The sequence below is a fragment of the Nelusetta ayraudi genome, unplaced genomic scaffold (assembly GCF_046127955.1).
Source record: "Nelusetta ayraudi isolate G7.1 ecotype Tasmania unplaced genomic scaffold, CSIRO-AGI_Nayr_v1 ptg000004l, whole genome shotgun sequence".
Taxonomy (NCBI): Eukaryota; Metazoa; Chordata; class Actinopteri; order Tetraodontiformes; family Monacanthidae; genus Nelusetta; species Nelusetta ayraudi.
This window is the reverse complement of record NW_027466054.1, coordinates 4,663,947-4,802,500: the sequence shown is the minus strand read 5'-3', so window position 1 is coordinate 4,802,500 and position 138,554 is coordinate 4,663,947. Positions and strand designations below refer to the sequence as shown.

Below are 138,554 nucleotides of genomic sequence, written 5' to 3'. Positions count from 1 at the left end.
CCTTACGTTCGTGTATACCGGCCTGGGAATAACTTCCTGTCAGAACATTGACTCTCTGATTGTATGATTGGTCGAGCTTAAATGTGTTTGGGAAAAAAAGATGAAAAAAAGATGAAAAAAAGGTCAAGGTCAGTCAGCACTGTTGTTCAGTGCCAAGATCATTAATTAGCTTTGAAAGCCTTTATTTTCTACTTTTGATTTCTGACATTCCCGCCTGTATCTGCACGAGTCCTTTATTGATATCAAAGCAATAATCCAGATTGTGTTCCAGCTGTCAAAGCAAAAATGAATGAATCCTCTTATGTTGGAATGAACCATGTTTAAAGCGTAGCAGTGTGTGGCGACAACATGGAGAGTGCGCGCGTGTGCGTGCGTGTGATTGTAATTTTTGTTTGCCACAGATGTCTGCTAATATTGTAGGCTCATCATAACGTGACCTCAGCGTCGATGCTCTGATTGGGTTGTATCGGTTGATTGCAACCTCGGAACATTCACCTTGCAGTATTCAACATGATGTGCGTACAACACTGAACAACCTCAAACACAACCTAAATATGCCTAATAACAGTGCATATGCATTGATGCATTGTGTATCATCATCATACACTCTATACAAACACACATATGTACATATATGTATATATATATATATATATATATATATATGTATATATATATATATGTATATATACATATATATATATATATATATACATATATATATATAATTATGTATTTATATATGTATATGTATACACATGTATATTTATATATGTATATATTACACAAAGCAGTGCAGTAGTCAGCAGAAAACCTTCAGACCAGTCTGGCAACTTGTAACATTCAAGATTGTTCAGCAGCAACATGTGTGTTTCCAGATTTGCTCGGTTTTCCACACAACATGGATTGTTATGAGCGGCACCCTGATATGATATGCGTGAAGCAAGTCTCTAATCCCAGGCATGATGACTTTAAAAAAACACACATAACATCAGCCTCCTCGTGGCTCCGTAGTAAATACCATAATTGATTTCTCATCATATTATTGAAGGCAGCATGTTGTGCGGTCAGTGCTGGCGAAAGCTTCTCGCGGGGAAAAACAATCAGTGTGCATGTGAGCGCGAGACACAGACGCGCACACGCACGCACACATGCACGCATGCACACGCACCAATGTTGTGGGAAGTATCACAAGTCCAGATGGGAGCGGAGTGGATCGATGCAAAGACAGTGGGTCTGGTTGATGTCTCTGCTGAATGGGCCTCTGTCCCTCCCTCCCGTCCACCCTCTTGTTCTGTCTGTTTCATGGACGTCTTATAAGAACTGGATACTTGACTTCCAATATGGTGGCAATTTGTCCCAGTGGCCGCTTGAGGTACTGCGGCCCAAAACAATCCCATGTCAGCCCGAAAAAGCATTTTCCCCATGGGCCGAAATACAAAAACAAACACCGGTGAAAGTCATGTATCTTTAGACATTTTTTCTAAAGGCCAGAAAATCCCTTTTTAAGACTTTATTCCGAGCGCGACGACACATCACGTGCGGCATCGTTTTGATTGGCTGATACATTCAGGTGAGCAACTCAGCAACCCCAGCGTCCAGTTTGGCGGCCTATTCATTTCAATTAAGTTGCGAACCCAGCGTCTATGCCAAAAAGGTTTTTGGCTTCCTGGGTTACTTCCGCTTTAGGCAGCCAGTAGAGTATTCGCAATAGTATAATTTTCTACTATGCGTTTGTAACTCTCGTGAATGCAACAGGACGCATCAGCTAATCAGAACGAGCGAGAGACAGCACGTACGACGTCACGCTGGGAATCAACTCTAATATATATTAAATAATAATTATAAAATAATAATGAAACGAATAACAGATAATAAACTAGAAAGATTAGAAGTCGCTATTGTTTATATTTGTATTGCTGTCCATGGGGAAAAATGCTTTTTGGGCCACATCGGGTTTCTGGTTGCAGTACCGCAAGTGGCCACTGGGAAAAACTTGCCAAGGCACCATGTTGCCAGTCTGGTGTATTGCCTTTAATGTATTCGTAGTCTGTTTTCAGTCAGTTCTCAACACCTCGCGATCCAGTGTCCTACCAGAGGAAAACGGGCTGACAGAAAACAGTTTTGAGGCGAGCGGTACTGGAAGCAGACTGGAATCAGCAGAGGACGGATCAGTTTGACTCTGGCGAGCGAAGCAGTTTTGGCACCGACTCAGTCGGAAGATAATCTCGTGTGGCCAATCTGAGCTCTCGCAGGTGGTTGCGTTTGAGCTCCCTGGCGTGACGGCGCACTCCTGCGCGATGGAGCGTGGGTCAGGGGCCCACTCCAGTGTTTTTTTCTTTTAAAACTAATGAGATGGGGCGGGCCTTAAGGTGGTCAGTGTAAGGCCAGTACAGCATGTCAAACTGGATTCACTGGGTTAATGGTGATTGGACGTACAAAAAAAAGATACCTGCAATGTTTGTAAAAAAAAAAAAAAAGGCTTTATCTGAAGTTATTTTCAACTGCACTTTTTAAATGTCAAAAGGTTATTAATCATCCACTTTGCTGTCTCAGGACAAGAGCGGTGTTGCATCCCCAAAAAGTCGTTCGTTTATCGCAGAAGCCTCACATTTAGATAGATAGAGACTGTCAAACATGCAAGTCTATAGAAAGTTAGAGGACACAGGGAGAACATCAAAGCACTGCAATTTAAGATGGGAATTGAACTCATGACCTTCGTCCTTTGAGGCGACAGTGACCATGATGACCAGGATGTGCGTATGTTTCAAAATCACTTCAGTATGAATGTATTGTGTGAGTTGTTATGCGCTACTATCTCGGTATTGGACTTGGCTACTGCTTTTTAAGCCAATTGAATTATTATTTCTGTGTTTTTCTCGATAGATGTTGAAGTTACATTCTGGGTTGCACTGATCAGTATTTGATGGTTGAAGAGCTGTAATTATATACATAACATCACTGTCCTTGGACATTCTCGAAAGGAGTTATAGAATTCATGTAAATTTACTTACAGTTGACTTTTAATTGGGAGTGAAGAGGCTGAAATTGGTTTTGATTTTCTTTTGCTTGAAGCAGTTAACCACTGGACTTGGCTTGTGGTGAGGAGAGACAACGACCTAAAAATCAAACAATAATAAAATTCATTAACTTCTCTCAATCTCAGACCAGTCCACCAAAATCCCTCGTTTGGTTCTTAGCGTGCATATGTTTTTGTCCTGTGTGTTTTGGAGGTATTTCCTCTTGTTACACTGAAAGGCTGAAGCAGTTGCTATTGATTCCTAAGGTGGCCATCAGCTTATTGATTCTTCTCTGACCTGATTGATGTGAAGTTTGGCCAGTTGGCCAATTGATTAAATGATAATTATATGTGTGTGTGTGTGTGTGTGTGTGTGTGTGTATTTTGTCTGCAGACGCGGCTGTGGGAGGAAAAGGAAAGGGACGCCCGTCAAAGTCTTTGTCTCAAACACAGAGGACGAGAGTGTGCCTGAACACAGCTTCAACCCAGGTGTGTGTTTCTGTGTGTTTCATTTCAGCATGCCATTTTCTTGCTGCCATCAGCTATGATTGTGTGTGCGCATGTCCGTGTGTGTGTGTGTGTGTGTGTGTGTGTGTGTGTGTGTGTGTGTGTGTGTGTGTGTGTGTGTGAGAGAGGGAGGGGGAGAGAGAGCGAGTGTGTGTGTGTGTGTGTGAGAGAGAGAGAGAGAGGGAGAGAGAGAGCGAGTGTGTGTGTGTGCGTGCATCTGGTTGTGTGATTGGTATGGGGGAGGATCATGTGCAGCAAGTGTGACCTACTTATGTGTGTGTGTGCCTCTGTGTGCGTGTGTGTGTGCTTGTGTGTGCGTGTGTTTGTGTGCGTGCGTGCTTGCCTGTGTTTGTCAGTGTTTGTGTGTAGGACCATACCGATGTGCACCTGTGTGTGTGTGTGTGTGTGTGTGTGTGCTCCAGGAGGTCGGGGGATGACCTTTGTGTATGTGTGTGTGTGTGTGTGGGTGTGTGTGTGTGTGTGTGTGTGTGTGTGCCCTTGCATACTTATGTGTGCTGCTTTCACACTGACTGTTGCTGTCCTCTCAGGTGATGGGAAGGAGGCGGCTGAGAACAAACGGCCGACAGAGTCTGCCTCTCATAACTGGTGAGCTCACACTGTGTTTCTCTCCCTCTGGATGTCACTATAAATCAGACTCAGCTTTACTGGTCACTCGCGGCCTGTCGCAGGGCTCTTCAGCTCTTCAGCTCAGAGAAAAAGAGGAACAGTTTCTGATCTTAACTCAGCTCTTGGAGAGCAGTTGTGTCCACAATGCAGCCTTCTGGCACAGCTCGACCCGCAATGTCAGAAGAATGCTGTGAATTAGCCAGTAGGATAAAAAGTCAAGTCATAAGAGTCATCAGCGGCGCGCTAGTCAGGGTCGAGAGTCGCCACGTCGGGAGATGTGGCGTGAGCTTGTGGATTCCGACTGTTTGCCTTAAGTTCATTCCGCTGCAGCGGATCCCTGCCACACGTAAACTAAACCCCCACAGCAAGAAGCATTTAGGGTTTAATGAGATTGCAGAAGTCCTCTCGCACCAGATCATGATGAAACAGACGAAAGCAAGGCTGAATCATCGACTGTCAAATGCCTTGAACCCTTTTACTCTTAGTTTATATAAAAGCAATTTATCAGTAGCTGAACTTGATTTGCACCTCTGCATGTTAACGAGTAATAAAAACAAACAAACTGACCAACAGCACATACTAGGGACGTTAACAATTAATTGATTATCAATTAAAAAAATTAATTGATTAAATTAAATTAGTCACAATTAATTTAACATTTTTTACATGGGTAGTTGATATTATAACAGTGTAGTGGCAGGAAAGAGCAATTCACCTGTGGATACGGTGATGGTCATAATATACCTAGACCAAGTTCCTTTTCACAGCTTTTTAAAAGAAAGTTGAAATGTGAGCCGTTAGAAGTCAACTGAAAGTCAGAGGATAAATGTTTAGGGTGTTTTCACTGTTCTAAGGTAAAAATGGGTCACATTGGACCCTCAACATTATTTAAGGGTGAAATAATGTGTTCCTCACACATTTGTCATTGTGAAATTTATTCTCAGGAAAATCGCAGCTTATCAATTATTCGTTAATCGATCGATAAGGTCAATCAACTAATGATGAATGAATTAATGGATAATTTGCATCCCTGGCACAAACTGTATTGAGATTCAACCCCTCGTCCTGTTTGCCCTCACTTCCCAGCAGCCCCTCTGAGCAGCAGCCTCGCACCAAAGCCTCTTCCGCATCCAAGACGAGCTCCTCCTCGGCTTCTACGCCTGCTGCCACTCCGGCCGCCTCCTCGGCCCCGACCCCAACGCCAGTCCCCGCCCCCGCCCCCACCACGGCGGCCTCGGCCCAGACCCCGTCCCTCACCCCCGCCTCCACGGCCCCGGCCAACCCCAGCGCCTCCGCTCCGGCGCCCACCGCCAGCTCCTTCCCCCCCTCCCCCAACTGCCGCATCCGCGAGGTCCACTGTGGCAGCCAAGTGCGCCTGGTGGTCATCGCCATCCGGGACATCACCAAAGGCGAGGAGATCACTGTGGACTACAGCCTGACAGAGTGGGGAGAGAACCTGGTCAGTGCCTTCAAACGACGGCTCTCACAATATTTTCACCAATTTTAACCCACTGCTGTCTGGTTTTGTTCACCTGTAGTTGCAGAAATGGAAGAAAAGAGGTGTAATGGAAAAGTGTAGTTTCTTCACACAGTTGCCTCATTAGACCTACTGGACACAATGCGGCTGGACTATTATGCTTTGACAGCTGTGCTGACTGTCACTCCCCTTGTTTAAGCAAAAAACAGAGTTCCTACCATCTCAGATCTGAGGTAGAATTGAGAATTCTCACTATGTCATTTCAAATGACTTCAGATAAACAACCAATCATGTTGGCTTTCACTTGATCTTCTCTGTCTCTCTTTCTCTCTCTCACACACACACAACACACACACGCACGCATACGCACACGCGGGGACTACGTGAGGCATGGGGTTACCATGGCGATGGCCGAGCTCCAGTTCTTACTCTACCTATAGTGCTTCAGCAACAGTAACCATGGTTCTAACACGACATCTGTTCCTTTAATGGATCCTGCTTGACTGGATCAATTCACTCAGGAAAACCTGGAAACCCGGCCACTTGGCGAAAATCACACTGACGAAATTGGGATAATGACGCCGCAACTGAAAGGAGATATTTTTTGATACTTTTAGTTTGTCAGTTTTAGTTTTTTGTTCTTATTATTATTATTATATACAATTTTTATTAAATTTGGTTTTTCACCACGTTGAATGGCTCTTTGAGGTGTTAATCTGCCTCTGCTGCTGCTGCTGCTGCTGCTGCCGTAAACTGCATCAATGAGTGTATTGTTTGTCGTAATATTGTGTGTTTTTAATATTAGTAAATGTTTTGTGTCCATCAGGGGTTCCGTGGCCCCGTGTCCTCAGCTCAGCACGAGTGCCACTCTGACACAGAGAACAACAATATCAAAAAGGTACGGAAAGATCATGTCTGTTTTACAAAAAGCACACACAAAAAAAGTAATTTTTAGTTTTTTTCTACAGCCTGTCATGTATGCAAACTGGTGTCACCAGACTGCAGATATTATCACACTCACAAATCTGTACATCTAGTTTGCTGGTATTTGCTTGTCACATCTGCTTCAGTTGAATTCCACTGAGTTTGAGATGGAGTCTAGTTGCTGTTGTTGATACGTCTATGGAAAAACAAAAGCACTGAAAACTGTCTGGTAAAAAGCAGAACGCTGATCAATGATTTCAGACACGACTAACCTGGAACACATTGGGTTAAAGTTGATGTTTCTGCAGCACGGGTCCTTGCTTTTTAAATATGGTTTTACAATTGAAAAATATCCTTGCTTTGGTCAAATAAACATTTATAAACAAGGCCTCAGCAAGTCAGTGAGGTTTTAGTCGCAGAATAAATATTTTGCATCCACCATTGTTTGGAAGACTTCAGCTGGATGTGTAAAGGATGAAGGACGGAACCTTCCGCTGAGCGATCGTCAGATCTGAATGTTAACACGAGGACATTTAGCTTGAAACAATCAGCATACATGTTTTCACGGACATTTTCACAAAAAACTTGAGTCCAGGACACTGTTGTGCACGAGGCTTTCTGGCAAGAGCTGCCCAGTTGGTTGTTGACAGTGATCGCATCATTGAGCAGCGCCATTGTGCAAAACTGAAGCCTTGCGACACTGTTAAACAAGCCTGATTTAATTCAATCGTGCAGAATAGAATACGAAAAAAAAAAACAAAAACAATAAATAGAAAGATCGGGACTTTAATTAAGTCCAAACAATCGCAGGAGTTTGCAGCAACTCCATCAAAACTTGTTTTCCGCCGCCCAACCTAATGAGTTTGTCTTTAAATTGGAATTTGCTTGGAGAGGAAGTGCCGCACAGCCAGCAGGAAAAGGGTTTCGAATGATCCAAAAACAGGAAACGCTTGCGTGACGGCACTAATCCGGAGGGTCATTGAACGTCACATTAACTCCTCCCCTTGCCCCCCTGCCCCCCCCAGGAGGACGAGCCCCTCTCCCTGACCGCCCAGCGCCACCTGCGCCAGCAGCAGCAGGACTACGTCACGCCCTCCTGGTCCCTCTCGCCCTCGTCCTCGCCCGTCTCGCACTCAGACGCCAGCGACTCGGACTGCGGGGACGAGGACAGCGCCAGCCTCTGCGGCCGGGCGCCGCGGCGTCGGAAGAAGCGGCGCGGTGCCCCCTCCAAGAAGAGGACCCCCCACCGGACTCCGCCCCCCGGCCGCCCGCCCTCGGGGCCGCACGGCCGCCCGCCGCACTCCCTCCCTCACTGCTCCTCCTCCTCCACCGCCACCACTTCCTCCTCTTCCTCCCCGCCGGCCTCGGCCAAGCCCGTCTTCAAGGCCCCGGCCCCCCTGGGCTCCAGCGCGGCCAGCCCGACGCCCCCCCGGGGGGGCGTGTCCATAGACTCCATGCGGCAGACGTGCGGGTACTGCGGCCGCCACTTCCGCTCCCTGGGCCGCCACCTGGACAAGCACCACGCCCACCAGCCGGAGGTCTGCTCCGCCATGGTGGAGCGCTACACGCAGATGCCCCGCCCCCCTGGCGCCGCCCATCACCCCCCGCACCCCAGGTCGCCCCCGAGCCGGAGGCCGGACCTCCCGCACGGCGGCGGCGGCGTCCAGGACCTCTCCATGTCCCCGCCCAGCCTGGCGGCGGCCAACCAGTCGCCCCCCGCCTCCTCCGGGAGGAGCTGCGGCCCGCCGGTGACGAGCCCCCCCCGGGCGCAGAACGCCGTGGCCGTGTCCGTCTTGAAGAGAAGCCCCCCGCCCGTGACGGCGGCGGCGGGGGCGGCGGCGGCGGCACAGTCCAGGAAGGGCGGCGCCAGGAGACTGACGAAAAAGAATCAGGAGGAGGAGGAGGAGGAAATGGAGGAGGAGGACGACGAAGGAGACGTGGAGGTCGTGGAGGTCAAGAGGCCCAAAGTGGAGGAGGAGGAGGAGGACGTGGAGGCCCTGCACCCGCAGTCCTTCTGCAGCAAATCAGCCAAAGAGTCGGAGCGACCAAAGGAGGAGGACGACGAAGAGTTCGAGGAGGAGGAAGAGGAGGATGAGGACGGCTTGATGGAGGTGGACGACGACAGTGGGGCCGAAGACAAGGAGAGGGACCTGCTCAGGTGCGTTTGGGACCCGCGAAGGTTGTCTGAAATAGATAGATACTTAATTCATATCCAAGAGAAATTCACAGCCATATTATTATCACTTCTAATTGTTATCATTACCTTTAGGTCAAGATCATTTTTAAGAAGTTGATTATGTTGAATAATAAAATTGATTCATTATTGGAACAGCTCAGCTCTGTAAGGTTGTTAGTAGCAGTGTGTCAACAGTGTAAACACATGTCGCATCCAGTAGGGATGAACTGATACCACTATTTTACTGGAGCATTTCAGTACTCCCCATTACTGACACCGAGGACTTAATGAGGTCATTGCACGTTACAGAATGATTTTGATTTCTTCATTTTTCCACCAACGTTCTGTTTGTCTTCCTTTATTATTTAACAAAATAATTTTAATGTTAATGTCGGTGTCGTGGTATCAGCACACATTTTACGAGTACTAATAAAGTCATCAACCCTCGTATCAGTTCAGATCGTGGTATCGGTATCGGTCCATCCCTAGTTGTATCTATATTTATCACACTTCATTAAGAAAACAAGATGCTGCATCTCAAGGGGCTATCGTTAATAAATTGAAATTGAAATTCAATGCAAAGTAATAAAAAAAAAGAACAATGTACTCATGTTATGCACATTTACTGTCAATAACATTTTACGAGTTGCTAATATCTCGTCGTTGTTCTCCAGTGGTTCTGGTCGCCACCACCTGCTGCCCCTGCTGTCCTCCCTGTCCTCCCTGGTGCTGTACCTCCGCCGGCTGCAGCACTCAGCCTTCCTGTCGCTGTCGCGGCAGCTGCAGTCGGCCGAGGCCTGGCGCCTCCTGTGCCACTCCAGCCTGGCCCTGCTCATCCTCTACAACCGCCGGCGCGAGTGCGAGGTCTCCAAGCTGTCCATCGGCGAGTACCGCGCCCGCGTCACCCCCCAGTGCCCCGTGCCCGTGCCCCCCGGCGCCCCACCTGCCCTCACCCCGCTGGAGGCCTCCCTGTCCCCCTTCGAGCGCCTGGTCCTGCCCCACCTGCCCCGGGTGGGCGTCCAGGGCAAGCGCGGCCGGGTGCAGCCCCTCATCCTGCCCCCGCACTGCGAGCCCTGCCTGGAGCTGCTGCTGCAGACGCGGCACGACGTGGGCGTGGACCCGGCCAACCCCTACGTCTTCGCCCGGCCGTACCACTCGCCCGCCACGCCCCTGCGCGGAACCGACCTCCTGCGCAGCCTGGCGCGCTCCAGCGGCACCCGCAACCCGCACGCCCTCACCCAGACCCGGGTGCGCCGCCAGGTGGCCATCCTGACCCAGCTGCTGCTGCTGGGCGAGGGCGAGGAGCCCGGCCAGCCCGGCGGCGGCGCCGTGGAGAGGCTGGAGCACTTCCTGGAGAGGGAGTACCACGTGACGCAGAACTGCGCCGGCATCGGCCAGGACCCGGGCCTCATGGGCAGAGTGGGCCGCGTGGTGCTGTGCGGCGAGAGGGACGGAGTGCTGTTCAGAGGCATGAGCCTCAACCACATCTGCCTGGAGCTGGACGGTGAGACGTTAGCACAGGGGAACACTGGAGAATCTGATTTGATTAGGATCCCCCTCAGCTGATGCAACATACACCACCAGTCAACAGTTTGAATTGAACGTCTTTTCTTTCATTCCCATGACTATTGACATTGCAGTTTCTCACTGAAGGCATCAAAACTACGTATGAACACACATGGAATTATGTAGGAAACAATAAAAGTGTAAAATAACTCAAACAGCTTTTATATTTAAATTCTTCAAAATAGCCACATTTCATTAAAAGCATATTCAGAGTTATTTAACGTGTTTTTCTTTGCTGCATTACATATATCTTGCTCAGATATTTTGATGTCTTCAGTGTCTATCTGCAGTGTAGAAAGTTTTAAAGATTGAGAAAAAATGGCATGAGAAGGTGTGTCTAAATTTTGGACTGCTAGTGTATAACAATAAGAATATACAATGAAAACAAAGAATAATCCTTAAAATAATATTTACACACATGAAATATCACTTCTTAGACGACCAGTAATGTACAGTATACAGTAACGATGTAACAAGTAATTTCATACATGAAAAAAATACAAGTACCATGTACTTATAGATGTATTATATGTATTAACTAGCCTTACTCTGAGTTTCAGTTCCATTCAGCAAAAGTGCTATTCAGCGTATTTTTTAGCTTTTTTTAAAAAAAATAATGTATATATGTATTTTTTTTGTTGTTGCGTATTTACAACAAATAGCATAACAGTACAGAGCAGAGCGCAAATTACAGCCTGTTTTTAAATGAACAGTTGAATAAAGACGTTAGTGAAACTCCCCCACAGCTCACATTAATAGGTCAGGATGTTTTATCGATGAACAAAAGAGCTGTAAGCATAACATAATAAACTGTAGGTTAGCAATCTGTCCACTTTTCTGTGTGGACCGCCTAACTCAATCTAATGATTTATTGACAATCTCAAAGGAGCAACAGTACATAGACACACACATGCGGCTCAGTGTTATCTGGTTAACAGGTGGCACCCACAGCATTGTATACGCATCCTGGTGAGAAGATGTTGGCAAAACACTTGGCCTGGTTCGAAGTCAATGGTTTTACTGCGCGGAGACCATGAGTGCAGGCTGAGCACTGGGAAACCAGCAAACCACATCAGAATGACACAAGAGCACTCCGATTGGCTCAGCAGTAAACAAAAAAACATTGTATTGCAATGACCAAAACAGATAAACAGATCTTTGAGCCAAATTCTCTTGGCACTATCAAAGATTTCTTTGATAAAATCAACCGCCCTGCTGGGCCAAAACCAAGAAGTCGGCGGACCTCCAGTTGAATACTGTTGCTTTAGGTTGTTAAAATTGTTGTTTCATTCCAACTCACAGTGTATAAGTCATGATTACAATGAATGTGCTCACACTGCACGTGGTGGAAAAAGGCCCGTAGGCTCCTGCCATGTGGCTGGGCCACTGAGACAGGTGTGTTTACTAGCAACACCGCTAACCAGACAGTAGTCTGTGCAAGCCTGTGCGCTGGTGGCTTACGACTCGCACTGCCACTGACTTGATAACCCATCTTTTTTGTTTGTTGCTCAGTTGACAGGTCAAAGTTGGGTAAAATCCAACAGTATATGCCAACCTGAATAGGGATTGTTAATTTTTTTTTTTTGTTAAAATGTTGCGAGGATCAAACTAACAGTCTCTCTTCTCTTCTCCTTTTTCCCCTCAAAAACCTCAGTCATGTCGGGAAACTCCGCTGACTCCTACTCCGAGGGTGAGTCCGATGGTGAGCAGGTGAAGGACAAACCGGAGGTGCCCGCTCCCGCGCCGGCTCCGGCCCCCACGCCCACCCTGCTCTACGTCAGGAAGGGCAAGAACAACGGCCGGGTGGGCCGACCCAAGAAGCTGAAGAATAGCCACCTGCCCCCTCCGCCGCCTCCACCGGTGAACCGCAGGCGAGGCTCTGGTCAGTTCCATTCAGCTTCGGTTTTAAGAGTGCATGCAGCTGTATGATTAAAACTCGGGAATTTCTTTAATCGCGATTAAGCTCTGAATTTCCATAGTTAGACGCCATTAATTAATGTCTTGATTTGCATGTTTAAAATTCTGTTTTATGTAAAGCAGTTCTTACCAGAGTGTCTTTATTGGGAACCAAATGAACACAAAGAAAGGATTTCCTTTTTGATGTTTTGTGTTAGTATTTTTTCTAAACAGTGCATCCACACCCAATTTTAAAGATGCATTTTGTTGATTGAAGTTGAACAAAACAAAACATGACCCTCGTCATGAATCCAAAACATATGTCGGGAGGGTGTCAAGGACACTTCCTTTTTTAAATACAAACACAAAGAAGCACAGGGAAGAAGGAAATTTGAATTTCTGTCCTAAGCTGAATCAAGCATCTCCTGCGATCTGCTCCAAAAAAGAAACTGAAAATTGAAATTCGCTCCGTCTTGAGGACCTGACTACGGGTGAGCAGAAGGGACAAAAGGCTTGCGATTAAAGTGCGATTTTAGAACATTGGCACACACGCTGCCGGTCAAAAGTTTGGACCTGTGAATTTAATGTCTTTTCTTTCATTCTCATTGACATTGACTATTGACACTGCAGTTTCTCACAGAAAGCATCAAAACTACATATGAGGACACATGGAATTATGTAGGAAACAATGAAAGTGTAAAATAACTCAAACACATTTTATATTGAAATTCTTCAAAATAGCCACCTGTAATAATTTTCACATTTTTCTTTCTTTGCTGCATAATTACATATATCTTGCTCATATATTTTGATGTCTTCAGTATCTATCTGCAGTGTAGAAAGTTGTAAAGATAAAAAAAAAAGATTGCATGTGAAGATGTGTCCAAACTTTTGACTGGTAGTGTATGCCTTGTATTTAATCTCATCGCCATTAATGCTGACAACTCTTATTAAAAACAAAACCTGAAAACTTTTTCAACAACGCTGCCCGGTCCCAAGTGTGTGACTCCCTCCTGTCCCCCCTAACAGGGAAGAGAGGCGTCCTGAAGCGGCCCTGGTCGGAGGCCGAGAGGGCGGCCGTGGAGGAGCACCTGACCCAGAACATCAACGAGCTCCGGGTGCCGGCCAAGGCCGACTGCGAGCGCTGCCTGCAGCAGTGCCCCCTGCTGGTCAGCAACCACCGCGACTGGCGGGCCATCAAGTTCTACTGCCACAACCGCATCCAACTGCTCAAGAAGAACCAGCGGCGCGAGAGCGACCCGCAGCTGCTCACCGTGTGCTGAGGGCGGGGCTCAGGTGTGCTCTCACTGCCCGGTGCCCCACCCCCCACCCGCTAGCCAGCCGCGCCACTTTCGAGACCCGATTCTGCCAAGTTCCGTTCTCGACACGGTTTTTGTGTTGCTATGAAGTGAGGTTCTGACATTTCTCTGCTGCTCCATGTTCAAGGTCCATGCAAACACGAGACGCTTCGAGTCGCTCTCGATTTTTAACGGTTGAAAAGTGCGAGTCTCATCAAAAGGAGCGGGCGCTTGCTAGATTCATTCGAGAGCTCCTGGAGGGTGGGGAAGCGGGGGAGGGGGGGGGGTCCCACTGCAGCTTGTATTGTATTGTATATGGACGTTTATTTGCTCTCCTCCCAAGATGGATACACTAAAGTGACATGTACACAAAGGGAGGCCAGTGAGCCCGACAGTGTTGTTATATGAACGCCGTGGAGTAGCATTAGTGTTTTATGCACTCAAAGACATTACAATGACAAGTGGCCCGTGCTCGTTGGGGTCGGGGGGTAGGCGGGCCACACTAGGACTAACTACTGCTAAAGCTAGAAGAGTAGTCAGATCTTTCCTTCACTATGTTGGTCCTTCTTGTCATACAGCTGGCTGTGCAGTGCAATCTGACTAAGGTTTTATTAGACCTGGACCTGGAGCTGAAGGTACCGGAAGATGAGTTGAAGACTCTTCTTTTTTTGGGGGTTACCATGAGGCTCCCCCCCACCCCCACCCCCACCCCCTTGCAAAATGGAGCACAAGATTACAAGTTGATTCATTTACCCGAGTAAAAAGTAGTTGTTTTTCCTTCTCTCTTTCTTTCTTTCTTTCTTTCTTTCTTTCTTTCTTTCTTTCTTTTTGTTTCTGAAGACAGAGAATTATACGGCCTCAGAATGTTGTGAAGTTAATTTTGGACTTTTAAAAACTCAAGTTCACAAAAGTCCAAAACATGTGACATGTTGCATTGAAGACGTCAACATGTACCACCGCCCACCCCCGCACACTCCCCACCAGCTGAAGGACCACTACAGCATCTTCTCCTTTAGGGTTTTTTTTCTCCAGACCTGTCACTTGGAGCGGTTACGCCACTAAGCTGGAAATCACTTTTTTATCACCAAAAGTTCTACTTTTGTTGTGTCTACATCTTCTTTTTTTTAAGTGGGCAGTTATCAAAGAAGTGATTTGTGTGTGCTTCCCTGTTTTTGTTACTCTCGTCTTTGTCATTTCCTGTTCCAACGGCTAGAGCTCCCCTCGTCCTATTCCAGCCACACTACACTCTGCACCTCCACCACATGTTTCATTTCTGTTCAGTGTCGCTGAAATCTGTGTCTGTTCAACAGTTATCTTCATGGACCCTCAAGACAGATACTTGAAGTTATTTAAACCCTTTTTCTTTTTGCAACACCTCTGTGTTCTTATGTGCTCTAGCCTTTTCCAGTTACATTGTACATAACAAATATATTATCATTATGCTAACTGGTTGTTTGTGCTAGACATTATGTAGCTTTTCCCACTTCTGAGTTATTGATATCTGTACATAACCCTGTTTGTAAATATTCCTCAGAGAAACAAAGAAAAAACACAATGTATGACATGCCTTGGTTATTGTGTTATGTTTTTTCTTTTCTTTTTTTTATAAGTCTTATAAAAACGTAAAGATCTATTTGTTGTGCTTTGGTTATTTATCTCGTTTTTTTCTTAAATAGTAATGCCATTACAGTTTTGCCACGTGCATGCGCTGCACTGGAGTAGACGCTAGATGGAGCCGTTGGTTCCTTTGAAATGTAAAGGAAACGGCTCAAATTCGTTGAACCAGTTCCACCAGCTCAGTTTGTTTCCTCCCCTGGGAACACGGACACGTTTGAGCCATGTTCAGACAGCACAGTACACTATAAAATGCAAAAAACGAACTGTTCATTGCAAGAGCTTTCGAAGAATAAATTCAAAATGAAATATCTTCATTAATATGCTTGATTATCCTATTGGGGACAAGCGTGTAGATGCCTTTCAATTTGTCCTCGTCTCTAGCGCCACCTTCATTTTACTGGGTATCTGCTTCAGATTATTATTATTATTATTATTATTATTATTATTATTATTATTATTATTATTATTATTATTATTCATAACAAGTGTAGCTTCGGGCGAGCCTGACATGTCTGTCCTCAAGATGGCGACAAATGAACGATACAAAGTGATGCCACGGTCAGAACAACAGGTGATTGCATTTTTTTTTTTTTTTTTTTTTTCTACTGAGACGCTTGACATTTCACGACATTTCAAGTAATTCAATGTTAATGTCTCGTCGATCCATGACTCAGATGAGTCCGGGTCACCTGAGGATTGAGTTATAAACGATGGCAACTGAGCAAGCTGCATTTTTCCCCAACACAAGTTTATGATTTTGCTAATTACTTACTCCGCCCTGCTATATAAAATGAAAAAGTACGTGGCCTTAGTCGAGGAGTACATCGATAGCGAGACTCACCGGAGTCTCCTTCGACACTACGGTGGTTTTAAAATGTGCCGCACAGACTTTCTGGATAAAGAAAGAAAAAGAAAGAAAGTGACCACTTGAGGCCGTAGTTCTACACTACATGTTGGCTGCATAACAACAAACTGGCTCCTTGTACGTCGTCGACGTCGTCCGGTAAGCATCAAGCTGAAAAAGCAAAGCAAACAGCTCAAAATTTCAGGGTTGATAGCGAACGTCTTCACTTCCTGGCTGGAACTAAACCCCGTTAACAGATCCAAAGTTACAGTACACACACACACACACACACACACACACACACACACACACACACACACACTCAGTCTGCAGGCTTCTGCTTTTGATGTGTGTTTGTGTTCACAGCTGGTATAAAATGATGCTCAGCTCTGGTGGTCCTTCAGGTGGAAAGTGTATGGACACCATTTGAAAGTAGCACACAAACTTGACCTTCTAAAAATAGATGTGCGTACAGATCCAGTGTGAAGCCTCTGCCGCTCCTGAAAGCGCCCCGGGGACTTCTCCCTGTGAGCATCCATCATCCGGCACGGGGAGCGCTCCATCCGAGGGCCGGCCATGGCCCTGCCTGGGGACCCAGCTATCCCACTCTCCAGCATCCGGCCCAGAGACTTCTCCCTCTCCAGCGGACGACTGGGCGACTTGTCCCGTCGAAACTCCGTGCGCGCCTCTCGGTAGCGGTGAGGAGTGCCAGGGTCACCGTGAGACAGTTGATTGGCCGCCAGCCTCTTGGGAGATGTGTCTATTGTAGGAAGGGGGCCCACGCTTGTTGGGGCTGCCGACCGAGGCGTGAAGTTGGGCAGGCAACGCAAGCACAGCAAAAGCTTATTTTAGCTGTGGGGTCAATGGGCTTTATCTGGCAAAGTCTGGTCAAGAAGTGTGGTGAGGATGACAGAACTCATCAAGCTCATTTCATAAACTGAGGCTATTTGTGGCATTCGTTCTGTTAGGAATGATAGGGCGGTTGTAGTTCTTTTTCTTCCCTTCCCTTCTCTTCTGTATTTTTGTTTTGTGACTGGTTTCCGGGGGAGGAGGAGGTGTAGCTCAGTTGTGGGCGTGGTATATCATGGAGGCGTATGCACCAGGGTTATCAAAGAATGCAATCAGAGTCAGGTGCGAATAGTGAAACGACGCTGCCGAACTAGATCCTACGACCCACGCCACGACTACTGACTTTCCCTGTTGACCCGTCTTGGGTCTATTTTTAATAAAAAATCTGAACCTCAACACCAGACGGAGCTCGTCGCTCGCCGGGGCAGCGACTCGCAGTCGCGCCAACCACCTCAGCCACCTTGCGAACACCGGTAAGCGGACCCCCTCACTCAGTTTTCTCCTGGTGAACCAGTACTTTTCGTTTCTGTTCCCTTGTTTCTTTGGGGGGGTTCATCTGCTTGCACACTCCAGGTTAGGACTAGCTTTGTGTACAATCTCTAGACCTGTCTAGTCCGTAACAGTTCTTAAAAGTCAACCCTTTAATTCTTCTGTCACATTATGTATAGAAATTAGAGAGCCAGCAGGTGACAACTCAACTGAGTAGCTTGCAGGCCCCCTATATTTTATATTTTCATTCAATAAGGAACGTTAAGGTTTTAACCAAATTAAAAGAGATCGGCCCCAAGAGTTAAAAAACAACAGAATGCCTTTATTCAACAATTTTCTTTTCATAGTAAACAGGAGGAGTTTATTCAAAGTCATTCTGAGTCAAAATGACATACCTCAGGATCTGTTAGATAGAAAATGAACTCTTCCTCCTGTGGAGATTGAAATTACTTTAAGCTAATTGCTTTGTGGTGTTTTATATCTCCCCCGTGTGTGTGTGTGTGTGTGTGTGTGTGTGTGTGTGTGTGTGTGTGCATATATATATGTATATATATATATGTATATATATATATATATATATATATATATATATATATATATATATATATATATGTATATATCAGCAGAATAACTCACTATTTGTGTTGTTGGGTGTTTTAAATATGTTGCATCAAAGTGTTCAGCTTATCACACTTAATACTTTTAATTAAAATTTGTGAAATGTCTGAAACTGACTGAAGTAGCTACTAATTAGCTCATTAGATATGTTGGCCAAGTGTGACTTTGTTGCCTCCAGCTAAATCTGAGTTACCACCTACAAGTCAGTAAATTTGGGAGCAGCTGTCAGGTGTTGGTGGACTCAAATGCACGACAACCACTGATGCAGTTTAAGAGGTTTATTGAAGAGTAGAGGTCGGGCAGTCCAGGGTCGAGAACCTGTGCAGGCGGTGAGGGAGGCAGGCGAGATCGGCGTCAGGGATGGGCGGAGGTTGATGACAGCGACAGGATCCAGACGGGGCAGACGAGGAACGTAGTCCGAGGCGAGCAGGGTCGTTACCGGGGAGTCGGTCCGAGGACGAGGCGGAAGCAGGGTCGGAGACAGGCTGTTGTCAACCGGGGAACAAAGGAGTACGACAAGGAGACAGGCGCTGGATGACTGGTGCGATGCAAAACAGATAATCTGGCAACGGGGGAACACGGGAGACTGGTTAATAAAGACAGTGCAGATCATAGGCGACGATTGTTGGCTATCAAGATAATAGGGGAAGATTGTTGGCTATCAATATCAAAGGGCCGTTGGCTTGGAGACCGTGACAGCAGCTGACTGTGATTAAGATTTTATAGAGTCACACAAAGAACAAGGGAAACAAGAAATACTTTAATCTGCCTGAAACGCACCGAAACCAAAGTCCTATTGTAGCTCAGCACGAGAACGACTTTTTCTGAGCAAAATCTCAACATGTCCGAAAATCTGAAAAAAATGACATATAAAGCACTTTAATGAGCCCAAAACTCACCAACAGGACAGTTTTTTCACAGTTATCACATACGTGGGAGACTTTGTTTCAAATCCTGGTCTCCATCATGAGAATTTATCTGTCTTTTAAAATCAAATGAACGGGAAGGGCAAAAAAATGAAACATCATCTCAAAAGGACAGCTAGCTCTGTCGTTTGTTTTTTCGGGACAAAGAGAAACTCTTCAATCAGCTGTAACTCACCAAAATGACTGTCCTATCATAAGTTAGAATAAGATGGGATGGTACATTGCAAAAACTCAAAAAGTCCTAAAATTTAGGAACTACTCTTTTTTGGTCAAAAGCAGACAGAAAAAGGCTTCAGCTCCACTTGTTGTTCTCATCAGAACAGGTAATGTAGCACAGACTGGAGCAGTGGTTCTCAAACTTTCTCTTGGAGGAAGAAATTTTTTCATGCCCCTCCCCCCAAATTTGGGGATAGAAGCCCCAAATTTGACGTGGCTGTGTCTTGGGTTAGAGTTAGGGTGAGAGTTTTGATCCCATAGACTTGCATGGCATCAGGGCATGTGGTGTGGCCACAGTCAACACCACATGAGGTTGTTGGTTCAGTTTTCCACCAAAACGGTTTTATCATAGATTTTTTTCTAACTTCTCAGAGATGACACCATAAAATAAGTGAAAATAAAACGAGCAAAAAGTTCACTTCTAAAATTTGCTGTGAAAATAAATGAATGTCAGTCTGACTCAGTGTTTTTCAACCACTGTGCCGCGGCACACGAGTGTACCGTGAGATAATGTCAGGTGTGCCGTGAAAAATTATTCAGTTTCACTTGATTGGTCTAAAAAAAATATATTAACATTCCATTGTCGAGTGACTGTGCTTTCAAAGGAATGTCAGCCTGTTTTCCTTCCTTAATTCCTCCGAGGACATCAACTTTGTATGCATCTAAACAAGCCCAGGTTTCCCACTGAGTGAGTATATCTACTGTACATTAAGAGACGATGTTGTCATTATTAGACTAAAAAAGTGTCATTTTAGTGTAATTTTATAATATTTTTGGTTGGTTGGCGTGCCATGGGATTTTTTCCAATGTAAAAAATGTGCCGTGGCTCGGAAAAGGTTGAAAAACACTGGCCTAACGTACCTCTCAATATATTTGGACTTCAGGTGCCAAGTAACGTCAATGCAGTTTTTCAAAATAAATGACTGATCTGCAGTTAAAAAAAAAAAAAAGAACAGGAGAAAATATACACTTTAATGTATTTTTAAAATATATGCCCTGTTATTGACTGGATTTCATGTGCAGATAATAAGTATGAGTAAAGATTTTTTTAGATGGTCTCCGGTAATGAGGCTGCAGCAGCTAAATTGCCTATATTCTGAAATCCCCTGGAGATTGTTGTACCCGAGACCAAGACAAGACCAAGAGCAGAGAGTGTCGAGGGCGAGACGAGAAGAATTATGTTTCGAAAATCTGGCGTCTATTAATTCCTACTCTTAGAGATTGTTCAGTCAATAGTCTGAGTGATTGCGTGCAGTGGCTGTAATATATTAGTTAAGGGGAAAATTTGCTATTACTGTCTAAGAGAAATTGGATCGGGTTTTCAGGTTGAGAGTCACACTGTCTGCCTGTGGGGTTAAAGTAGTGATGGGCATAAAAATAGATAAGTCTATGTAATGCTGAGATATGAAAATCAGAAGTCATCTTTTGCTAAGCGATATATTTGCGAATACTTGGTTCTGTTCATTTCCCAGTGTCTGAGCTGACACCATGATTGTCATGTCAGAATTTAGTGTGATGACATTTTGTTTTATTTTATTAATCTAGTGCTTGTTAGTCAGTTGATTTCTGATGAGTTTTTCCCTCCACGTTCATACTTAGATTCTCTGTTGTCACTTTTGTAAACATTGCTTAGGCCCATTTTGTGTCTTTTACGTTCATCATTTAGAGTTCCCAACTTCATTCTTGAGACTTTCTGGGGTTTAACCTTAACCCTAATTGTATTGATGTTATTGTCACTCACCGCGGAAGAGTGACTTTCAGTTTATTCCTTTGTATTCCTGAACTTTAAGTGATGTTTGAGTTGTAACTTGTTCACAAAATTGTTAGGAAGTAAAGAGTCTTGCAGTACTGAACTGTTTTGTCAGAGAGTCTAGACGGAATGAGGAGCCAAGGACAGAGAAGACGCCTGTGTGTCGGTAGCAAGACCACTCCGAGAAGCGTCTAATCCAGGGCTCACCAGTCTTTTTAACCTGAGACCTGATGACTTCATGGTTACTGAGTAATATGAAGGGCAACCAGTTTGCCCTTCACTCCTGAAATAACACATTAAGGTTGTTTCCAAGAGAAGGAAAGGGAGAGGAGGAGAAGCAAAATCTCAGGCCCACTTTGGCTTGGCTTCAGAGACACACTGCTGTTCAGGCCGTGAGTGGTACGAGACGGCGTCAAATCAGCTGAGACCCATGTGAGAAATCATAGCAGACGCCGATTAATCGTGCTGGCATCGAGCCTCAGAAGGTAAAATCATTTTCGTTCAGTGGCGCAAACGGCACGTCTCATATAAAGCCTGCGGTGACGTCAGTTGAATGAAGCCAATCAAAAAAAAAAAAGAGCTGTGATCATTAGGAGAGGGCAAGCAGGGCTTCAAGTCTTCTCGTTTTAGAGGCGTGATTAGCTGCGGCGCTGCAATGTGGCATTAGAAAAGAGGAAGAAAATCATCAGAGCACAGGCGAGTCAACTTCAGCGTCCTGCTCTGGTGAATCATTGCGGCGTGACGGGGGGTCAGGTGCTGGGGTCTCGCTGACGATATACTGTAAGCACTCTGTCTTTGCTTTATGGGTGTATTGGATGTGAACCCGGCTTTATTAACTGTGATTCTTTCCAGTCACACGCGGTAAAGGTGCGACAGCGACAGCGACGGCCCCCCGAGACGGCCTCGCTGGCCATTCACGAGGACTGACGTGCCTCTGAGATAACTTGAAGGCCAGATGTCCTGTACGTATGCGCTTTACCTGAATGAGCCAGGAGCACAGCGCAACGCAACCTCTAATGAGTCATGAAAGCAAACAAAGAGCCGAAAGTACTTTTGCTGCTGTGCACGCCTCCAAGGACGCATCTGAAGACATAGCGCTCACTGAAGACAAATGATGCAAGGCTGCCCGTCCTCTGAGCAAACACTTCATGTGAATCTACCCTTTCGCTGACCACATTCGCCTAATTATTATGAGCCAGTGTGTAATGGAGTTAGAGCAGGGGTGGGCAATTATCGGGCCACACGACAGAGCTGAATCGTGTCGGTGGGCCACAGGAGTTTTGTCGAGGGGGCATGAAATCACCCAACGTCCCGGCATATACGTTCGTTGACCGATAGCTATCGCGCTACGTTAACGTGCTGGCAAAGTTTGACGGGGAGAGGTCGGCCTCATGCGGGCCGGACAGAGACACGCAGCGGGCCGGATGTGGCCCGCGGGCCGTACTTTGCCCAGGTCTGAGTTAGAGTGACACTGACAACGCCCCAGGTTCAGGGTGCACAAATAAAAATACCACCAGATTGGTCGGGGAAAAAAATTAAATCAGCAGCAACTATTTTAAAAGGCTAAGAGAAAACCAAGTTTGTGAAAAAAAACCAATTTTTCAGATTATGTATGAGGGGAAGATGTGTTCTTATTAGGCGAAGGTTGTTGTACAATTTTAATTGGAAAAAATAGTCAGACTCTTTGTGGGAAATCCAATGAGCATATAATGGTTACAAATTACTTGTGTAATTGCGCATCGTCTTCCACACACTTGTAGAAAAACAAGTTGAGTTTCAGAATACTAATTCGGTGCGTTTTTGCCACTTCTCTGTCCGAAGGTGTAGAGCGAGACAGGACTCGTGACGGAATGGAACAATGTATGAGCAGGTGACGATAAACAAGATGTGTGATTGAATAGGGTTTACTGGAGGCCTTGACGATGAACACGTGATACAGACGGCAAACCTATGGACACAGGATGAAAAGAAAAAAATTGCATAAATACAGCATGCAATCAAGCAGTGTGCCACCAATTCCATGAGAGAATAAGCTGCTGGCTAATCAAAACTTGTTCATTAACATTCCCGTGCACTGAATGCCGGTACTGTAAAACGCGTTAGCGGGGAGGAATTTCAGACTGCCATGCAACGTTTTGGCACCTTTCATTATAACGACCACGGAACTAATGCAAACTGAGGTGGCGGATAAATGCGCAGCTTTGCCCGGTCTGTCTTTTTCAATCACAAAAAATAATTTATTTCCAAAGTGCTGTTTTTTTTATTTAGAGAGTAGAAGAAAGAGGAGCCAATTATCGAGGCGGTTACCGTGTAGGGATCTCAACAGTGGCAGGCATCGTCCCAGAAGTCTGCCAAAAGGTTTGGGAAAGCCTTGTGGAGGAGTTCCTCCCTGTCCCGCGGGCGGCCGATTGGAGGGAAATTGCGAAGGGTTTCTGGGAGAGGTGGAATTTCCCCAACTGTTTGGGGGCCTTGCATGGCAAACATGTTGTCATCAAGGCACCAGCAAACTCCGGCTCGCAGTACTATAACTACAAGGGCACGTACTCCATCGTGCTCCTTGCCCTAGTGGATGCAAGCTACAGTTTCAGGGTGGTTGATGTGGGGGCTTTTGGCCGCAGCAGTGATGGGGGCACCTTTTCTGCATCCGCTTTTGGGCGTGCTTTGCGGGAGGGGACTCTGGATCTGCCAGAAGATGCCCCTCTACCTGGCGCAGAACACCTGGCCCCTATGCCTCACACATTTGTGGCAGATGAAGCTTTTCCTCTCAAGTTAGTACACTTCTTTTAATGGGTTATTTATCACTGTGTAGTATATATTCTCTAAATATTTCACACATTGTATTCTTAAATTACAAAATGCTTTCACTTAATATAGTCAATCATTTGGAGAGTTTATGTGAAACATGGAAATTGTTTTAAATATTTTATAGGTATATATAGCATTATGCTAACAAATTTTAATTCAATGATGACATTTTTATTTACCTTTTGTATTGTTGTCCTCAATAGTTCCAATGGGGGCTGATGTTTAATTTCTTGTTGTTGTTCTGCTATAGGAGGAATATGCTTCGGCCCTACCCAGGGAGAAACCTCTCAAAGTCCAAGAGGGTCTTCAATTACCGCCTGTCAGGTGTTGGTGGACTCAAATGCACGACAACCACTGATGCAGTTTAAGAGGTTTATTTGAAGAGTAGAGGTCGGGCAGTCCAGGGTCGAGAACCAGTTCAGGCGGTGAGAGAGGCAGGCGAGATCGGCGTCGGGGACGGGCGGAGGTCGATGACAGGATTCAGACGGGGCAGACGAGGAACGTAGTCCGAGGCGAGCAGGGTCGTTACTGGGGAGTCGGTCCGAGGGCGAGGCGAAGACAGGGTTGGGGACAGGCTGTGGTCAATCGGGGAACGAGGCTGTGGTCAATCGGGGAACGAAGGAGTACAACAAGGAGACAGGCGCTGGATTACTGGTGCGATGCAAAACAGATAATCTGGCAACGGGGGAACACGGGAGACTGGTTAATAAAGGCAGTGCAGATCAAAGGCGAAGATTGTTGGCTATTAAGATAATAGGGGCAGATTGTTGGCTATCAAGATTATAGAGGCGTTGGCTTGGAGACCGTGACATCATAGAGGCGTTGGCTTAGAGACCGTGACACCGCCTCTCGAGAGCCCGCAGAGTGGTGGAGAATTCCTTCGGCATACTCGCTGCCCAGTGGAGGATCTAACATCGGGTTCTCGAAATTATGCTGTAAACTGCCGACTGGGTTGTGAAGGCAACTGTGGCTCTTCACAATTTCCAGAGGTTGCACTTGTCACCACTGGAAAGACAAGCTGAGGCCCGGGCCCCCCCTGCACTGCAAGAGCTGGGAAGGAGTGGCGCAAATCGTCCCACCCAGGATGCCATGGCTGTAAGGGAGAATTTTGCAACTTTCTTTCTTTCAGCTGCTGGTGAAGTGCCATGGCAAAAGAATTTATAATCCTGAAAACCTGACCCACACTCTTCTCTGCTGCTCCCCAAAAAGGCTCTTTTAAGAGCCAACCATTTACAACTGAAGTGCCTTTCCTGATGTTAATAAACAATATGTAGATACAAGGAATATAGTTATTTATTTAATATTTCATATAGATATAATTTAATAATTTCATATCTGCACTTAGAATATATCTACTCATCTTAATTAACAATATGTTATTACAAGGAATATAGTTTTTTATTTAATATTTCATATAGATATTTAATAATTTCATATCTGCACTTAGAATATATCTACTGAAACAAATACTGCTTTCTTTCCAAAAATGTTTTATTGAACAATAAATTTTTATTTCATAAAGGAAACCAGTTTGTAAGGGTGTGTTTTTGAATAACGAACATAGGAACACAGTGTGTGTGTGTGTGTGTGTGTGTGTGTGTGCATAAACTATGTACATAACTAATAGAAAAAAAAAATGAAAATTCAGCTCGGTGAAGAACTTGCAAAAATTCAATTTTGACTGAGCTCCTCGCCTCCTCAGAAAGACTGCGGAGGCGAGGAGCCAGGCTCATTAAAAACAAGTCTTCAGGATCTGTCCCTTGCTTGATGAACCCCACCAGATCCTTCTCAAAGTTGTTGTCTTTCCTTTGTGCCTTTTCTTTTTTGCCTCTGTTCACCAGTGGGAGGAGGGGGAAGCGGTGCATTTGAGGGAGGCTCACTGATTGAAGGTGAATGCAGGGAGAATGAGGTGCCTGCCACCTCATACTCTTCTGGGGGAACAGCGGTAAAATTGAGGACAAAGTTGTCCTCATCGGCATCAAGGGGGATGTTTAAATCAGAGGTGGAGGTCGAGGTTAAAGAATTTGGAGTGGGGGGCGTGAATTTGGCATGCAGAGGGAACTGGTGGTGGGACATGGTGAGAAGTTGGAGGTTTCCCTCTCCACCACACTGGGCTCCAGGAAGCTGAGGATGTTGAAATATTTCCACCCTGTGCTGCCCTGTCCTGCTGCTGACCCACTCTTCTTTTCCCAGGCAGCTCTCCTCTCTCTCACATACCGGTCCCTGAGAGTCTTCCATTTTTTTTTCACCTCTTCCACTGCAAACAGTAAAATATTTTTGACAAAATTAATAGCAATGCACAGAGTAGCAAGCAGACGGATGAGAGCGCTGTTCGATGAAAACTGTGGCTCAACGAGTTTTTGCGTTCCACCGCAGTTTTTCAAGCCTCCGGTATCACCGGAATGCTAATCACGGAGCAGCTAGTATGAGCACCGATGCTTACGACAACGTCAGAGCGCCGAAAACAGGCAGAGTCGCCAACGATATATACATATCTTAAGCTGTTGAGTAAACCTTTCTCGCCTGCCACTTTCAACAAACCTGGCAAATCCAGCAACTGGCTGATCTCCCTCCATTTAGATGTTTTTTTGGTTTGTCACGGTAGACCAGTAACCTAAAGTCCCAGAGCTCGGGAAATTGCGACACGTAGTGTACAAGTTTTTCTTCCATATTTCTCTATCTTTCTCCGACTTCTCCTGCCCTAGCATCGATGCGGAGCAGGTTCCAGCTCCGCATCGGAACTTTTCCCCCAGAGCCGGCTGCTCTCCTATTGACCGCGCCTAGATGTCGTCACAGCGCGTTGACGCCCGATTTAAAATTTTTTAAATCGAGCGTCAAAGCGTTAAGGCATCAAACGCCACCCTTGCGCGACTCTCTGCGCGGCGTTGCGCTCTGACGCCGACGTCGCACATACACAATGAATGGCTGCGCTGACGCCACCCTGCGCTTGACGCGTTCAGTGTGTAGGCACCTTTACACCTCGCCATCCAACTTGGGCTTAGGCCTCCGTTCCACAGCAGAGGAAGATGGTGGTGGAGGAAGTACGCCGTCAGGAGGAGGCTGTGAGGTGGGCCAAGGCGGTATCCCTTGGCAAGCAGGGGCGGTGGACACGATGGGAAGGTGTGGAGAGGAGGAACTTCAGCTGGAAGGACGTATGGGCAATAGAGGCAAGGCGCCTCAGCTTTTTGGTCAGAGCTACATACGATGTCCTTCCGACACCAACCAATCTCCAGCAGTAGATTGGTGAAGACCCGCAGTGTGCCCTGTGCGTCATGCCAGCTTCCCTCAGGCACATTCTCAGAGGGTGCAAAACCAGCCTCGGCCAAGGGCGGTACACTTGGCGTCACAACCAAGTATTAAAGGCCCTTGCATGCTCCTTGGAGGGCAAGCGCATTCCCAACAATTCCCAACCACCGCCAGTTTCCAACCCTCCATGGGAGACTGCGTTTGTACGGGAGGGGGCTAAGCTTGTTTTCCCTCCAGAGAGGGCTCCAGCTTAAGACCTGATTTAGTGCTCTGGTCCCCCTTCCTAAAGAAGGTTTATATCATTGAACTCACCGTGCCTTGGGAAGATGCAGTGGATGAGGCAAATGAGCAGAAACACCTGCGATATGCCGATCTAACATTGTGGCTGGAACACAGAAGTACGCCCAGTGGAGGTCGGGTGCAGAGGTTTCGTGGCAACATCAACCGCCAAACTAGCGTTCAGCGATCAAAGCTGCATCAGAAGCAGCGGAAAAAAGCAGCCAATGGCTCTGGCTGAAAAGGAAGGATCCCTGCTGGGCTCCAAAAGGCGAAGCCTACAAGGAAGCGTTTTCCTGTTAATTGGGCATGGGATGCAAGCTCAGGTTTGATCACCCTGGAGCTGGCCACCTTCGGTGAGGGTGTATAGTTTTAAATGGCCGAAACACCCCACAATCTGGAGGAATACTACTGAAGATGCATCCAAAAATTTCAAACAGTTTTGTTTTGCTTTTTAGTGTTCACCAATGAACTTTGCATGTGTTTGCACAAAGGATGTTAACACCTCGTCCCGTGTTTTGGAATCTAAACTGAACGGAATGAATGAAGGAGACAGTGTGCAGAAACATGTTGATTCAACTGTAGATTTGATCGTTAGAAAACTCAGTGACAAGACGTCCTGATCCCTCAGGCGTAAATATAACTCAATGTAAATGTATGTGTGTATCTATGTGTGCACACACAGGCATAATTGTGCTATATCACAGCAAACTGTTCCTTTTATGGACTTATGTATCATGAATATTCAAGAAATGAAGTGGCACTGATGTAGGATCTGTCTTTGTAGGGAAAATGACTGACAAATGAATAACTTTGACTCTTGTCTTGTTGAACTGAACATGAACTAGAAATAATAATGATTAAAAACAATACTGGGAAATAGAGGTGCAGTGGCTGAGTATGATCCTGACTAATAGTAAATAAATAAATGCAAGGGACAAGAATCACGACGACTCACTTTCATCATAGATAAGATGAGTTAGATATGTGGCATTTTTCGAAATCCAAATCTTGGAATTTTAAACTTTAAACTGTGGTTACTGAGATCTGTCAGGTACATTGAATTATTTATGACAGCAAATGTACAACATATTAAAATCAGAACGACGTCAGTTGATGAATTGATTTAAATCTGCAATGCAGAGTACTGCAGCAGCTGAAGGTCAGAATTTAAGATGAAAGTCGATAAAAGATGCCAGTGGGAAAATAAATCCGAGAAACTTTTTTTTTTTCTTTATGGTCAGTCCTCCTCATTGTCATGCACTTCACATTTTACCAACATGACACCAAGATGACGCCTAACAAAAATGTCACATGATAAATCAATGAATTGTTGTGGTATATCTACCACTGTCATTAGCTTTTAGAGGACTGTTGTGAAAAAATAAAACATTAGGGCAAAACATAAGACAACCAAGCAGAAACAATGACTGAAACACAGCGGAAGGGAGTCAAGGACTATTTACACAAGATGGACTATCAAGGGCAGGAATGACAACGAGACAGAGGTGAAAATCACAGGCAACAAAAAAGGCGGGAAAACAAACAGAGGGAAGTAGAATACCGAAAATACAAGGGGAGACAAGATTTTCAAAAATAAAACAGGAAACTCTAAAACAGACTATGACATTCTGTCAGAACTTCTCCTTTTTGCAAAATTATCAACAAATGTATTGTTTAATTAATGGCAAATTAAAAAAAAATCTGATAATCTTTTTACTTTTTAGTAAGTGCATGTCAGAACCTGTACTTTCTTACTTTTACTTGAGTAAGGAAGTTGAATCAGTAATTTTACTTTCACCAGGGTATTTTTTTTTTTACTCAAGTATGCATACTTTTACTTAACTACAGAATGTGAATGCTTTTGCCACCTCAGTTTATAAGCAGTGATCAAACTTAGAAAGCTCTTAAAAGCTTAATTTATTCGATGCGTGCGATGCAGAGAGAGAGAGAGGATTGCATGGTTGGCAGCATACTTAATTTGCGTGTCTACTTACAGAATGAAAGAACACTTGTAAGAAGAAAGGCCGGAGGCAGACAGATGATATAAGCCTGGTCATACAAGCACTGCTGCCACCTGCCTATAAAAACACTGGCACTTATATGGAAGAATATTCTTTTATGTTTCTTCTGAATAGTGAATCTTTGCTTTGAATGTCCTCTTCACTCACATTATGGAGATGCTCAAATGCATTTTGCAGACCACTCTCTCTAGTTCTTGCTGATATTTCTGAAATGCTGCAGATATTGGGTGTGATTTTCCTTCAGAGTATCTTTCCGTCTTTGCTAACTCTACGAAAAATCCACGTTGACACGTTGTAAATGGAGCAGGGTGAAAGCTCGCTTGGCATGGAGGCACGGAACCACCATGGGGGGTTAGTGAAAAGCAAATTGTAAATATAAGCTTTACAATTTCAGTTAGCACAGTATTTATGTCCATTGTGAAAAAGATTCAAGTTTAAAGGATTCAAACAACCCAACAACTTTGGTTTTATGATCTCACATTTACACAGATATGTTATGAGTATGTGTATATACTCAGAGTTGTCGCGCAGTGAGGGGGCCGCCAGCGTTTGCTCTGAGATGTCATTGCTATCCGAGCCACAGGGTGATATAAATCAGACTCACATGGTCATGGTCATGGACATGGTCACAGACACCCTTGGACACCGTGGAATCGTGGAATACTGTTAACACTAAAGAGATTTGCAGGCTGGCCCTGGCTGCCCTGCAGTCGGAAAAAAAATTCTCAAGACTGTTTATGGACTTGTATGTCTGTCAGTGACCCTGTGCCCCCTGTCCTCCATCCTGGACCCTGGACCACCTTCCATCCCCTGCAGTCAGGCATAGCATATATTTATGCTCATTACTCTGCCAGAGTGATCTTTGCCACTTGTCCAGCATTCTTCTGCCTGATATCCTGACAGCAGCCCTGTTTGTCTTGGACACATCTCCACTGTCTACCTCAAGGTAAATCATCTCATCCTTCTGTTCCCGGCCTAAACTTCTAGCTACCTAGACTTCAACCTACCTAAGCAGCTCCCGACCTAAGCGTCTACCAACCTATACTTTTACCTAACCGGACTTCTACCTACCTAGACTTCTACCTTTGCCCTCCTGCCAGTGCTGAACTTTTTGGCTGTCCTGATCACGTTTCCTGTCACCGTCTTCCTGTACTGTTTGCCAGGCTCTCGCAGACTTCCATTCAAAGCCAATGAACTTCTCATTCCACCCTGTACCTCATTGTGCACGCAGGTTGAAAAAGCTCCTGTGACATGTCCCAATTTTGAAAGTCGCAAAAGACTGATGGAAATAGGGACATTTTGTTGCAATTAATTTTTTTTGGAATGAGGGTGTGTTTTGTTTTTTCCCCATATAAACACTGCTTGTGGCATAAGCTGAAAACAAGCAGTGCTTTTTTTGTCCCTTTCACTAATTTGGAAAGGAGAAGAAAACAAGGTGCAAGTCCCTGTCAACACAAAGGCATGAATTTGACAACAATTTCAGTTCAGGGTCGACTTACTGTCACTGTAACCGAGTTTGGAATTGAACTACACTGAGTTTGGTGTTGAAGAAGCAGTTTGCTTTTCTTTTCTTCTCAGAAACATATTTCTTGCAAATAGAGGAGAAATAACTATCGATCATACAGGTGGCAATTTTATTTGAAGCGTCTCTATCACCCAACATGTGAACAACAAACAGCAACAATAATGACACACACCTTGTTGTGTTACAGCCTTCATTCCTCAGAAGCCTCATCTGGTGGCGTAGCGTTCATGGAGTCGCACTTCCCAGGGTCAGCCCGCCTCTGCAGAAGTATGTATGAACTAAATGAGTGCATATATGTGTGACCTCTTCTATTCTTTCCTGCTTGCTGTTTTATAAAGACTCACAGAAGTCAGGTGTGGAGCAGCAGAGTGTGGGTTTATTCTGTAACAGAATGGGGCACAAACCATAACTCGCTCAGTCAAACCTGGTCACCTCCTTTTTCATAGGCTTCCTCTGTACTGAGGTAGTGATCGTAGAGTGGTTTTCTTTTTACAATACAAATAATACTAAAAAATAAAATACATTTTCTTTTAAAACAAAATATAAAAATACAGAAAATTACATTCAGCACTTTAAATAATAGCTGCATAACATCACTCTCTAAAGCTCCATTTTTATGCACTGCAAAACCAAGAATTAATATTTTTCAAGTCACACACAACACACCTGTAACAGAATGGGACACAAACCATAACTCGCTCAGTCAAACCTGGTCACCCCTGCACTGAGACAACGTGCTCTGTATGAGAGCTGTGCTCACAGCACGTGTGCTGCTAATTAACATGCTAATCGTTTTTAATAATAATAATAAAAACAAAAACGAACCTTGCTAAAAAAAAATTAAATGAAAGGCACCATCGCACATTTAGCAACTCAAATATGGTTACATGAGGCATAGCTCGACTTATTTTATTCATTTCTGTCTCAGCAGGGAGGAGACCGTCTCACCTGTTTCATGGGCTTCGTCTGTGCCGAGGATCGCCCAGAATGCGAAGCGCTAACTTCAAAATAAAATGCATCAAATACAAAACGAAATAAAATATAAAGAGCCATAGCTGTGCCCCAACCAAGTTTAACATAATTGAACTAAAACAATTTAATAACACCGTTACATATGCCACCCATCCACCCCCAAGCCTGCCAATCCACTCTAGTTTTTATTCCATTCATGCCACTGATCCAGCGCTGCTGCTTGTTGTCTTCGGTGCCAATGACTCTGTCCTTGACCCCGTCTTGGAGATGATTTTTTACCTTTTGCAGTTGTCTGTCATGGCTGATTTGCCATTCTGTTGTTGTGCCTTTCCTTTTCTTGTTCTTCTTAGTTTTTTTTCTTCTCACACACTCCTTTGGACGTTCTTTCCTTCATCTCTACGATGTCTGTGAAGGGTGGGTTAGGATTCAGGTAACTGGACTGGTTTATTGGCAGTGTTGGGAAGATTACTTTGCAAATGTAACTGGTGTAGGGTAATAGCAGTGTGAGGAGACAAACCAGAGTCAAATTCTCTGTTTAGAATGCACAAACTTGGTCAATAAAGCTGATTCTGATACCGATTTCTATGCAATTGTGTGCAGGTGGGGGGGGACAGCACCAAGTAAAGGGACATTCTGAGGTTGGACTGGCTCATAAGGAAGGCGGTCTCCATTGTTGGACTGGGCCTGGACTCTGTGGAGAAGGTGGTGGCGCAGACGACACTCTCCAAGATCAGGGCAGTCCTGTCCAATCTGAGACACCACCTGAACTTGGTCTTCTCCCCCCAAAGAAGCTGTGTTCCATTATTTATTGCTATTTTATGTCCGTCTCTTTCAAACCCTTGTAACTTGTTGATTCTGTTGTGGCTGTGGGAGTGGGAGCAACAGACGACTGCACAATTTCTTTCGGCATTATAAAAGTATCTATCTATCTAGTGCATTATGTATTTTCTGAATAACTTTTGCTAACACTAGTCTGCCAATTAGAAACAGAAACAAGATACAGGGCAACATAACAAGACACTTGCTGCCCTGGAATAACGGGCATGTCTGCAACAAGTGTCAATGCCAAATCTTTAGTGATGTTATCAGTGATCATGAGCACATTGCTCTGGTCACGCTCACAACAGGAGTCAAACAAAAATGATTAATATCCGTTAATGGTTATAACAGCTACAAACATTACAGGAACATCTAGTTCTGCATGTTTTATAGACATGAACTCAACAAACACTCTGCCGCTACTATTTTTTATCATCAATATCTTCAATTATGGGGATACTCATTCAAAGAAGCAATTCTCCTTGAGTGAAAGACCCCTCAAGCAGGTTTTCCTTATTATTGATGCTGCATCAACCCTACATTTTTGATGACCAGTTCACTCTCCTAAATACCCGCAGCAGTGAAGTAGTAAAACATTTTTCATCTCATGTGACAGCAGGTGCCACCTAACCTCCGTACCTGTTTGCACCGTTCGCTGGCCTTTGTGCTGTTCCTCCCCACTACACAACTGAGGATTTGTATAGCTGAACAGATGGTCCTTATTATTGCTGCGTCAAACTTCAGGCTACGAAGGCCAGTTCACTACCAGCTGCAGTGAAGTTGTGAAACATATTCCATCACCTGTAACAGCAGGTGCCGTCTAACCTATTTAGCACACAAAATTACACGTAGTATGTTTAACATTGGGTCTGCCAACCCTACAACTCTCCATAAAGAATAAATAATGCAGAAATAAAAGGTACATTTTTGGTTTATATGGAACCTTTGAAGTGAATCGTAGCAGAGAATAGAGCAAATTCATTTCAATCATTGTCCCTGTTGTCCCTGTTCACATTGTGACCTTAAGCAGGGAAAATCAATGCCAGGCCACGCAGGCGTCTTCCGAACACTTTTCCAACTTAGGACTCTGGAAGGGCCAACAGTAGTGATGCTGCTGTCATTTCTCCCAATTAAAAAAAAAAGGGTATAAACCCTTAGGGCATCTTGGCAGTGTGTTTAGTCAGTCTAGCAGGTGGTTGATAGCCTGTCATAGAATTCTACATCTTTAACCATTCATGCTGAATGTGAAAGATGTACTGTATGCACTAATCAGCAGGGTGTGAAAGCACAGTGCTGTCAACAGCATGTGGCATGTAATCATAATGTTTACGCATCTGACTATACTGCCTAGGGAGATCAGTGTGAGGGTTTCTCTGGAGGTAATCTATCAGAGGAACTATTTTTGTGAGGCAATGATTGCAATCAAAATGATTTAAAAGGGACAGATATCATTTTGTATCTCAAAAGATGCCTGGAACATGTCGACACTTGGTTTGTCCACGACGCACATGTACAAAAAATAAATAAATAAATAAAAATCCAATCTCAATATGCCTCTGGACGTTGATTTATATCCATGAATGTCTATATCCGTCCTTTTTATTAAAAATGCAAGAACATCTTCTTCACAGTTTTGCAAAACATAGTTGAATTAGTGAAAATAACCGGGAAATCTCAACTTACAAAAAAGCAGAACTAACAAAGACAGGCATTTCTGCATGGTTTGTATCCAAGGCTGCACTCAATTTAACGCATATTCAAATAAGGACAAAATGGAGTACGACTTGTTATGGATAAATATATGTTATGGATAGATAATCCATAGTCACCTCAGCAGACATGATCTCATTCCAGTATGGAGGGTCACACGTGGAGCTGATGGCCAGTTTGAGCTTCAGGCTTTTGGCAGCTTGACATGCAGTACAAGTTGCATCTGATTTTTTTTTTTCTGATTCTGAAAGCATAAATAGTAGGCTGAGCACAACGTGAAGTGTTTTCAAACACCGCCAGTCAGGTGTGATTTGCTACAACGGCCCTGCAAGGCCAACGTCTTCATTAGGATTTGACAGTTTAAAAAAAAAAATCAACTGCAATATACATGAGATGTCTTGCTCATTAACGTTCAGGGCTTCACTGATGAAATCTTGGGCAGCGCTACAGAACTGAACATGTAACGCTTTAAAATACTTTAAATGAACACAATGGAAACAGAGAAAACAGCCAGGAAGAGATGAAAACCTAAAAACCCATCAGAGCTGTGAATGTCTAGGACCTGTGCGCTGTGATTAAACATACAACTTTTCATCCCAGACACAAAAAACATCTTAATGAAAAAGTCCATGGGGACTCCAGAAAATTGCCTCTGCTATTTTTATCCATAACCGGTCCCAAATTCGAGAGGCAATCCTGCAGTAAAATCACATTCATTAATTCTTTTCAGAAATGCACCCATGAAAGGACTTTGGGAAACATTTCACAAAATTGAATCGTGCTTTTCCTCCGCAAGACACAACTGATGTTTTTCAGGGTTCACCAGATTATTGCAATGATTGCTGTGTGAAACTTAATGTTATGAAGGCTGGTTCGCTCTCACAGTATTGATACATATGCAGGTGCCATCCAACCCCGTACATAAGTCTACAAAATTGCAACTGACAATATATCTGAACCAACTGTTTTAGTACAATTACGTCTACGTCTAGACGTACAAGTACGAATACGTCTAAAGATACTCAGTACTCTTTAACATGCTGCTTTCTTCGTAGCGTACAAGCCATGTGACTTTCTGAGACCTTCATCTTATCAATATGCGGTGTGTAGTAGAGGTAAAGATTTTTTTTTTTTTCTTATAAGAAAATAAGTATTGGAGCTGTGGAGATTTGAGAGCAGAAGTTTTGCGGAGAATGCAAATATAGCCAATCAATACATTCATAAAAGCGTATATCCACAGTACAATAAAAGTGATTTGGTTGTCCTACCCATAGAATGGTTCTGATTTATACATCAGAATATACATAGAGCAAGGGTCTTGCTCCCAGTTAGCTGCCATCTTGCACCGCCATATTTCTAAGGAAGCCTGGTGTGAACAATCCAGCACTCTGGACAGCGCGTTTTGTAATTAGGGTGACAGTTCTCGTCTTCAAATAAAACAACGACGAAGAAGGTCGTCTCCAGGTTTGAGTGTGCAAACCACCGTAGCTCACTGGCAAGCTCAGAAGAGGGAGGGTGAGAGGTTGAACGCTGCAATCTTAAACCTAACCACTCCATGTTGCTGTTTCTTCTCAAAATCTCCAAATATTACACATTTAACTATTACGCAACAATATATCTGCTAGCAGGCAACCAGAACAAGCATAATAGAGTCCAAGCTGTGGCTAATAATAATGTTTATTATGATTATTATGATTATTATTATTATTATTGTTATTATTATTATTATAAGAAGAAGAATGACTTGGATTTATATTAATGATATCACATTTTTAAAAAGTTGTAATTTGTGAACACTCGTCATTCAACACAAAAGTTTGTTCGGCGTTTGTACTTAGTAGTCTTTGCTGTCCTGTCGATGTCCATGTCTCGCCTCAGAATGTGGGCGCCACACTGACGCAGTCTTCCACCATCTCAAAAAGGAAGGAGTGCGGCCCGCTGCGCCACCCCACGTCGCTGGCCGTCTCGCCAGCGTCGCTGCGGAGCCCCGGCCTGAGGCGGCGTTGGGAGAGGAGGAGCTCCAGTGTGTGGGCGGAGTCGGGCCTGAAGGCAGTGGTGTGGGAGGCAGCCAGGTGGAGCGGTGTGAGGCCGCCGTTGGTGCGGCCGTTGAGCTCGGCGCCGTGCCGCAGGAGGACGCTCGCCATGGCGGCGCGACTCCAGCGGCAAGCGCTGTGGAGCGGCGTCCAGCCGTCCGCCGTACGGGGGTTGACCGCCGCGCCGGCGGAAAGCAGGGCGGAGGCGGTGCCGACGTGGCCGCCGTACGCGGCGCGGTGCAGCGGCGTGTAGCCGTCCTCGTCGCGGCAGTCGACCAGCCGCGGCTCAGCCGCCAGAAGGCGGTTCAGCGTTGCCACCTGGTGGGGGGAGAAGGAGGACATGTTGACAATCAGGGACAATCACAATGAATTCTAAGCGGGGACACTGTGCACTAGCTAGGCTAGCTTGAGGGGCAAACCACCTTGATACCTTGATAAATGGCGCCAACAGGCATGTCTCACACACACACACACACACACACACACACACACACACACACACACACACACACACACACACACACAACACCATGTACAAGGTTTTTGACTACCCCATTTCTACTGTAAAGTTTTTGAAATAATCCACCTGAAAAAATGAAAAATATAATGTCAATGGCAAAGTTGTCAACTTTGAAGTCCCCCCAAAAAGGCAAAAATGATTTCCAATGAAATATGTTTCATGTTTTATGTATGTCACTGATTGTGATAGTAGAGCTCCCATGCTTTACAATGATACCTCACATGTCCATTTCTACTGTATAATTTTTTGAAATAATCCACATCAACATAGACATAATAATTTGCTGAATGTTATATGTTGAAAAGTGTTGGGATAAGCACAGCCATCTAGCGGTCAAATTGCAGAATCGTTTTTTTAAGGTGGAATCGAAACCTAAGAAGCACCGCGGCGAATGTGGTGCCAACTTCAGCGGATGATAAACACATCTGTCAACAGTGAAAATAGCGGTCCTATCATCTCATGTCTGGATACTATGTCAATATGTTTGTACTGGCTAACTTGTTGTACTTGAACTGTCCGAGGTTGTGTTGCTTGCTTTTAGTCTGCTAGCCATGCTTAAGTATAACCTCTTTTTAAACCACCTATGATTAATGTATCCTCTTTTAAGCCCCTATTGCTATGACAGCCGTATCACAAAACACTTGTCCTCAGGTTTCTTTTCAATCTTTTAAATGTACTTCTGTCCTTCAGGAAGCCTTTGATTGTATCTTGGCATTGGGACCGCAGAGGGTTCGCCAAATGCGTCACAAACGGGCTGAATTTTTGCAAACACTGGAGCCTGCTGAGGACTCCATCATTTTTGGTTTCGAGGTCAATGGAAATGTTTTCCGAATCACTTCAGTTTCCACCAACAGAAAAACAGTTAGAAGAAATCATTCATCAGCCATTTTTAGCGCGCCAGCAATGCACTTGATGAAACGCATTCAGCGGCCCGACGGGAGTAAAACCAATTCAACGCTGCGATTACATTCTTTAAACGATGGATGATGAATCATGATTTAATTTACTTACTTCAGTGGCATTGTTTGATGTTTTACAGGATTAGGCAGGGTTTTCTTCTTTTTTTTTTGTTCCTTAATGCCGTCAATTGGATTCAGAGTGGCTTACGCGTTCCTTGTTCTCCTTGTTCCGTCTGCAAACTCATTAGCGTGAGTAAATAAAGCGGAGTAGCTGGGTGGTAAAGTGGGGTCAGATGCACAGTGTAAAGGCTTGGAGCCCTTTTTTTGTTTTTTCCCATCAGCGTATGTTTGAGATAAGGCTTTGGGGGACATAAACAGCAGATGCCCCTGGGTCTATTGTTCAACACTTTATTTCTAATCAGCATTCGCAGCGAACCCAATTCTCCGAGGGACATTCATTAGACTTCAGCGGTTCTTCATTAAACGTCTTTCAGCCAAGGGAGTCGCACGCCGTGCGGCACCGACAGCTGTTGGAAGAATTCAAGGTCTGTGTGTGCAGGGCAGGAGTCTTGCTCGCTTTTGTTGGCAAACAGATGCAAAATGTATGTAAAGCATCTGATGCAAAGTGAACTGTTTGTCTGAAGCAGCACAGCAAGACGTGAGCTGGAGGAAACACATTTTGACTGGATTTACCACTTGATCACAACTTGAAAGGAGGCGGCAGATCTTTACAACAAAAACCCGACCAACCCATGGATTTGTTGAATGCAGCTTCATCAAAACTGAGAGGCAGGTGCGGCCGCCAGCCTCGTTCTGCATCTTGACCTTGACCTTGTTTTGCATCTTGCAAAAGTAAAAAGAGAGAGAATGATGTGAATGACAGACGTAGTGAGAGGTGCCTTTTGGTGTCTTGTTCATTTCTCTTGGCTCATTTTCACAACCCCACCGGTTGAGTCTTAAATGACGACTGCATGATAGCTGCAAAAAATACAAAAAAAACCCCAAAACAATTATGCAGCTTAATTTATCTAAATTACCTGCCTCTCAAATTATCCATCCAATTAATATTCACTCTTAATCAGCTTCTTCTGCCGGTTAATGTAGCTCCATATGTCGGTTGTTTGTTTTCTCCAAGCTGGTGCTCACTGCTTTGCATTTCCATCCATCAGCCGCAGCGCAGCCAAACCCTTTTTCAAATCCACGTGTCCAACGTTTAATAACAGCAGTTAAACAGTGCTTCGTTCTTGCTATTTTTCTCAGCACAACACTTTTGCAACCTTGACGTCCTATGACAAATAAAGTCGGGTGGATTTTCATGCGATGCCGACTAAATGGAGGTGAGGCAAGGCAGCATCATGAGAATGACACATCGGTAGGGGCCGTGCTCAACATTCTTCTCGGCCATTCGAAAACAATTATGCCCGTCACGCAAACGGACGGAGAGGCATTCAATTCAAATGAAGTCAGGGAAAGAAATGGTTTCTGTGCTTTCGCACGACCCTGACATGGACTGAAAAAGTGGTTGTATTATAACCTTTTTTTTTTTTTTTTTCCCAGAAAAGCATGACATACCAAATGGGTATATCAGTTGTTTTAAGACATATCTCATCAAAAAGCATGAACAGCTCTGAGAAAGGTCTCCTGGGCAGATTGTCTGATCACAGAAAACCTAAAATTACACCAAATGAGACATTTGCCGCTACATTAACAACCCCGGCTCATGCAGGCACACTCTGAACCTATAGCACAAGACACCCTGTTCTGCCTGAAAATGAATGCCGTTCAACTGAAATATGCACTCATCAGTAACCCGTGCCCAGCCTCAGTCACACTCTCAGCAGCAGACTGATACATCCAGTGCAGCAGCTCGGAAGGTCTCAACAATGACCACACAACCAAACATGTGACATATGACACTCAAAGCGGCCGCCTTGAGTTGGTCCCCAAGCCCGAGTGAGGCTGTCAGGAAGTCATCCAGTGTGAAAACTACATATGCAAATCAATCAGAAAAGACGCCACCTGGAGGAAAGGAGCAGTCAAAAGGTTTTGCTAATGTGCATCTTTAGAGCGACAGTAAGGATTCTCACTTGAAGTGCCAGTGAACTGAGCACCATGACGCAGTAATAATTTCATTTAATCCCAATTATTGCCATTAAATATTTGCCAGAGAATGTTTTTGTGTGTTTCAAAATGTTTTTTTTCTCAAAATCATTTTGTTGTTTATCGTGAATAAGACAAAATAAGAAAATTAAATTGTTGTTATTCTGGTTTTCTGTGTTGCGAGGGAGGTCACTGAACGGAGCAGTGCATGTGAAGCATGTGGCTTCATGTTAAATCATTCAATTAAATCAATTAAAATAAAATCCCCTTGGAGTATATACACAGTATACTGCAAATGCAAAAACATTGCTCCACTGCAGTAGTTTGGGTTTGTAAATGTTTTTGTTCCCCAGAACAAGTTTTTTTTTTTTTTTTTTTTTTTTTACACAATAAATAACCTGCAGGGCTGCAACATGGCGATGACCAAGGAGGCCCTCATTTACTCCTTCTCCCTGCGGTACCACCCAAAGGCTGTCGGTCCACAGCCATCCTGAAGACCACTCAGTGAAGTTGATGGTGCCTTCACTGACTGTGAATCACTCTTCATAAGAAAGAGAATGCTAGTTTTTGTAGATGGCAGGAAAGAGAAATGTTGCCGTCACTGCTGACAGCTGGTAGTTAACTGATGTAGCACATCCTCATCATCCCAATGAACACTGGAGCTTCGAAGGGCGGAAACAGACTGGGTGACATCACATCCATTCTCAGTGACACCTTGATTGTCTGTAATATATGTAATATATGCATATTAACAGGACCAGCGGTGTGATTTTCACACTGATATGTCGGCTGAAAAGCTTGTTGCGTGTTTACGGGTTTGTTTAGCGGCGACGCTGGCAAAATGCCGTTGAGCAGGAAACACAGGAGGTAAGACTGATGTGTTCTGGGCTCGTTGCTCGCACACAGACATTGTCTCCGCAGATGGCACTGATATATATTTTCTGTTCAGACTCATGCATAATGCTGCACAATAGATGCTCTCTGCTCCCTTGGCTCGGAAGGATAACTGGGAATTACTAAATTCAGCTTCATCACCTCCTCCTCACAAAATAGCAGCTTGACTTCTGTGTCACAGCCCTGCTTTTTCCAGCTATTTAATGTGCTACAAGGTGACATCAGGGGAGTCTCTGTGCAGCAGCTTCACAATAGACATTTAAGTTGGCAACCGCAGGGGAGGATCACTGGCTTCTTTGCAAAACACATCTTCAAGTGAACACCTCTGCCAGGAAGAAAGCTGCTATTGTTGCTTGCTTCACTGGCTCACAATTGTTCGACCTGTTGCACAAACTTAATTGTGAATTATTCAAATGGTTTATCTTCCATACAACTTCAATATTCATTATAAAAGAAAAAACATGGTAATCTGTGCATTACACGCAGCCTTCATCTCCGCTGAAGCAGCCCTTCCATCTTTTACCCGCCCGTGTTAACCCTCATTATCATGTGTGCAATGTTGCTGAGAAACTGAGTTCCGCTGAGCAATCAGTCACTCACACGATTGTTTTCTGCCGCCCACAGGACGAGGATCTCTGGCCTGTCTTTAAGGGCCTCTTCTTTTTGCTGATACCATTCCTCAGTGTGCTCCTGCTCCTCATCTTCTGCCCCCATCTCCTCCTCCTCCTCCTCATCGTCATGGCTCCCGGTCCACTGACTGCTGGCTCCTCGGGGGATCAGATGTCCGTGTGTGTCGAGCAGCTCCAGCTGATTGAACTCTTCAGGGAACTCCATCAGTAGTTTTTGGCACGGAAAAATGCTTAGAATAGAAAACAACAGAAAAGATATAATTTGCACAAAGCAGATGGCTTTAAAAAAATATACATGTCCCCGAAGTGCTGAACGACTGCATGGATTATTTTCGACACAGATCTTTCAACTCCTTCTTTGAAAAACACCGGATCAATGTCTCTTTCATGTCAGGATTCCAAGCATGTCGTTGCAAGAAAGACTTTAAGACCTTACTCGCAGCAAAACAAGTCCTTGCGGCGAAAGAGTGCTGGGTTAGAAAGTCAGGACGTGACAGGAAAACATCACGAGAAAGACGTCGCTCCAGGTCTGTGAACCCATAGGAACGAGAAAAGTTTAGTAATCCGTATAATATTTATACAAATCTTTTGCCAGGTGTTAAAAAAAAACATCAGTTTAACTTCGAAATATAATTAGTCAACACATTGTGACAATAACCAGAAGGTCTACCAAACTAAATAGTTTAAACAAAAAAATAAAACATCTTGGACAAAGCTCCTATATGTATACAATTTTCAGATCTTGACCTCTCAGACCTTGACTTTTTCACCCCCGTCTCTGGTGGCCTCCTGCAGCTTGTAGAATTAACCCTCAAACAAACTCCACAGACATTCATGTAAAAGATTATTCCACACACCAAGCCTAATTGTGTGTTTCAGCACATGCTGTATAGTTCTAAAACATTTTAAAGCGACTATGAGTGCAGAAGCAGTGATGGTCAATAGATGGATGGAACCATTTGCTCTTCAAACCAAGCATTGAGGTCTTTTCACTGTGATCCATCAGGGTCCGTTGTTGGTTAAATTATGGATTTGCATTAACTACACAACATCCTGAGGGAGTGAACATACAAACAACTAAAATACGCTATTTGCATTTAAATTTGCAACTGAAGCTAAACTTAAGAAACTGTGTTGTCCACAAAATCCAGTGATTCAGTGGCTCTCATCCTGCTGAACGCTACAGTTATTGATGCGACTGCAGTGAAACCAGTATTTGTGGATGTAGCTGTCGGTAACGGAAAACGGAAAACCACCAGTGGCGATTTATTCACGATGACGTTTCGACTTTAAAAACTGACGTTGACTGACGTCTAAAGCGTCGATACGGCGTTCGCTATTTCAGTGTGTGTATGTATGTGTCGGGGAGGGGTGAGGATGCATGCATGGATTCACTCTTACCTTCACTCAGAGCAAACTGTGACTTTGAACCGTACACTAAGAGCAAATATTCACATCACAGGCACACATTTCCCAAAAAGACGAGGCTGCTGCAGCTTGTTGTTAAAAACACGACTGCTTCCGCTTCTTCTTCTTCTTCTTCTTCTTCTCAGGTTTCATTCGGGGTGCGAGCGCCTGCCACCTGCTGGCGGTGCTGGTTTTACATCGATCCACGAAGTGAAGCCTTACCGTTGCTCCCTTCCCTGATAAACACACACACACACACACACACACACACACACACACACACACACACACACACACACACACGCACACGCACACGCACACACATTCCCATTTTGCCTCACATGCACGTTGTCTTGGTACAATGAAGTAAGGTAAAGTACAGGAAGGACACACACACAAAAAAATCCTCTATCAGATATAAGTTATTTCGGTGATAAAATCCCTTATCTGAACTGTAACCAAAAGCACTGACACACACAGACACACAGACACAGCAATTCCCAACAAATTTATTTTTGTACGATATTTTATTTTTTGTTCAAATTTAGCTTCAATTTTCACCAGTAAGTGACACCTGAATGAATAAAAGGGGACAAATAAGAGAATGTATAACCATTTTTAGTGAATGCATGAATAGAATCCCATGGTGTGCACCATGCAGTTACAATCAAGGTTAAGGTAGTTATAGTATAGTCACACAGTATCTCGGTCTCCTAAGTCTCCTCTCCTTTGTTCCTTCTTTTTTCTGATTGCGCTCCCATTTTCTTATCTTCCCACTTCTTGTTTCGGTCTCCTCTCTTTTCCTTTCATCTTTCATGCCCGCTCCCCTCTTTTCCCTAGGACTGCATGTTCACACTCCACTCCACTCATCAGTATTGTAGACATGCAGCTTCCAGCCCTATAGAATCTGTGTTTAATGCGCCGTATGAAAAAAACAGCAACATACCTTGCTGATCTGACCATCTATTCATCGGTTCGTTCTCATTGCATGTAAATGTTTATCTGAAATATGTCAATTCCACCTTGAAGTCCAATTGCACTTGATGTCCAGGTTTTACTATCATCTCATTGAATAATCTAATTGCAGTGTACTGCACTAGAAAGTTTTGATTGACTTGTGAGCCCAGTAGAACATGCATGCACAGTGCACACTACGCTATTCATGTCCACTTGAGTGATAGACAGACAGGGAGGACAGTTTGAGTGCTGGCTTGTCTCTCTAGAATCTTTCCACTATTGCTAAATGGTCAACAGACCTATTGACCATCAGGATTGGAAAGTGCTATGAGCCGTTGTCGTTACAAGACATCACCATTGATGCAATTACACACACACACACACGCACGCAGACAGACAGACAGACAGACAGACAGACAGACAGACACACACACACACACACACACACACACACTCAGGGCTGTTACTGCCTATTAATGGTGTGCAGCTGATTGGTACCCACTAAAAGAAAATTACACCTTTAGAAAATGAACAAAAGGTTTTTGAAAACTGTCATGATACCAAAATGAAAAACTGAACAAATGTAATCTCATCTCCAGTCAAAAGCTAAACCCTGTATTTGTCCCAGTGTGGGAAATGCTTCATGCCAGAGGAACAGCAGCATTGTAAGCGAGATAAACATTTGAGCGTGTTTGTTAAAGCTATGAGTCAGACATGTTATCTTTTCTGCTTCGTAGCGAGGTTCTAATCTGCTTGCAATGCTACAAGTGAACAGCATGGAACTTTGTATGAACATAGACAGCAGTGACCCTGCTGACTCCTGAGATGAGTGTCTTGTTAGGAATGATGGTCAGAGTTTTAAGCTTGCAAGCTAATTTCATGAATTGTTTATTCAGAAGGTTTAATTAAAAATGTACAATATTGTGTGTGTAATAAACACACAATATTGTTTTCTATAAGTTGAGTATATACTGCAATTAGATCAAACTAAAGGTCAAAATGTACATGCATATTATAACTGTAATTTGTTAAAAGTAAAATTTATGGATTTGATGAATATTTGGTCACGTCCTCACTCCTCACTCTCGAACATCAGAATTATTAGTCATTTTCATTTTGTTTTTTCTCACTCAAATGATTTTGTGTCCGTGTGACATGATTTAAAATTGTGACTCAGCTGGTGATAAACAGTCAGTCCAGCAGGGAATTGTAGAATAGATTCCATTATCTCAGTCAGAAACACAATTCCAAAAAATCTATTTACAACAGTGAACATTTTCTTAAAGGTTTGCCAAAGTACAAAGATTTTGCCCCAAATTACCTGTGTAAATTAATAAAGATGTTTGACTCCACAAAATGAATAGAAATTCTCCTGAAGGAATAGGTGTCAAAAACATTGTATCAAAATCATTTTTGTGCAGGGCAATTTTTGTGCAATCAATTGCACAAAAATTGCACAAATGGGTGTCTGGGAGCAAGGCCCACGGTTGTCACCCAGCTTTCGCCCTCTCCAGCAGACCCCGAGCTTTGGACAAAGCAGGTATTGAAAATGGATAGATGCTTTATTGACAGTTGTTGATTCACACACAGACAACAACTCTTGTGTGGGTCTTTAAAACACAACACATCTGAAAATCAATATTGAAGGGGTCCAATTATGACTAACTAACCTTTTCAGCTCTTTAATGTGCCTTCTTGTGATGCTGAAGTCCCAACGAATACATCACAAAAAAAATGGAAACTTGCTCATTTGTTCATGTTGAGGAGTCTTTAAAAAAAAACAAAAAAACCTGCACTTCAAGGCAGACCCGTCAACTAGGAATCAGCAAATGTTAAATCGTGGTTGTTCCATTGACTGCAGCACCTTTTTTTTTTTCTTTTTTTTTAAAAAAATTGTCAAGGGTTGGATTTTATGTGTGAAAGGTGCTGTACAAATAAACTTTGATTGGTTGATTGATTGAATTAAGCGCCGTTCCATGAGGCACATTACACTTTTTGACCCTTCCTAAGGTCATCGTAGGTCGACTGAGGGGAACAGGTGACAACACACCGCCTTGTCCAACTGTTTCCAAGTAGGAAGGATGAAGGTTTTATGATGTTCACAATCGCTGCCAAGATGTCACTTTTTACATTTCACTGTGTGGCGCTCTGCAAAGACACGCCTGGTAGCTGATAGCTTCTCTGGTTCCAGACCCCTCTGCGAAAGGTGCACTTAGTGAAGTGGGGGTCATCTGTCTGTGAAGAAGCCCGCAGTGATGGCTCACAATCTAACCCTGCTGTCTGCCACAGAGGAGAGGAGTCAAGGAGAGCTCAACAACACACCACCAATTTTGTTGAGCTCCTGGCTCCTGAGAAGGCCGAGTAGAGCCAGTGAAGTAGGTATTTGCCTAACATCTGTCAAAAAGTCTTTAAAGGTTAAGTGTGTAATATTTGCTGATTTAAAAAAAATAAGAAACAGCAACATCAAGTGGTTTAATTTCAGATTGCAGTGCTCTTTCACTTAAGTCACATCAGGGACTTAAGTCATCCTCTTCTGAGCTTGCCAGTGAACTACAGTGGCCTGCGAGCACAAGCCTGGATACCTCGTCAAACTCTTCTTCGTTGGTTTATTTGAGAACACGAGCGTTTACCCTAAATATGAACCGTGCTGTCAGGCTGACTGACATGTCCATTCCCGGCTTCCATGGCGATGCAAGCTTACTAGGAGCAAGACCCTAAGCTCTATGTATATTCTTATATATATGAGCACCGTTCACAGGGTAGGCAAACCAAACGACTATAATTGTACTGCGAGTATAGACTTTTGTTTATGTATTAATGGGCTGTATGTTACGCTTTTACCAATACAAATCATAAATTAAGCCAAACTTTAGTGTGCATTTTGGTCTCTACCCTTGTGCTCCCACTGCAATGCACGTATGAATGTATAGCGCAGTCATAAATGAGACCTGAATGCTGTATAATACAGGTGAGGATATCATAAATGTATTAAGCCTAACACAGAAAAACAAACTTTTTGTAATTGTTCATGGCAAAATCAGATTGAGAAGCAGTTGAGTGAACTAGAAGGCTGATGGAACCTCAGCTGAATCCTGAGGACAGAGGTTTGGTTGACACTGGGGCACAAAGTTCAGGAGAGACACTTTGAAATGGCTTTAGTTGGTTTATCTCAGGCTTTAGGTTGTAACCAGGTTACACCAACCAGACAGTCAGGTCCAGGCTAAGTGGTTAGAAAAATAAGGAAAATTACATAATGAACATTATTTTTAAAACTATGGACCTTTTGCAAGGACTATTAAGTATAGTGGCTGAACCACACAAGTGGGCTGAGATTTTCTTTACTGATGGATGGAGCCACCCTCCGCGAGTCATCGTTGTCAGAACTGCTGCTCTTTAGAATTCTGCTGCTGCTGTGTGACTTTGTGGCTCGTCTCGTCCCCTGCTTTTTGATTACTTCTTGATTCACACAGGACATCATTAAAAATATATTCATTTTTTATATGTCATTTATTTATTAAATTATTCAATATCAAATTGAGTTCAATAGACTTTCTTGCCTTGACCCTGAGTGTCCTTATGTCATTCACTGTGGTGAGTCTCTTTCAAACAGGCAATGTAGCTTCGAGGCCTTCACTAACCTGCAACAAGCCCGCTAGCGTTGAAAAAAGAAGAAAAAACAGTGACACCCTTTTTTTTTTTTTATCATCAATGGGCTCTGACGATTTGCAACCTTAGCCACAACAAAGAAAGGCAGGGCTGGCACATCATTTCTTTAAATAATGCCCCTAGAGTCTTCATTACTGTACATCATTACTGTCTGAATGCACTCTAATCTCATTCATCACTGACTGGATGGGGTGTTTGGATGCTGAGTGTCTTTTGAGAGATTCTGAGTGTGTTTGTGTTTTCGATTTGTTGTGCCGAGAATGGGAGAGACATTGAGAATGTCCGGTCTGCAGAGTGTGTGACAAAAAAAGGGCTATGACACGCTGCCTCATCCAAGAGACAGAGGAGACTGCACAACAACAGCTTCAAGTCCACCTAAGATTGTCCTGTACATTCAAATGTCATCTGATACCACATGAAAAGACTTTTTATTCTAACTGACTTTAACTGGAAATATTAAAGCATTTTTCTGAATGTCATAGAAGACGAATGCTTATAAAGTGAAGATTGAGTTAAATTCATGGTGAGGTTTTTATTTTTATTGCATACTAAACTCAACAGTCCATCAATAATGCCTTTCAGAAACCTGAGGGTATTTAAAGGAAACATGCCAACACTTAAAGATGCCTACGTCTTTTAAATCTATACAGGTTAGAAATCCTATTGATAATCATCAAAAAAAAAGAAGAAAAAAAACTCAAGCTGCACAAAAATGTTATATATTTAAAGTAAAAATTATGAAAAAAACATTCAAATGTAGGTAGCATTAAAAAGTGATGTTTAAAATAAACACAAAGAAAAACACAATGATGATTAAAATGTCTACATACTACTGACTGTTTATAGATACAAACTGCTAACAATAATAAATACTGATCATATATCCACAGTTTCAGATCTTTTGAGTGGTTCGCCTATAGTACTACAAAGTGAATTAACTTCTTAAAATGTACACCTGTCCTACACTAAGTATAGTGTAATATATTCACTCTCTCCTGGTCTGGATCACTGCAGAAGAAATGCAAGACTGATTTCAGTAGTTCTTAAAAAAGCTCCCCAGCTTGTACAAAATCTTTGCAGGAGAAAAAACACACAGTGCCACATGTGGCTCCGTCCACAATAGTTTGGATGACCTCCCTAAACTCCATCTCGTCCCAGTGAACCGTCACCCAGAGAACACCTTCTACTGACCTCTCACCTGTTCTCCTGCATGGAGGCACTGGAACTTTTAAAGGGAGATCACAAAACATTTGCAGATGAAAGAGAACTCCATTTCATTCAGGCTTGTCACCATGGAGACAAACCATAATCGTACACCGTAAACGCTGCCTTTATAGTGACCAGCTCACAGACTTGCCTATTAAAGTGATTCAACCTGTATGTGTAACAGCGCCAAACGGGGATCTGGCTTACTAATATTCCTACACCTGTTTTAACACCTGTTTAACATTTAACTATTTAATCTAAACATCACGTAAAATACACACAATCGATATGGAAAACCTACAGCATATGAAAGAAATCTGGATGTCATAATAGTTGCAAATGTTTTCTTTAAAAAAACATGAACAATGTTGTGCAAAGTATTTTTGGATCTGGCTGAAAGCAAACAGTTTCCTCAAGGTGAAAACACATTCCTGCACTTTCCTTAGTGCTCTCAGGTTTTGCTGTCTAGAAATAGATGTGAGTCAAGGGAAATGCATAGATCTGTGCAAATACAAACAACAAGTTGTGAGAACATGTCACAGTGTAGAATTCCTTCACCAAACGAATCCATTGTTCTAATCCAACGCCCAAATGCTTTTGTTGACGTTGCAAGAGTTACTAATGTGCGACTGACGTTATTGTTCTTGACAGATCGTACTCAAAACAGATTTCTGAAAAACAGAGTGTTCATGAGCCAAGGACAAAGCTTCAATCTAAAACCAAGTTTCCATGGATGAAACCTTTTGTCCATCCTGATGTAACATGTTGTTCAAGTACACACGGGTTCAAGTATAAATCTTCCAGCTAAATCAAATCATTCTGAACATAATACTTTAAATTTGAAGAGAATGTTAACAACAACAACGATATTAATAACAGCAAACTTATAAAGGCATAAAGACAGACGTTGTCTATAGAATGCAAGAGAAAAATAAAAAAAAGAGAGAAAACAAATCCATACATTTTATCATGAAATGACAATGATTCCATCCATCCATCTATTTTCTACACTAGCCTCTTCCTGAACTCAGGGTGGTGGGGGTTTGCTGAAGCCTATTCCAGCTGTCATTGGGCATTGACAGACAAACAACCATTCACACACACACACACACACACACACACACACACACACACACACACACACACATTCCCATTTTGCCTCACATGCACGTAGTCTTGGTACAATGAATGTGCAAGTTAGAAAATAGTTAGAAAATGAGGTCAGGCAGTACAGCAGAACAGGTGGACCCACCAACACTGACAAACATGTCACATATGTCAGGCATCACAACTGCACTGCTGCACCATCTACAGCAGCCTCGTCCTGTCCTTATAAGTTGCATTCATTCTCCTGCATGATTCTCCCTCTGTCGTGATGGCACTAACGGCTGTGATGCACAGCGGAACAATACGGAACAACATGGTCTGCATAGAAAAAGAGTCATCAGTTTTAACCCCAACACATATTTACAAGTATGTGTAGGGCAGTGGCCTAACGAAGCCAAGGGAGGGCGCCCTGATATTCTTTTTTTTTTTTTATAGTTGTCGTTCCTCTTCGCCCTCGGGTCTAGCGGGTCTGGCCATTTGTCCGTACGGGCCACCATAGTTCGAGGTGTGTTCCCGCCCCAGCGCCATGTTAATATTAGTGTTCCGTGTGATACCGAAAGGTAAGCAGCGTAATAAATGGTGCTGGGTGATGAGTGTGAACTATTTTATGTCGGTCACAACCGCTCATTAGCTACGGGCGTGACTGCAGCTGTTTCGGTGCTGTAGGCGTGCAGTAGATGTTTCGTTGCTGTTGTTTATTTGTGTTTAAAATGAGTGTTCCGTGTGATACCGAAAGGGATGCAGTGCGAAGAAATAAACGGCGTGGTCCGAGCCTGAAACGACAAACAACCGGTGTCCGACTCATCCCTCCTCTACCCCACAGAAACATCCTACCAAACAAACACAACGCAGAGTCTCCGGGCGTAGAGAGGCGCAGTCTCCGACACGGGCTGGGTTACATATGCATACAAGTCAGGCAATGAAATTAACTGCCCTCTTTTGTAATTGATGTCAAATTCTGACCCCTCATTAAAGAAAATTGTCTGTAATGGTTGATGAATGGTTGATGAATGGTTTACAACGGTGTTACTGCCAAGGCAACCTTGAAAATGAAGGGAGACAAAATTACCATTATTCATTCACATAAAGGTGGTGGTGATAATGGTGGCAAGGTGCATGAGTAGTCACAGCTTGCTAGTCTTTCTAGCGTCTGCAATAAACATACATGCCATAAAAATCTCGATTTACTCTACATCTGAAAACAATTATACACTTTCACGCAATAGTTCGCTGTCTTTTAAGTCAATCATTTTCTCCTTTTACACCTCTGTTGTTTAAATGATGGCATACAATCGAGTGACGTTTGAACTTTGTTTCAACTTTTTCTTACACTTGGAGCGACAGAAAAAAACAGTGAGAGTGGTTAAAATGATAAAAATATCATAAAATTACACTTTTTTGCCTAACAATGACAATATATTCACTTAATTTATCAATGCTCACTCAGAGTAAAAACCTGTGCTTATTTAGATGCGCACAAAGCTGATATCCTGGGAGGAATTGAGGAGGAAAACAGGCTGAGATTCCTTCTGAAGCACATTCACTCAACAATGGAATGTTTTTTCTTTTGACCAATTAAGTGAAATTGGATAATTTTTCGCGAAACATCTGACATTATTTCATGGTACACTAGTATGCCGCGGCACAGTGGTTGAAAAACACTGATGTAGGCTACATGTTCCCTCTAAATTACCTAATTATTGTCAAACTCACTAACATCTTTGGCTCTCATTCACAAGAGCATACAACTCCAAAAAAGTTGCCAGTGTCAGTACTCTGTGTATTACGCCAAATCATTAGACTGGCCAAATCAAATTGCAGGCAGAGTGGACTGTGTTTATCCGGTCTAAAAGAACATAATAGTCAGTAATTGCAGATTATGAATAATGATGTGGGAGATAATTTGCAAATTAATAAACATGGTAAATTTCACCAGAATGTGCATCTACATCTTTCAAAATGTTTTCTTTGGAAGACCTCCTGACCTCCCACTGACTCTCCCAACCTCAAAATGCTCAAATTGATGCCCTTGGTTGGCAAAGATGTTTTACAATTTTCAGTCTTTGATTCCCTTCCAGAGATCCTTTGAGTTAACGTGGTGCATATATAAAATCTGATTTTCCGATTGTCAAATCAGGGACCATTTGTATGTCTACCTGAGCTTTAAAAGCTGTTCTACCCTTTTAGCATGAGGGTTGGCTCGCCTTTGTTCACCTTGGTCTTATAAAGAGGCCTGAGGTGCTTCCGCAATTTTACTATACAAAGAGGACAATATCACGTTGAGGATTCTTACAGTACGTGCAGTCGTGTCTCCACCTGTGTAACTCAATATTACTAAGCAAGGACTCAGACTGAACGCAATGTACCTCGAGAGCCCCCTCCATCAAATCAGATCAGACTGCCTGTCTGCTGTCCCCACATGCTCGCTGTTCTTCACAGACAGAAGAGTCCGCGCATTCCCCACATTTATTGATGAAGTGAAGGGCACAAGATAAGGAGTGGAAATTTCACAATTCATCTCCTTCAACTCAAAGCCTTAGGGTCTATGAAAATTAATTAGATGATCTCGCAGTGCAGTGACCTTGCCATGAAGTTGAGCGGCTGCCTTCAGTAATGTAAGAGGAGCGACAATGAGGCACTGCGAGACAGAATCATTGTCAGAGCAAAATTGTATAACAAAACAATTGGGAACAATAAAAGAAAAGATGAACTTTATCCCTGCAACTGAACTCAATTTATAAAGCAGTCAACATCCTCAACATCTTGTCTGACTGCATTAACCAGCTGGTCGTATTGTTTATGCCAGTGTTTCCCAACTGGTGGGCTGTGACCCAAAAGTGGGTTGCGAAGCTGTTTTAATAGGGTTGAGGTATTCGTGGACAGTTTCCCCCCTTTTTCTTTCTTTTTTTTTTTGAAAGGGGGGTTTTAAAAGCCGCATACATACATACACATAGAAACTAGAGAAAATTTTGGGCATTTATTTTGCAGGACACACAATTCTATTCAATATTTTTTTTTTCGTAAACATGATACAAAGTAGCGCTTTTATTTTTATGGAATAAATTTGAGTCTCGACTCCGTGTTAAAGAAAAAGAACCATTTGAGAACCACTGGTTTATGCCATGGTGCAGTGACCAAGTATTCGACCATGAACTAGTCAGTCATTATTCACCGGCTCCATAGAAATCTTTATGAAGGAAAGTCCTGCTTTAGGTATGGAAAAACACATCTCTTGAGCACAGAGCACACCACTGCTCTCCAAGAGGTTATCTTCCAGCAGACTCTGTGATTCATCTCGTCGCCTCGCTGCAATATTGACATCCATTTATTTTGCTCCTGTCTGCTATTACTCTGTGGAGCTGCAGACAGGACCGGCAGACATATTCTAGGTCTAAGCCAGCCAAACATGTGGCCCATACTCGTACTTTTCACACAATCCACGATCGATGCACGAGCACTGCGTGTTATTGTTCACTATTGTTTGCGGTTTGTTGTAGTGGAGGGTAATGAGAAGACTGCAGGCTGGTCATTAGTAGCAGTAACACGTCTGTTGCCTGAATACCGACCCGTACCGTACCGAGATGTTACCTAGGGCGCCTGTGGGTAAACGCCCTTGGTTGTTGTTGTTAGGAGTGGTCATCTGCACCTCACGGCCGCTCAGGTTGCAAGGGTGGGGGAGGAGTTTAGAGTTGTGACATCAGCGTTTCCAGAAAATATCGGTTTCGGCGTTTACACAAAGCCGGGTAAGGCGGCGTTTTCAAAAAAAACTTTTGGAAAAAGTGCGGTTTCGGTCTGTGCGGTTTCAGTGAAAACGCTGGCTTCGTGGTAACGCAAATCCGAATCGCATGAATATTTGTGTGTTTTCAGAGAAACTCGTATTCGACCCCCCTGGGGGACCTTTTACACACAATGACTGAATTCTGCTAATAGACGATCCTGTAATTAAAGGTTATATGCCGCATAGCCTGTCCTGCTCGTTCCCTCGACGCTTGTGACATCGTATCCTTAATTATGGTATCACCACATCACCATATTTTCTTTGCTCGCTCTGTGGATGCTCGTTGCTTTGCTTACGAGGTGAGGGAAAGTGGAAGAGCGATGGAGATGAAAGGAGCGCGGGGAGGTCTCTTCGCTTTGGTTTACATGCTGTGCACTGCTGCGCTCTGGGAAGAATCTCTTATTGCCCCTTTAACTTCCCCTTGATCAGGAGCCCATGGCTTTGCTGCTGGAGAATGAAAAAAAAAAAAAACTGCTGGAAATGTGCAGGCCCCAGGATGGTCTCTGTGAAGACCTTTGTGCTTAACATTGATGAGTGTAAACATAATAGTTATTCATTTTAAATGAGTAAGTTACGTTTTTCTATTTGCTTTCATGTAAAATAAATAAATAAATGAATAGGTGACACGGTGGCGCAGTGGTTGGCAAGAAGGTCGTGGGTTCGATTCCGGGCCTGGGACCTTTCTGTGTGGAGTTTGCATGTTCTGCGTGGGTTCTCTCCGGGTTCGCCGGCTTCCTCCCACACTCCAAAAACATGCATGTGAGGTCAATTGAACACTCTAAATTGTTGCTGATGTTTAGAAATTATTTGCGATGAACTGGCGACTTGTCCAGGGTGTCACCCTGCCTTCACCCTATGACAGCTGGGAGAGGCTCCAGCAGACCCCCCATGACCCTGAGCTCAGGAAGAAGCGAGTCTAGAAAATGAATGAATGATAAATAAATAAATATCAATGTTGGCCTGTGACTTTGTCCATGTTTAAATGCTGGCCCACTGTGTGTTTGAGTTTGACACACCTGACTTAAAGCTATTGAACACTGCGTTATTCTCAAGGACGGTGCAACTTCACTGATTATGAGCATTTATTGATTAGTGATGATTGTCGTTTTCTACTTTAGTCGAATGGTCTCTCTCTCTCTCTCTCTCTCTCTCTCTCTCTCTCTCTCTCTCTCTCTCCCTCTCTCTCTCTCTCTCTCCCTCTCCCTCTCCCTCTCTCTCTCTCCCTCTCCCTCTCCCTCTCCCTCTCCCTCTCTCTCTCTCCCTCTCCCTCTCCCTCTCTCGCCCCGGCTTAAAAACAAGCCGCGCGCACCGGAGCCGTGGCGCGCGACTTGTTGCACATCCTCCGCGCGCCTCTCGGCAGCAGGAGCAGCAGCCAAGGAGTCAGAGTGGGATTTCACGCAGCAGCAGCAGCGGCAGCAGCAACAATGATGAAGTGCCTCGGTCTGACCGTGTCCGTGGCGGTGCTGTGGATGTTGTGGTGGCCCGACCTCGGCGGAGCCACCGCGGAGAGGCGGACGCTCACAAACTCCACACTAGTTGAGGAGCACTCGTTCGCCTTGCTGCCGGACGACCCGCTCAACGCGTCGCTCCCGGTGGAGAACCTGAGCTCGGACTTCTCCCTGCCGGACTTTGACGAGGGCATGCTGGCCGACTGGCGCTCGCTGGCCAGCAGGAAGCGCCGCGGCTGGGAGTCGCGGGACGGCGGCGTCAAGGCGCTGCTGGTGGCCGCGTACTCGCTCATCATCGTGGTGTCCCTGTTCGGGAACACGCTGGTGTGCCATGTGGTGGCGAAAAACAAGCGCACCCGCTCCTCCACCAGCCTGTTCATCATGAACCTCGCGGTGGCGGATATCTTCATCACTGTTCTCAACACGCCCTTCACCCTCGTAAGACCCCCCTGCTGTGTGTGTGTGTGTGTGTGTGTGTGTGTGTGTGTGTGTGTGTGTGTGTGAGTGTGTGTGTGTGTGTGTGTGTGTGTGAGAGAGAGAGAGAGAGAGAGAGAGAGAGGACTGTCTTAACACGGAGGGCAACTTTCCCAAGTCTATCTATCTATCTATCTATCTATCTATCTATCTATCTATCTATCACCATTTTATTGTAATTGACACTAAAGATATATTTCCTCAGTTAAATTTAAAGAGCATGTTTTTTGTGCTTTTAAAGTTGCAGCTTTACAACTCTTAAACATGCTGAGAATTTTTAACCCATTGCAAGCCCATAACAATGTCAAGTGGAACTGTCCATGTGACTGTGCGGCAGGGGACCTTAATGATTCGTTAAGTGCATGTGGCTTTACTCTCTCTGTTAAACGACAAATGTGTACGTCCATCCATATGTCAGCTTAGCAGTCTCACAAGGCAGGCACCCATCATGTAACTGCTGCTGTCTGTGCATGATAAATATAACTTTAACCTATGAGTCTGAATGATGGATGTGGGTTTTTCATGAGCCGTGTGTGTGTGTGTGTGTGTGTGTGTGTGTGTGTGTGTGTGTGTGTGTGTGTGTGTGTGTGTGTGTGTGTGTGTTCCCTCAGGTCCGATTTGTGCACAGCACTTGGGTGTTTGGGAGGATCATGTGTCACGTCAGTCGATTTGTGCAGTACTGCTCGCTGCATGTGTCAACTCTCACCCTCACTGCCATCGCTCTGGACCGACGGCAGGTGAGTGATGGGATGCAGCTCGTTAAGAACGCCGTCTTTCGTGTGTTTCCACAAAATGTTTTAAAAATTTTGAAAGCACAGTTTCAAAACCACTTCCTCTAATCTACAGTCTGCGCACTCGCTTGAGGTGGACCACTGCACAGGGTTTTATGGACACAGGTTGGATGAATTCACGATGAAAGCGAACAATCAGGTCAGCTGACCTGTGCCGTTTGTGTCCTCCTGAGTGTTTTCATAACGAGCTGGGAAACACGGCTTTTAGCAGGCACAGATAGATCTGTATGGTGTTGGGGTGGATTGGCTTTTAAGGGATATTTCACTTTCTGGCAAATTTTCATTTCTATGCCATAGACAGAACTCAAATTTTCATATTCATATTCATATATTCAATATTCAGATTTAGTATTTGGATTTTAGCAATTTAAAAATAAAGTCTGGCTGGATAGATAAGGCACTTCAAGTTATTTCATTGTCAGCTTATTTAGATTCCATTCTCATTCCAAAGACCTACTTCTCATACTGAAAGTCAACTTAGTAGTATGGTTTGCGGCTTTAACAATGTTGCAGTCAAAGCTAAAATCTGAACGGCTCGCACACAGTAACATGGACAAAGCCAACCCGCCCTTAAATGTGCAAGTTTTCATTTCTTGTACTTGGTGTGGTAGTTGCCATGCCAGCAACTGAAAATGCATCTTAAAGCTGAAAATGTCATGTAACTTATCGACTGACCCTCAGATATTAGAGGGTCTTTATACTGTATGCCAAGCAATGGACAGATATATGTTTAAAAGGGATTCTAACTTGAAGTTTGAAGTTGAATGATAAAGCAAGCAATGTGAAAACTGTCTTCGGTCTTCACATGAGCCCAAGTAGACGCAAAAATTCACCAAATGTTTGGAAGTGAAATATCCATTTAAGCTACAGTTTAGTTCAAACTTCAGTATCCAAAGGCTTCTCAAACTTTTTGAAAACTTGAAGATAAAGCGTCTATTTCTTATTAACACTGAACTTATTAAATTTCCTATTGTAATAACGACACATGAACTTGAGACATCACCAGTTCACAGTTAAATAAAGAAGCATTTTTTTTTTTATTTCAACGTCAGTTCTTCAGTTATTTTGTATCACCTAGCAACTGTGTATGCAGACTGTCATTAATGGATGTATAAAAACTGAATTTCTGAAGAAGTCATGAAAGGAACAGTTATTTTGCTGCTGCCTAACTCAGAGTCTACTGGAAAAATGACATACAGCTATTTAAAGCTACACGTTTTGTTGTTGTTTGTTGAGACCTTGCACTGTTGCACAGTTGTGTGTTGCTCTAGGCACACATTCCTGCAAAAAGACGGGTCAGAGTGTGGGAGGAAAAGGGCACAAGCAACAGCAGTGATGTGGCCTTTAGAGGACAAGCAAAACTAATTGAAAGAAGTATCAAAGAATAATCACTAAAAGTAGCCAGACTCCAGCCAGACAATGTGTTTTATATGCGCTTTAAATCTCAGATCAACACACACACATCTGTTATATTTAGATGTTATGAACATCTGTTATATTCCATGAGTCAAGCCAAACTTGAACTTGACGGACGACATGAGAACTGTCGTACCTGGACTCAGGAGGAAAACTACTGAACTACTGCTCTGTAGTCCAAAGTTCTCTTTTCAGACAAAAGTAATTCTTACGTCTCATTTTGAAAATCAGAGTCCCTGAGTCTGGGGGACAGTAGACAGTAGTAGACACAAGATCAGTGTGACGGGTCCACACGGACTAGTGATTGAGTCATGTTGCCCCATTCACAGTGCAGAATTACTGTTATGTGTTTCACTGACCATGGTTTTAATGTCCCTGATTGGCTGGCTAACTGGTCTGAACTGAACCCCACCAAGCAAAGAATCCATAGAGTATTGTATAGAGGAAGATTAGATTAGATGAGATTAGATTGAACTTTATTGATCCCAATAGGATTTACAACACGTTTCTGTGTTGATGTCTGGACAGTTGTTTTCTCTCCATTATGTCTTGCAAGGTTCTCAGCCGTCCAGCTCATCGTAGTACTTGAACATTTAGTAGAGGCAATTGAGCTGGATTGCTATCTTGGAGACGTTTCATCTCTCATCTGAACGGCTTCTCGTGGACATTCATTTCAGAACTGAACTGTCTACAACATTACTATCAAACTGATGCTGGTCCTTTTTTTCAAATTTGAAACGATTTTCTGATTCGTTTAAGAATTCTTGGATATAGGAGATTTTTTTCCCTTCTCTGTATTTGACAATGGTACTGACACCTGTTGCTTGTCCATTTGATCCTCTGTGTGGTGTGAACAATGTAGAAGCGCAAAACTATTATTATCATTTTACTTCTGTGAGTAGCTGTTATTTGATATTCACTAGATGAATGAAAAACACCACGCACACTGAACCAGCAGGACAGTTTCTTCAAGGAGCATCTTTCAGTTTTGACTCTAATAAGCCCACTGAGTGTCATTTATTGTTGTAAAGTGACGTTTTAAATTGTTATTGTGCTTTGCTGGTACAGGTCTAGGAATGTAATTTAGAGAACCATAACTTCTTATCTCTAGAAAATAACATTATATCACATTCGTATCCTACCAAAAAACTGAACAGTTTCACCGCAGTTGTCACTCTTTGATCTTGAGAGAAAATATTTATATGCTCATGACACATTTACAAATGTTTACAGTTCTGCCAGACCACTAGGTGGCAATATATGGAGTTAATAAAGATAAATTGGGAAGATGCTGGAGTCAATCCCAGTTGTCTTTGGCAAAGGAGAGGTACACCCTGGTTCTTGGGCTTTGCCATCTTTTAATATTTATTTGATTAATTAATATGATAAGGGAGCATGGTTACAACAGTCAGCCAAACGAATAGCCACCTTTAAAAAAAAAAAAAAAAAAAATGGATATCAATGTATTTGAAAAATGACTGCTGTTAATAATTTTTTGACCTCCCAACTTTACATCTAAACAGTAATTATCAACACAATTAATATCCCCAAGTGCACGAAATGGAATCGAAATAGTAGATTGGACCTGCTTTGGTTGGGATATTTTTTTTAGATACAAAGGTGGTGAGGTCTGAAAATGAGTAATCATCTGGTTGATTAGCAATTCAAATAATTAACAAAACCAAATGTGAGGGCAATTATTCCTCAAATTATTTATTTCACATTTCCTAGTCTAGTCACGCTCCCCTCCTCACCATCTCTAATTGCTCCATTACTCTTTTGGAAAATGTTCACAATTTCCTGCCCTACGTATGTTTTATGAGGTACCCTTTGCATGTTAAGTAGTGAGGTTGTGTCGACATCAAAATAAATAATCATCATATTTATGGCTTTAAATCTACCAAATGCTCAGTGCTGTTTACTCCTAACTTGGAAGTCCAACCCTCAATGTGTGAATTTCAGAGTGAATAGCAGTTTGTCTGTCTCTTCTAGCCCCTTTCCCATTGGCCAAAAAAACAATGGGGAACACTTTAAGAAACAACCAGGATCGACCCGCTAATTTCAGTGGGAAAGCGGCATCTGTGGCCACAAGTGAGCTATTGATTAGTCCACTGTTTGAACTGCCTCCACCTGAAAACAGCTGGCATTGTCTTCTGCATCTGACATCTCTGTAAGATGTTGGAGAAACAGTGATTTAAAAAAATTGTAAGAATCGATTTCATCACATCGCACAGGGATGCCGATTTCAGTACTAACTCGCAGCATTCTTCTGGCATCAATCATAAAGAATTGTTTTTTAAAATATATATATATTTATATATATATAAATATATATATATAAATATATAAATATATATATATATATATATATATATATATATATATATATATATATATATATATATATATACTTTTTTTAAAAAAACAATTCTTTATAAAAGGCATCAATGTAGTCCAAGTTCTTTATTGTGCAGTTAATCTCGTACTAATTTACACAATCTACATTCAGTCTCAGGCAAAGTCAATGAAAGGCTGAACACATTTAGAATCATTAAATAACGTGAAAAGAAAAAAAAAGGAGCCGTCATAATCAGTCAGACGCGTTTGAATCAGAATCAGAATCAGAATAGCCTTTATTGTCACTGTAGCAGAGATACAATGAAATTGCGTGGCAACTCCCTTTGTGCAAATCCATTTTAAAAATATAAGACCGAAAGATAAATAACTATAAAAATACAATATACAAAATACAATACTTAGGTCTCATGTTAATTGTTGCACTTTAACTCTCAGAGAGCTGTTACGAAAACCTATAAGTAGTTCACGCCTTGATTTTTCATTGACCCATACAATTATTATTACTTCGAACTAAACTCAAGTGGGGCGACACGGTGATAGGCTCCAGCAGACCCCCGTGACCCTGAATAGGAGTAAGCGGGTATAGAAGATGAATGAATGAATGAATAAACTCAAGCGCACAGCTGGCTTGAACAGAACCATCCTCCACCAAGACAAAGACCCCGATGCTTCAAACCTTTATTTTACAGTCAGAGAGGATGAGACAATTAGATAAAGGTGTTAAATCCTTGGGGGAAAAAAACAATGTAGTTTGTCTGAATGATGAAAAGCTTTGATTTTACACAGAAATGTTGCTTTTGAGGTTTTTTTTCTTCAAGGATGTTTAGAAATTATTTTTAGTCATACACATAGCCAGTTGTTGGCAAAATGCTCTGTTTGAATTAATCTCTCTTTTTTTAAATTCTTCATCCGCAACAAAAATTATGTAAAGCTGCATTACAAGTATTTTTTAAATGAAGTGCCCATCCATGGTGGTTTACACTGGCAATTTGATAACAATCTGAATTTAATTTCCCCATTGCTGTGTTTTATTGTCTGATGACAGATGATTTTAAACCTGAAGGTCACTGTGGATAATATATTGCTTAATTTCCTGAATGTACATGTGTGTTGCATGATCTCAACCAATTTAGATTAGATTAGATTAGATTAGATTGAACTTTATTGATCCCAAATTACGACACTACACTGTTGCAGCAGTCAAAAAACAATACAAAAAGTGAAAATACAGAAATAAAAATAAACTATGCAGTAGTTACAGTTTACAGTTAAAAGTGGTTAAACTATACAGTAGTTACAAGATATACAATAAAAAATCTATATACAAGAGACATCAGGGGCAGATGTGCAAAAGACAGTCAAAGATGTGCAAAGGCAGGGATAAGCCAGGCTTTAGCAAACCATTTGTGCATTATTTGCCATAGAGTCCAGTTAAAAATTCCAGAATGCTATGTGTCACAGAGGGGGGGAGAGTTGTACAAGGTGATGGCTCTCGGTAGGAGGGATCTTCTGAAGCGATCCTTCAGACAACGCAGCTGCCTCAGTCTTTTGGAGAAGACGCTCCGCTGTCTGTCAAGAGTTTGGTGGAGGGGGTGGTCCTGGTTGTCCATGATGGACAACAGCTTGTTCCGGGTCTTCCTCTCCTGTCTCCTGACTGCAGCCAGTGATGGAGCTGGCTTTCTTGATCAGTTTGTTCAGTCTGCCGGTGTCACTGGCTGAGATGCTGCCACCCCGGCAGGCCACAGAGGAGAAGAGAGTGCTGGCCACAACAGACTGGTAAAAGATCTCCAGCATCTTGCTGCACACAGTTTCCTCAGGAAAGAGAGTCTGCTGCAACCTTTCTTGTACACAGCCGTGCTGTTGGCCCTCCAGTTCAGTTGGTTGTCAATGATCACACCCAGGTATTTGTACTTCTCAACTCCACATTCCTATCCAGGATGCGCTGGGGTTTCAGAGTTTTTCCCTTCCTCCGGAAGTCAATTACCATCTCCTTGGTGATTGTCCCCAGTCCACTCCACAAATCTTTCCACCAGCCCTCTGTACTCCTCCTCCAGTCCACCATTGCTGAAAAGCTGAAAAACAGCTGAAAAACAACAAGGGAAAAATTGAGTTGTGCTTTCTGCACATATCTCGCTGGTTTGCGTCTAAAAAAATCTATCCTGACCCAGCTGTCTGTACCTCTGGCTGCCACCAAGTGTGCGCAGCATGTTTTTGAAAACCTTTCTCCTTGTTCAAAACTGTGCAAAGAGAAAAGCCGAAACAAAATTTTCTCTCAGAGAAATCAATTTCAAGTTTTTAAGCACTGCATCAGTCCAAGCTGAATAATGGTGCAAACAATGTGTCCAAACATTTTCTCTATAGAACTTTAATGTCAAAAATGCATGCCAAGTAACAAAGCAGCAGGCTTTTTTCTTTTTTTTTTTATCTCTTCGCTCTGGAAGACTGAGTGCTACGCTCAAGTTCTTGATGATAAGTTAGTGGTGAAAGACCATACTAATGAATATCACTTAAATGCCACACAACAGCCCACTTATACAATCTCAATAGGTTGATTATTATTCTTATTTTATTTTTACTACATTTAATTTAAAGGTGCCTTTCACAGCAGTTAGGGTCACATTTGCCAAAATATATTGAAATTCTGATGTTATATACCCATGTTGGGTGCAAGTGTGCGTGCATATTTACTATGTGTGTGATCTGCATGTTTTCAGGTGATTTTACACCCTCTGAGGCCTCGCATGTCCCTGTCCCAAGGCGGCATATGGGTGGCTGTAATCTGGATAATGGCCAGCTGCTTCTCCCTGCCTCATGCCATCTATCAGAAGCTCCTGACATTTTCTTACAGGTATTGGCATCGTGAAGGGAACTTGGGGGTTTCTGGCCAGTTCTTTACTGAATCCTTTCAGGTTGGAAATTATGAATGATTGACGTGCACACTGCAGAGAGACCTCTAATAACGCCGTCTGATCTTATGTCCCGGTCAGCGTGTCAGGCAAGTAGATTGCATTAGAATGCGGGCGGCACACCAGGCACTGTGTGGGTGGAAAGGGCACCTTTAAATTTTTGTGCTACTTTCAGTTTAGTGCTTGCGTTCTCAGCACGTTCCCGACACTGTGATGGAAAGCTGTCTCCAATTTTTCAATTTTTCAAGCTACATGCTGCATTCTCAAAGTAGAGGAAACTGGTTGCACAATGGGCCCTCTTGTCCACACCTGCACTTAAGCACTTTGCTATTAGGACCAAAGAGGTCTTTGATATTGTAATAAAGCATTTCTGTTTTTTTGAAAGCTGCTGCAGAATCAAAAAGAGAAGTAACAGCATTATCAATATTGCATTATTAAAATATTATAAGAATTGTTTTAAATAAATAAGGAAAACAGTTGAAATGGATGAATACATTCATTTAAAAAAAAACCTCAGCTTTCCCAGGTGCTTTACTTACACTTGCGGTTTTGAGTCTTTTGTCCTGATTTACGTTATGCATTAAGATTTGACCTCAAAGCTTGTGTACCGATGGAAATTACAGAGAGGTTGTAATAAGCTCCTTGATTAGTCAGAGTCAGGTCTGCTCAAGAGCAAGACGGCTATTCCGGCAACTTCCTTCAGGGAAATTAAAGTTAAATTAAGTTTCCCACCAGCAGCACAGCATCGTGTTTACAGCACAAGAGAGATAGAGAAAAAAAAAAAAAATGAAATAGACCTCACCAGAGAGGACAGCTTCATCCCTGAGCACAGGGTTAGCCTGCCTGGTTGTGCAACAACAATAAAAAGGAATTTTCTTCCACACAACTGCGTCACACTGGATATTTTCTCCCTTTGGAACCGATCCTCTGTAAATCCTAGAGATGATTGTGATTTGGTGAAAATCCCGGTAGATCGGCAGTTTATGAAACACTCGGACCACCAACCAACAACAATGCCACATTCAAAGTCTCTTTATTGATTCACCCTAACAGGCAATTGAACGTTGCACCTGAGAAAGTTGGTGGTGAGTGTAAGTCACTTAAACCTGCAACATAACACAAATCTGTTTCACAGGTTCTGAGTGGCATACTTTTACTTCCTATTCCAAAAACCACACTGATTTTAAATAGCAGCGTCAGTCTTTAAAGTTGAGGACATGTATATATTGATGCAGTATCAGATGGAAATTGCATGTGCACCGCATGGAACATTATGCACTTAGTGAGGGTACAAAGTGCCGACTATAAATAAAAAGCAGAAAGTATGTAAACTGGAGAGCGCGCTGACCTGTTACTTTTGTAAAGTGCTGCACTTATGAATCCTTAGTCTTGGCTGTTTGTGTTCTTAAGGACACACCTCATTAAAAACGAGGCAGGCTCTTTAATGCCAAAGTCTCTTTGGCAAGAGCATAAGTGTGGTCAACTCTCATTTTATATTTTACAGTATCGCATTGCTTCGTACATCCTGCTTCGTACATCCAAGCGAACTTCACCTCTGCATGGGTTCCCTGCAGGTACTACATTTCAAAGACATGCAGGCCTGGCTATTTGAGTGTGAGTGTGAACAATTGACTGCTCTGGCCCTGCGGTAAACTAGCCACTTGTAATTTAGCCTCTGCCTTTTAGTCCAAGATAGCTGTGGTAGGCTTCAGTTTCACTGTGTAGGAGAAGTGGTGATAAAAAATGATGCATGTATGTTTGGCAAAGGTTGAAGTAACCCAATTATTTAGAGTCTATTGCCAATAGTGCTGTGGTTAAAGGTCAAGTGTGGAATATTCAGTTTTTGAGAAGAAACAGCACCAGTAGTAGTTACATTTTAGATTGCAGCGTCTTTGACTCGCTCTACCCCTCCCGTGCTTGCCCGTGAGCTACGGTGGCCTACGCACCCAAAGCTCGATACCTCGTCCACCTTCTTTGTTGGTTTATTTGAAGACATAGGCAGTCACCCTAATTATGAAACAGGCTGTCAGGCAGGCTGGATTGGCCACAACGAGGCTTCCTTAGAGATATGTCAGTGTGAGATGGCACGTTACTGGGAGCAAAACCCTTGCTCTATGTATATTCTTATGTATATGAGAACCTTTCTCTGTATTTATGTGCAGCATATTACATTTTTTACCAATATAAAAATCATAACTCAAGCCAAATATTACACACATGACCTTCAGGACCACCTGTCTTGTTGCTTTTTAATGCCCCTCAACTATTTACAGCACTTTATCAGGTACTTTGAGAGAAAAGAACATTGTTTGGATGGGGACTGGAACAGGGAGAAACAGAATTAAAAAAAAGATAAATGTGACTGTGTGGCCTGGCAATCTGCAAACCATTTGTGATGGCCACTTTGTCAGTGCTCAAACCCTTTGAAGGTGGGATGACCTTTTTCCTTACCGCCTTAATGACTTTAACATTTAGCGTAATCACATCAGTAAAGTATCCCTCGTGGTTAGCGTCACATGATCCCAGTGCAGCTTTAAAAAGCTGAAGCCGCGGTTGCCTAGTCGATTAGCGACACGCCAGGAAAAAAACATTGTCCGCAAAAATATTTTTATTTCACCGCTTTAAAGCTAAAAACTTTCAGCTCATCATTGTGTCTTCCAACAGCAAGGAGAAGGAGCGCAGCCTGTGCGTCCCAGACTTCCCAGAGCCGTCGGACGTCTACTGGCAGTACATCGACCTGCTGACCTTCATACTGCTCTACATGCTGCCCCTGCTCATCATCACCGCCTGCTACACGACGGTGGCGTGCCGGCTGGGCCGCCACAACGCCATCGGCGCCACCACCATGGCCCAGCACGCCAACCAGAGGCGAAAGCGCCGGCGCACGCTGGCCATGTTGCTCCTGGTAGTCGGTGTGTTTGCCGTCTCTTGGTTCCCGCTCAACTGCTACGTGGTGCTGCTGTCCAGCCACGCCATCCACTCCTCCAACGCCCTCTACTTCTGCTTCCACTGGCTGGCCATGAGCTCCACCTGCTACAACCCCTTCATCTACTGCTGCCTCAACCCCACCTTCCGCCAGGAGCTGAGGCTCCTCCTCGACTTCTGCTGGTGGAGGGGGCGAGGCAGGCGGGTGGTGCAGCTGGAGCCGGAGATCCCGCCCGCGGACCGGGTCTGCACCCCGCCCCACCGGGTGGCCTGGCCCGACGAGCAGGACTCCTCCAGGCAGAGGGACGCCCTGTCCCACTGCAGCCTGGCCTCTCAGAGGAGCCAGGCCTTCCCCGGCCACTCACTCCACACCGTGAAGGACTCACACGTGCTCTTCACCACCCGGCCGGCCTCGAATGGAAGAACAAACATCCTCTCGGTTGAGCCCATCGTCACAGTGAGCTGACTCAAGGGGAACCGAGAGTCGAGAGGATTTCCTCGTTTGGGGATTTGAGATGTTTGGGACCAGAAAACTGAGTGAGACTTGAGTTTTACAAGGGAGGCTAACTGCAGGAATCGAAGAGCCACCTTGAATACGATACATACATACAATACATTTTTCTATCTATTTTTTAGATGTGGTTAATGTTGTGTGCAATATTTGGAAATTTTGAGAAGAAACAGCGACATCAAGTTGTTAGATTTTAGTGCTCTTTCACTCACCCTCCCTGTCGCTTGCCAGTGAGCTACAGTGGCCTGCACACACAAACATGGATACCACCTTCTTCTTCATTGTTTTATTTGAGGTTGCAAGCATTCACCCTGAATATGAAATGTGTTGTCAGGTGGACTGGGTTGTCAACACTGTCAGAAATATGGCAGTGCAAGATGACAACTAACAGGGAGCAAGACCCTTATTGCTCGATGTATATTTTTATATATATAAATAAGAACTGTTCTATGGGTAGGGAAACCAAATACATTTTATGGTACTGCGAATAAACACTTTTTTAATGTAATTATGGGAAGTGTATTAAGCTTTTATCAACATAAGGCCATAAATCAGGCCAAATTTACACACTGGACCTTTAAATGCATACTTTGCTTGATGGGCAAATGTGACCTTCTTACAGCAAGAAAGTCACGGGTTCAATCCTGGGCCTGGGACCTTTCTGTGTGGAGTTTGCATGTTGTTCCTGTGTCTGCGTGGGTTCTCTCCAGGTTCTCTGGATTCCTCCCACAGTCCACAAACATGCATGTGAGGCAATTGGGAACTATAAATTGTCTGTAGGTGTGAGTGTGAATGGGTGTCTTTGTCTTGGTCTATGTTTCCCTGCGATGAACTGATGACTTATCTCGGATGTCACCCTGCCTTCACCCCATGACAGGTGGAATAGGCTCCAGCAGACCGCTGCAAGGACTTTATCTACAATGACCTAACCACAAGCAGCTGTATACACGCAGAAAAAGACAAAAGCTGGCGTTTTAAGTCAGCCCGAGTTTCTTCTATAAAGGCCAGAAACCAAAAGTGTGAGGTGAAAGTGCCAGACCAACTCTGTCAACAAAAAAAAAAACTTTAATGGAAGGAAATGTATTATATAGCTCAGCTTTCAGATATTTTCCAGTAAAACCACTCAACCACTTCCATGTCCCATGCATGTAAGAAGGCTTTCAGCGATATCACACTGACGCACGCAGCTCTCAAGTATTTCTGAGGCAAACTTAGAAAGTGTTTTTCCGTTACCCTTCTTTTCAGATTTCATTGCTTCATACAATGGTTATTTTTCAAGGTAACAAATGTGGAAGTGCATAGAAAATGGTACTTGACAGTGAAGGACCACTCCACACATTATGCAGAAAATGTTTTTGTTTTTTTTATAGAATAGAACAGAATAGAATTCAATTTTATTGCCATTGCACATGTCACAAGTACGGAGCAACGAAACGCAGTTTGCATCCATCCAGAAGATACCTCAGGAACAAATTAATCTACAAGTCTAACAAGCACTACAGTCATCATCTTGCAATGCTGCAATGCCTTTATTTTTGTCTAAATACGTCTGGAAATGAAATTTGTTGAATTGTGTCTGTGTGCACCTGTTGGCAGCTGTGGATGCCCCGCTAGTTCTTTTGTCGCGTCGTGTTGTGTTTTCTTGCTTACTTACTGATTAGGAACATTTGATTCTAAAATGAAATTATTGTCTGGAGACACATATTTGGAAAACTCATTTTCTATGTGAAGAGAGAATTCAGGTCAGATTTGTGTAGCAAGAGGGTGTCTCAAAAATGAACTGTCCTGAGATACAAATTTCCAGTGATCTACTCCTGCTGTGTTTCCGTTCAGCCAAACATCATGAGCCAGGAAATCACAATAAAAGTATAAATACTAAACCACACAAATGCTCTGCTCCTGTCTTTGGATTTTTGACGATCACATTTTCGATTCTGATACTCGAAAGGCATGTAAAACATGTGATTATTAGGTTTTTTTAGGGTTTGTTGCAAATCAAATAAATTATTTTTGCACATCTACAAAACATCAAACCTATGTAAAATAGATTTTTTTTAAAGCAAGACGTCTGTGTGCTGCTTAATGTGTTTTGTTTCTTGATACAATAAATGTACAATGTCAATGTCAAGTCGTTTACTCAATGTCAACAATGATGAAAAAAGATATCAAAATATCTATATTGAATAAAAACAAATAACGATTCTCAACTCTTGTTGTTCTTTACCACAATTTCTTAACACACACACACACACACACACACACACACACACACACACACACACACACACACACACACACACACATTTATCAAGTTTAACTTGAGAGATGTGGTTTCATATGTTCAATGCATAATAATGCATAATGTGATCATGTTTTTATGTGTTTTCTTTTTATGTATTTTATATGAGTTGCTAGATACAACAATTTCCCTATGAGGATAAATAAAGTATTTATCTATCAACAAAGACAAACAAAAATCTGCATTCGCAAGCCTACAGACAATTCAATGTTCCTAATTCGCTTTTTGTGTGTGTTTTGGGACTGTGGGAGGAAGCTGGAGTAACCGGAGAGAAGCCACAGAGACACACGTCTTCCATTCCGTGCTTGCCCTTGTTGTGACCCAGCATACTCGATAGACTATACATTTCATGGAGGTTTAATAAAAAACTAACCAAAACATAACATATTTGTATTTAGTAGTTTTATCTTTTATAAAAGAAAAAAAAAAAACATTTGATTGTTGTTCGCTGTTACTTACATTGCGATTTAAAACAGGAATACATTTCATTTCGAAGCCCCGCTGTATGTCATCTGTTGGCGCATTTATTGCGTTTTTATTTTTTTCCCTGGCTGAGTGGGAGTTGAGTGTGTTGTTCATCTGAGAGATCAGGCAGCTTCGGTGAAAAAGCCATTCACAAAAAAAAGTGGATAAAAACAGCAGTGGGTTGTTGGAAAATATATGGGAGTGCAACACACGGCTCTGCCTGGTTTTCCATCGCGCCCTGCGTGTTGCCCCACTTCTCCCGAGCGTTAACCTCGCGTAAACAAACAAGAGAAAAACACAGCGCGAGGTGCTCGATGCCCTGCAGGAATGTGCCAGGCCACCGTCTACGCTGTGAACCTGCACACAGGCACACGAATTGTCCCTGCTGACTGTTACTCATCCTTGTCAGCGGCAGCAGCGGTTGCCACAAGCAGCTGTTTTCATGCATCGGCGGACACGCAGCAGACAACACAGCAAAGTCCTGCGGCTCAGACACTACACGTACATTTCATTTAGATTGTGCAAGTGGCCGAGTCCTACTGAGTTGTAAAGTGCAATGCCAGGCCTTTCGTTCTTGTTTCTATGAAATTGAGTTGGTGATAGAGTTATAGCTTTATAATCATATATCATCAACAGGTAGCTAGTAGAATTAATGCAGAGGCAATTCGTTTTAATAGCTCCTTGCACTAAATGTCATTTTCCTCTCCTGCGTTTCTTTGTGTTTGCTTCTTTTTCTTCACAATTCTGGTCTTTTTTTTTCAACTGAAAGTTGTCTTTTCTTTTTTGTGTAAGGACCTTTATGTGATTCTGGACTTATTTTTGCAAACGATTTCTGCATGTTTCATCCATTTGTTATGGTGTATTATCTTTGTGGTTTTTTTTTTTGTTGCGATGCCTGCCTTAAGACAACGGATGAAATCTGGCAACCGTTCCAACTCTGGCATATTTATCACTCTTTCTTGAGATAAGGGACAAACCAGGTTTGAAAAGTCATTTTTAAAAATTGCACACTGTATTCATTGTTTTTGCCTATATTTGTAGAGAAAATCTTGATTATCTAACCATGGAAAGGAACAGATTCTAAATAAAATCACATTTTATAAAATTAATCATGTTTCAGTTTAGAACTTGATTTTTGTCAACTCCCTCAGACCTACAAAAAAGTATATAATTTCAACTCCCCCCTCCAAGAGGAAACCAAAATCGTGGAATACATTGGAATACTCTTGAGTTACTAGGATATGCCATAAAATATATTGTATCAACTTGAATAGGGGTTTCACACTATTCTAAAAGTCCCCATTTTTAAATATCTGTATCTAGAATATTTGCTTTTAATTTTAGTGTGATAAAACAATTTTCTTAAATAAATAAGACATACGAGGATGCAGAAGAGAATGTCCTTTATTACCTCAACTACACGGATTTAACAAAGAATAAACCTTTTTTTTTTTTTTTACAAAAATCAACAAAAACATACACCTGACGGAGTTGACAGTGAGCTGACGGAGTTGACAACAAAACCCCCACAACATTAGCAATACTAACTAAAAAACATGTTTTTCCAAAGATGCAGAATCCTTTACTATGTTCACAGATAGTATTATATTTGAAAATTTAGAGGTTATAGGCGGATTGTTCAACTCCATCAGCTGTAAAAACTGATGCCAGATTTGTTTTGTACACAGCAGTTAGCTGCATTTTCCTCAATTGCTAGCTGCCCCAACAACCTTGCTAAATGTCCAAATTCAGTTTCCTGCTGCTTTAAATAAATGATCTTAGAGGATCACGGGGGTCTGCTGGAGCCTCTCCCAGCTGTCTTAGGGCGAAGGCAGGGTGACACCCTGGACAAGTCGCCAGTTCATCGCAGGGCCACGTAGAAAAAGACAACCATTCACACCTACGGACAAGTAGATTAGCTAGAGTGTTCAATTGACCTCACATGCATGTTTTTGGACTGCGGGAGGAAGCCGGATAACCTGGCGAGAACCCACACAGACACAGGGAGAACATGCAAACTCCACAGAGAAAGGTCCCAGGCCTGGACCCCGGAATCGAACCCACGACCTTCTTGCTGTGAGGCAGCAGCATTAACCACTGCACCACCGTGTCACCCTGTAGTAGCAGTGCATTCAACAGAGTAAGGTAAAGGTAATGGGGTCCTCAGATATAGCTGACCAGACTATTGCCTAACTTACTGAGGATTGTGGAAAAAGTTGACAGAAAAAAAAAAATTGTTTAAACTGCACTCTATACTTTTTTTTAAATGCATCTATAGCCCTTCTTTTATATTTTAAATATAAATTGCCAAATTTCTAAAGAAAATTTCTTTTTCTTTTTCTTTCTTTCTTTCTTTATTTTTAAGTTTTTTGGGCAGTTCAAGGCGACACGGTGGCGCAGTGGTTAGCGCTGCCGCCTCACAGCAAGAAGGTTGTGAGTTCGATTCTGGGCCTGGGGCCTTTCTGTGTGGAGTTTGCATGTTGCATGTTCTCCCTGTGTCTGCGTGGGTTCTCTCCGGGTTCTCCGGCTTCCTCCCACACTGCAAAAAAATGCATGTGAGGTCAATTGAAGACTCTAAATTGTCCGTAGGTGTGAGTGTGAATGGTTGTTTGTCTCTATGTGGCCCTGCGATGAACTGGCGACTTGTCCAGGGTGTCCCCTGCCTTCGCCCTAAGACAGCTGGGATAGGCTCCAGCAGACCCCCTTGACCCTGACCTTGGGACTAAGCGGGTATGGAAAATGAATGAATGAATGGGCAGTTCAATATTGTGACCTCTTGTGGAGGACAGGTTGAATAACATGGACCTCCCAACTACAGATCAAACAATCAAACAAATTCACACCAAACAAATGAAAAACAAATGAAAAAACTCACATTTCTAAACAAAATTCCTTCAGATTTAACTTTTCCAATATGGAAATCATAATGAGTTTTTCTTTTCTCAAGAATCAGTGTTATAGTGATGCTTTTTGCAGAAATGGTGATTTATGTGGACTGTCCCAATGAAGCGGAGCGAAATATAACTAAATGAAGTAGCGTAAACTTGAGTGAAGTAAAGCAAAGTAGATTACAGCAAAGTATAGTTAAGTAAAGCAAGCTAAAGTAAAGTAAAGTAAGGTGAAGTGAAGTAAAGCCAAGTTATGTTACGTTTGGTAAGGTACACTAAAGTAAAGTGAAGTGAAGTAAATTTATGTTACGTGTGACAGGATACAGTAAGGTGCTGTAAAGTAAAATAATGTATAAAAAAGTACAGCAAAGTACAGCAGAGTAAAGTAAAATTAATTAAAGTAGAGTACATTAAGGTAAAGTGAAGCACAGTAGAGTACAGTGAAGGCATGCTGTGTGTGATACTATCGCCTATAGAACAGAGTGTCGAGCACTGTGGCTGGAGCAGTTCACCAGATAACACAAGGATTGCAACATCACATGATAATCTGTTCTCTGCCCGTCTGACCAGTGACTGACTTGTTGCTGTATAGTTGCTCCTCAGCAGTGAGGACTGCCAGCTCTGAGAATCATTTCCCTTTTTCTCTCGTCTGTTTTGTGAGGTCATACTTGACACACAGCAACAGCAATACATGTATTTATAGCTTACGCATACTTTGGCCAAGTAACCTGACTGCTATTCACTCAGGTACCATCATTATAGATGACGTAGCAACTACGAACGGAGGATCAGGATAGTTTCTAAACTCATTCCAGTTTTGTCACAATTCTGTGCTAAATAAGATAACTTGCTGTGTCAGCAGGGCTGTCACGCTCTGAGTGTTGGTCATTTGTCTACATTTGCTCTGAGCTCTTCAAAGCTGTTTCAAATCTTAAAAAACATGACAGAATATACAGAGAGTTTCAGACTAAGACATCAGATTTGTGTGAATCATAATCATGTGAGTAAGTTGTCATCAATCATGTAAATAAAATTCAGGTTTGGATGATGTTGTACACTGTAATCCTCCACTTGCAATGCAATGACTTACATAAAACATTCAAATTGTCAGTAGGAGTTGGATTTTCGTTTGACAGAGAGCTTGTTGGCTTGGAAAATGCCCCTTTAAAGTTCGAAAAAACAGTGTCCAGGCTCCCAACCAGCAGGAGACTCACTACACGTTTGCTGGTGAATGAAAGGAGCATACAGCCTCCGTGGAGAAAGAAAGTGCACCAGTGGACAGCATCAGCATGAGCCCTAAGGCTACAAAAACACATCAGTCTCAGCCCTCACTCCATCGACATTGATCACTAAATTCCTTTCAAGAGAAGCTAAAACAATTTAATGACTGTGCCACTTACTCGATCTTGCTCATGACTTTGAATGGCCCAAATGTAAACAGTGCAGTGATTAGCAATTTGTTTGTGCCACTCCATAATAGCGGAGTGGTTCACACTTTTCCACTCTGGAACCCAGAGCGAAGTCGTTGCTGAATCTCCCCACAGTGACACCTGTGCCGTGTTAACACATCCACCCATCTGGAAGAAACACCCCGCCGCCGGTACACAGTTGTGTAAAAGGGGGCTCCAATTCTTTTCTTTTCATGATCTGGATAGAAGGTCACACGGATCACAGATGTTGCCGTTGATGGGCTGAATTAATAAAGTTGCTGTCCATGGAAGGCTGTGACAACAATGAGAGCAGAGAGTGAAAGCTTGGTCTGGTTCAATTTAATCCTCTGCAGCACCTTTGGGTCCTGACCTAATCTTTCCCTGTAGTGATGTTCTGCCATGCGTGTGACTCCACCGTCGGCAATGTTTGGATTAAAGTCCAACAGCGGAATCACAGGCCGTTAAATGCAGAAAACCTTTTGTCGCAAGACGGCTGAAAAGCAGCAAACAGAGCACAACTACGACAGAAGTCTCTCCGGGCAGATTAATGGTTTGGGTTTATTTTCCCATCTCCACAAAAATGAGAAAAGACCATCATTAAATCCCATCACTCTGGCAAAGACTGTACGTTAAATTGATGATAGATGGAAAGATGGACCGCAGCCTCCCTTAGATAAGTCCGAAAAGAACACGCTGACCCACCGTGTTAATTCCATGTTGCTCAAATCGTGTTTTCATGCGGAGAGGCCAGAACAGAGGCAAAATGTCATATCAGCATGAGTCAGTTCTTTATTTATACATATAAATATGTAGTCACAGTCTCGAGCTTTAGCACAGAGAGAATGACAGAATGTCACTTTCTATCGCTGGTTGCGGCCAGCAACATGTTAATTAGAGGACTTGCGGTAAGGTGCAGTAATGTAACCCGTTAAAGCTACACCGCAAGCTCTGGCTGTGACACAAACTCTTCTTATTGCTGTCACCAGCAGATGTCTAACACGCTAAGCAGCTGTCCTCCTGCGGATGGGCTGTAGAACAGATGATGACATACAGAATCTCGTGGACCTTATTGATTCTGCAAACGCCACCACTTGCACTCAGAGTTTTTGTTTGACAGGGCTGACAATGCAGCAGCGCACATCACTTCCATGGTAACACCACTCGATCAAACAAGGACTTTATATACGCTGCCAAATTCCATCAACTAAAACATATTTATTATGGTTATGTATAAACTCACTTTGATTGCGGGTCACATCAGTCAAAATGTAAAAGAATGGTGTTGCTGGTGTTACTGTAAAGGTAATTAAACATACTGGAAAAAAATGTATGTATATGTATATATATATATATATATGTATATATATATGTATATATATATATATATATATATGTATATATATATATATATATATATATATATATATATACATATATATATATAGGTAGATAGATAGATAGATAGATAGATGTGGAAACTCTGGAATCTAGTGTGTTGTCTACAAATTGCAGTTGTTAAAGGAAACAAGGTTACCTATTGTTTGAGCCTTGTGTCCTCGCCAAGAAGTGAACGCAGACTGGACCATCTGATGTCATCTAGTATACAACTCCCCTTCAAGGCTTTTTGTTTGCCTGCGATTTGTTCTAAAAGCTACGGCAAACGGTCTCGAAAGAGAAAATTGAAAACCTGCTAACTGTGAGTCCAGGCGAACTGCATTCACCCACAGGCAAAGCAAAAGCTTCTCACAATGCAGAAAAGAAGCTGTAATTTATTGGAGATAAGTGCTGCTGTGGACATCACCATTGCTGTGAAAGGCTGAAGTGCACAGTGACAGGATGGGAGACATAATTACTCCTCTGTGTAAGGCTGATTAAGTATTGGCTCTGCTCAAACCCAAAGACGAGTGAAATTTGACACATGGAGAGCAAAGAATATCTTCCCTTTGCCCTGGTGGAAAAAAAGCCCAGAGGAAAGGACGAAGAGAAATCCTCAGCTCCAAACTCTCACATGGGAACAACAAAACAGGCAACAGGAAAAATACTGTATGAGTCATTAGTGTTGCATCACTGTTGTATAGGCCAGCAGATTTTGCTCTCATTATTATACAGTTTATTTTGTGTCAAAGCCTCCAGTCAAGATGGAGAAAAAACAACAACAAATGTATAATGAGAGTAGAACATCATATATTGATAAGATGAAAAATACACACACACACACACACACACACACACACACACACACACACACACACACACACACACACACACACACACACACACACACACAATTGAAAAGGCTACTAAATAAAGTGGCCCATGAAAGATTTCAGCATGCACAAATGTTAGAGATACAGCAATCTGCTCCTGCACGTCAGAAATTGCTGAAGACATTTCGGGCACACCCACATCCTCATCATCACAAATGCAAACGCAATGTATCTATCTGTATTGCAGAGGAACTGTAATGAGTGCTATCTGCTTTCATCAAGGGATGGTGCATTGTGGGGGTGGATGCACCTTTTGCCGAGGCTCATATTAGAGTACTGCCTAAGCAATACAAAGTGCATTTTCAGTGGTGATCCTGACCGGAAGCTGTTGATGTGTTGGTCTTGCTTGGAGACACAGAAAAAAAACACAAACAAGATTTCTTTCAGCAGATATGCTTTTCAAAAAGGAGTAACAACACCCATCCATCATCCATCCATCCATCCATCCATCCATCTGTGCTTTTTCCATCAATGCCTCGTTTGCGCTCAGGGTTTTGATAAGCCCATCTCAGCTGTCTTGGGCACATACAAGCAAACATCCATTTGCGACTCAAAACTACATATTAGCTCTTTTGACGTGAAATTCCCTCCATACTTTGGCAAAATACCTCAGCTCCAGTAAATCAAATATATGAAAGATACAGCAAAAGTGTTGGTTTTAGCAGTCAGATCTTGCAAGAACGCCTCCATCACGTACAGATCATGAGGTTTACCCGTGTGTGTGTGTGTGTGTGTGTGTGTGTGTGTGTGTGTGTGTTAAGAAATTGTGGTAAAGAACAGCAAGAGTTGAGAATCGTTATTTGTTTTTATTCAATATAGATATTTTGATATCTTTTTTCATCATTGTTGACATTGAGTAAACGACTTGACATTGAAATCTATTTTACATAGGTTTGATGTTTTGTAGATGTGCAAAAATAATTTATTTAATTTGCAACAACCCCTAAAAAACCTAATAATTACATGCCTTTCGAGTATCAGAATCGAAAATGTGATCGTCAAATAATCCATAGACAGCAGCAGAGCATTTGTGTGGTTTAGTATTTATACTTTTATTGTGATTTCCTGGCTCATAATGTTTGGCTGAACGGAAACACAGCAGGAGTAGATCACTGGAAATTTGTGTCTCAGGACAGTTCATTTTTGAGACACCCTCTTGCTACACAAATCTGACCTGAATTCTCTCATCACATAGAAAATGAGTTTTCCAAATATGTGTCTCTAGACAGTAATTTCATTGTGTGTGTAATATAATCTATGCAGTTGTTTTCTCCACTTTCGTGACTGCAAAAATACTCCCCTTAAAATACAAATGACTAAAAGAGTTGCCTACAGCTTTAATTGCTGTACGCCGTTTCCGTTCTGCGCATGCGCGATTGTAAAACCCGAACCGGAGCCAGGTCTCTTCCCACAGAGGATTGCAAGTCTTCATACAAAGGTAAAAAACAACATTTCTTCGGCTCCTTGCCGACTACTTCAATGGACCCAAACATTAACCGCCTCTCTGACACCCTTTTTGTCTATGTAGAGTATTGAACACATACCGGGCTGTCATTCCGTGCCGTTGTACCCGTGTTGTTATGCTAACCGGTATAGCGAGCTAGTGCTGTGGCTAACGTTACCAGTGTGACGTTACCAAGTTGTAGTTAGCTCCGTATCTTAATACTAAGATGGCTCACGACAGCTTTTGTCCTACATGGGAGCTGCGGGTCCGTTTGGATTATCCGGCCACAGCCAGAAGGCACAGGTTCTGAGTGGTCACAAGCCAGGCAAAGTTAACCATGTTCAGCATCTCTAACATATTTACTATACATCAGGTTTGGATGAGATCGAAAGTTAAATAAATAAAAGCGACGCGTAACCCAAAGCCGAACCCTCAAGCTGTTATTTGGTAACATAATGGTCAAGACGATATAATAATGAAGACACGGCTTTGGTATACTCTTATCTTACCTTTATTCTTATTTTACATATGGTACACTTAGCATGCAAACGGCTATTATAAAGTTTGCAACATTCAGCTTCAACATATTTATTGCCAGCAGTGACCTTTGACTCTCTTAATCCATTTAATCATATTAGTGATTGTTATTGTGATATGAATGTGTTATTTCATAGTTCTTTGTATATGTAAATGCAATATTATCTTTGGGCGCTATCTTAATATCAGTCAGCGTGCCCTTCAGAGCCATGGAAAGTGCTGCTGTCTAAATACATGCAAAGAAGCAGTGTGTTCCCGCACTTATAATTTACGCCTCACACATGTATGTGTGTCAATCAGCAAATCATCACACGTCTTTGTGCTGTGATGACTTTCACTCCGGATTTGGGTTTTGTGAACGAAACTAGACCACGAAAACAACACAAACGGAAGAAAACTACTTGAATGTAATTCAAAACAGACTCTCTCTGAATTTTGGAAACATTTCGTTCAAACGCTGACTTGTTGCATTTTTGTCTCCTCTGCCTCTAAAACCATAGAATACCCACGTAAGCGTTTTGATCATGCAGGTCTATCTTTGGTAGCGCTGGCGGTCAGAAGGAGAGCAGCAGATAGAAACCATGAATATCACAATCTCCTGATCTATGTCTGTGTCTGAACACAAAGTCAAAAACACCCCATCCACCCCCACAGTGTGCTGTTGGAAAGGCAACATGTGACTCTCCTTGAAACTCTCAAACTGCTGTTGTGATTCGAGATTCAGGAAATTAATTCTCGACCACAGAAAGTGTCTGCAGCTATCATTTTTACACCGACTGCACAAACTTTGCAGTCAGTCTGCCGAGTGTCATTTAGCAAACTTACCCCCCCCCCCCCTTTACTTTCCCCTTAGTGTCTCTTTGTTTCCTCAAAAATGAATTTCAAATTTGAGTTGTGTTACATGGAATACAGAGCCCTTAGTATGTCTGATAACTGCTTGTGTCGACTGCAGTCCACTCAGTTTGATGGATGAGAATTATACTATTATCTATAACGGGACATGCGAGTCAGTCGTTGTTTGCAAAACCTTTGAGGCTCCCCTGACAGCAGAGAATTGTGAGTGGATAGCTGAATGAAATGCGTCAATACATTTGGGATGATTGTATTTGAAATCCTTCTGCATTCATTCTCAGACTCCTTGTAACAGCATGTCCTTGTTTTATCTTCTGCGTGTGCGTGCGTGTGTGTTTGAATGCCTTCATTGTAGCTCCTAGGAGCTCATCACCACCAGTAAAGCTGTATAAGCACAGGATCGACGTGACCGAAGGAAGTGGCACGTCATACGGGGAGCTGCCAGCCGACGTCACCATGAGCTACAAACCCATCGCTCCGGCGCCGACCGGATCCAACCACACCCCCCCAGGTTCTAACATGACATTGCTTCACTGTCGAGGGGTCAAACCATTGGGCAGTTGTGAAGGGAGGGGTCTCAGTGCACTACTGTGCCATGTGACGCAGCGTCCGCCGGCGTGGATGAGGATGAACGCCTCCCAGCTGTGCATGAGCTGAACCATCGTAGCGCTTCTCAGCGCCCTCTCACTTGTTAGCAAGAACACTTCCTGAGCTTGTCAGCAGGAATATCCCCTCACCCGCCCCCTCAGAACCAAGTCCTGGTCAGCCAGACTGGCACGAGGCGTCGAGGCGGTGAGCCCTCGGATATTAATACTGATGACAACACTGATCTGATTTCAGCATCAGGCGTACTTGACAGCAGCACGGCTTCAAGTATTTGACAGCAAGATAGAAAAGAACAAAACCAAACATAGTTTTCTCTCTCTTTGGGATGCACTGACACCACTTTTTTACTGACTGAGTGAGTAGGAGTACTTGCAGTACTTGCATTTCAGTACTCATTGATAACCATACTGAGCACTTGATAAGGCCGTTTCACATTATAGAATTACTTTGATTTTTTTTTTTTTTTTTAATTTTCCACAGATGTTGTATTATTTGAAAAACATTCCTCAGCATGTCTTTCTAGTCCAGGGGTGGGAAAAGCTTTGGACCGGTGGGCCACAATGAGTTCTAAAATTTAACAGAGGGGCTGCGGCAGTAGCAGATGAATGGAGTGTTTTGGTGACCCACCTAATAAGAGGAAAAAATATATCATGTGACATGTAGAAAACATGTGCTTTAATGTCAGTTGAAAATGAACAAAAGCGGTGCAACAAAATCAATGTCTTTGAAGCCCCACAGTATTCAGCTCTTTAGTGAAATTATTCTTTAAACAATGTAGCACTGGATGAAATACAGCTATTTTATGACCTACTGACTATTAATATCATTTCTTCAAGTTCGGCGGGCTAGATTAAAAAGCTAAATGGCCCGCATATGGCCCCCGGGCCGTAGTTTGCCCATGCCTGGTCTAAAACATTGGGTGGCTGTGACAAGTTTCACTGCACTGCAAATACGCAGCTGGTATTTGTGACCTGGTATCGGCACGTATTTTACGAGAACAAAGTAGAGTATCAAGCCCAGTATCTGTATCAGTGCATCCTTCCTGATGATAAGACTGATGAATACTGGGTCTGTATGTGGCAAGACTCAGAAAAGGCATTACAACTGAAATGTGTATATGTACTATTTAATGCGTCCCTGCATGTGTCAACTGTGGGATGTGTGGACATTTACTGAGGAAGGTAGTGCAGTATATCATAGAGCACAGTTTTATCAAGCAAGACGTTTCCCTTCACCATCAGACACACTTGACTGCAGCACGGCTTCAAGTATTTGAACAAAAACCAAACATAGTTTTCTCTCTCTTTCATCCCTAACAAGTTTATTGACTGAGCAGCACTTCTGCTTTTTAAAAGCGTTTCTTTTTTATTACCTTGTTGAGATGAAGCCAAACCACAACTCAGGAACTGAGGTTTGTCTTGAACTCTGCGCTGACTGTAGCTACCACTTCAGTATATTTGACATCTAAAATTAAATGTTATCCTTCACGTGGCTGAGATGTTTGTTTTTTTAAAGTGTTTTTAAAGAAGCATTTTTTTTCACAGCTGACTTCCTCTCTTCCAGGGTCTTCTGTGCCCTCCCCGTCTCTACCCTCGTCATCCAACTTCAGACCAGCTTTCAGTGATTTTGGGCCCCCCTCCATGGGCTTTGTGCAGGTGTGTTTACACAATAACCAACACACGCATGATACCTCCGAGGCAAACTGATGAATAAATCAGCCTATTTGTGCAGGAGCTGCAAATCAACTCTGCAGACCCTGCGGCTGGTGTACCCTTGGTGCCCAGGCATCAACAAAAACACTGAGAAATCAAAGCGCAGTTGGGCCTTAAACTCAATATCCGCTCAGACATGCAAGGAAAAGAGAAGGCCAGTCGGTGACTTTCAGACGAGCATTTGCAGAATAAGTTAAGTGACGAAGAGAGTCGATGGTCACTGGCTGGGAAAATATCTTTATTATATATAATAATATATATATATATATTATATATCTTATTTCTTCCCTTCATTAAGAAAACGCTCCATTTCACTGAGCGCTGACCTGTGGCCCGACTGAACCAGTCACTGATTTATTCAAATCTATTAATAAATAAAAGCTATTGATGAACAACAGAATTTGCTATCTGTCAGTGTCAGTGGGACTGGGGAGGGTCGAGGATGTCTTGGAAACGTCTCTCCTCTCACACTTTTCACCCAGTTGGCACGCGGCTGTTTCCCCCAAAAGTTAAGCAAACGTGTTTGACGTGTGTGAACTAATGTGGGGGGGGGGCGGTACAGACAAGAGCAGGGACACAAAAGAGAGGATGGTCCGGCTCCTGTGGGTTTCGCTAGAAACCCCTGCGTTGCATTTCTCTCCAGGTCTTGCATTCATCAAATAGCAGCACTTTCAAAAAGCAGTCCGTGTGTGACCGTCTGGATTGCCTTAATTGCCTGTGATGTCAGTATCCAGCTGCGTTAATCCCCCATGGATCCTTCCCCCCCCCCCCCTCCTGCTTGTCAACGTGCAGCCCGTCAAAGTCTCTCAAGGATCCACTTACAGCGAGCTGCTGTCCGTCATCGAGGAGATGAGTCGAGAGATAAGGCCAACGTATGCTGGCAGCAAGAGCGCCATGGAGCGGCTAAAGAGAGGTGATTTCTGCTTTGATGTTGCACTTTACAATGCTGTTTCTGGGGTTCCATGTTTGGCCAACGCCTGCAGACTGGAGAAGGTTCCAATTCGCTGCTTCCAGAACTTTAACACAGCCTGAATAGTGTTACAACGTTAAGACTGAAACAGGAATGGGCAAACTACGGCCCGGGGGCCATATGCGGCCTGTTAAGCTTTTTAACCTGGCCCGCCGAACTTGAAGAAATTCTATTAATAGCAAGTAAGTCATAAAATAGCTGTAGTTCATCCATTTCCTTTCAGTGTTTTAAGAGTCATTTAAAGCGCTTAATGCCGTGGGGGTTTCAAAGACGCATTTCGTTGTAATGCTTTTGTTTGTTTTCAATTGACATGAATGCATGTTTTCTACATATCCCATGATATATTTTTTCTCCTATGAGGTAGGTCACCAAAACTCTCCATCCTTACATCTGCTCGGGCTCCAGCCCCTCGGTCAAATTTTAGAACCCGTAGTGGCTCCACCAGTCAAAAACTGCTGGGAGCTTGACATACAGGCCCGTCGACAGTTAGAATTACTGCTCTGTGATGAACCTCGTCATTGTACTTTGAATTAGCGCGGGTCGGCAGAAGCTGCCACCGTTCACGCCGTGGTTTCATTACAAGCGACTGTTGATTTAACACGCTGTTGCATTTTCTGTGTCCAATTCAGGTATAATCCACGCACGTGCACTGGTCAGGGAGTGTCTGGCAGAGACCGAGAGGAGTGCACGCACATAACCTTTTCAGATGGGTCTCCTCAGTTGTACAACAGTTTTTTATCCTCGCATATTTGGCTTTTTATAGGTGCATTGCATCCTCCTCATCTCCACAGTTCTCTGGGTTCTCTCTCTCACACACACACACACACACACACACACACACACACACACACACACACCTCATTTCTCTTCTGTTCCCGTTTTCTGTGACCTTTGCTTTTAATGCAATTTTGTTGTCAGTCTTTAGGATGGGAGTGTCACCTAGATGGTGATGGAGTGACATCCTGGTGTTCAATCCATTTTTTCCCTTCCAAGCTGAGACTGTTAAATTTTCTTTTTGTCCTATTTTATAAATTATTTAATTAATATTCCAGCTGGGTCTCATGATGCTTTCCAGAACACCATTAGCCATTCAATATTATACTTTTCTGCATCTTCTTCACCTCCCTCTTGTTTTGAGCCACTCATTCACCGTTTCCCTCCGCAGAAAGTCTGTACATCTCAAGTCAGTTTGTTAGTATGGAAATTTTGTAAACCAAATTTTTGCATTTCGGTATGTATATCTTAATTAAATAACTTAAAAAAGAAAAACCAGTCAAGATGTCGTTTTTCGTGGGGACGGTCGCTAAGGCGTTAATGTCGATCTGTTTCTCAAAGGCTTGGCGGGCAAAATGTTGAGGTTAAAAAAACAAATTGCTCTGTAGATTGCAACATTTCAAAATGTGTTTACAGATATTTCAATTATGTCCTGCAATTGAGAAATTATTGTGCTACGATAAAACCCGACAGAGTAATATAGAGAGATAATAAAAAAAAAAAATAGTCTTCAGTCATTCAGTTTGGCATTGGTGATAAAAGGCAACATTAATACTGATAAATTGTTTTGTATCTTTGCCTTTCATTTGGACTTTCAAGTAAACAGGGCAGAATATGACGAGCGCTGCAATACGAGGTCTCCCCAGCACATCCAGTTACTCTCGACAGTTAAACTCCCAGGAAGACAGTACGTCACTGTGTCACCGTGCCAAAGTTGTCATGACAGCATCTGGATTCATTCAATAAATATGTATAAAATGCAATTTTAGGGATAAACACATTTTATTTCCAATAACATAACAACCTCAGAACATGTCAATGAAGACGAGTAGGAAGTTGTCCTTTTGAGCACATACAGGGTATAATAAAAGGCTTTTTTACATAAAGAGTACATAGACAAAAGAAAAAGTAAGCGTATGAAATAACATAAAAGTAACAAAGATTGTCTTGTGTGAGAATATACGATGGGAGTAAAGATGAGTGTTCCCCGCGACCTGACATAGATGGGTGTAGATGGGCGACGGGGGGGACTTGAAAGGCAAAGCAGACGATTCCAAATGAGGACATGGTGTCTTGTGCCAATAACATGAAAAGGATTGGGGAGGGTGGATGTGCACACGGGCAATTATGACGACGTGAGACAAATATGAACCCAGACTAAACAATTTTGTGTTTAAGCTGCGGGTGTTTTAATACAGTGCCACATTAAAAAGACCTCATGGAACCGATACTGTGAGCGAGTTGTCCACCAACAGGAACTAGTTTTTCAGTGCTGCTGCTGCCGAACAGGACGGACCATTAAATGACATCTGGAGTCATGACTGGAGGGACTGGCGGCGAGAGCGTTTGGCTTGGGCGCATGGATTTAAAACAGACAGACGGACGCACGGATAGTGTCGACCGTTTCTTCTCCATCTTGAAATTCAACAGACATCCTCCTCCAGGTTTTACACTATCAGGACATTCAACCCTACAAAGAGAAGAGGAGATAGGTCTCAAGACCCGATAGCACTGGAAGGGTGGGTGGGGAGGCAGGGAGGGGCACCAGCACTTGATCAAATGACTACAACACACTGACTGTAGTGGCAGTGGCAGGCGGCGGTGTGTTGAACAGGCCCTTGTAGCGATTCTTATCCTCCTTGTCTTTGGTGCGGAGCCTCTCCTCCAACACTCGCAGCTCCTTGGCCACAGACGGTTCCAGGGACGGGTCCAGTTCCAGCACTTTGGCAAAGTCGGCCCGGGCCTCCTTCTCGTTCCACACGGCAGCGTGAGCCTTGGCCCGTTTGTAGTAGGCCTTGACGTTATCTGGGAGGAAGAGGAAGAAGAGGAAGAAGAAGAAGAAGAAGCAGAAGAAGAAGAAGAAGAAGAAGAAGACCTTTATTGATACCATGGAGGGGAAATTTGCAATTTTGCAATTTGCAATTACAGCAACAACAAGTATATACAGAAAAATAAGAAGCAAGATAAAAAGCGAGATATTTACATATTAAACATTTGCATTTACATGTGCTACATGCTCTGCTATAAATAAGTTTCTACTGCATCTAAATGAGAAAAAAGAGGCTGGAAGTGGCGTGTTTACGGACATGTCAACACAACTGTTTGGCATTTGCAGAGTAGCGCCACCTCCACGCTGATCAATAGATGGGAGTCAAATCGTGTCAAGCTCCTCCTCCTCCTCCACCTCCTCAACCTCCTCCTCGACCTCCACAGCATTTACTGAACAACTGGTGGGTGATATGAGTAATATTGACCAACACTCGGCTGGGAAGTCTGATCCCGACCTTCATGTCCGTGCCAAATTCAACAAAGCATCTGCCAAAAAACTCTGTATATGTACACACACACACACACTGGTCAAGCACAGCAAGATACCAGCATGCACAATGACATCCGCACACCAGTGGGGCCAGAGGTGTAGAAAAACCACAAAATAATTCAGAAATGCATCACGCTGTGTCCAATATTTTGCAAAATTAATTTTAGCAATAGCTTCCAATGATAACATGTGACCATTTCCTGTCAAGGGATTCAACAAATGAGGAAAATCCATTATCTTATTATGGTAAACACAACAACTTGTGCACAGCCAGTATGACTGATCGAAGTGCAGACCACATCCCTGCTTAGTTGTCTCTCAGTTTAAAATCAATCCATCCATCCATCCATCCATCCATCCATCCATCCATCCATGCTTCCTCTTGGACTCAGGGTTGTGAATATTAGTAAATCAATAAATCAAAATACAAAGATAAGACAACCTATAGGTCCGACTTCAGCACTCCTGACTGAACAGGAGCCAGAAAAATGCATATGTAATAAGTTGGTCTACATGCACTGTTTTTAAAGAAATAATACATAAGATGAAAAAAGCAATGCTGTCTTTGTGCTCATTTGGTTCCAATCAAGACACTCCGAGAAGAACTGCTGTACATTATTGTGGACTTATAAAAAAAACTGTTTTGAAATGCAAAATAACATGTTTAGGAATTTTAAACATGCAAATCAAAACACAATTAATCACGGCCAGCTATAGAAAATCAGAGATTAATCTTCATTAAAAAAGATGAATCGTTTGACAGCCCCAATTTAAACGATCACTCAAGATTCGTTCCTCGTGCAGTCTGTGTTTGTTACTTTGCATACAAGATGCACAAAACCTCTTTGTTTTAGTTGCAGTGAAAAAAAGTAAAAATAATTTAACAGTTAATCACAGTTTTGACAGGAGAGTCACAAATAAAAAGGTGTAAATGTTTTCTCACTTCCTGTGTTCCTAGCTTCAGCCTACACCTTTTCGGTCAATGCATATTATTAGAATTATTCTGTTGTTTAATGTATGACGCATGTACAATATTGAAAAATGACTGAAATAAACTCCCTAAACAAACAAACATTACATACATTAAGGCACATATGTTGTGACAGCTCACATCCCTGCAAGTTGCAAATCTGTAAATTTCACTTTGCCGTTTGCATGTCTAGCCACACACAAAAAGCACACACCTCAGCTGATGTCGCGAAAGTGAAAGGAAAGGAGAAAACCAAAACAAGCAACCGATATAATTACAACACAGAGACGCAAGCAGAAATCTCTGCTGGTGTGCCTTCTCCTCAAACCTCACCTTCATATTTGAAGAGCAGAGAGGAGCAGTGTTCAATCACTTCATAGTACTGGCCCTGGAGCAGCTGGCACTGGCAGTAGTTGAGGAGCAGTGGTGTGATCATGTGGTCCAGTTTCACCCAGGCTTCATCAGCTGGATGCTCCTGCAGCGTGACAGAAAGTCAAGTCAGGGCAAAGAAAAAGTGACACTAAAGTGTCTGAGCACAAACTCAGTGAGCCCACTGACCTTCATCTGTAGGTTTTTGAGGCAAGCGACGCCGTTGTAGTATTTTTCTGTGGCTTCCTGAATTTTGCCCTGTTTGAACAGCTTGTTGCCTTCCTCGTGGATCTGAGGCACAAACTCCAGCTTCTCCTCGTCCGTCATAGCCCACACGTCGAGCTGAAACGACCCAGGGGAAAGAACCTGGACGGAGCAGAAGACGGAAGCTCAGTGGCTGTGAGGTCTTGACTGGTGAGAGAGACAACTGTTGATATTTTTTTTTTAGTAACGGGTCAAAACTCAACAATCATTCATTGTCTGTTAACAAGACAGACTGCAGTAATAGCAATGCTACAAAATATTTAAACTGAAGATATAAAAGGTTCTCATTTGCCGGCTCTCTTGGCCTGCCAGGTATTTCCAAGTGTTTCCTTTCAGCATTCAATGACATTTTGTTTATTCCAGCTATACTCCACTATTTTCTACCAATTTCAAGTAGCCGCTCAGTAGCTCGCCCCCATTTCAAGAGTCATTGTAAGAAGAACCTCAATATTTGACACAGTGGACCTCGCTGGCCTGATTTAGAAATCATTGTTAAGTTAAAAAGCTTCAATGTGCTGCTTCGAATTCAGTACTTCCACTTACCTCCATTAGCTCAATAGTGAAGACAAGAGGCTGTGGGTGGGCCTGAAGGTCATCCAGGTCTGTGTGGCCTAACGAGTGGTGCGAGTGGATCTGGGCGATGCCACAGCAGTGCCTCTGGCCTTCTAGGGGGTCCTTACCAGCACTGATGTTTCTCAGGGACTGGGATACAAGTGGGTACAGGCCTGTGTGCTGTGTGGGCAACGGGGAAAAGTTAATGTACTTTCACAGAGTAAAACAAACAAGTTAACACATTATCACAATAGCTCGGGTGCTTGGGTACCTTGGGCTCGCAGGTGAATTCAGAGATTTCACCTGGTCGCATGGAGATGATCACTCTCTCCCAGACAGCCAGTTTGAACTTTTTGCCCAGGATGAGCTCCATGGGTTTGCTGCGCCCGCCCATCATCCTGGAGTCATCCAGGACTGTCCCATCGCAGAGGCTGGTGCGGTAATGGAATACCACCTGGTGGCACAGACACATTATTGAAGGTAGAACCCACATTAACTCCTCTCAACACATTGTTCATTCTTACATTCATTTTGAAGGCGTCTGTGAACCCTAACGCTAACCATAGCGGTTAACCTAATCCTTAACCATAACCCTAAACGAGCAAAAAGTGCAAAAAGAGCTCTGCGATGTGGCACTACGCATACGCCGAACCATAGAGTAGCACTTTTCGATAGCTAGGTAAATAGAAATGGACAGAGCATCGGCAAACTGCAGTGTTCTGACAGCCTCTTCCCCCTCGGCAAAAAAAAAAAAAAAAAAGAAGAAGAAGAAGAAGAAGCTCGAGGAACCGTAGTACTGTGACCAATCACTGTGAGGTAACATTGACTGACGTGATTCAGCCACCAATTGCGTTTGTAAACACATCCCATCCTGTCCCGCCCTTCTCTTTCCATCAGATAAAAAAAAAAGAGAGAGCAAAAAGCAGAAAATGTTGCACGGCCAAGAAAAGACACAGATTATTAAACGCCAAGCATACACAAAGGCAGCAAACTGTGCCATTTCATGTCGAGGGCAATGTATCTACTGTAAAACCACTGCGGCTGACAGGCTAATGTACAGGCAAAGACACGAGCTAACCCAGAAATAGCATTAGCTAACATGCAACGTCGCAAAAGCACAGCCAATAATGTAGACTTCACTTGAGTTTTCCAACTGCTGTTATCCAGTAAGTTACCTTGGTTCCATTTGAAAAGGCCGGCAGTTCTCCTCTGCCGGGGTGCGACAATTTCTTTGAGATTCCTTCTTCGAGAAGCTTGCGAGCCTCCTCCTCCATCCTCGGCCGAGTTTTGCTTCACGAAGACTGACGACGTTTGTCGAAGTGAAGTTAGGCACTCGGTGAGGCTCTATAGCGCCCTCCGAACACACGGCGACTAATGCGTGGCACGTCGGGAAATAGCTACGCTTGTGATTTTAGTACGACTGTAAAAAATGGTGTAAAATTAATTTTCTGATCGTAACGTGTAATGTGTCTTAATATTTAACGTTTAACGTATAACATTTATGCAATTACTACTACTACCACCACCACCGCTACTCATATTGCCTGACTAATTAACATCTTAATTGAATACACAAATTCAACCAATGGTGATCACCGCTTCCAATATCCTACTTTAGCAAACCCCATAGCCGGTTCCCTGTCACCAAATACTTCAGGTACAAAGTCTAAAGGTAATAATAATAATCTGTAAGTACCAGCCACAAAGCCACAAACTGACCGACCATGTGGAATGTTCTGCACATTACCTTGGCGTTATGTTACTCAACATATTGAATAGCAAGGCATCAAAGTTTGAGAGGAGGGACTGAAAACACAAGCATATGTGACTGTGGTCCCCACAATTCACTCTTGTGCTGTTTTTCAAGCTCTGCGGGACACTTGTATTGGGCTTCATTTCTAGTTTGACGTCAATGAACTTTGTGGAGAGTGTGGCTCGGCTGACATAAGTGTGGGGCCCTTTCATACTTTACGGGGCCCTGTGGTGCTCGCAATTGTGTGTAAGGCAGGATCGGCTCTGCGTAAAAGGTAAGTGGAGCAGATTCAAGGTTAAAATCCATTATTTTATGAAAGCTTTGGACACAAGAGGTTTGTTTCTGCTTTCATTTCAGCTTTGTCGACTGTGGTCCATATTGGATTTCAACCAGCCAGAGACTAGAGACTAAAATAATTTCGATAAATATCTCAACACAAAACTAAAATATACAAAAGTTTTATTGTAATTTCACAGTCATTATTCACACAACAAAGAAAACACAGGCGAGACCAAGCTCCATTTTTTTTTTTAGTGTACACGTAAAGAAAATTCAGTTCATATAGTGGAAACACAGTCGCAGCACTGAGTGGTTCGTTTTGTAGTGGTCATTACAATGACAGAACAAAATAAAAAAAAAAAAACTAGTTGACAAACAAATTTTGTTAGACACATAACAGAATTCATTTTTAAAATGGCAAACAGAAATATAGATAATATTTGGCATTTCAAGAAATGTCACTTTTCAAAATAAGGTAAGTAAAACAACTTGAAGCCTCTTCTTCCACGGACAGCACAGCTGATGTATATCACATGGTAGACTGGAGGAAATATTGGAGGAGCACGTTAATCTTCACAAACAACATGACATGTTTGTGGTACAGTAAAATGTTTCGGGAATCAGACGTTCACTTTACCTCCTGGGATGAACAGAAGAAATCCAGGCACGAAGAAAATAGCACTGGAGACACCTATAAGGACATATTTCACCGTTACAGCCTAAAGTAAAGATCTCCTCCAGCACTTTCATCATTGCCACAACACAACAAGCCAAAAAGTTTAGTCATAGCTTTGTTTTGGGAGGAGTTTGGTACAAAGTACTGCAACAGGAGACTACCTTATTTGCATAGCACTGGCGTAGGAACTGCCAGCGGCTATCTTTGCCTGGCAATATCTAATATTCCTGAAATAGGTGATTTTCCTTCAGCCATAATATCTTGGGATATTATCAGCCAATTATTTAGAGTTTTTGGCCAGATCCCTCATGAGAATTAAGTATGATATAGTGAAATTAGAGGCAAGCAGGAAATGCATGACTCATCAGTTTCTTTAATGATTTCATGATTCTTTAATGCACAGTTTATAAATGTGCTGATGTGCCCTGATGAAATTACATAAACCCTTTTTGCACCAGCTTTGGTTTCAAGGACATCAGAAGAATCTGTCTGAAAAAAAAGTGACAAAAGCCTTGACAGAAAATAGCAGCGAAATATAATCCTGTCAATATATAATAGCTGGCAACACCACAGCCTTGACAGGCCGCCTCTTCCTTGTCCTTAGACTGTGCGAATATGACAGGCAGTGTGATTACAATGACTCGGAAAGCAAACTTGCGGGAGATGAATGCAATAAAAGCAGTCATCCTACAGTGTACTTGTCAGCTATACAAAGGCAGAGAACAATGTACAAAAGTAGTTTAGATAAAGAACGTCTTGTTTCTGGCCAACAATGTGTGTATGTTTTTTCGTTCCTTACCTGCAACCGGATTCAGCTGAATGACAATTCCAGTGAAAATAAGAGCTGAAGCAAAATGAAAGAAAATGATGTCTATAAATTAGGAAAAGAGCAAAAATAATGGCAATGCTTTTGTTTATATGACTGAGAACTAAACACCACCACTCTAGCAAAAAGCTGATGCAGGGGCTGTAAAAGAGGGCAAAGTTCACCTGTCTGACAAAGACCATCTGGCGTGCATTTGGAAAAAAAAAAAAAAAATGAAAATACTTAACTCCTGTGTCTAAAGTGATTTTTATTTAAGTGCACAGATATGATCAATGCCATCAACTATGTATTTATTTCGTCGAATGAAACACTGTATATCAGTTAAGCTATAAAATGATTCTCGGATATGAAAGTCCTATTTTGGAAGCATTATGGCTTCACCTGGACGACATACAAAAGAAAACTTACCGACTCCAGTGATGAGAAGAAGGAATGACGCGAGGACGATTCTTCTGTTTTTCTTCACCAGTGGATGCGACAGCCACCTGCAAGGAAAAACATTTTTAAATTGACTGTCTTTTTTTTCTTCCCTTGTCTCCGCGTTTGGGCATCTCTGGGTGCATACCCGCAGCAGCGTGCAGAGAGCTGGGAGACAGAACTCAAGGTGCTGAAGGACCACTGGGAGCTGCAGTAGGACAGAGTGGCTGGGTCACTGCACGGAAGACAAAAACTGATTTTAGTGCAAACAGACCAAAAAAAACAGGAGAAAAAAAAAAGAGCAACAGACCAAACTGCAGGTCCAACCTGATCTTGAAGAAGTTATTGAAAGAGGAGTTGCCATTGCTGCCCAGGGCATCTTCATTTTCCAGGTTCTAGAGAATCAGAGAGATCAGTCAATGAAGTCTTTTACACAGCTCTTCACAAGATGTACATATATTTATTGTGTTTTTCTTAATGCTCTTGCTGTTGCTTTGCTGTTGTTTTTGCTTTTTGGCACCAAAGGGAGTTGCAATTCTAATCGCGTTGTACCCTGTGTACAAGGACAATAAAGGCTATTCTATTCTATTTTATGTTGATGTTCTCAAAGCACTGTTCTGCTAATGTGCGCAACCCTACATGCACTTGTTAAAAAACTCGGCGCTGGACACGGCTCGCGGGGAAAATGGACCACGGCAACGGAAAGTGCACTACTTGACGGAATCTCAAAAAAAAAGAATAAAAGCAGAAAGTGCTCCTCCAGGTATTAGATGCTGGAGTGCAAACATCATGAATCAGCTCGTGCAGAAGCACCTGATATTTTAGGTTACTGTGCTCGACGGAGGCGGAGGCGGCGGGCGAGGGGTGAGCCTGAGGTTTGGAGAAGGACAGGGGGCCGAACGTCATGTCTCCCCCCTCCCTGTGGCCGTCTTTGCCGCCCCATCCCTCCGGCTCTGCGTCGGACACCGCTCCCTCCTCGTCCCCCTCCAACGCAAAGGCATCGTCAATGCTGAACTGGGCTGCCATTGTGATTGCCTCTCAGAGCCTGGACACCTGTGGCTTGATGCTCACTGAGGGTAGAGGGATTGGAGGGAGAAAATTAATGGTGCAGAGAAATTTTTTGTATTTTTCTTTAGCATCCATTTCTTCAGGCAAGGATGAGCATATCCAAAGGCACATCAAGTGTTAACTGACAAGAATACTTGACTGGGGCTTTCAGGACGGAAACGCAATGAAGGTGTTCAGCTGGAATAAGGTGTTCTTGCAAGATAAGATAGTGTGCATGAGCTCAGATAGAACTCGGGATGTGTGCTATAGTATGGTGTAAATTTCCTTTCAAAATTGAAACGCATGCCATGGAATATTCTAGAAGCAACGTCGATAACTTCATGTTATTAGAATGTGAATAATCAATTCAATCTATTTTTGAAGTGTTTTGAATAGGATTTAATTGATATTTTTAGATGGAATTTCTGCCCGGGATGTTCTCTTTTCACGTTTACCTCACGCACTAACGCGTTGAATACTGCTGCGCATTTGAGTACCGCAGAGTTATGCAACAAGTTTAATACACCGCGCAGCTAAACAAAGATAAAACCCTCGGGCATTTAACAAAAGTCAGAGCCATTCCATTATTGCTTTCACTTGCCCCACATACTTGAGGGGATGATCGCTGTGTGTTATCGCTCTCTGCCATTGTTCGGGCTCTTTCCGCTAGTCGATCAGATGACCAGGATAAAAAAAAAATAAAAAAAAACACTTACTGTCGAGAGTAGACGAAGTTTCTTCAGGACAGGGCCCGAGTCGACACAAACACGGAAAAACGAGGGTCACATATTTGTTTAGTTAAATGATTTCAATTATTAAGTCATTCTAATAACTCCACTTTCGTGACGAATTCGAGAAGAGCTAAAGGGAAAAACTTTGGAGACTCTCTTGTCTTGTTTTCTAGCATCCGGCTCTCGATTGTACATGCCTGATTACGTCCAACGAGCTACTGGGGAGTCAGGCAACTTAATCGAGTAAGAGCTTGTCGATTGACTCAACTATCACTGGGCAGTGTGTGGCGAAGTGGGCGTAAAATCTGCTGGTAACCCACTTCGCACTTGCGGTAAAAACAAACAAACAAACATGTGATTTCCCCAACACACACACACACACACACACACACACACACACACACACACACACACACACACACACACACACACACACATATATATGATTGATTGACACCAACAACAAACAATGCTGTTTTCTGTTATTCTATTAAGATTTCTGTTTCATTTACAGATGTGTTTTGGTTGAATTTGTGACACCAGTTCAAGGAAGCTAAAATCCTAGCATACGCAATCATCCAAATCATTCATAAATTACAGAAGTAAAGTGACAGCTTTTTGAGCAAGGTTCCAACCTGGAAATGTGAAGAAGAACAGTGACCAAATGAAATATATTTAAAAATTGTAATAATAGATGCAGGCTAATTATTCGGTTGCTTCATGTATAAATGATTGTAAATATTTTAAAGTTCCTAAATATGAAAACAGCCCTGCGATGAACTGGCGACTTGTCCAGGGTGTCACCCTGCCTTCGCCCTAAGACAGCTGGGATAGGCTCCAGCAGACCCCCGTGACCCTGAATAGTAATAAGCGGGTATAGAAGATAAATGAATGAATGAAATATGAAAACAAAGCTTTCGACTAGCACGCTCAAAATGTGCTTGTCTGGATTCTGCAAGATCTATAATATATATACATAAAAATAAATAAATAAATAAATAAATAAATAAATAAATAAATATTACACAATACTGGAAATGTAAAATGGTAAAATCCTGTCAGTAAATATAAACCTTGTTCCATAATAACATTCTAATAAAGGTTAACGGCAATTACAAAGCATTTTATTTTGATATCTTAACGTTAAAAAGACAGCTGAAACCAGATCATAATCTCATTTAGTATCTATTGCCAATATGGCAAACCATGTGATTTCCAGCAAGTCAGAGGACCTGAATTAAGCAAACAAACAAGTCTAAACTAACAATCATAGATCAGCCAGTGCTGGTAGCAGTTTGGGCCAGTAGACGGGAAGACGTGGTGAGGGGAGGGAATTCATTTGGATGCAAACAACCAGCACTTGAAAGACGTTTCAGCATTTGGAAATTACTAGACATTTGAAGCAATGTGAGTATTTAAAAAAATAAATAAATCATGCCTGAACTTTTGTTGATTATCACCAAGCTTTTGCAAATTTGTTCAGAATATGTATTGTTTCAATGCTTTACACCAATTTGTCTGTAGTTTTGATGTAATTGGTTCACTCTCAGAGCAGTGGGATCACACTGGAATCAAATAATATATTTTTGCTCATTATTTAAAACAAGTGGCGACCACAGGCTCAACTTGGTCACAGGTTAACAACGGAGGGGGACATTGCTTCACAGATTGCACCACATATTGATTTTTTTATATTTATTTTGAAATCCTTGCAAAATAACTCTCTCAGTTTGTTTAACTGATTTGACTGCATTTACTGCATTCACAGATGAGACTTCTGGCCACACTTTGCCTTTCGCTACAGCTCATTTTTAAGGTAAACTTTGAAAAGGGAATGTAGAATTAAGGCCTTTCTGGTAAAGATCATATATAGTTGATTGTCTACTTTTGAATATGGAGGCTGATTTAATGTTTCGTTTCTGTGTAGCTGTCATCATGCACAAACCTCCAGGTGACGCCGGGCTCCTCCATGGATTTACCTTGCCTCTCAATCCAGACAGAGTTCACTGCTGCAGCTATCACTTGGCAATTCAATGGTCTAAACATTCACTCTTCTGTATCTTATGCAAGACTAAACACACTTTCATTTTTAATTTTTTTTTTAATTCTTTGCCTTGCAGGTAAAAATATAAGTGCAGGTGTGCCTGGTTTTGCTCGAGTAAAGGATGGCGGCTTACATCTCTCGATACCCCTTGTGACGGCAGCCCATGAGGGCGAGTATACCTGCCTGGTGAAAGGCGACACTACAGAGATTTTAAGGATATACAGCGTTAGAGTAGATGGTAAGCAAAATTATAAAAAAAGTCATCATGAATTTTAGAAACATCCATTCCCCCCCCCCCCCCCAGTCTTTGACCTCTTGTATTGTCCTTTTTGCTTCTCTGCAGCGTCAATCGTCTACACAGTCAAGGGATATGAAGGCCACGTCATCTACCTGCCCTGCCAGTTACCGGGTTCCACCCCAGTCCAGGCCAACACTGTGTGGTCCAAAGACACAGACAGTGGCACCCAGATACAGCTGAATTTTGCCTATGACTTAACAGGTGAGCCGCATGCGGAACTGCTCTACCCTGGCGACCATGATCAGACCGTCATCATGAGAAACCTTGTTATGGAGGATGCTGGAATTTATAGGTGCCATTCTGCTGAGGGGGAGCAGCTGAGCACCGTTCAAGTTCTTATTGAAGGTAGGTCTGGCAGCCACCAATATCAGGCCTCTTGATACGAGAAACCAAGTGTACTTTGAATTTGTTTTCTGGACACTTTCAACTCACGTCGCTTCCTCTCAGTTCGTCCCATCACTGAAACCTTCTCATGCGAGAGTTTTGCCTCAGCGTGGGAACCATGCCAGGACGAGAACAGTCGCACAGCGGGACCAATTTTGCAGGAGTCCATTGCAGAGTTCTCCATGAATGCCTTCTCTCACCTCAGAGAATCGCAGCCCACTGGCAACCTGCTCTTCTCTCCGATCAGTATCAGTGCGTTACTGACACATTTGCTGTTAGGTATGAAGCCAGCTCCTCCAGCACGTGATAATGACGAATTCACTTCTGCCAGGGAATCAGTACTGTATTGGATTGAAGGCCGTTGCAGAAATTAATTCTCAGCGGTGTTTCTTAATGTTTACTGAAACAAAGTTGAGCAAATGCTTCTGTGCTGCTCTAATAAATTGTTACTGCAGTACTTAGCTGGGTAAAAACTGCAGCAGGCGGTTTAGTTACATACATCATACATACATATATATATGTGTATATATATATATATATATATATATATATATATATATATATATATATATATATATATATATATATATATATATATATATGTATGTATACATAGGAGTCCATTGCAGGAGTCCATATATGTATATATATATATATATATATATATATATATATATATATATATATATATATATGTATATATGTGTGTGTATTTTAAAATATACAATGTATTCCAAGTTACAACAAAAGTGCTTTTTTCACTTTAAAATGTCATGATTTTTCATCTACTTTTCTGAAATGTCACATGCCTCTAGCAGTTCTACTTATTGCTCTAAATTGCAGTCTGTCTGATAATCGTCTTCGCCGCATGTTCTGCTATATTTAGGTGCAAGAGGCAACACTCAGAGAGCCTTAGAGAGCGCGGTCTCCGTGCCTCACGAGTTTCACTGCGTCCACCTCCAGATGAAGAAGCTGCGAGAGAGAGTGGCCGGCTCCATGCAGATAGCTTCACAAATCTACTACAACCCAGGTATGAGTGTATGAACTGTGAACCTGTCGAGGGCCCAAATGAGCTCTGGTGTTCATCGTGGAGTCCCTCTTCTTTTCAGAGATGAATATAAGTGACTTCTTCAGTGAACAGTCCATGAACTTCTATGGGGCGGAGCCAACCCGGCTGCTGGAAACAGGCGAGGCCAACTCGAACATGATCAACAGCTGGGTGGCAAATAAGACCAACAATCATATCAAAGAACTGGTGGACTTTCTATCACCCAGCACGCAACTGATCCTGCTTAATGCAGTCTCCTTCAGGGGTCAGTGAATTATCTTTGCCTTTAAAGTGTGTTTACGCGTGTAGAGACGTTAGAGTTAATAAGTAAAAAAAAAAATGTGTGTATCAGGTCAGTGGAAGGTCAACTTTGAACCCAAACCAAAGAAAGGTATGTTCACCAAACTGGATGGGTCAATGGTGAACGTGCCAATTCTCTTTCACGAGAATTACATGACGGTAGTGGCCTTCATGCCACATCTTAAGGCTCAGGTAGGAACAAACACACAAACAAAACAAAACAAAACAAAACTACATGCCCACTTGGGAGGCAAACATTCACGCAGGCTGGTTAACTGGCATAGATACACTGGTTAAGACACAGCATAAAACCCTCAGTGACTAATTTCTGCTATTTCCAAAGACCTCCATCTTCTTCCAGGCGAGGTCTAATAACGTCAGTTTTTCTTATATTTAAAAATCTAAAAATTCACATCTGTGTCCTTGCTGTGATGTGGAGGAAATTTAAAATGCCAGCAATTTGTATAAAACTGTGTTTTGGGACTCTGAAGCCACAAACAATTCTTTAAAATCATTTTATTAAGGATATTTGAGCAAATATTGAATAGAAAGAAAAACAAATATGCACAACTCTTTTTACTTTACTTTTATTAATTCTGGACCCCCAGTGGAGCAGCCTCCATAAGCCATTCACTTGCCTGGAGAATATTTTCACATAGCTGCAAAAGGCATCGTCACAGGATCAGCACTTTTTGTGACATCACAAAGGCTCAATTACTAAAACTGTAATTTAGCACATGCTTACGGCAATGTGGGGTTAGTGGGCGAAAAAGTATAGCATGTATGGAATTAGTCATATCGAGGGAGTAGACCAATGCCATCGGGATATATGTTAGAAACATTATTGACAAACAGAAATAGTATAAATTTTGCAAAAATGTGCAAATGTGGGGCCTTATTCTGGAATAAAAAATCATATAAAAAAATAATTTTTGGATTGCAGCATCAAAATCATTCATCATCATTCATCATCATCAAAACTATTTAAGTGTATTTATATAAAACTGAATTAGTTTCCCTTTGCAACAGGTGGCAAAGTTTAATCTGACGGGCGACAGCAGCCTCTACATCCTGCTGCCTCGCGCCAGCACAGTGGATGCCCTGCAGGAGGTGGAGACGAGGATGACATACTCAGACCTACAGAAGATGATAACGCAAATGAGAACAATAACTCCCAGTTCTATTGAGGTCACTCTTCCCCTGATCAAGCTGAACCACCAGCCGAACATGCACGTGCTCATCAAGAAATTAGGTTTGCTGGTCTCACGCCATCTTTCTCTGTCAGTCAGACCTTCCTTCAATGATACATCACACACCTCTCTGTTCTTCCTGCCTTCTGATCCACTTGGTTTCAGTTTTTCTCCACCACTGCAATCCCCCTACTTACTTTTCTCTCCCTTTTTCCCTCCACTCCCAGGCCTGTCATCACTCTTTGAGGGTGCCAACCTGTGCGGCCTCTACTCCGGAGACAGGCTGGTCCTGGATGATGTCAGACACAAAGCCTTCCTCGCACTGACTGAGCAGGGGGTTGAAGCCGGGGCTGCCAGCTCCATATCCTTCTCCCGCTCCTACTCTGCTTTCTCTGCCCTGCAGCCTTTTGTCCTGGTGCTGTGGAGCGACGAGGCCAACGTGCCGCTCTTTGTCGGCAGAGTGACCGACCCGTAGGAGGGAGAAACGGCATCGACAGCCTGTCGGTTCCAGAGAAATACAGGCATTTTAATAATCTTACCGTATGAACGTGGGCTTCAGTTTGTTTAGCTTCTTTTAGAGTCAATAGTGGCCCACACACAAAGGTACCTTGCAACATTTCAATGAATAAACTCAGCAGTGAAACACATCTGCTCCACATCTGCTTCTTTTTGTGCTTCTGGGTGATTTTTTTTTTAAAGGACAACACACAGCCACTGAAATAACTTGGATTTATTATGCGAAGTAGTTACACAAACCCACCACTGGGTGGCAGCCACGCTGTGTGATTGACAGAGACAGTAAACACAGGGACTGCTGTAAGTGTCTTTCCAACTGTTTGGCCCCCTGCCCTCCAGCATCTTCGCCATCATGATCACTTTAAGAAAGACCAGTGCAAAAAAAAACAACGGCGACAGTACAGGTTTTGTTGTTCTTGTTGTTCTTGTTGTTTTTTTTGTTTTTTTTTGTTAAATCAATAGTTTGCCTGGTACAGCAGAGCAAAAAAGACCCTGAATCATTGAATTCACAAACAAACAAATACACACGGACGGTACGAGACCCAAAGGAGACTGTAAACACGTTGGCATTCAGTATGATTAGCTACAGTTGCACTCAATTATACAAGCTGATAGTGACTCGCCAAACATGCGGCTGCACTGCGTTTTGCGGATGAGAGGACTTACACGGGCGCGGCAAGGTACGACGGACGGACAGACAGGAGTCAGGAAATACAGTGACCGTAAAACGAACCGAAGGATCCGGAGACAGGAACGAGCTGCCGTCCGGCCAGAAATGTGTAACTCTATTAGATCACTGGCACCCAGCGCAGATCCAATCAAGCAATGAGCATTCCCAGAAATGGATCTTTGGCGACCGGCTAACACGATGATGCTGTTGTGGTTGTTGTTGTTGTTTTATCCGGGTTCGCTTATCTCGCCGATGACGCACCCAGTGTTGTGATGTGCATAGAAAAAGTCCAGGAGAGAGCAACCCTCAGCTCGTGCAGCTGCTTGAACTCCATGTCGCTGCCCTCTCAAGATTTGATTCATTGCGAAGCCCTTTTTTAAAAATTTGAATTCCAATTCACTTCTGTTTTTATTTTTTTTCTTGCAGCCAACAAAGAGACACAAGGTTGCCGAAGGACACCCCGAATATGAGCAGCTGGATCGATTTTTAACAGTTTGAGGGGAAAAAAAACAAAAAACTCCTGGAGGCCGCTGACCGACTTGCCGGCGTGTTCCTGTGAACTGGCATATGGCGCAGGCTCGGGGTGAAAGATGGACCGGGGAGTACATTTGATAGCCTGGCTGGCAGGCAGGCAGGCGTCTAGATGCTTCGGGAAAATATTCAGGCCGTGTGCACACACACACACACACACACACAGTGAGCGGCGGCGTGAAGCAGACGAGCGGGTTTAAGTGCCCATTCTGAGCATAAACTTCCAATGTCTCGAATCATCGTCCATGATTATCCACGGTCCCCCGTCGCCAGAAGTGTTTCATTCAGGCTCTTATCCCATTTTACCCCCTGAGGTTAAACTGTATCTGTGTGTGTGTGTGTGTGTGTGTGTGTGTGTGTGTGTGTGTGTGCAGAGAGTGGGGGCGGGGGGATCTCTGTGTTTCTGTCTCTGCTACCAGACAATCTAGGACACATTAGCCTCAGAGATCATGTCCCCTGTCCGGAGGATAAGATGTGTGTCTGCTGCCGTGGTACCTGACATTTGAAAGGTCAGAATTAATGGGCTAAGAGCAGCATTGATCAAACCATATGACTCCCTTTGATTTGGGGCCCCAATTTACTTCAAATATCTTTTACATGGCGACTGCCGGGCGGAACGCGGGTGGGCTTCCCAGACGGCCTTGTTCTCATAAATTTGACAAAATGACAGGTCATTTGAATGGAAAAAAAAATGGTAACAAATGAAGAGATCGCCGCTTGCTGATAACGAGGACTGTGTTGCATCAGGCTGCTTGCATCCTATTAGAATCATGCTTTTTGGAGGCGAGGGCCCGAGAAAGCAATATCCGCTCTGCCAGCCGAGGCCGCCGACGCGAGAAGGTTTTCCAGCGCATCAAGACGCCTCAAAAGTTACAATGTTCAGCGACGCACCGGCACCGCAGGACAGACGTCCAGCCTCCGAGGTGATGGCAGAGGTTCCCTCTCTCTCTCTCTCTCTCTCTCTGTATCTCTCTCTCTCTCGCTCTCTCTGTATCTCTCTCTCTCTCGCTCTCGACATTTTCAGCAGGGCACGTGGAGAAGACACAGACCGCACGGACTCAAAATATGTAGGCACTCAGAATCTCATAGCCCTCTCCCACAAGCGCACGCGTGCAAACACACACGCGCGCACACACACACACACACACACACACACACACACACACACACACACACACATGTTCGTGGACAGTATGTAGCTGTTCAGAATCCACAGTCACCATAAAGACGATGAAAGACATAAGAACACTGAGACAGTAAAGGTACAAATCCACCAATGGATTATTTTGTGCTTCGTAATACAGTGTTGTGTTGTTTTGTTTTGTTTTGTTTGCATTAGACCAGCAGCCACCTGAAACAAGCCACGGCCTCCAATGACGTACGTGCGCTCTCCTGCCGAGGGTCGCCGGGACGCCTCCTTGAACTTCAAACTGCTTTGGAGAACATTTAACCCCGAACGGCGTGTTGGGGCGTGAACTTGGACGACGGAATTATGAGCCACTTTTTCAAGTCACATTTAAGGTCTAGAGCACGAATCCTGCGAGTAAATTGTTTTGCTGCGACACTTTTTAATGGAGACATCGGAACATCCTGGTTCACCCTTAGAAAAGAAACACTCGAAAGAAAATCTCATCAGACGCACGTTATTACCATCAGTAATAATAATAATAATAATATGCATATCATATACTGATACCCGGTCCTTTAATTATTGGCATTAAATGATAGGTTTCATTTGCAAAGTTATTATTATTGCATGTTTATCCTTTGATCTTAGTGCTGCTCCGCTGTTACCGACCATCTTTCATTTAGACGTGTGTGGGTGCATCTGTATGTGTGTGTGTGTGTGTGTGTGTGTGTGTGTGTGTGTGTGTGTGTGTGTGTGTGTGCCTGCACAAACGTCCTGTGTAATCTAGTCCGGTTTGTCACTGCTGGGTGCTCCCTGTTGTGTGAGCGTGTGCCAGTACTCCACTTTCTTCCCTTTGTTCTTGAGACACTCGAACCAGTGTTTGAGCCTCTGTCCGCTCGCATTGATGCCCAGCTCCACTCCACCTGCGGTGGGAGAAGTAGAGAGGGGGAAACAAAAGACATGTCAGCGACTGATAAGCAATTTTGGAGACTCACGAAGAGAGACAGAGAGCAGAATAAATCATGGAAAGTTGCCTGTCTGCAGTAATGACTCAGCCGAACAAGGAACACAACTTGTTCATTTTGATTGGACAAGAGGGTTTCTTGTAAATATATAGTGGGAATTGAAGTATAAGTGCTGATATACAGCATAATAGCATTGGGACGTGTGCATGTGTGTATGTGAGGGTTCTGATACAGAATTGTTGGTACCTTTCCTTTAAACAAAGTAAAACCCACTGAAATAACTTGATAATGGTTTTAAATTAACCAGTGAAAACCAGACATTGCTTTTGAATAGTGGCTCAACAGAATCATTAATAGAATGTAACTGGCCTGGACAAAAACAATGGTACCTTTAGAAAAGATTGAAATTGATTTGACCACAGGGACATGTTAAACTAATTATCATTATTAGCATCACAGGTGTCTTCAAACTAACTAACCTGTTTATTTATTTTTTTATTTTTTTAAAAGATTATTCTGTTGAACCACAATTCCAAATTTTCATGAAGCTGGGTCAGTGACCCCAAACTTTTGAGCAGCAGTGTACTCTGACAACAATTCCTCTCATGCGCTTGGCACCTTATTGCAGCTGTTGGATACAGATATTACTTTCTAATACCGGGAGCAAAAAAAAATCCCAAAACAGAACAAAACAAAAAAACAAACAAACCCCAAACTCCCTCCAGACACATCCAGGACACTTTGTTTTCTTATTAGAATTGTTTTTGTTTTTTTCAAGAATATGAAATCGACCTGGAATAAAATTGATCAAACACATTTTTAAGGACTGATAAAGGTACTTTTTAAAACCTTGCTGTGATGACAGCAGAGAAAGGAGGAGGAAGGGGGGTTGTTTATTGAAAGACTGCAGGAGGAGCAGGCAGAGAAGCAGGAAATGACTCAGGTGAAGTGATGGAAGGCGTTGGCAGGGAGGCAGACGGCGCGAGGCGGAGGCGCGTGCAACGGTTATACCCGGCTATTTTACAAAGCCATTCCCCTGGCCGCGATTGTGGCGCTAATGGAGTGTGAAATTTTAAACATGGCATTTCGGCCACGACGCCTCCAAACAGCTCGTTGCTCGGCGGAAACTGACAGCCGGGCATAAACAAGGGTGCGACTGCCGCGGGGAGGCGGGGAAGAGCAGGGGGAGGGGTGGGGTGTGGGTGTGTGTGCACTGTTCCCCTTTAAAGGTCCCGTGTGTAATATTTGACTTGATTTGTAGTTCACGGGCACGCTTCGGAGGGGGAGACTAAGTGAAAGATGCTGCAATCTAAAATGTAACCACTTGATGTCGCTGTTTCTTCTTCAAAATTTCCAAATATTACACACTTGACCTTCAACTCTCCCTTCACGGCCTGGGCTCACTCTCAGAGCCCAGAACAGGTTAAAACCTGGTGACTGAGTTCCCCAATAGGATCATCAGAACCAACACGTTCGTCAGCACCCCCTCCGCGGCAGAAGCAGCAGTAGCAACGACGACTACAACTCTCCCACTGCCTCCAAACAGAGATCGATGGAGTGTTGTCCCAGCCTGCAGGTCGCTAATGACAAACAGTCGGCCGCGCTGACACCGCGGGGGAGCGGAAGAAGGATGAGGAGGCCCAGCCTGGCGAGACGACCCAGGCAAGGGCGAGGTTGGTCCACGCAGGCCGGCAGCCAGGTGTGCGCCAAACAACTCGCAGGTTTGCTTGTTTTTTTTCTCTTCTTTTGTGTCTGCTTTACTTTGACCCACGACAAAACTTTCCTCCCCCACACATCTGTCTCTTCAAAATAAGGCGACAGAGACGCAAGATGAAACTGAAACTGCAGATCTCTGCTATCAGTCGGCTGTAGACGGCACTTTGTTGGAACCGTTTCTTTTTTAGCATCGCACCAGTTTGAAGCACTGACCTGAAAGACTTAAATGTTAGGACTAATTGAACGTTTTGACATCCATAATAACTAGGGGTGTCAGCATTAACGTGTTACTTGCGATGAGATTAAATACAAGACATAACGTGTATCTTTAATCGCATTAAACATACAGGTATTAACTGCACTCGACTTCACTCACACCTCGTTCCTCCAGGAAGTGATATACTGGCCGGGACTTGTGTGCGTGCCAACGATACACAGATACACACACAGTCCAGAACGCTGCTGTGTGTTTTTGGTGCCGAGTGCAGAAGATGCTTGATTCAACTCAGGAGAGAAACTCAGTTTTCATTCTTTGTGATTCTTTGTGTTTATATTTAAAAAGAAGTGTTCTCAACAACCTCCTGACATACATGTTTTGGATTCATGACAACAGTCATGTTTTGTTTCATTCAACTTCATTTAACAAAATGCATATGTAGAAAGTGAGTCTAGATGCACTGTTCTGAAAAATTAATAATCAAAAGATCAAAAAGGAAATACTTTCTTTGTGTTCATTTGGGTTTACAAGATACTCAAGTAAGGTTTGCTTTACATAAGCATGGACATACAAATTTTATCCTTAATTGTAGTTAACTATGGAAATTCAGAGGTTAATCACAATTATAAAACTGAATCGTTTGACAGCCCTAATAATAACCCAACTTTTTTTTTCTGAAGAAATGCGACTAGTTAAATATAACCAATGTAAATCACAGCAGCACTTGATCATTTTATGACACTATGAATCTCTGGGCGTCTGCCCGGCAGCCTATCAAGAATCAACTTCACTCTACCAGTGCTACCGCCTCTTGTCTGGCTCTAAGAAGCTAATTTATGAGTCTATGTTTGCAGCCAGCTGTGTCAGGGTTGTCATTCTCACATGCAATGAATCCTAAAAATCAGTTTAAGGCGGAAAAACTCCATAATGTTGCTTTAAGAGGATTTGGGCAAAAGCTCATGTATAAAATAAAGCATCAGTTTCCAGAAGCACGGGTGGGGGATTCTATGGGCCAAACAGTCCATAGAGAGGATCCTGTAATTAATACCCTATGTATTTAACCAATATTTAATCCCAGGATCCCAAAATTGCTTGCTTCTCCCTTGGCTACGACATTCAATGCAAAGACATTGAAGAGGTTTCATTAAAACGGCAGCGCAGCGAGTGTCTTGTTCTCCTTGAATTGCGCCCCGACTGTTAGCCAGTTGTCATTTGCAGCCACATTCGGAGGGCAGATCATCCCTCTGTAGTCTCTCTCATCCTGAAAACATGCCCCACTTTCACATCCCCTTGACTTCCTCCATTGTTGCGCGCGTCTCTTTGGTGGCTTTCCTCTGCGAGGAGTCCATCCACCTTTGCAGGCTGCTTCCCCGCAACCCCTCTGATCTTCTGTCACACAAAAAAAAAGAGCTGGGGGTGAGGTGGAGGGATGTTTGGGCGAGCTGGGGCTGCAGCAGAAGGAGCTCTCCCCTCTATCAGATGAACAGTATGGTGCCCACTGTGGCGCCAGCGCCCTCTCTCCTGGTCATCATCCTGATTTAACTGAATGCTTTATTTCCTTTGACAGCGACCGTGGGCCTGCGCTGGTGTTAAGCAGCAGCCCTGGGGAGGGAGGGGCGGGGGTTGAGTTGGGGGTGGTGAGGGTGGGGGCTGCAAAAGCTACTGTGGCTCTTGTCACAAGAGCGAGGCTGCTGCCTCGCCTGGAGCTGCCTGAGAGAGTTTGATTTCTCATAAATTGCATACTGGCATAATCATCTCTGCATTTTAAAAGCCCTGGCTGATTTGTCTGTGTGTGTGTGTGTGTGTGTGCGTGGGCGGGCGCGCCTCCCAGTGTGGATGTTTATGTCTGCAAGACAAGGCTTGTTTTTAAAATTTCACTGAATTTCTCATTTGTGGACGACACCCCCGGTGAAATCCCATCAAGGTGACCTGCTGTTCGGCGAGAGGCTGCATGACTTTCATTTAGTTCATTTCAAGATGTTTGCGTTCACTTGATTCATATAGTACCGCTAATTTTGCCCGAGTGAGTTATGTGAGAATTATATTCCATCTAAACAGAGTGGAAAACCTCTGCAACATTCTCGGAAAGTATTTGCGATTTTTTCTGTGGCTGTCCCAGTTTCATTTGTGCATTGTGCATTAGCTGATAGCCTTAAGTTGTGGGATTTTTGTCCTCCAGTGTTGGTGTTCCTTCTCTGTGTGCTGCTCTCCTCATGCTTAAACCCTTTCTTATGATGTGCGAGAGGACGTGTGTGTACACGAATCTCCCTGACGCCTCGTCCCTGTAGTCACTCATTTCTCCTTCTTCCAGAGGTAAACCTCAGCTGCTGAATGCTTCGCTAATCCTTGGCAAATGGGTTTACATGGCTAAGAGTCTTTATATAGTTTGCTTTTGTTAATGAAAACGTTCCGCACCCCTTTTTAGAAAAACACATTATGGATTCCTCTTGCAGCCTTCCTCACTTCTCCGCTCTGAACGCGGAACCTGTGCTCTATCCCGACGTGCACCTGACCAGTAATGTAAGGATGCGTGGCTGCCACGCTGCCTGCAACTGCTGCGATTAGTCAGCTTGTTGGTGGGGCTTTGCTTTACAGAGACAACACAAAGCACATGGAGGAGACGCCGACGGAAGAAGTTTGAAGCTGCAGGCACGGTGGAAGTATTGGCTCCTAGTGGATAGAGAGGTGCTGATGGTGAAAAAAAATTCTAGTCACTTTAAAGGTCCAGTGTATAATATTTGGCTTGATTTATAATAGTTGTATTGGTAACAACTTAATATACTGCCCATCAATACATTAATAAAAGTGTATATTTACAGTACAATAAATGTTATTTGGTTTTTCTACCATTAGAATGCTTCTTGTGTAAGAATATACATAAAACAAAGGTCTTGCTCCTAGTTAGCTGCCATCCTGCGCCGCAATATTCCTAAGGAAGCCTGGTATGGACAATCCAGCTGCCTGACAGCGCGTTTCGTATTTTTAGGGTGACCGCTCGGGTCTTCGAATAAACCGATGAAAAAGAAGGTGGACGAGGTCTCCAGGTTTGGGAGCGCAGGCCATCGTAGCTCACAGGCAAGCTCAGGAGGGGGAGGGAGAGTGCAAGACGATGCAGTCCAAACTGTAACCACTTGATGTTTCTGATTCTTCGTCAAAATTTCCAAAAATTACACACTTAACCTTTAAGTTACTTTTAAAATTTAATTAAATCAAATATATATATATTTTTTGACTTGTCAAAACCAAAATGTACTCAAGTTCTTGTAGTGGCCGTGATACAGTCGCTTTGTTGGAGGCCTAAATAGATTAAATAGTTAAATAGCCAATAGATACTTAACCTATGTCAGTAGCTGTTAGGGAACTGTTCTCCCCGCTGTTCTCCCACTGCAAACATTAACATCTCTGCTCTGTCTCACAGCAGCCACTGCCTCCCTGAAAGTGTCTGCGTATCTTTCCATAAACTGCAGCAGATTGGCGGCTGAGTCCAGGTGATTGTATTGGATGCTGGAGGGGAAAACACGGAATGCCAGTCTCCAAATAACGTCAATCGGCATGCTGTGCTTACACACTGTGTGTGAAAAAATGTTGACAAGAAACAAATAATACCAGTGACTGGGCAAACCCGATAAATTCCAACTCCGCTTCTGTACAGTCACACCAGCAAACAAGAATAAAATGTCAACAACAACACAGACCACATGCTGAGACCAAGAGGTAATGCTCTTGTGAAAAGGTAAACGTTTCCCACTGCCGGTGAAACACTTTGTTACCTGATTCGATGGGCCCTATTCGCCTTGCGGCTTAACATATTAAAACGGGGGGAGGGATATTAATGTGGAGAAGACTGGACTCCCTCGGAACGGCGGCTCTGGCCCACATCCAAGCATGGATCAGATTCGGTGCCCCAGTTAGACAATACGCTTATTGTAAATGTACAGCACAACATTAACGTTCACAACTCAGACAACAGAGGTTCAGATTTGCTCGGCGGGGAAAGATGAAATTACCCGTGAGCCTTTCTTTCTTTTTTTCTTTCTTTCTTTTTTTTTTGCAATCGATCGCTCCCAGAATTCATCCCCGGGATTTATTGCCGCTGTTTCTTCTGTACTTTTGACCTCCCATTTTCCTCTTTGCTGTCATGTTTCCTCCCTAATGGAGCGTCTGAAACTTCACCTGTTACCATGGGACATCCTCAGTGTCTCCTGCTAAGCCTATTAGCCTCCCCATTACTGCCCGGACTCTCACAACTGTGCGCTGAGACAGAGTTGACAATGTCGCCTCAGCCTCTTTATCAACGCATTTTTTTTTTTTTTTTTTGCTCCCTTCCTCTGCATACGCAGTGTCATTTTTCTCACAGCCCCAATTAGCATGAACTGGCAGGCTTGTGTAGCCAAACGTGTGTTGATAGCAGTAGCTGCTATCTGGGGCTGTACTTTTAGAGCCATGGCCCTCCGTTTCCCAGCACTGCCTATTAAATCACTGGGCTTATTGAGACACCGTCTCCTGCCCATCCACTGCCAAACACACACATGTGACACAGTAAAGAGCCTAGGACGCTTTGATCTGGGGGTCTTGGAGCCCTCAGGGTGGTAATCCATTCCGACTGTGCCTCCCCAACGCTGTTCCTTCAGCAACCCCCTAAGCTTCCGCGCACTCCAGCTGCGTAACGTACGCACCAGGCTGCGCCGAAGCCGTTAAACGGTCAGAAAAAAAAGAAAAAGCGGCAATCTGAGGAGCCCGAAGGACGGCCACTCAGGCGGAACGCTCCTCCCCGTTTTGATTCCTAAAGCCTCCGCAGTTCCTTTTCTCCTCAATCTCTGTCTCTCTTCTCCCCTTGAAAGCCTCATAATTCCTCCTCATCTCAGAACTCTCTCCCTTTTTTTTTTTTACCCCTCCCTCCACCCACGCTTGGCCTGGATTATTATTATTGTTATTTTTTAAATGTTTCCAGCATTTGTCCTTCCACTCTAACAGCCCCGTGCAGTCGTCTGTTCTGCTTTGCCAGCAACCCGGGGACCACGGCTGTAAGGCAACGTACCTATGAAGTCGTTGCTCATGCCCAGGTCGTAGTCCCACACTGAGATCTCCAGGGTTTTCTTCGCCAGATGGTCCAAGGATACGTCATACGAAAACTCCTGTGCAGGTGCCGCACACAGAAGCATATTCATGTCAGTGAGTCATAAGCGCGGAGAGCATAATGCAGCTGCATAAGTAATTGAGCAGAGTCTCTGCATTGGCTGCCGTGGTGGAAGAGGCAAATGTCAGGGATGAGGTGATTTAAGTGGAAGGTATGCAGCGACGGCACGCCCGTCAAAATGCCAGATACGCTTCTGAACATCTCATTGAGCGAAGCAAAGTCTTCAAGAGGAGCGGCTCGGTGTGTGCAGTCACTGAGAGGCGGAAGAAGGGTTTACCTCGTTGAATTCAGGGTTGAGAGTCTTTTTCTTCACTGAAGTCTTGTACTTGGACTTCTTCCCCATGTCTGGCTGTAAAATGCTACGAGAGAGAAAAGGAAAAGAAGATTTAAAGGGGATTAACGACTTTTAGACATTTCAAGACTTTCAAATAATCAAATACATTAAATAGATATTAAAAGTCAATCAAAGTTTTTTTTCTCCCATAGGTTGAGGGTTAAAATGTGCTTGAATGAATCTATATCTACATGAAACCACAACGAAGAAGTTCATTTGGCAAAGCAAGTCTGGAAACGCACAGGCCTACAAAACTTTAGCATTTATGTTTTATTTTGTTATCCTCTTACATGCCGCAGTTGGATGATTCATTGGTTCTTACTCGCAATTATGCAGAGCAACCCACACACTGGCTGTGTCAGTTGAGTTAGAGACAAGGTGCTTTTCCCTCCCTAAAATCTTAAACTATCCCACACTTCACCTCTAACTTTGCAAAACAGTCCCCAGAGGGACGAGGTTGTTATTGAGCTGCGCAGGATAGAAGCAGTCGCTATGACATGCTAATATGCACCTCTCAAAAATGGCTGGGACAACCATAAAATCAAAGTAATTAACCTAGAACTTTTTGCTTCCAGTCTTTTGCTCTGTTGTGACAGCAAACTTTGCCGAACAAAAGGGGAGACAATACGTCTGCAAAGTCCCCCCCGAGAGATAAATGTGACCCAAAAGTCTTTTGAAGACAGGAAGTGCGATAGAGCGAGAGAAAAGAGAAAGACGGTAGACCACAGCGAGATCCTAATCGTGTCGATGTTGCGGGAGACTGTACGCTCCGGCAAAGAGGCAACAGAAGGATCGCTAGAGGGCAATGGGAGTCATCATCAGCATAAATTCCACGTCAAGATGTTAAGGCAGCGAGATATCTCACTCTTCCAGCACTCCTCCTGCCAGTGATGAATCCGGGGCCTGACAGCTGATGCATGAGATGGGCTTGCGGGTGTCACTGCCGAGCCGGAATCAGAGCAGAGAAGTGAGAGAGTGATGAATGGAGACGGGTGTGGGGGCGGAACAGGAAGCCAGGGGGGGAATTAATTGACTGAGATCAAGGTGGTGGCTTGAATATGGCAACGCATATTGTATCATAATAGAAATGAAAGAGCTAAAGGAGGAGAAACGAGGATAACAGCAGAACTAATGCTTTAAGACAACCCAAAGTTGCCAAGGTATTACAATTTTCTTGAATTTGCTGACTTGAGGACCTGAACATGGTTGAATTCATTGCCAATTTCTGCCAGTGGTGGTCCAAGTTTCAGCTGTCCTTTTTAATGCAGTAATTTACTGTAGCAAAGTTTCATAGTGATAGTAAGGAGATTTTTTTTCAAATCTTCTTTATGAATGTAAGTTTCAAATAAACAAAACATGTGGGGTTAACATACTTACTGTATATACCGTATGTGTATGTGTATATAATTTGTTTCATGCAAAACTGCTCTGCTGGAGTCAGGCGTGACAAATAAGGAGAGGGAAGGATATGGGTAGAACAAAAGGCCTTTCAATAAATGTCACCTCATGCAGGCACTGCTGCAATTATACAGAGTCAATAGAAGAGTGGTATTGGGTTGCCTTCCGGCTACTTGGTAGTGACGATGCCCTTTGTACGGAAAACCTTGAAGCATGTGGCGTTTTAATTCCAAACTCAATTTTACTACTTCAGCTTTTTAATAAGGATAAAGGTCTTAAAGGTCCAGAGTGTAAAATTTCAAATAACATTACATCTTTGGGCATGAAATGAAATTAAAAGAGACTGGGACTTTGAAGCCTTATCGCAGAAGCGTAAACGCAGTGCTTCTAAATTATTTGCATTTGCACATGAAAAAAAATTAAAAAATTAAAAATGTAAAAAAGAAAATTGCTGCTAAATAACTGTCACATCTCCAAAGTGAAAGGTGTGCAGTGACAACCTGTCACATTACTGTGGTTGGCAGCTGTGACCTTCTCTTCAACTGTTTATCAGAATTTCCATTTTAAGTTAATCAGCCAATGACATGCTGCAGAAAACTTTTTTTCTACCATACATGCTGTGATGTCTTTACATTAATTCTGAAAGATATATATACATTTCCCAATATATGATCAGTATAAACCAGACTGTTTTGCAGCCAGCGTGGCATCCAAAGGAAAGGAGACATTAAGACGAGAGGATATTTCAGTCTCAGCCGTGCCTGCTTATATATTACATACAGTTTAGCTCCAGCTGGAAGTTTCCAGAGCCCTATAAGAAATACTGTTTGACAGGAGCATTCATTTAATGACATCATAAACCGTAAAAAAAAAGGAACATCCTTTATAGCATTAGGCCAAATATGCATAAATCCCAATAAAAATTTAACGTGAGGGATCATTTGTAGAGCGATGGTCTGGTCTTCAGCGATAGGGTGGATAATCCATTTACTTCTTTGCTAGCAGTAGCTCCTCTACATGGGTCCAACCCATGGAGGATTGTCTGTTCTCACTGAGCGGTCAAGTCATACGCCGACCACATGGAAATGGATCATGTGGGATTTCAGACTTGAAAACTCAGCAATCCGGCTTCCTTTCAGGGTCAATGCATGTATATTCCTATGACTCAAGAGGTACGAAGTGCAATATTCAGTATTCAAATCCATAGCTGCCTTTTATACCATTGGACCCAGATCCCTTAATCGTGTGAGCAGTGAGTAACCTCTGGCAGATTGTTTGATGGATGATCTGTATAACCAAAAGAGAAAGGAGCAAAGCTCATCCTGACTGGTGCAGAACGATGGGACCAAGTGTCTTGAAAGGCTGAACCAAAGTGGTGTGCAAACAGCAAAAGGCCAGATAGAAACAATGAGTGACAGCCGGCAAAGCAAATCTAAATATACACCTGGTGGAGAGAAGGAGGGGAAAAAAAAAATCAGAGACAATGAAACCGTTGGAAATGGCAGAGTGCTCGGTCAGCAGGAAGGAATCTGGCGTGTTCTGCACTTTTCTGCCTTCACCTGCCTTCCTCCTTTCCAGCATATAATCCTTGTTCTTTTGAAATTTCTATATAGTGCACGAGGCATCGAGTATGGAAACAAAACTCCTCTTACACAGTGTGAATGTGTCATATTTTGCAAAATTCCCCTCACCAATGTTTTTTTTTTTAAATACGGATATCGAAGCTCAATCTTCTTGCTTTACTTTTCAGAAAGTGCAGTGCTGATACACATTCTGCAGCACACAGAAAGGTTTGCAGGCTTATCTCTCCCTGCTTAGGTGACAACACCTCCAACTGTTTTGTCCTCTGTAGATGTGTTAAAAAGCAGCGAGCAGGGGGGATTTCTCTAAGACTGCAAGAGAAGCTCAGCCTCCCCTGAAATGTCAAAAAATATATATGAAAAAGGTCAAATATGTACTGTTGTTTTTAAATTGCATTGTCTAAAATGCATCAGAATGTGTCCAACTGCGAGATGAGTTTGTTCAAAATCAGAAATTGTCTCAGATAAGATTTTCTTTGCATTTTTGCCTCGCGTCTCTGTCCATTGAAGCAATGGACTTCAACGGGGCAGCGAATAATTGTTTTTTTCACTGAAGTGAAACTAGACCATCATGGGGTAAATTCTGCATTTAGTCCTGCTCCTGGACGCTCAGCTTCTCTGGGAGTCAATGGTGGAGGGCGTGAACATGGACGGTGGGATTCTGCGCTATGACTGGATAGTCTGAATCTCCTTTTGATTGACAGTTTGCTGGAAATAAACACAGACGATGGAACAGTTTCGAGTGCAGTCTCGCTCCGGATTTAGTCGCGGAAGAGCGGCTGCTCATTTAGTCCTATTTGCTTTTCGATTTTGATGAATACACTGTAAATAAAACACAATCACCGCCCTCTCGCTTCAGCAGTCACACTTGTCTATTATACTTCTGATTTAATATAGTTGTGTTGGCTCGTTTGTTCATTCGTGCTGCAGGCTAGATTGTCAACAGGCTGAAAATGAGCTTCCCCTCTTTGAGACACCAGCAGCTGCTACTGGCAGCGAGGTAAGTCAGTGGTTCGCACATGGAGGCAGAAACAAAAATAGCATTATTTGCAGTAGGTTGTAAACAGAGGGCAACATATACTGCTTTGTGGATCAGTGGAAGTTTTAGGGTAATCGGACAGTGTTGCTGCTGCATTGGTGTCCAGGATGAAAAATAAAGATATGTAAAAAAAGAAAGAAAAAAAAAAGGTCTCTGTAGCTCTGGGATCATTCTGAGCCTGTGTCCTGTGAGTGACTTTTAATTGCTGATTGGAATCCTTGGAGGGGAGAGAACAACTGAAAAGTCTCACTGGACCTCCACATGGATCCAGATGAAGAGAAATTGGCGTCAAGATCGGCATCGGGTCGAGATCCCACAGGAAGATTCCTCATGCACCACAGTCCCTCTCTACTCAGACCGGCAGGCACATTATAACCAGCTAAGCTAATTAATTCCTTCCCCTTACCTCAATTTAATTCCCCTACCGTACCCTGGAGACTGACTTTACCTTTGGCGGCGGCGCAGTCACCTCTCCCTCTGTTTAAAGCTGCCTCCGCTACCACTCTGCCGCAATAATTATATTGGAGATCACAAAAGCGTGCATCAAGCCGTCTTATCTGCAGCCCAGCCGGTGAACCGAAGCGAAGCAGGCTTCTTTTTGATGTACACAGAGCGTTAGCGTCGCACAAAGGAACGAGCCACCGGCAGACAAAAGTGGGACAGCCAGAAGAGGCGAGGGTGCGCGCGTGTGTCTGTGTGCGCGTGTTTGACAAAAGCATTTTTTTTTTTTACTTGACGTAAATGTCTTCTTTTTTTCAACATTTCTGCCGTCACACTTTCAAAAAAGAACAGGGTTTGTCACTACAGTAATTGCTGCTGTCTGTCCCGATTCCTCGTGTGTGAGAGAAAAACAAGTGAAGTCCCAGTGTTCTCCACGTTCCCCTTTGATATAAAACACCAAATAGTCCTAATAAAATGTGTTTTTTCTGATGCCACTACAGGCAAGGTGACATTGCCGATAATTGGGTTATCTTTAATAGTGCAGCATCTGGAACCCAAACACACGTGTGTATTCATTTTAACACTACACAGGGACACTGTCACATCTCCTTTTTTTTCTTATGCTGTATTTTCTCTCAGACATGCTTTCAAATCGTCCTCCATCTTCTATACCCGCTTATTCCTATTTAGGGTCACGGGGGTCTGCTGGAGCCTATCCCAGCTGTCTTCGGGCGAAGGCAGGCGCCTACTCAACCTACCAAATCGTCCTACCGTCCAAAATCTCAGTGAAGAAACCAAAAGCTTTGAAAAACTTTCTTTGCCAGCAACCTGCTGCTCTCTCCTCCTCACAGCCTCCCACTCCCGGTGCTGTTTGCCGGGTTGTTTACCCAAAGCGGGAGCTCGAAGGCACAACGCACTGCTGGCATTTAAATGCATTGCGGTGGCGGTGATGAGCTGCGTGGGCCGGTGTGGGCTCAGGTGTTCACCGTTGGAGGCCCTGTGTGTCACACTTTTAAAGCACCTTGTGTGGCGAAAAGTAAAGAATGGCAGCTCTCTTTTTGTCCCTACTCTCCCTCTGCGTCCAACAGTTGGTCTAAAACAAACGTTCTGATTGGACGCGAGGCTGCCCATGAGTCTGTCAGTGACAGGAAGAGAAGTCAGGAAGTGGCAGTGAATTCTGGCCGATAGACGAGCGACGGCGTGAACCGCGTCACGTCTCATTGTCGTGTTTGGTGCAAACTAATTGAAAAATGACTTATCTTAATGAACCTAATCCCCTTTGCGCACTAAGTCTATCAAATTAAAGGTGTGAAGCTGCCCTGAGGCAAGGTTACAACAAATCTGATGTCGCATTAAAACACATAACGCAACAACTTTTAAACAAAACAGAGAAAATTTGTCTCAAAATTGGGAAAATAAAAAAATGCCAGAGGCTTAAAATGTTACTCTGATTCTAAACTGACTAAAACCACCTTTAAGGGAGTTTGCTAAATCAACAAATTAGAGAAATAGGTTTGAATTATGTGTTGCCTTTGGTGCAAATTCACCTTAATGAGCATGAAAAGGCTGTATGGAAACTGACTTTTACATTTTTTTATCCTCATTATATCTCTTCAACAACACAATGATGCTTCTGAATTGTAAAGCTGCGTGCAATTGACTTCTGTAATAGAGGTGACCCACTTTCTGTCTTTTTATCGGACTCATTGTCACGGTTGTAATATTTAAGACCTCATCCAAGAGAGATTTAGACTTTCGGTATGCCAGATCAATCAGATTTAAAACGTCGTCACCTCCACCCTGCCGTTTCCTGGGCTAGTGGGAGGTGTGTGAAGCTGGTGACAGAGCAGGGCATCTGTCTTCAGCCCCCTCAATCCTGTCAAGCTGCTTCATGTGTGGAACAGAGCAGACTGAAGGTTGAACCGTATCTCCAAGCCCTGTGAGCAGCTTCTGAGCCCGCCTTAGTATTCTGGGCTGTCCAGTGTCCGAACGCTTTTAGGTGCAGCCTTTGTACTTGTAAGAGCGTCTCTTTGGTCGGGTATTGGAGGATCCAACACGGGACTTTTCCCAAGGACGTCAGGATTTCGAGTTAACCGCTCAACCAACAGTCGATTTGCTCTCTGCGGTCACGTGCGCGAGCGCCTAATTCATCTCGCTGGAGGAAGCGGAGACGTGACTCACATTTTGACAAAGGGGTCAGAGTAGCCGTTGGAGTCCATGGCTGCCAGATGGGCGCAGCGTATGATCCCGACCAGCAGGCAGCTCTTCTCCGTGTTGTAGCACAATGACACCAGGATTCGACCGCGCTGGGGGACAGCGAGAGGGAGGGAGAGAGGGAGAGAGAGAGAGAGAGAGAAACAGCCGTGTCAGATACCGCACCTGCTCTCCCGCTGGACGTTCCCGCTGACCCTGTCTGCGAACGGAGGCACGGGACACGGGAAACCCCGGGACAGCCCGGGGTAAACAAACTTCTCGTCGAGAAATAATGAAATTGCAAATGTAATTAAACCGTTGCCGAAGAGCGGACTCATACTAATTTGTTGTTGTTGATGTGGAATTGCAGCGGCCGTATTAGTATCAAACGGAATTCAAATTAAAGATTGTAATTAAAGGTCTTATCTGACTCTGGACTAAATGGCATTGCTCTGTTCTCCTTTCAATCTGCAGGTTTCAGCCCGCAAACCTTCCCAATCAGGGCCCAGAGCTATTAGCCTCCGACTCTTTAGAAAAAAAATATATGAGGAGGTAGACGATACAGACCACCAAGTGCAGAACCAAGGTGCCATTTACACTGGGCCCCTACCAGTAGTGTCACTTCATGATACAGGCGCATATGCAGACTGAAAACGAACTGAAGCGACCTGGCTTAGCTGGTGGCGAACCGGTTTATGTGACAGTGATTAAAATGCAGGATGGATGGCGGCAGCTTGGAGCGAAGGTGTTAATGGGAGGCGAGTGGGGCCGTAATGAGATGGGCGCCGATAGAGCGGACGTGCGTTTTACCTCCTCCTCCGCCACCACCGCCCCCTGCTCCGTCGTCTGATTGTTTGCTTCTTTATTCTAAAAGGAGAGACAGAAGATGGTGGTTATGGACCAGAGGAGCCTCCAGGTTGGACATCTGTTACACTTCATAACACAGCGTTTGAAAGTGATGGCCGTGGCCCACAGGCACACAGAGAAATAGGACATGCCATGATATATATGTCCACACAGGAGCCCATTGGAAATATATACAGTGGGGCTGCAGTCTGTAGCACATGCACACACACACACGCACACACACACACACACACACACACACACACACACACACACGCACGCACCTGTGCAATTCTCTCCAGGCCCATATTGTAGCGCTTGTTCTCGCCTTCCCTCAGTTTCTTCAGAGCCACTCTCACCTCTCCGATGAATTCATTTCGTCCGAGTCGGTCCATGTCGCACACGCACAGCCTTTGTGTGTGGATGACAAGCGGCCGTGTGACGGGGTAGTGGGGGTGGGTTGGGGTGGGTGGGAGAAAAGACGCAGGCAGGTGAGTCGGAGGAGAAGCTGCTGGCAAAAGCCTCTGTTTGTTTGCTTCAAATGAATAAACCAGCTTGTTCAGTTAAAAGGGACGATGAAGAATCTATCTGTTCACTTTGTACATGCTCACTTATACACTTTCACCCCATCTATACAACTGTACATACTCTTATATATGTATATTTCATATTATATTGTATATTATATATGTATATATTTTATTGCGTAATCTATCTATCTATCTATCTATCTATCTATCTATCTATCTATCTATCTATCTATGTTCAATTTTCACATCTTCACATTTTACACACTTTCACGTTCACTTGTACACTTTATACACTTTCACCTCATACCTGTAGAGTCTATATTTATATCATATATTGATATATGGTATTTGATATGAGTATATATTATTTTGTATACTGTATATTGCTATCTATCTATCTATCTATCTATCTATCTATCTATCTATCTATCTATCTATCTATGCCGTTCCTTCAAACAGTTTGATATCATCCATCGTGCTTGTTGCTTTGCTTGTTGATAAATGCTCAAGTCACTACTGTTGCGATCACACAAGCACATGTGAGTGATGTGCCTATGCAGAAGCCACCAGTGCTGACATTCCCTCCCAGACTTCCCAGAGCCTGCAGCCCATTACGAGGTCCGCTCCATGGCTCCTCGTGCTATTCAGAAGCAATCCTTGTCAAACCGCATCGCTAATGGTGACGCATCGCGGGAATGTCTCCTCTGACATGGATGCAAAAGAAAGAAAGAAAAAAGAAAACGCTGCTCTATTATGCAAAAATAAATAAATAATAATAATTCTGGTGGATTGATCTCGCGCTGATCAGCACACTCAGCACTGTGTGAAGATGACAGATGGTCATTTGAATGAAAGAGTTGCAACGTCAGTGGTTCGGCAACGTTAGTAAACTGTGATAAATGTGTGCATGCGTGTGTGTGTGTGTGTGTGTGTGTGTGTGTGTGTGTGTGCACGTATGTGCGTGCGTGTGCGTGTGTTTCTCATGAAAACGTGACAAACATTGGTGCTGACAACAACGGAGCAAATTATACATTCACATTTCCAAAGAAACAGCCGAATCCAACGGTCCTCTCCTGCAAAAATGAACCCTCCTGCATTAGCCTTTATCTCATCTGATGTCTGATGGAGGGTGAATATTCCATCAGGTAGAGCACGGGCTTCACACACCATCAGCCGCTAGAATATTCCTTCTGCGCTCAGACATTACCAGACGGAACGTCTCTGCCTTTGATTTCCTCTCCGCTCTCTATTCTCAACCTTTATCTCTCGCTGTCTGCACACACACACACACACACACACACACACACACACGGTTCTCTTCCCTGTCTTGCTGGCATTTGGACGTTTGACATGCCGGTCACAGCCTTTTAGCCATAAGTGATGAGTATCTCCAGCAGAACCTGCAGAACAAGTCTGACTCATGGCCGCGGCTGCCAGATGATTTATGTGCCTCCGCTCCGTCATACGTGTCGGGTGTCTGTGATGAGTTCAAACGTGGCACCACTTCGCGCGGACACATGTCCTGCTCCACGTATCCCTCCCCCACCCCCTTCCGCCTCCCACCCCCGAGCACCAGCTCCAGCAAGTTCCCACCTTCACAAATCCTCTTTAAACTGAGCAGATGCTCGTGAGATCTGCTCAGTCTGCACAGGTGCCAAATTTGTTTTGTTTTTTTTGCCCCCGTTCACTGACAGATTGGCCGTCCTCATGTCTCGTGACTTGCACCACATTCTCAGAGTGTGTCGGCGCTCTTGCCCGGCGTCTGTACTTGTGAACGTAAGCTCTCTTATCGCCGCCGTTCAGTGAGAGCATCAACAAAACAGGACACATTCCCTTAGACTGCGAGCAGCAGGCGGAGGGAACTCGTTCCCAAACAATCCTCCTGTTCCCATTCAGGGTTTTTAGAGGGCACAGCTTGGCACAAACACAAAACTATATGGCAGAAAAATGCACAGTGGTCTTTGTACTTTGATGATTTTGAGGAAGTGATGCAGCAAACACTTTGCTAAAACAGTGTCTTGGTCCCACATTGTAGCTGCTTACAGATTTCTGTTGCTCATGCATGACTAGTGGATCAGGCCTTCATGGTTTTTTTTTTTCAGAAAAATGAAAGGAACGAAAAAAAAACAAAAACACAAGAACTGTATATATATAGTTATCCAGTAAACATAATATTTAGCCCTGTTGATAGCTTCCTGCAAAAAAACAACAACCTGCTTACTGCTGAAAAGATGTTTTGACGCAGTTATTTGGAAGTGGGCAAAAACAGGACGACCATGAGCTTGGCTTGTTGTCGCCAACTGAGGTACATTATTGCTCGTAACACTAGTACAGTGAATTCTGCAAAGTCTTGGCAAGTCATAAGAGCTTTATGAAGTTTTTGCAGGATGGACTATTTTCAGTCTTGACTCTGAACGTCTTCCTGTAAAAATGCATGAGCACCCCGGGACGTGTTTGCCTGTTGTTACTGAGTCGTACTGCTGCTGTAACAACTGACTTTTTAGAAGAGAACTTGTGTTTTTCCATACATGTGTTGGTATGCAGTTGGCACCCAGCTGCAGTCGCCACATATTAAAAGTCTGCTTTAAGGGTGATGATCACTCCTCACTTCTACCCGTTTGCAAACACATCATGCATTTCCATCACAGTAAAACACCGGCTTGGCCACTTAGCTTTATTAATGGCGGACCGTAAACACTTGGCAATTGCTTTTCATTGTTCCTTGATCTATAAATCAACAGACACACTCGCTGTGCCAAGAGACAGAGTGGCAGAGCCAAAATGACAAAGAGGGAGAGTGGGTGAGAGAGCGCCGTCTGTGTTATAGCGCCACCTGTGAAAGCACTGGGTAGGGCAAAGTTCTTTTACCGCCTGGTTTAAATGTTGATCACAGGCTGAATTGGCTGTTCAATTCACATGCAGCGCACTGCAGCTTTGTTGGTGGACTCCCAGGTCAATACTGCAAGTAATGTTTTGGCGGACAACTTTTTGGCAGCACAATAATGTCAAGCGAGTGAGCCAGAAGAGAGAAATGTAATGAAGAGGAGGAGGCAGACGGTTCGGGAGGTTCAGTCCCTCGGACACTGACTCCCATCCAGGAGCAGCAGCAGACGAGTCCAATCTTATTGTCCGGACAGATGTGAATTCATGGCTCGCACTGAATTGGAGTGCAGGCGGTCAGACTGCAGTTTAAAGGGGCAATACACAATTTTCATCTTTGTCAGATGTGAGGTAATAAAAAATTGCTACGTGAAGCTCCAGCGGTTTTATGTGTTCTGGGGCAGAGCGTCATATCACGCACCCTCTCTGTCTGGTCATATCGAGCCCTTCCTGTCCTTCTGTTCGCAAAGATGGACTGGCCGCACGAGCATGTTAGTGTATGTGCCTGTCGGACCCGTTGTCCCACCACCTGGGAGAAGCAACCACCCCTACTTCGGGCAAACCTGTAGGGACTTCTGAAAGTACATCCAAATAACATGAAACAGTCTCCAATTTAATGCCAACGTTTGATAAAGTTATGCTAAATAAAATCCCACGAGTCACATTTTGATACCAGAAGTGCTTTATCTCCTTTAGGTGGGGCAAAGTTTCACCCATCCGTGTCCTGAATCGGTGTGATAGCAGAAACCGAACCAGCATCAGTGTGTTACTAAAACGGTTAAACTAATGACCCCACACCCCATATATCACCTCTCTGAGCTCCCTTCCCTCGACCACACATCTCACCCGAGGCTCCTGGCAGCCAGTCTCAGCCTCGCTCTTCGCCCGATACCAAATCCAGTCGAACATTTTCCCCAGTCTGTCCACAGCAACCGTGCGAGTCCATTACAAAAGCCGACAGGGAGATAGAGGGAAGGAAGTGAGATAGAAGCTACTGTGGAGCTGATGGCACACTGGTCAACCTTTGACATGCACGCCCACACACACACACACACACACACACACACACACACACACACACACACACACACACACACTGGATTAAGCGATACCCATCTCTCATCACAACACCACTGCATCCTTCAACTCTCCCTCGTTAACTCAACCAGATTACCAGATTAGCTATGAGGTCACATAGGTGTCCCTCTCTCCCTCCCTATCTCTCTCTCCCACACACACACACACACACACACCCCGATTTTGTAGATGTGAAATTCCCAACAAACACTGGGAGAATGATAAAAGCTCCACCCTATCACTTTCAACACCCTTAAATCATTTGGAAGTTACCCGGAGGCAGGAACAGGCTGCAGCAACCTAATCTCAGAATCATGTCGGTCTCAATGGAGGAAAACAACATTGAGAGCAGTCAGTCTGTCGTGGATTCAGACATCAAAGAGGGAAAATAAATACATCCGTTGCTTTCTAATCTTATTTTAAAGTTAATCATAATAATGAGAATCAGCACCATCATAACTTAAACCTTGGATAAAATGAAATACTGTTGGCTGGTTTCTCTCAAAACCTTGGCACCCCACCCGCAGGCTGCTTTTTGAGGAATTAGCAAAGCATGAGGTCAACCACGAGTCATTGACTGGGGACAATAGTTATTAGTTTACTCTGCTGCCTCCTTACGTTATCACAAAAGGAACACCCAATTGCCCTCAGAGATAAAGTCTGTTCTGCAGAGAAAACTGTTTCAGAATAGAAAAAAGAAGAAGATGAAGGGAGGGGAAAAATTCTGTGACACTGAGGAGCTTTTCTTTCTTTCTTTCTTTCTTACTTTCTTTCTTTCTTTCTTTCTTTTTTTTTTAAACTTTTATTACCAGCAGTCTCTTTTTAAGTGCATTTAACTTGGCCAAATGGGTTTATGTAACATTGGGACTAAAAATGAGGGGCTGAATGCTGAAATGCTGCAAACAAAAACATAGAAAATAATTTACACGCTGCTGCCGCTGTGCGGATGTAGCTCACTTTACTGCCGCTACGCAAATGTGCAGCTGGACCGTGGGTGGTGCAATAAAACGGACCTGACAACACTGAAATTTTTAATGAGAGAAACTTGTTTCAGCGACTCCCCCCCGATTTATTATGAAAGAGAAAGAAGTTACTCAAAGAACTTGCTGGTACCTAGACCCCCTATTCGGGAAACTTCTGATGCGTGACGTGAGGTCCCAAATGCAAAAATCACTTTGTCAGTGTTTACTGACATCAATATGTGCGCTACACCTGCAACCAGAATGAGAAAAGTCTGTCCTTTACTGCTTTTGCTTTTCACTTTTCGTGTCGTTGCTGCTGCAACACAAGGCTAATGAGTGGAGGAAAACAGAGCAGTATAGATCTGAAGATCTGAAGATCTATAGCTCTTTTTCTTTTTTTTAAATACAGGATTTATTGTTATTTACCCAGTATGTTAATTGTCCAATAATGCGCCACTGAAGGGCTGAATATGGACATATGCACTTCCATCTCATTAGTCAACTCTTTAGTGTGTTTACATTATAGCTGTAGACAGAGTTTTCAGTGGGTGGCTAAAATGATTGTCACAAATTGGGACACACACACACACGCACACACACACACACACACACGCACACACACACACGCACACACACACACACACAGTGTGTTGTTTGTTGAAGCTCTCCACACCACACTGGGGCTGTTTGCTGCGGAGTCCAACTGAACGATTTATGTGGCTTGCATGGAAGCTCTCTGCTACACAACTTCACACCAGCTGGCATACATTTTTAGAATTTTGTAATCAGGATGCATTGGCACTAAAAGTTGCAGGCAGTTGCAGAAGAAAAAGCTATAGGCAATGAACTGGAGAACTCCTAAACAAACAAACAAGCAGAAATTATTAATTGCATCTTAAAAAGAAAATCATCAAAATGTGAGCAGATTTTATTTGTGCTAATGGAGTATTGGTTCACTTTGTTGTTGGTGCGTTTGTGTTAAAGTGTTTGGCAAATGTTAAGAAAAATGTTTAAGGATTTGCAGAAATTTAAGGGAAACCATTTGTGTTATGAATATAAGTGGTTATTACATTGTGATAAAAAAAAAAAACAGAGAATTTCTGCTGGTTTAGTTTTTTTTTTTTTTAACTTAATCTGCACTTTACCAATTCCAAGAAAGAGGATGCAGTTTATTGCGGTTTTCCATTCAACATTGCATTTGTTTGTGATGTTTTCTTTGCTCCTTATAGGATTACATTGCCAACTCATCAAAAAAAATGCTACCTATTTTCCACTGCAACGTCACAATGTCATTTGCTGATGGGAACACAGCAAATGTGAAGATCTCGTTTCAGTTGTATTACACATAACTACAGTCTGATGTGTTTCCATACAGCACATAACTCAAGAGAAAAGGTCCACTCCAACCAAAGGTTGGAATTTAGAGCAGAGGAATAACACGTCCATCCCAGCTGTAGCTTGGAAAACCAAGCTGAATGTGTCTATTGTCATCAAAACTCTCATCACTGCTGCCTGCAGTGACACAATACGTCCCAGTTTGCTCGTGACAGCGGGGTGAACTGATGCTGCACAATGACCACTTTTCAATGACACAGATCAAGCGGCTTACGGCGGAATGCACAGATTTGCGAAGGCGGCTGCCCAGATAGGACCGCAATCTCGGGATTGTCAAGATTCCTCCGAGCTTCCACCGACAGTTCTGCCCTCATCATCCGCCAAAGGAAGTGGGAGACGCCAACTCCTGAGGAAACCGTAACTGCACATAAAGTGACTTTGCCTTGGCTGCGGGCCACGCGTTTAGACGCTGGAGTTTGCTCTGTCTGGGCCTTCGGGCTGCTTCACACCAAGTCACTGCACAAACACTGAGTGCATCTAGAGTGCGGAGTCTAGAGTGAGCAGCCCACCCCGCTGAGGTCTGCAGAGTGAGCGGATACCTTCCGTATCCTTTCACAGACAGTTCACTCCTCACACACACACACACACACACACACACGCGCCCCCCCCCCCCCCACACACACACACACAAAAATGCGGCGATTATAATTTCTCTCCATCTCTCTCCTCTGTGTGTTTACCTCCCCCCCCTCCCCCCCGACGCAGTGAGAATGCGATTAACTCACTCCCGTCCTATTTCTTTTTTTTACCAACTTCAATTCCGCTACTCTGCGCTGCTCCTGCGAGTCGACTCTGTGCTCTTTTATCTGCGCTGGATTCACCCCCTCATTCATCACTCGGAGCCGTTGCAAAAAGCTGCAGTCTGCCCGACACCTCCCTTTTAATTCAGCCCTGGACCTCCCACCCCTCCCACCGCCCCACAACCCCCCCGCCCTCCCTCTTCCACAATGCCTCGTCTGTCACTTGACATCATTCACGCTTTCCCTCCTCGTCATGTTGATCTTGGCAGCCTCCCCTGCACCACCACCACCCCTCGCTTTCCTCTGTCTTCATCTCACGCTTGACACTGGTCACACTGCTCCTCCTCCTCCTCCTCCTCCCCCTCCCACCTCCTCTTGGCTTCCCAGAGCCCCCACGCTGGTTTGTGTCTGTGGGCGCTGTCCTTGAAAAGAGGTCAGGTGGATTTTACACCAGTCTGAAGGGTCCTTCCTCGTGCTGCTGCTGCTGATGTGTGTGTGCGTGTGTGTGTGTGTGTGTGTGTGTGTGTGTGTGTGTGTGTGTGTGTGTGTGTGTGTGTGTGTGTGTGTGGGTGTGTGTGCGAGCATGCATGTGCGTCCGTGCCCGTGTGCAAGCACGTGCATGCCAGTGTTTGGGGACTGATAGTAAATGTTACTGGCCAGTGCCTTTATGAAAGCTCAAGCTCAAGGACATGCTGTCTGTGTTTTTAAGTGTGTGTGTGTGTGTGTGTGCCTGAGAAGGGTGTGTGGGGGGGTCTATTTTCTCAACCTAGAGGGTGTGTGTGTGTGTGGGGTGGGGGGGTGTCCATGCATGTTCTCATCTTCGTCTGATTGCCCTTGACGTATACACGAGAGGATGAGCGCACACCTGACCGTCTGCATTTGTATGTGTGTGTGTTTGTATGAGCGTGTGCAGTGCGCAGGCGAGAGTCCCTCCTGTGTGTGTGTGTGTGTGTGCGCGCACAAGCGAGCGTGTGCATGCATGCGTGAACGCCAGCGCGGCTGCGCTTGTGTCTCCTCAGGATAAACAGCGCCATCCGAGCCCATTATGAGCGCACTGACACTGATTGTGAGCTAAAAAAAACAAAAAAACAAAAAACAAAACAAAGCAAATAAAAGCAAAAAACAAAAAAACAGAAACAAAAAAGGAAACAAAAGTGAAACTCTGTCGAGTTTTCGGGGCCAAGATGGCTCCTCTTGGCCTCAATCAATCGGTTGTGCGATCTCTGCGGGACGTGAGGGGGTCAGAGCCCTGAACACACACACACACACACACACACACACACACACACACACACACACACACACACACACACACACCTGAGCAGCTGCTGCAGCTGCTGGACTCATCCGGCGTCGCCTGTCTGAAATAACGAGTCGTGTGATGGAGATTTTTACAGAACCGCTGCTTCTCCCGTTTGGGGGTGTGTGTGTGTGTGTGTGTGTGTGTGGGGGGGGGGGGGTGTGGTGGTGGAGGGAGCTAATTGGAACCCCGGAGCGAGGGGGGCGGCAGGCGGGGGGACCTACCTGAGCGTCTTGGTGGTCATGTCGGCCGCCGTGATGCCGTGGTACACCAGCGTCTCGTTCCACACGGGGTTCAGCGTGTTCTTCAGCGTTTTGGTGCGGAGCTTGTTCGCCTGCGGTGAGACGGAGGCAGAGATCGAGATTAGGTGGTGGTGGTGGTGGTGGTGGGGAGGGGGGGTTACTACTGAGAGGAGGATCAAAGGGGGAGGAGGAGGAGGAGAGTTAAAGAGATGAAGGCAACAAGTTGCGTTAAAAGGCGGCGAGAGGGAGAACAGGGAAGAGGAGGAGGAGGAGGAGGAGGCGTCGTTTATCTGTGCCCCCCCCCCCCGCGAGGAGCATCACAGGCATCTGCTGCCCACTTTGGCAGAGGAGAGAGCGAGAGGATGACCCCCCCCCACCCCCCGCGCGCCCCCCCCCAACCCCTAATGCTCTCACCTCACCTGTCCGTCTGTCCGTCTGTCTCCTCCCCAACGTAACCAGGCGGCCTCGCAAACGAGCGCCACGGCGTCAACACAGCCCGCCTCATTTTTTTTGTCAGCGTGAAAAATGAAAGCTTTCCAGGAAAGAGGAAATGCCCCCCCTCCTACCCCTCCACCCCTCCATCCCTCCATCCCTCTACCCCTCTAACCCCCTCCGTCCCCGGGCAGCGTCACCCTTCCGTGAATAAAGCTCAAGCCGCTCGCCGCCTCATCAGCCTCGCTCGCCTTCAGGATGTCTTCACCCTCTTTAATTCACATTTATTACACATTATTTTATTTCCTTCAGTGCCAGTAAAATCCCTCCCTGTCCTTACTGGTCCGGCTCAGACAGCCATATTTCCTGTTTCCTGTCCCGTACGAGTGGTTTGTCGGGATTCGGGCCGAGCTAACGAACCTCCATGCAGCTGCCGAACACTTGCTGTCGTTCACGCCCAGTGTGCGAAATACGGGGGGCGCCGGTGGGGTTAAACCCTCCCGATTAACCCACGAGACCTCCTGAAAGCCTCAAAGCAACATTTTAAGGAGGTCTCATCCGTCCATCCGTCCAATTTTCAATAGCCGCTTCTTTCTGACCTTAGGGTCGCAGGGGTCTGCTGGAGTCTCTCCCAGCTGTCAGTCGGCCAAGTCGCCAGACAAGTCGCCAGTTCATCACGGGGGGGGTCTCATTTTTTCAAAAAGCTAAAAAATAATACATATTATTGTCACTAATGGTCACTAATATATTTAAATATTACTCACAAAAAGGAAAAGGGACTGGGTTTAAACCTCGCAGAAGAATGAATAAAAGGTGAAGCTCTGACGCAAAGAAGCTACGAAGTTGCATCCATTAAATATTGTAAGGTTATTATAGGCCACCTGCATGTTAAGGACATTTAGATTGGTATTGGGTGACAACCAGGAGGATGCCTCCCTAACCCCCCCTCCCCACCCAAATTATTGTTGGGTATTTCGCACACTGTTCACGCCACATGTTTCACAGCAACAACGCTCATTTTCAATGACACTGGGTGGTAAGTTCCTGGTATTTCGCTGCCTTCTTCTTCACATCACACATCCTTCTCGTGTTTTTCCGACTCTCTCTCAAAGATCCACCCTGCCACTCCGGCCACTTTGGCCCACAGCTGCGTGACGCAGAAGCGCGAGGACGCGGCGGGCGACTATAACTGGGGCCCGACTAGCGCAGGACGCATGACGCGCAGCCTTAATTGCCGGAGCGTCTCAGGATAACTGGCGCGGACGCGTGTGCGTGCATCACACATGCGTGGCGCCTCGTTTTACGAGGATCCGTTATGGAACTTGGAGGAAGAGAGCGACGGCTGGATGTCTGAGTGCGGAACCTTTATGCTGGCACCGGACGATTTTCATAGTAGAGCGCTGCTGTTTTCATTTAGGAGGAAAATACCTCCCACTTCCTCTCCGGACGCTGAAGGGAGTCTCTTCCTTGCACATCTCTTCCCCGCCCTGGGACCTCCCTCCCTCTATTGTTTGGTCCATTTTTGTTATATTTTTTCCTCCCACTTCGGTGCTCTCACCCCCATTGTTATCTCCTCTCTTCCTCGCTCACCCCTCAACTCTCTGTTGTTCCTCCTGAGCTGGAAACTTCAAGCTTATCGTACGGCAGACGGATCCACAGAGGGAAGCGACTATTTTTTCGATTGATGCCACTCACTCTGCCCATTAGTGTGCAGGAGGAGGAGAAGCCACGTGGCTATTTGACCATCAGTCACTTCACTGACTGACCTGGGTTATTGCCTCGCGCCCTCTGTTCTCCTCCACACTGGAGCTTCTGCAGCTGCTTCCTAAATGTTTTATCTTCCGGCCCTCCGTCTGTCCTCCCTTCCCCTCCGTCGCGGGTTTAGGTGTTTCGCTTTCCTCCCCGCCTCTCTCCCTCTCTCTCTCTCTCTCTCTCTCTCTCTCTCTCGATCCCAGCATCCAGGAGCTGCGCGAGCCGTGACCGGATATTTCCATGCAGCTCCACACACGACGAGGGACGGCGGGGAATGAAAACACCAGGCTGCGACGGGCAGCGATAGAGAAGGACGGCTGGGCCGAGGGAGCGTCTGTGTGTGTGTGTGTGTGTGTGTGTGTGTGTGTGTGTGTGTGTGTGTGTGTGTGTGTGACTAAAGCCTCGGCATATGTCCGTGCAGACACAAGGTCACGACTGTTTAACTCCACTAGACAGCAAGTGGTTAAAGTACTTGAGGCAGAGGGAGGCGGAGAAAAAAAGAAAAACTAAAATCTTTGCTGTCCTGGATTATTCATTCACTCCAACTCTTGTCGGCTGTGTGCGTGTGAGTCTGGGCACAGCGACTACTGCGTGTGTGTGTGTGTGTCTTCCCCCCTCTTCCGCCTCCCTGCCTCCTCTGCACGTGCACGTTTTCCACTCCTCCAGTGACGTGGCCCCCGTCTGTCTGTCTGTGCTGCTGCTGCTGCTGCTGGGCATCCGACAAACGGCGGTTCACGGCTACTTACCCCCCCCCCCCCACCCCCCCCTCCTCCCACCCCTCCTCGCCCCTGCACCCCCCCATCAACACTGTTGACGTGAGCCGTGTAACAATCCTCTCTGTTTCCATGACAACCACCTGCTGCTGTCCTCCCCTCATCTGTCTGCCGCTCCCTCCCTCCCTCTCTCCCATCCCTACCTCTTCCCTCTCTCTCAGCCCCCCCCCCCCTCTCAGTGCACACTGTTGGTATTTCAAGGTCAAAGAGGGTCACAGCCAGATACCGCCATAGATAGACAGAGATAGGGCTGGAAAGTGAGGGAAGAGGAGTGATAACAGAGGGAGAGAAGACAAGCGGGGGGAAGTGCTGGAGGACACACGCAGAAAAAAAAAGAAAAGAAAGAAAAAAAGCTCCAGACGTTGTTATTGTTAGCACCTCACGCCCCACACCGGCACCTCGGTTCAGCCCAACTCGGCCCGGGCTCTCTCTCTCTCTCCCTCTCTCTCTCTCTCTCCCTCTCTCACCCTCTCTCACCCTCTCTCTCTCACTCCCACGTCTTAACCTTGACCCAAAATGGCCGACAACAGGTTGCTTTTGCCCGGAGCTCAGGTTGTGGCGAGAAACATTTTCACTACTTCCTGGTCCGGGGAGAAGGAAATGATGATGATGATGATGATGATGATGATGGTGATGATGATGATGATGATGATGATGATGACGACGGCCCAACCTGAACGCGTCTGTGCTCGATAACACAGGATATTGGATGAGCCGGGCGAAGCAGCAACTGAGCAAACTGCGCTGCTCAACTCATCACCATAAATGTTCACATGTGTCAGAATCCGATGGAGTCGTTAAGACTGTTGAATTTATCTCCTGTATCTCTCTGGCAAAGAGCCCATGGAGGGTCGTTTGGAAAGACCAGGCAAAATTTGACACTGATCAGGTAAATCATGTGCCTTGTACTATTATTACTGCTATTGCCCTCCTAAAACACTCTTGATGAACGAGGCAGAGAAAAACTTTACTCTTTTAGTCTCCTCATCAGTCTATCTTGACTGATCTGTAAATGCTAACAGCGCTGTTTGACCGCATGTTGTGGAACCTTGCAGGGGAAAGTGTGAACAGCAGAGATCACATGACCTGGATGCTCACTCTGTCAGTTTTTCAATTTATTTGGTAAATCTGTTTGCATAAAACATTTTACACATTAGCTCTGATTGGAAAAAGGCTAAAACCAAACTTCATCTCCAATTAGAGGGCGATGTCAATGGAATTAAGCTGTTTCCATAAATTTTCTAATGCGACTTGTAAAAAATCTGTATTAAAAGGTTAATAGGAAACGCATCACATGCGACGGGAATTTTCCTCAGTGCCAGTTTAGCTGCAGTCACTTAGCTCAAGGCTAAACTGTGTCACTGCAGTCATGACAAGCTAATCCTAATGAAATCCTGCCGAAGCCAGTCAAGAGTACAATAAAACATGCCGTCCTTTTCGAGAAGACTTCAGCAGCTATTCAATGTGAAAATATCGTCCACCTCTAGTGAAACTGTTGCTCGTACGGCTGGCTAATCTCTTTAGCAGCAGCTAGTTTCATACTTGCATCTTGCACCCTTGGTTTTGAAGGGCTGCTAGCAGCAGTAGTGTCCATACAACTTAACGAAAGCTGATTTCTCAAAGAAAATACGAAGAACTAATTTGAATAGTTTCTATTATAGCTTGAGTAAACCAGATTTCAGTGTTGGAATCTGTGCAATACAGTTGCCTGCAAGGTAAGGTTAGACCAAAAGGGGGGGGGGGGGAAACAGCCTTCCTTCTTTGCCTTCTATGGGGGACTTTCTTGACTGGTGAGTAAACAGGACAGTGAGGTAGCGCACTAGGTTAATTGACACGGAGGTAAAGGAGGAGGCAATGACCTTGCTGGCACCAGGGAGGAGATGAAGCTTGACGTATGGATCAGCCAGGCCGTTGGAGTCCATGGCTTTCAGTCCCTGTAGACACAGTGGGTACACCACAACACGCACGCACACACACACACACACACACACACACAGAAGTCTCATTGGTGACGTCATTATACCCTCAAACACTTAGGACTGACAGGGTCATAAACAGACAGTGGACTCGACAGGCCCGCTCTACTGTAGTTACATCAGTCGAGCCTCTGGTTGTTTCCTTCCACGCTACTATTTTTACGCCCGACGAGACTCCTTTTGCATTGACCTTAAGGGAACCGCTCGGCGAGATTTACATAATTAGCATCACGTGATGGCACACAGTATGCCATACAGGGCTTGTGTCCTTGAGTACAACAGCAACCCCAACCCCACTGCCCCTCCCACCCGCACAGAAACAACATCCGACTGCTACCGTCACTGACAATTTTTTTGGCGCAGTGTAACTTTATTTTTGCGCCGACTGGCAGGCGGCCGTGGGCGGGCGAATAAAGGCGCCACTTTAACAAGGTTGCGACAAAGCCGTCTGACGTCTTGCGCGGCTGTAAAAGCATTACACAGGAGCTGCTTTTGGTCGGGGGCCTCGAAGGAAGATTATGCAACCAAGTGGGGGAGGGGCACCAATCGTGCGAGAAGGGTATTTTGAGATTCCTCGTACCTTTGCCTTGTGTATGGTGCAATGTAGACAGTTGTTCTCCTGATCGAAGAGCAGGGTGAAATCCAGCGTCCCCAGGTAGGCTGAAAGCACACAAGAAACACAGTCAGAGACACGCAAGAAAAAAAATAAAACGCCCCGAACGCTCTGAGTCACGTCCGCGACAGACGGCCTCTCGCAATCATGACGCTGCGTCATCCGAATTGATCCGTCTCCTTTGATTACTGTTTATGAATGAGGGAAAAGTTGCAGTGCTATTACGGCGCGCTGCAATAAATCAGTGGCGACGCAGAGTCTCGTTGAGTGGAAATGACAAAAAGAGGACCCGGGTTCTCTGAAAATGGAAGTTCAATTTATAGGGAAAGATGGCCAAGGTTTCAGAGTGGCTTTTTGGCTGTATAGTTCACTGATTCAATTTATATCCTGGAAGAAAAACAACTAAAAATTCACTTGTCAAAGAAAACTTGTCCATTAAGGAAATTCCTCGTCCTTGTCCTCCTCTTCCTTCTCTTCCCCCTCCTCCTAATCCCTTCTCCTCCTCCTCTTTCTCCTCCTCCTCACCCTCCTCCTCCACTTTTTCCTCCTCTGCTTCCTCATCCTTTTCTCCACTTCCTCATCCTCCTTCCTCCTCTCTTTTTGTGAAAACTCACTGTCATCGTCATCCGAGTCGAGCGGTTCTTCCCGGCCCCCGTCGTTGCTGTCCCTCCTCTCGCCCTCCTTCCCGTAGCCGCCACCGCCGCCGCCGCCGCCGCCACCACCGCCGCCGCCCGTTTCCCCATTGAACGTCTCCTCCTTCAGGATCTTCTTTTCCCGTGGAGGTGGGGGCGTGCACGGGTAGTCGTGGAAGCGGGGGAAGAAGTCAGAGATCTGCGGGATGGGGAGGATGGGCCCCGGGCACACGTTGATGGCAAAGTGCTCCTGCATAGAGATCTTGACCGGCGAGGGAGGCGGCAGCGAGGCTGGGTGGGGCGGCGGCGCCGCCGATGGCGAGGAGGCTGACGAGGAGGGGCTGGAGGTGGAGGACGGGGGGATGACCAGGTGCGAGGTGGAGGGGGGCGGCTGGGGCTTGGAGACGCTCATGTGGGCTGCCGAGTGGGACTGAAGGGGTTTGGGTGGGGTGAGGGGTGAGAAGGACAAGAGAAAGAGAATCAGAAGTGAGATTTGAAATGCATTGAATAATAACGGATTGGATTCAAACATTTATACATATACATATACATATACATATACGTATACATATACATATATGTATACATATACATATATATGTATACATATATATACGTATACACACACACATATATATATATATATAGAGAGAGATACATACGTATATATATATATATATGTACATACATACATACACACATATTCCAGGCACCCAAAGCGCTTTACATTGAACCAATTCCTTATTCACACTGGTGGCGGTAAACTACATGTGTAGCCACAGCTGCCCCGAGGTAGACTGACGGAAGCCAATCTGCGCCAAATGGCCCCTCCAACAACCACCTGCCCAACATTCATTCACACTGGTGCGAGACAGTGTGGCTAAAGTGTCTTGCCCAAGGGCACAACGACAGAGCAGGATTTTAACCGCCAACCTTTCAGTCATTGGACAACCCGCTCTACCCCCCGAGCTACAGTCTTGGTCCTCTGTGTGTGTGTGTGTGTGTGTGTGTGTGTGTGTGTGTGTGTGTGTGCTTGCGCGCGTGACACGGTCAAAATGCAAGGCACACCTCCAACTTCCTGGAGGAAACAGCCGTTTGACGCGAGTCCTCGACAGCCAGAATAGAAACCTTTCGCCACTTCAAGCGTGACTCACAGGTTGTGTCAGTGCGCTAAGTCTGCGCTGAATTAATATTCGGATTTACGGTGAGGTGGGGAAGGAGGGTGCAAAGTATGAACAAGTGATGTCACTTGTGTATCTGCACTTCCCCCTAATCCCTCTCTTATCTCAGCCTCTCTCTCTCCCTCTCTCTCTCTGACTCACACACACACATCTGCACCCCCCCCCTCTCCCCACACACACACACACCCCGAGACGTCCCCAGCGCCTCTGACATATTTGCCACCAAATGAAGCATAATAAAGTGCAACCTTGCTGAGACAAACGCCAGGCGTTTCCCGTTGCTGTTTTTCTCACAGTGATTAAAAAGACACGCTCTGGCGGAGCCGCTGAGCTTCTATCATTTTAGGAACAAGATTTATTTTTGCGATCGCAGCGTTAAACTTGAAAGGTGGCAAAGTTTCCATATTTGAAGGTGAGGAGCAACGTGAAGAACACAGCCAGCAGCTCTGTGGGAGTTTTTATTGCTCTATATTCCTTCAAATAGTGCGTCGTTGCCGAACCAAAAAAAAAAACAACGTGCTGCATTTTCTTCATCGTGTACCAGTCCAGTGTCCCCTTAACAATTAAAGCCTATTGTAACGAGGCGAGCACAGTACTGGTTATGAACACACCTTACAAAAAGTTAGCATTGACAACAAGAACCCTTCATCAAAGAGTGTTTCTATGGCTGCACAGACTGCACAGACACTCCCTTTAAATGTTCAAATGTTCTCTATCGTCATTGCAACAAGCGGCTACAATGAAATTTGTTCAGGCTTCCCTCCCGTAGTGCAATAAGTTAAAAAAAACAGTCAGATGCACAGTTAAAAACCTTTTGACACACACATTCACCCCCCAATAAAAAATAATAAAATAAAATAAAATAAGTAAAAACATTTAAAGAGATAAAAATGTTCTCAGTCAGTGAGGATGGGGCTCAGGCATTTAACAGCCTGATAGCCCACGGATAAAAAGTGTTTCTCAGTCTGTTTGTCCTGCAGCTGATACTCCTGTACCTTCTGCCAGAGGGCAGGATTCCAGGAGACTCCGGCCAGGATGTGTAGGGTCAGCCAGGATTTTCCTTGCTCTGCTTAACCCCTGCAAGTTTGCAATGTCCTCCAAGGAGGGCAGGGGGCAGCCAACGATCTTCTGCGCAGACTTTATCACAGCCTGCAGGGCTTTCTTCTCTTTTGCAGTGCAGCTAGCAAACCACACCGTGATGCAGTACGCTAGCGCACTCTCTATTGTGGTGGGATAAAAAGTCTGCAGCAGCTTCGTCTCCAGCTGGCACTTCCTCAGCAGCTTTAGGAAATGGAGTCTCTGCTGGGCCTTGCCACTGCTGACGTGTTGATGGACCATGTGAGATCTTCGGCAACATGCACCCCCAGAAATCTGACCGAAGAAACTCTTTCCACACAGTCACCGTTTATCAGCAGTGGAGCTGGCTCCCCCCTCTTCCTCCTCCAGTCCATCACCATCTCCTTAGTTTTGCTGGTGTTCAGCAGGAGGTTATTTGCTGTGCTCCAGGCCACGAGTCTCTGGACCTCCTCCCTGTACGGCATCTCGTCACCTCCAGAGATGAGGCCCACCGCTGTCGTGTCGTCCGCGAATTTCACCATGATGTTTGAGTGGCGGAAGGGGACGCAGTCATATGTGTACAGTGAGTACAGGAAGGGGCTCAGCACGCTGAGGAGTTAAACCAACTCCTCAACAGCACAACCAGGAAGACAGTGGACCGAAAGGCACCCATGGTGGAGACAAGGCCAATTATAACAACTGAATTATGAATGTGATTTTACTGCATGTTTTCTTCCGATGTAATATTATTGATTTTGTCAAGAGCACTCCAGTCACCCATGACCAAAATGAATGATTGATTGAGTGACAGGGCACCAGTGGTGGCGAGGAGGTTAGCATGGTCACCTCAGACCGAGGAGGTGGTGGCTTTGCCTCGCTGGCTGGGGAAGTTTGCATTTCCACTCCAAGGATTCTGCTGAGATACTCCAATAGTTCCTCCCGCTGCACAAACACCTGCACATTGAGCTAATTAAGCTAAATTACCCGCAAGGTGTGAGTTTGAATGGTTGTTTGTCTCTCTGTGTTAACCACAAGATGAATTCAGTCAGTCGCTACCGTGCCTATTTAACTGGGCAGGGTACTCAGAGCAAACTCCCATTTTCAGTAACAGGAGCCCCTGAAGACAGGAGCCCCCTGGGCAAGGGAATGAGGGAATGGGGAGTAACATAAAACAGATATAAATATCTGACACAGTTAAAGTAACAGACTTACGCACATGAACCAACAAAACAACATGAGTGTATAAGAGCACAATGGCCAGGGGATGACATAACAAAACAAACATCACATAACGTACAAGAGAAACATGACCACAAGAGTAAGTGAGGTAATTAATTGGCAAACAGAATGATGGTTGCAGGTTGGATGGATGGAGAAAACGGATGGATGGATGGATGGATGGATGGATGGATGGATGGATGGATGGATGATTGACAAGGATTCAGGTAAGTCTGAGGAAAAACAAAAATCAAAACATCTTAGCAGCAGTCAACGAGGCTGAGGGGTGTGACTGTACTTGGCTTCAACAGAAAACATCCGACTTGTAAAACCACAACATCAAACCCCAGGAATCCTGCAGGGGAAAAGAACCAAACAGCATTGGTACAATAATCCTGCAGCGTCGCTGCACTCATCACAACTTTGATTCCTTTGGTGGGTTGCAACACTTCCCGTCGACTAGAACAGTCCCATTTTACCTGTCTGGTGCTTTGCCTTGCATTAGAGGTGCATGGACGAGTCGAGGCGTTTGAAAGTGACAAATAACCAAACACGCATTTCCCATTAACCAGTGGCTGAACAGACAGCGTGATGCGGTGAAAGAGCGGCGCAGACGCAGGTTATATGAGGCTGGATGTCACTCGTCATCGCACTTCGTCTGCACGCGCTCAGTGAGTCACCGCCGTGCTTCTCTGAAGACTCTCAACTTGTCTTGTGTGTGTGAAGCTTGTCAGCCTGTTTTACATGGTGCCCTGCCCCCACACCCCCCTTTTAATTTCTCATGTGCTCTTCAGATTATTTTAGCATTTTAACTTTTGGACGCATTGCCTTTCCCGCCTGTTTTGACCCTGAAGCCAGAATAATGGCTTTTTTATTCATCTCTATGTAAGTATTTTCCTCTTTTTTGCTGAGCGAATTTGTTTTTAATACATAAATCTCTGAAGAATGTTCAGCTCGAAATTGCTTGTTTTGTCAGTGCCAACAATAGTTTACAGAGGGGGCCAAGAAAAAATATTTAGTCACAGCTAAGAAGCTGGATTAAGTGATTGGAGCTGCACTCGAAAGAAAAAAACAACAATAACAACCCTCCACATCTCAAAATTGTTGCTGATTCTCCAACTTGATAAAGCTTCTAAATCATTTTTTGTCCTGCTGCCAATATCCTGATTGCTGTTTGCATCATTTCAGAGTGCATCCAGTTATTAGTTTAATCTCTTTTGTTTGCCCTGCACCTACACACTCGGGGCACTCATACATATCCATGAATACATTCAACTCAGAATGAAATGCTGAAATGAGAGGCTGCGTGATTGTCTCCCCTTTCCATGTAGATTACTCCTGTGTCGTCGCAGCTCCGACACACCGGCCGTGCAAATTAAAACGATATTGACTCCTTCCACGCCGCGCACGCTGTGGCATGCATGTTTATACCCTGAGCGTATGCTACGGCTACATCTCTTCTTATTCCAGACTGCACGCCAGCTCCCAGGCAGGTGAAGCTCCAGTCAAACATTTCTTGGAGCAAATCCCTCCTTCCACGCAGAGTTCCAGCACTTTTTGTAGCAAACTCTGCCCCTGCACACTTACAAACATACATGTGTATTGAGAAACCCCCCAGGGCGTGCACAGTCCCATCATCATTATCATCACCTTCATAATCATCATCACCAGCACCAATCGTCAATACGGTTGCCCATTGAGCTCCTCTTATGTAACGACACCCAAATTCAGCTCTCGGGTTCCCGCATGAATGAATGATCACTTGCTGCATGTTGCTGAACAAACTCAACTGACGGCTCTCACACCAACACGCAGGGATGCTCCGGCGAGCTCACATGGGGCATGCACAAACACTCTCTCTCACACACACACACACACACACACACACAGACACACACACACACACACACGGAACAAATATAGCTCTGAAACCATACCCAGGGACAGTCTTCATCTGTGCCAGCGCTCCATCTCGCCTGCTTCCACGTCCTCTGTCTCTTACACACTGAGGAGCATGCAGACCAGCTTTGAGTCAATATCCCTCTCTCTGTACTCTCTCTCCCCCCTTCTCTCTCTCTCTCTCTCTCCCTCTCCCACACCCTCCCACCCCTCCACCTCCCCCGTCCCTCCCTTTCCCTCCTTTTTAAGCTGTGACGTATGCGGTTAAAATCCCCGCCAGCCGCGCCTCAGACGGCGCATATAGTGCTGTCACTCACTTTGCCGGCAATTTAAGGAAACCTTGGCGAGGGGAAAAAAAGAGGTGTACGTGTGTGTGTGTGTGTGTGTGTGTGTGTGTGTGTGTGTGTGCGTGTGCGTGTGAGGCAGGGGTGAGTGTGTGCGTGCACGTTTTCCGGTGTAGGCAGTGGGTGATGTGAGGGGTGCAAAAAGAGGGGGAAGTCACAGACCGTTGAGCAGAGCACGAGGGGGAGACAGATGAAGAGACACACTGACATCATAGAGACACGGGGGGAAAAAAACGCAAAGAGACAAGGCACCACCAGCAGCAGCAGTAGCAGCAGCAGCAGCGGTGGCGGGCAGCAGAAAACACACAGCAAACCGTATAGGTCCCACATATGCCAGATATGTAGATGAAGAGGAAATGGAATGAAAATGCTGAAAATCAACAAAGGAGGAAAAAAATGCCCGCAGGATTTCGGGGGAGAATAAAATCAAAGAGCCAACAGAGGACGGGAATTAAATTCAATGTGTCGACCGAGCCGGGGAAATTCATTGCCAGGCAGGCAATCACACTGGCAGATTATCGCGCTTTGGCACCGATGCCGGCCAGCATCAGCCAGACATATGTGCGCTGGCGTGTGCGCCGGGGTTTGACTATGATGTCACAGAATCGGCTGATGAAAGGACAGTGGGGTTAAAACAAGACAAACAAATAGACCAACAGGAGTGACAGAGGTTCTGAGTGCCAACCACTTGCACTGTCTAAAGCTGGA

At 44.1% G+C, this 138,554-nt stretch overlaps 8 protein-coding genes across 13 annotated transcripts in view; 4 read left to right on the top strand and 4 right to left on the bottom strand.

Annotated features, from left to right (window-relative positions):
• LOC142900860 (uncharacterized) overlaps positions 1–15,121 on the top strand; it is a 21,226-nt gene extending 6,105 nt beyond the window's left edge. Inside the window, exons 1-9 of one of the 3 annotated variants that reach the window (XM_076045468.1) lie at positions 104–515; positions 3,414–3,508; positions 4,075–4,132; positions 5,240–5,612; positions 6,457–6,528; positions 7,580–8,712; positions 9,405–10,234; positions 11,951–12,178; positions 13,222–15,121. In XM_076045468.1, the coding sequence (XP_075901583.1) occupies positions 511–515; positions 3,414–3,508; positions 4,075–4,132; positions 5,240–5,612; positions 6,457–6,528; positions 7,580–8,712; positions 9,405–10,234; positions 11,951–12,178; positions 13,222–13,475 (3,048 nt within the window). In that variant the 5' untranslated portion in view covers positions 104–510 and the 3' untranslated portion in view covers positions 13,476–15,121. Of the gene's footprint in view, positions 1–103; positions 516–3,413; positions 3,509–4,074; positions 4,133–5,239; positions 5,613–6,456; positions 6,529–7,579; positions 8,713–9,404; positions 10,235–11,950; positions 12,179–13,221 lie in introns of those variants that run through there. The other 2 variants (XM_076045460.1, XM_076045451.1) reach the window with 2 other exon arrangements.
• Positions 15,122–35,835: 20,714 nt separating this feature from the next.
• On the bottom strand, positions 35,836–42,796 carry ankrd49 (ankyrin repeat domain 49). Its single transcript, XM_076045437.1, has 3 exons — positions 42,653–42,796; positions 41,223–41,481; positions 35,836–36,527 (listed from the first exon to the last, which is right to left on the bottom strand). Exons 2-3 carry the CDS (start codon positions 41,454–41,456, stop codon positions 36,051–36,053), a joined length of 711 nt encoding a protein of 236 aa, XP_075901552.1. The 5' UTR covers positions 41,457–41,481; positions 42,653–42,796; the 3' UTR covers positions 35,836–36,050.
• Positions 42,797–54,781: 11,985 nt separating this feature from the next.
• Positions 54,782–66,156, top strand: LOC142900837 (G-protein coupled receptor 83-like). The gene is made up of 4 exons (XM_076045385.1): positions 54,782–55,258; positions 55,906–56,031; positions 62,574–62,707; positions 65,430–66,156. The coding sequence occupies exons 1-4, from the start codon at positions 54,797–54,799 to the stop codon at positions 66,154–66,156; spliced, it is 1,449 nt and encodes a 482-aa protein (XP_075901500.1). The 5' UTR covers positions 54,782–54,796.
• A 10,701-nt stretch (positions 66,157–76,857) lies between these two features.
• Positions 76,858–82,496, top strand: cdk2ap2 (cyclin dependent kinase 2 associated protein 2). Its single transcript, XM_076045423.1, has 5 exons — positions 76,858–76,988; positions 78,739–78,894; positions 80,553–80,644; positions 81,494–81,614; positions 82,301–82,496. The coding sequence occupies exons 1-5, from the start codon at positions 76,919–76,921 to the stop codon at positions 82,366–82,368; spliced, it is 507 nt and encodes a 168-aa protein (XP_075901538.1). The 5' UTR covers positions 76,858–76,918; the 3' UTR covers positions 82,369–82,496.
• Positions 82,497–83,428: 932 nt separating this feature from the next.
• Positions 83,429–88,475, bottom strand: aip (aryl hydrocarbon receptor interacting protein). Of its 2 annotated transcripts, XM_076045409.1 has the most exons (7): positions 88,315–88,475; positions 87,411–87,593; positions 87,131–87,319; positions 86,513–86,689; positions 86,288–86,429; positions 84,244–84,470; positions 83,429–84,135 (listed from the first exon to the last, which is right to left on the bottom strand). In XM_076045409.1, the coding sequence occupies exons 1-7, from the start codon at positions 88,411–88,413 to the stop codon at positions 84,130–84,132; spliced, it is 1,023 nt and encodes a 340-aa protein (XP_075901524.1). In that variant the 5' UTR covers positions 88,414–88,475; the 3' UTR covers positions 83,429–84,129. The 2 variants fall into 2 exon arrangements, with proteins under 2 accessions (XP_075901524.1, XP_075901513.1); XM_076045398.1 differs by having other exon boundaries at positions 83,429–84,470.
• An 859-nt stretch (positions 88,476–89,334) lies between these two features.
• On the bottom strand, positions 89,335–93,080 carry tmem134 (transmembrane protein 134). Its single transcript, XM_076045374.1, has 8 exons — positions 92,854–93,080; positions 91,904–92,160; positions 91,418–91,485; positions 91,239–91,325; positions 91,082–91,158; positions 90,647–90,691; positions 89,809–89,862; positions 89,335–89,712 (listed from the first exon to the last, which is right to left on the bottom strand). Exons 2-8 carry the CDS (start codon positions 92,114–92,116, stop codon positions 89,630–89,632), a joined length of 627 nt encoding a protein of 208 aa, XP_075901489.1. The 5' UTR covers positions 92,117–92,160; positions 92,854–93,080; the 3' UTR covers positions 89,335–89,629.
• Positions 93,081–94,124: 1,044 nt separating this feature from the next.
• On the top strand, positions 94,125–98,777 carry serping1 (serpin peptidase inhibitor, clade G (C1 inhibitor), member 1). The gene is made up of 11 exons (XM_076045335.1): positions 94,125–94,275; positions 94,637–94,684; positions 94,796–94,904; positions 94,989–95,150; positions 95,256–95,555; positions 95,658–95,873; positions 96,481–96,624; positions 96,704–96,907; positions 96,995–97,134; positions 97,972–98,194; positions 98,360–98,777. Exons 2-11 carry the CDS (start codon positions 94,637–94,639, stop codon positions 98,605–98,607), a joined length of 1,794 nt encoding a protein of 597 aa, XP_075901450.1. The 5' UTR covers positions 94,125–94,275; the 3' UTR covers positions 98,608–98,777.
• Positions 98,778–99,817: 1,040 nt separating this feature from the next.
• doc2g (double C2-like domains, gamma) lies at positions 99,818–137,687 on the bottom strand. Of its 3 annotated transcripts, none has more exons than XM_076045362.1 (11): positions 137,541–137,687; positions 132,131–132,578; positions 131,484–131,563; positions 130,787–130,861; positions 125,953–126,062; positions 117,129–117,255; positions 116,809–116,865; positions 115,987–116,111; positions 109,291–109,372; positions 108,915–109,011; positions 99,818–101,901 (listed from the first exon to the last, which is right to left on the bottom strand). In XM_076045362.1, the coding sequence occupies exons 2-11, from the start codon at positions 132,558–132,560 to the stop codon at positions 101,762–101,764; spliced, it is 1,323 nt and encodes a 440-aa protein (XP_075901477.1). In that variant the 5' UTR covers positions 132,561–132,578; positions 137,541–137,687; the 3' UTR covers positions 99,818–101,761. The 3 variants fall into 3 exon arrangements, with proteins under 3 accessions (XP_075901477.1, XP_075901469.1, XP_075901462.1); XM_076045354.1 differs by lacking the exon at positions 99,818–101,901 and adding an exon at positions 104,689–105,265; XM_076045347.1 differs by lacking the exon at positions 99,818–101,901 and adding an exon at positions 105,274–106,564.
• Positions 137,688–138,554: the final 867 nt, after the last annotated feature.

Bases quoted from the DNA above. Each gene is read 5' to 3' on its own strand.
- ankrd49 (XM_076045437.1), bottom strand. From the start codon at position 41,456: ATGGAGTTCCCTGAAGAGTTCAATCAGCTGGAGCTGCTCGACACACAC. The intron at 36,528-41,222 runs GTGAGTGACTGA...TCCCCCCACCAG, and splicing joins GGGCGGCAGAAAACAATCGT to GTGGCAACGCTGAACCGCCT.
- LOC142900837 (XM_076045385.1), top strand. From the start codon at position 54,797: ATGATGAAGTGCCTCGGTCTGACCGTGTCCGTGGCGGTGCTGTGGATG. The intron at 55,259-55,905 runs GTAAGACCCCCC...GTGTTCCCTCAG, and splicing joins TCAACACGCCCTTCACCCTC to GTCCGATTTGTGCACAGCAC. The intron at 56,032-62,573 runs GTGAGTGATGGG...GCATGTTTTCAG, and splicing joins TCGCTCTGGACCGACGGCAG to GTGATTTTACACCCTCTGAG.
- cdk2ap2 (XM_076045423.1), top strand. From the start codon at position 76,919: ATGCGCGATTGTAAAACCCGAACCGGAGCCAGGTCTCTTCCCACAGAG. The intron at 76,989-78,738 runs GTAAAAAACAAC...CCTTCATTGTAG, and splicing joins TTGCAAGTCTTCATACAAAG to CTCCTAGGAGCTCATCACCA. The intron at 80,645-81,493 runs GTGTGTTTACAC...GTCAACGTGCAG, and splicing joins CCTCCATGGGCTTTGTGCAG to CCCGTCAAAGTCTCTCAAGG.
- aip (XM_076045398.1), bottom strand. From the start codon at position 88,413: ATGGAGGAGGAGGCTCGCAAGCTTCTCGAAGAAGGAATCTCAAAGAAA. The intron at 87,594-88,314 runs GTAACTTACTGG...CTGTGCCACCAG, and splicing joins CCTTTTCAAATGGAACCAAG to GTGGTATTCCATTACCGCAC. The intron at 86,690-87,130 runs GTAAGTGGAAGT...TGCTCCGTCCAG, and splicing joins TCACTATTGAGCTAATGGAG to GTTCTTTCCCCTGGGTCGTT.
- tmem134 (XM_076045374.1), bottom strand. From the start codon at position 92,116: ATGGCAGCCCAGTTCAGCATTGACGATGCCTTTGCGTTGGAGGGGGAC. The intron at 90,692-91,081 runs GTAAGTTTTCTT...ATTTTGCTTCAG, and splicing joins TCTTCTCATCACTGGAGTCG to CTCTTATTTTCACTGGAATT. The intron at 89,863-90,646 runs GTAAGGAACGAA...ATGTCCTTATAG, and splicing joins TCAGCTGAATCCGGTTGCAG to GTGTCTCCAGTGCTATTTTC.
- serping1 (XM_076045335.1), top strand. From the start codon at position 94,637: ATGAGACTTCTGGCCACACTTTGCCTTTCGCTACAGCTCATTTTTAAG. The intron at 94,905-94,988 runs GTCTAAACATTC...TTTGCCTTGCAG, and splicing joins TATCACTTGGCAATTCAATG to GTAAAAATATAAGTGCAGGT. The intron at 95,151-95,255 runs GTAAGCAAAATT...GCTTCTCTGCAG, and splicing joins ATACAGCGTTAGAGTAGATG to CGTCAATCGTCTACACAGTC.
- doc2g (XM_076045347.1), bottom strand. From the start codon at position 132,560: ATGAGCGTCTCCAAGCCCCAGCCGCCCCCCTCCACCTCGCACCTGGTC. The intron at 131,564-132,130 runs GTGAGTTTTCAC...GTGTGCTTTCAG, and splicing joins CGACTCGGATGACGATGACA to CCTACCTGGGGACGCTGGAT. The intron at 109,012-109,290 runs GTAAACCCTTCT...GCACCTGCACAG, and splicing joins TCAACCCTGAATTCAACGAG to GAGTTTTCGTATGACGTATC.